General features: G+C 37.8%; 4 protein-coding genes across 10 annotated transcripts in view; 3 read left to right on the forward strand and 1 right to left on the reverse strand.

The window, feature by feature from the left end:
• The first annotated feature begins 42,577 nt into the window (after positions 1-42,577).
• On the forward strand, positions 42,578-61,626 carry sptlc3 (serine palmitoyltransferase, long chain base subunit 3). Its single transcript, XM_042010693.1, has 12 exons — positions 42,578-42,810; positions 44,799-44,990; positions 46,147-46,301; positions 47,608-47,756; positions 50,582-50,706; positions 51,955-52,048; positions 54,059-54,164; positions 55,355-55,574; positions 58,153-58,279; positions 60,050-60,185; positions 61,076-61,205; positions 61,325-61,626. Exons 1-12 carry the CDS (start codon positions 42,712-42,714, stop codon positions 61,436-61,438), a joined length of 1,647 nt encoding a protein of 548 aa, XP_041866627.1. The 5' UTR covers positions 42,578-42,711; the 3' UTR covers positions 61,439-61,626.
• A 3,194-nt stretch (positions 61,627-64,820) lies between these two features.
• ism1 (isthmin 1) lies at positions 64,821-76,052 on the forward strand. Of its 2 annotated transcripts, none has more exons than XM_042010947.1 (6): positions 64,821-65,723; positions 71,224-71,442; positions 72,266-72,518; positions 73,994-74,137; positions 74,279-74,368; positions 74,669-76,052. In XM_042010947.1, exons 1-6 carry the CDS (start codon positions 65,586-65,588, stop codon positions 75,184-75,186), a joined length of 1,362 nt encoding a protein of 453 aa, XP_041866881.1. In that variant the 5' UTR covers positions 64,821-65,585; the 3' UTR covers positions 75,187-76,052. The 2 variants fall into 2 exon arrangements, with proteins under 2 accessions (XP_041866881.1, XP_041866882.1); XM_042010948.1 differs by having other exon boundaries at positions 71,227-71,442.
• A 4,132-nt stretch (positions 76,053-80,184) lies between these two features.
• Positions 80,185-106,931, reverse strand: tasp1 (taspase, threonine aspartase, 1). Of its 4 annotated transcripts, none has more exons than XM_042010668.1 (14): positions 106,855-106,931; positions 106,007-106,210; positions 104,335-104,402; positions 102,857-102,925; positions 101,863-101,983; positions 101,326-101,410; positions 101,166-101,245; positions 100,910-101,016; positions 98,721-98,840; positions 96,145-96,223; positions 91,300-91,410; positions 89,760-89,867; positions 88,877-88,950; positions 80,185-81,542 (listed from the first exon to the last, which is right to left on the reverse strand). In XM_042010668.1, the coding sequence occupies exons 2-14, from the start codon at positions 106,137-106,139 to the stop codon at positions 81,456-81,458; spliced, it is 1,242 nt and encodes a 413-aa protein (XP_041866602.1). In that variant the 5' UTR covers positions 106,140-106,210; positions 106,855-106,931; the 3' UTR covers positions 80,185-81,455. The 4 variants fall into 4 exon arrangements, with proteins under 4 accessions (XP_041866602.1, XP_041866599.1, XP_041866601.1 ...); XM_042010665.1 differs by having other exon boundaries at positions 106,007-106,172; positions 106,758-106,925; XM_042010667.1 differs by having other exon boundaries at positions 106,758-106,925.
• A 7,912-nt stretch (positions 106,932-114,843) lies between these two features.
• macrod2 (mono-ADP ribosylhydrolase 2) overlaps positions 114,844-144,179 on the forward strand; it is a 408,860-nt gene continuing 379,524 nt past the window's right edge. For all 3 annotated transcript variants that reach the window (XM_042010046.1, XM_042010048.1, XM_042010047.1), the window contains exons 1-3: positions 114,844-115,055; positions 117,967-118,068; positions 123,914-124,027. In XM_042010046.1, the coding sequence (XP_041865980.1) occupies positions 115,019-115,055; positions 117,967-118,068; positions 123,914-124,027 (253 nt within the window). In that variant the 5' untranslated portion in view covers positions 114,844-115,018. The remainder of the gene's footprint in view (positions 115,056-117,966; positions 118,069-123,913; positions 124,028-144,179) is intronic.

Below are 144,179 nucleotides of genomic sequence, written 5' to 3' on the forward strand. Positions count from 1 at the left end.
CCTGGCTTGGAATAAAGGCAATGGTCAAGACAAACAACCAGATAGTAAAGAAACAACACAACTGCCTCACAGGGCATAATCCAATAAAAAAGGATGAATTGAGGACCAAGTCAAGGCAATAAATATATTTTATGACGAGACTCTTAAAATGAGCTCAAACGGTTTTAGAAACAAATTTCTAACAACTTACATTTTCTAGACAAAAATAAATACAAAGACAGTGGGACACCTTAAAGGTAAATGTCACTAAAGAATAATGTCTAACTGTTGTGGATAAGAACATAAACTGAACTTATGGCCAGTCTCTTTACACAAGATCATAATGACTTGACTGCACAAAGTATAAGTTTCCAGAAACAGCTCAGCAAGTGCAAGCTGGTAAGTGAGCACAAACAAGAACCACAAGTAATCAATGCAACAAGCAACACACAGTGTGTCTACATTCACAGTTAAGCTGAGCAGCAGTTGTAGCAGCATTTAGACTTTTATGTCTAAGTACAGAAGCGCAGGAGGGAAATAGTTTCACTGGTGTTTTGTGACTCTGCTGTAATTGGTGATGATATGCCCCCTTTCAGCTTGTTACTATTGGGTAGCTGTTTTTGCTTTTTAGCCCAGTACATTTTATACCTGACTTTATGCATGTTTTTAGTTGTTGTTGTTTTTTTATTTTTAATATAGCTATCCCTTATAGTTATTTTGCTCTTGTTCCTTTTTTATTTTACTTTTTAAAAAGAAAAGGTTAAAAATTCTCTCTTGTTTCAAACTTCTGTCACTTCCAGGTCAAATCTTGGGATGGGATCTGTTGAGCAAGTGCATAGCAGTTTAGAGCTGCTTTCATGGAATCATGTACAATGACAGTTATCTTGCTGGACTAGAAAGCTAGGTAATCAGAGGATAGTCCTGACTGGATCCCAGTACTGAGGTACTAATACCTCAGTATTGGTAGAGGTAGACCAGACTGACTCACACTAGCACCAGTCATGGGCGGGTACAGGCAAATACTACTTTGCATATCAAATAATCACATCACTCAATCATTTCCAACCAGTCAATAACCCTTATCAATATGAAAAACCTATAAATCAAATGTATTTTAAATCAGTTTAGAATTATTGGATATGTACAATTTTGGGGCTTAAGTGCAAATAACAAGTGTATAATAAAACAATACATCCCAAGACTTAAGAAGATAATAGATAAACTGGGCTTCAATAAATTGGTATAAGCTGATTTCTGAGACAAATGTTTCATTCTTATGCAAATATGCCAGTTTAACTTATCAGTTGGAAGTTTGTGGTCACTAATCACCCTGTTTTTACCTTTAGTTGAGCTGAATTTAAAATAATTAATTAGAAAATTAGTTAACAACATTATTTAAAATAAGTATACTATTCAAAAACATTTTTTTCACCAAATTAATGCCAATCTGCATGTTAAATTTCCCGTGACAGTTACATGTGTATCACATCAACATGATGAAGTTCACCTTTGGTTATTTGAAAAGCACCAACATTATGTTATTATAACCCAGATGTACATTTAAATGTAATGAATCATAAAGTCCCACTTCAATGCTTATTTGGAACTATTTAAAATGTTCTTAAAATTTTGATTATGACGTTTTTGGCAAAAATCACAAAACCTGTGCCCTTTTCCAGGACTCCTGGAAAATGTAAAGCCTATTTGAAGTGCAAAAAAATTGCAGTTCACCCCTCCTCCGCTAGGGGCTGGCTCCATCCCCATAGACTCCCATGTTAAAAAGACCGACTTCACAGCAGAAATAAACGTGTTTAAAGTCTGGTACAAAAATCCCTTTTAGGATTAATAGGTCAAGTTTACCTTCATGGCAAGTGTGAGGGGGGAGAACTTTTTTCTAACTCATCTGTTTGGATGTTATTTACTCTTAAAATTCGGCATACTTAGGGGTGTGTCTTTTGATTGACAGGTATCCAAAATCCGCGGAAAGAAGGGAGAGTGCAGCACAAATGTGGTTTTTAGCCGGCTAACAGTGTGCCTTAACTTTAGCTCTGCCTACCTTCATTAGCCGGTTAGCTCATGTTAGAGCCAAGTTGGCTCGGTTAGCTCTTAGCTACAGGCAGCTCGGAGTTTGATTGGTGTCAATCATCCACCCCCACCTTCACAGCCTCCCTCTCAGCTCCACGTCTTTGCCCATTTTGGATTTTCCAGGAATGACGACACGTGTGAGGCTGCCAAAATGGCAACGGTGGGAACTGCCCAATGAACTTCCATTCAGCTCTTCAGACACCTACAGGTGACATCACAGAGGCTAAATCCATCTTTAATATACAGTCTATGGTCACAATTCACAAGTCGTCAGCTTATAAGAGTCAGGATAATCGGGCGTTTGTCGTCTTTGGTCGGGAAGAGGCAAAATCGGGACAAAAACAGCCCGATAAACTTTTTGTGTGTACCAGGCTTGACATAGAAGCAGTGCAGACCCATGTTTTACTTGAAGTGTTGACTGCAAACCAGCGTGTGGTTATATTGTGATGACTGAGAAACCTAATGCATTGCTCTCTTGCAGCAAAGTTTTTTGGTAAATACAGAAAGCTAACGTGATCAGCAACCCGCTACTGCACGCATGTGTCGATCCACCAGCTCTACATCCTCAGAGTCAGAACAGGCGGAGAGGGCAGGGCAGGAGCCTGTGGCCTTGCCCTGTGGGTTTATGATGTGTAAATGCGGGTCTGTCTGAGCTCGCCTTTTTCTGCCCGCCACTGTTTCACAATGATTTAAATGCAGAAATACTCAGAAAAGCCATTTGATCAGATTTTTCATAAAATATGTCCTCCAGCATCAGAGAAGTGCAACATGGACATGTGAACAACATAAAAAACATGATTTTCACTGAAGTGGGTCTTTTAAATGAACATTCATGAAAATTCAGACTCATTGATGGCAAATAAAACTGTCATTCAGTGTCACATTGCTGCAGCACGGACATGCCTCCAGTTTTCCCTGGCTTTTCTTTTTCTTTTTTTTTTTTCTTGTCAGGTTTAATGAGATAAAGTGACGAATGGTAAGAGATGGTTGTCAGGAGCTGACAGAGTCTTTCTTTTGGGTGTCTTTTAGGGGCTATCACAAGTTCTGATCTGGCTGAAAGCAGGCCTGTCACACAGAGGGTCAATAGCCTTCACACTGCTACAAAACCTGTTTTTGTTCTCTGACTGACACAGACTTAAAATACACATAGTGGCTGTCAAGTGTATAAATATCTTAATGGAAAAAAGGATTCATGAAAAAAAAAAGCTATGGATAGATAAGGAAAGTGGGTGAAAGCTATCAATGTGACAATCATTGAATGAGTGTCATAAAAGACAGAAACCAAATCAGATGATACTAGAAATGTTACAGTTATCTGGTAACACACATGTACCTGCTATTGATGGAATTTGTAGATTTATGCAATTATAAAACAAATCCTTGGTTGCACCACTACCTCACAGCAAGAAGGTCGCTGGTTCAAGCCTCGGCTGGGTGGAGGTTTGAACCCGGCCTTTCTGTGTGGAGTTTGCATGTTGTCCCTGTGTATGTGTGGGTTCTCTCCAGGTTCTCCAGTTTCCTCCCACCAACTAAAGACATGCATGATAGGTTAATTGGTCACTCTAAATTCTCTCTAGGAGTGAGTGTAAGCGTGAATGGTTGTCTGTCTCTCTATGTTGGCCCTGCGATGGACTGGTGACCTGTCCAGGGTGTACCTTGCCTCTCATCTGTTTAATGCTGGGATAGGCTCCAGCTTACCCGCAACCCGGAATGGACAAGCGGTAGATAATGAATGAATAAAAAATCCTAAAAAAGCATAACATGCCATCTGTGATTGTTACCTAGCTTGTGGGTCATACACATAAACTGAAGGCTGCAGTTGTTTAAATAAGGGCTAATTTTTATTTAAGCAAAAAAAAAAAAAAAAAAAAGAAAGCAAAATGAACATGGCACACTAGTAAGCCTTGCTAAGCAATCCATATACCTGGTGAAACAGAAAAAAAAACACTTTGCAAATAGGTAGGAGTACCCAATTGGATAATTACTGCTGGAAAAAACTGGAAGGATAGAGGGGAATTATCGTCTTCGAGGAAAAATTATGACAGGGAAAAGATCCTGATTGGTGATCACTTCAACATTTGGTGAAATCAGATTAAAAAATATAAAATAATAAAAACAGTAGAACTCAGGGCTATGTTTAGTAGTGAACGTAAAAACATTTTCACAAGAACAATACGAAAGAATTTTAAGGAATTGGGACTAAAAAGCTGTGTAGCCATAAGACAACCACTAATAAAAGGCTTCAATTTGCTAGGGAGCATAAAGATTAGATTCTGGGGTAATGGAGGAAGGTCATGTGGTTTGATGAGTTCCAGAGTGATGGGAGCATCAGGGTAAGAAGAGAGGCAGATGAAGTGATGCAGCCATCATGCTTAGTGCTTACTGTACAAGCATGTGGCAGTCTATGATCTGGGGTTGCTGCAGAGGAGGAGAATGACCAGGTTATTCCATCAATGGATTTGTTTTCGTCCCTTGTGGCACTAGTATATTCCAAGATGACAATGCCATGATTCATCAGGCTCAAACTGTGAAAGAGTGGTTTAGGAAGCATGAAACATCATTTTCACACATGGATTCGTCACCATGAACTCCAGACCTGAACCCCATTGAGAATCTTTGGGATGTACTGGAGGTTTTTGTACCTGTTTGGACGCTCCCATCATCAATACAAGATCTTGGTGAAAAATTTATAACACTGGATGGAAATATATCTTGTGAAAAACCAGAAGTTTATCAAAACAAAGCCACAGTGAATGCTGCTGTAGTCAAATTTCCAACTAATTTTAAGTGTCATCCTTTTTTTCTTTCTTTTTCTTTTCTTTTGATGGCAATGTTTTTTGGGCCAATCAGTGTATTTGTATGCAATGTATACAATGGTAAAACTGTGCTGTCAAAGTTTGAAATACTCATATCGCACATATCCGGCATTCTATGCAAAAAGATTGTTTGGGTATATTGTACTTTAGCAGTGGTGCCAGGGTCTTTGTTATCTTATGTGGAAGCATATGTGCTTGCTGTAAAAACAGAGAATAGACTAAGTTATGCTGAATTAGGTTAGGTTAGGTTAGAATTAGGTTAAGATTACAGATGGGGTTTCATGTAATTTAACGTAAGTGCTTAAATAGCATTTGCATTTTATACAATGCCTAGAAAAATTATGTAATATCAAAAGCACTTCATACCTTGCCTAAATACATCATGCATTGCATATATTGCCTATATAAAAATAAAAAATATAAAAACTCTCGCCCATCTCTCCTGGTCCTGCTCTGATGACCACTGGTAATACTGCTGCCTCCAACTTCCTTCCTACCAAGGACTTCCTTAAGTCCTTGGTATTTCTCCAGTTTCTCATGTTCCTTTTGCCTGCTATTTCCATCCATCTATCCATCTATCCATCTATCTATCTATCTATCTATCTATCTATCTATCTATCTATCTATCTATCTATCTATCTATCTATCTATCTATCTATCTATCTATCTACCTGTATATATATGTATACATATGTCTCCTTTATGACACATGAAAAGCTGTTATCTCTTTCTCTTCTGAGTTTTCAGCTGTTGGATGTCTATCTAAATAAGCTCTTGGTCTGATCCATGGGATAACAGAATGTCTTTGATATTCTTGGTACGTTCTATTTCAACTTAATACTGAAGTGTTTCTCTGTACACTGTAGCTTATATTTATTTTGATTTTCATCCTTCTGTTTTTCTTTTCTTATCTGCCTCATTTCTTTCATGTGCAAGAAAAAGACATGTTGTACTTTGTCACCGGGTGAGCTTCTGCTTCAAAACACACAATCCTGTTAAGAGTTGGCACGGCGACGTCCATTTGGTGCCAGTCAAAAAACTGTCTTACAGTCGTTTCTGCAAAATAATGAGCAATGGGCACAATGTGGTACATAATGAGACTTCTTTTTATATGTACATGATGCAGTCAATCACGTAGCAGCAGCATCAACATGTACCTTGTTGTACAGTTTTGATCGTGTGTGCTTGAACCTCATGGTGCTATTGTGACAAAGTGATAGGCTTTACTAATATGAGCCAACTGTCTCATCAGGATTCAGCAGGTGTTCTGTGTAGAAAAGCCTGACTTTTCTTGGGACCATCGATCAGAACTAAATGGCAGATGGTCCTCTCCACGGCCAGGCAGGAAGCACACTAACACAATTGCTGAAAAAACACAGGGAGCACTCTACCTGCTGATAATCCACTTACACACAGACAAATCTGCTTTAATCTGCAGGCTTCTTCCCCACACACCCTCCTCGCCACACGACAAGGCCAGCCAGACTCCATGCTGGAGAATCAGCGCTCATCCACTGCACGTATGTACACAGGCTGAGCTCCAACAGGTCAGGTTATAATGAATCCCTAATCACTTTCACGTGCGACAGGAGGATCGTGGACAAGGATCACAGAAATAATTACCTAATTGCAAAATCTAGTTTATTTAATTGATAATTCTGTGCATGAATCTGTGATGGAAATACTGTTGACCGCTTATATGTTTCTAATACATACTGTGTAAACACAAAATGAACAGTCCTGATGTAGAAAAGCATTATTTCTAATTATGACAAAGTGCACAAGAGTCAAAAATCTCTTAAACATTGTTTGAACCCTTTTGGCACCAGCAAATATTTTACTCCACTAATGTAAAAATAACTAGGGTCTGTTCAAATAATCTTCATTTATTATAGCAACGCACAAAACTTTGTGTCATGTAATATTATTTTACTGGAGGTTAACTGGAAGTCAGCGACTCCGACACAGCGGGTCATTTATTAACACTTTATTCCATCCTCTAGACTCGCTGTTCATCCCATTGATCCCATCACTGCATGTGTTACAACCTTCCATTATGCATAGTTCATCTCATTCTTTTTCTCATGTTCTTGCTCATCTCTTAAACTCAAGGGAGCTCTTTACAACCTGAAATACTGCTTGCTGGGTCTGGTTTACCTACCCTCCTGCAGAGCGCTCTGTTAGGATCTGCTCTGCACTGTCACACCACTCATGGAGTCTGTGTGATTACCTTCTGAATATATAATCATATCATCTCATATTCATGTGAAGTTTCTTCAATGAGGGGAATGAGGTCCCATTCTTTTTTTGTCTTTTGCAGAAAGATATTAAGATGGTTCACATGGTTACGATAAAGATGGTGGCCATTCACGGGTATTAAAATATTTATGTGGCTCTGGAGTTTTTCACCACACAAGTCACCATTTTGAAATTATTAAGATTAGAAGAATAGTAACAACAACTAGTACTGTCTTATGAATTTCATAACAGAAACGTATTCAATTTAGTTTTGATAAAATACAGAACTTAACTTAAATCACCATGAAATTGAGGCTGAAACCAAATTAATTTGTTGGAGCAATTGTGAAAGCTTCAGTGGGCATGTGTGTGTGTATGTGTGTTTTGTTTTGTTTGTCTAAACTTGTGCAATTTCATGCATACCTGTGCAGATTGTTAATTAACATTTAGTTCAGGCGCCTATTAGAAAAGCTGGACTCAAAGGGGCATCAGTCCAGAACTTGGAAGTCCCACAGGGAGTCATTAAATATAAAGATGAAGTTTGATTGAGATCTTTTGCCAGGTTGTTACGGTTGATTGGGCTTCATTAAGAGAAGGCTGAGAAGGAAGAGGATGTTATGTTACTAATTCTGGTTTTAAAAAGGTCTGTTGTGCTGAAAATCTGCCCCGATCAAAGCACATTCATAGCATATTTCATTTTTTGTAACCCGGGGTGCTGAGCTGTTCTTCCTTGTGAACTCATCCATTTAACAGTTTGAATAACGAGTTGTCCTCTTTTCTCAGAGCACGATCACTGGAGCTCTACAGGGAGGAGGTGTCAGAGTGGAATAAGAGCAGGAGAGAATGAACAATTAGTGCAGAGTGGTGGAACAGCTCCATGACAAGGCAGAGGCGAAGGGGGGAGGGAGCCATGAAAGAGGCCAGGTGCAATATCGCATCCTTCCTGTCAGAAAACTTAAAAGGAGAGCAGAGGAAGAGTGTTTAGCTCCAAGGGACGCATGTGGAATGCTGACCACAGGTTGGAAGAATCGACTATTCAGAATATGTCTCATCTCTGTGCCCTACTGGGGGGGTGGGAGTATCTACGAAGTGAAAACTGTTGCCAGCATTTTCTGAGGTGCTCGGAATACCGACAAGGAAAATCAGGTCTGGAGGATGAGAGCTGACCTTGATCACAGCAGCTGTGTTGGCTGTGAGACTATGTGCTAGTCAAGAGCGACACACTGTGAATTTGCCACATTTTTTACACTGTATATACAGTATATATATATATATGTATATATATATATATATATATATATATATATATATTGCAGCCATTTTGTCTCAGTGGATGTTTGTTTTTATGATGCTGAGATGATTCAGAAACTCGGTTTTACAGTATGATATCAATGTATATATCCTTGTTTGAACTGCATTATTCATTTGTATCTCTGTAAAAACTTATTTAATTTCATAGACTGTCATACATGTAATTAAATAGTCAAGCAAGAACATCTTTAGATAGATAGATAGATAGATAGATAGATAGATAGATAGATAGATAGATAGATAGATAGATAGATAGATAGATAGATAGATAGATAGATAGATAGATAGATAGATGTTTTTTTCACAGGACTTGTTATATCCATTTCACTGTTGTGCTGATGACACTAAGCTCTATTTATCAATACAGCCTGACGAAGTGAATTGAATTACAGGCTTCTCTTGGAAACATAAAAACCAGGATGAGCAGTGATTTTATACTTCTAAATTCAACACAATATGAGAAAACTGTCATTGGTCCAAAAAATTTCAGAGACCCACTAGCTATATAGCTTCATTAGAAGGCATCACATTGCCTTCCAGTTCTACTATTAGGAGCCTTCAAGTAGTTTTTTTTTTTTTTTTTTTTTTTTTTTTTTACCAGTACTTGTCTTTTCATTTGTATTAAACAAGACTCTTGGAAAAATCTGTATAACACATCAAAGGACTTTATTGCCTTCTGTGGTCAGTCAATGTGAACCCCGCTCCAGGGGTCCGGCACCAAAGAAAGACAACTGTTTCCCAGGGGGGTGATGGGAGTATATAAAGAAGCGTCCTGGACTGGAAGCCAGTTTTAACATTGTTGGCTGGCCTGTGTTTAAGCCGTTAAGGCCCGACCCATGAAAAAATGCTAAGAAAAGTCCAATTTTTTAAATATGAGCTCATTATTTGGCCCTGTAACAAAATGTAACAAAAAGATTAATATTTTTGGGGAGGGATATCTACCATTTATTACCATGAGATATATTAAAAAGATTATAATATGGTTTTCTGCTTCTGGGTATCTAGTAGGGGACAGAAGACAAGTATAAGATTGTGTTCAATAGGATTTTGAGCAAAGTTTATACCATAAATTGAAGCAAAATGTCTCAAAAACTATGTGACAAATATGTCACGTCGGGCTCTTATGGGCTAATTTGTCCTCTGGCTCTGTTTTAACTCTTGCAAGAAAAATCCAGCTGTGCCTCTCATCAATCTGAATGTCCATCATTCATTGAGAATTTTTCTAACAGCATAATAAGGTTCAGAATATTCTGTCCCAAAGTGACTTTGAAAAACCGGTCCATGCATTTATTATATTGTACCTTATATTGATTAGAATATACTGTCATGCAACCAGAGTACTGACTGGTACAACTAAGAGTGATCATATTCCTCCTGGTTTTATTTTGTTACACGGGTTCCCTGTAAAAATTTAGAATAGAATATAGAATAACCTGTACTAGACTGGTGACCTTTTCAGGGTGTAAATTTATATAAATGTTTGTAATCACTCAGTAATGAGTCTGGCCGTGGTCTGGTACTTATTTGTCTCTTTGATTGCCATGAGTGCAACCCAGTTCCTATTCAGTGGTAATTATTATAAGAAATTAAGTACCAGACTGATTTTCATAGTAGGCTTTTTCTTAAACAGGCTTCCTACTTCCTTAAAAAAAAGGAAGTGTAATGTTGAAGAGCCTCTTAATACAAGAAAGACCATGCCAAATTACACTCATTAAAACAATTCAAACATAGAGGCGCTTACATAATTATGACCAATTTAAACATTCAAACTGATTTCATATTGGCTTAAAAAGACTACTTGTAAAAGAGTAATTTTGCCCTTAAATCACCAATGTATGCTTAAAATGTTGGATTTATTTTCTGTTTCTGTTACAAGAGACAGCATGTGTCATCATGAGGTTATTTTTTGTAAAGCAGTCTACTCTCAGCTGTGAATTTTTGGTGTTTGTCTGTTAAGAGCATGCCATAACATTTTGATTTACTGGTGAGATAAGTGCTATGTTCAATACCCACCCTCTGCTTTCAAAGCCAGCCTATTCCTCGTCACAAGCAAAGCCTTGTCTCTCAGTTTTTATTGACATTTTAGTTTCAGAGTCAATATCAGGCACTTATTCACCCAGTCACAAACACAGCACATTTCTGTTGGTTAAAAAATAATGCAAGAGAAGATGTGTTTTAAAAGTTTTGCCTGTCAGTGACACGTCTTGCTTTTTTCTCCTTTAAAAGGACCTAAGGTGAAGATAGATATCAGTACATTCTACAAGAAATTTGTCTGACAAAATAATAGAGTGAGGAGCTCAGCCAGGCTCTTGATATCTGTTGATCAGTTTGGGGGACGCCATTTAAATAATGAAAAGGGACACACAGGAGAGAAGATGTCTTTTAGCAGAAAACTCTTTTAGCAGTAGTGACTTTTATATGCAACCTTAGTGCTTTTCATTTTTCGACTACTGTGGACAACAGATTTACTGTTTGTGGTGCGTGTTTGCACTCAACGTTTTAGTTAGGGAAGGTGGCCTAATACACAGCCGCCTTTAAAGACAAGCCATACCACTGCTGTGAGGTCTGACTAAATCAAACAGGCTTTTTTGTCTACAGTTGCTTCATGGTCTGGAGAAAAACCCCATAAATCTAAACCTTTAAGAACACTTTCATTTGAGATAGGACATATTTCAGAGATAGCAGGCAAAACAGGAGATTGTAAGCCATAATATAAGCCATTTGTCAAATAAAATGGCTTGATGCAGCCAAACTGCATCAACCCCACTGGGGAAGCAGACACAGGACATTTCTTGTTGTGTTATGGTGTTTGGCAGTAGGTCAGTTGCAGGGTGCATGTCTTAATGTATCGATCTACAGTAGTTGTAGGACATCCATGGATGCTGTATCAGGAAGGGATCTTGAGTATTTAGATACTGTTTTAAGGTCTTGTTCATTGTCATGCCCCTTAAATAATTTTTTAAAAGTTCTTGCAGCTTGGTAGGTCACATTGTCCCTCTGGGAGAGAACAAGGTTTCCCAGCAGAACATTGCACTGTAACAAGATAATCAATGTTATTCACCTTTCAGTGGTTTAAGGCTGTGAGAGGCCCAATTATCCACTCGGGGTGACTAAGCAGAAAGTATTTCATATCTTCAGCAAGTGGAGCAGCCACCTTTTGGGACAAGTGTAATAAGTGTTCAGCTAGATAAAGAAACAGAAACAAAAAACAGTGACCCTGTGGTCAAGCCGTAAAAGGAAATTCAAAGTACACATTAGTTCCACTGTGAATGGCATAAATGTGACTATATACAACTCAAATACAGTTTGTCCTCAATTTAATGAGACTATTTTCTTTCTTTTTCAGCAGCAATTGACATGTCCATGGATGTTCTTTGGGTCTGTCTAATGAATGAATGGCCATGTGAATGCAGCCTGACTTAACAACACAGTGCTACCCAGCCTGTGTGTTAAAATCCAAAGTGAGATTAATCATTGCTGCCCTGGCCGATGATAATCTTTGTTTCTGTTCATTTATAGTCTCTTTATAGCTGAGACCCTGACCCAACATGATGCCTCTTGCACACTGTACACACACTTTAAGTACTTATTGCTTTTTATGAGCAGGCTCCAGAGTCACCTCTTTAGTAAATGTTCACAACAACAGTCTGACAAATAGAAGATAAAGAAGGTTTGTGAGCTGCTGCACTGTTGTATTCATGGTTGCAAAGGTTCAAGAAGCTGTTGTTTTTCCTTCATTACCATTCAGCGTGCCTCTCCAATGCTCTCATTTGGGATTTATTTTACGCAGAAGCAAGTCAGTGTTAAACTTAGATGATGTCAGTGTAGTATGACAGAAAGGCAGAATGTATAAGGAAATAGCTCGCTATGGGCAAAAACAGTTCTTTGTCAGGAGGCCCAGCAGAGGATCAAAGTGAGCAGCAGCTTCTCTTAGCCAGGTCTGATGTGGGAACAGGATAGTCGAGCACAGTTCCCTGCAGTCTGAACATGTCTCTTGGTGTAGTGAATATTTTATGGCAGGCATCACAGAGCTGATAGCAGTGTTAGCCACAGGGCAGCTCGGATAGACATTAGAAAGTATGCCTATAACAGGGTGTTGGTGGGGCGGGGGGCATTTATATTCACAGTGGTAAGTATGACCATATATAGACATGCATGGGCAAACCATTTCAAATGTAATAGGCATGTCCAACATGCCATAATGTGATTTTTTTGTGTGTCTGTGTGTGTGTGTAGTTAAGTAGTAGAGTACAGTTGTAGATAGTTGAGTTTTTAAGCAATAACTTACCTATATGCAAGCAAAGACCTTGTAACAAGAGCATTTTTCTTCAGTGATAAGCGTGCTGTTTAAACTTTATGTTACATCAAGTAAGGCATATTTATCTGTTTAATAATTTGGCTGGTTATGTACCACTTCTTTGTCACCCACACATGATCAGTTCCTTACATAATTGTGGCATAAAGCCAAGCCATTAAATGCATTGTTGATTTTCCAATAGTTTTAGGGGGCAATATTCTGCTTCAACAGTGCTGTGATGGGCTCTCTGGAGAGGCCAAATCATGCAGTCTTATTATAGAGGAGACAAATCAAGTGTACCAAAACCCTCCCTTTCAGTCCTACTTTTTCAAGGTTATTTTCAAAGATAGCTCAAGTCTTGGTATAGTACAGCATGTGGGTTGGGCTTTAAGTAAGCCCTGCCACTAGAGACATGGTGTAACCCTATGCAGTAGAAATGAAGGGTCTTCAAAGGCCACAGAGAGACATGGGTGTGGCTAATTTAAACCCCTGGGAAGCTTTGATGGGTGCTGGCTTTTCGCCTAGCAGGATAAAGTCAGGCCACTTTGCTTCTGTCCTCAATGGGCTTCACACACAGCAAAAGCACTGCCGACTTGTGTGTCAGCATTATAGCACTTAAAGGTAATGAGATTTAAGCTTTCTGCTTCATAAAGTATGACCGCCTTGAGAAACCCTTGAGACAATGGTGCTCGTGTTCTGCCTAGGAGCACAAAATAGACTTACATCATATCAGAATTGCCACATTCCACAGTGAAAAATGATTATGGACTCCAGGGAGGCATGTTCCTTCTGTCAGTGATATTGTAGCCATCACATAGTATATCTCTCGAAAGCATGCTCATGAGCTCCACTTCGGTTTGCAAGAAGGAATACCAACTTTACAGCCTGCTAAATTCAAAATGATAAATCTCTGAAACACCCTGCTCACTATCATGAGAAGGTTAATTTTTGCTGTATTCAGGTTTCATTTATGAGCAATTTTACTTAATAAAAACAGTAATGCTCTTTTTTATAAATGCCCTGCACTGCAAACATGAAAAGCCAACAGAGTGTTGGCATTCAACTATTATTATCTAAGCATCACTGAAATATATCTATTTTATTTAATACTGCTGTGTAATGAGGCATCTTCAGTTATGAGCTGTCCCCATGAATTACTGTCTGACCACAGCAAAAAAAGTGATGCTGATCTTCATTTACTTCCACATTTAACACAGCTAAATAATTTGATACAGACCGGTGGGGAAATACTGTAGGAACTCCATGCAGACAGCTTGCATTCTATAACCTTTGCTGCTTCAACACATGCGATCAAATCCAGCGTTTATTCAGTTCTATTTAGTTTTTACATGCAAGTGTCTCGCCAGTCTGAAAGGAAAGATATCAAGATAAAAACCTGAGGGGAAGATGTTAATAGTTGATCTGTTTTTAATATCATAAGCAACATTATATAACAACTTTAGCTCCAGGACTGATCTCGGTTCAGTCCTATTGGAACATCTACTGCTGAACATATTCAATTGCCCTGCAGCAGCATCAAAATGTCATGACTTGGATTTCTGCTCATCCAAGTTATCATTTAGATGCATCACTCCCAACCTTTTTCAATATACTGTGAGCAACAGAGCATGTCCCCCAAAGAACATCCACGGACATGTCAGAGATTCATTGTGCAAATGAATTGAATTGAATTGAATTGAATTGATAAAAGTGTTAAATAGAAGGTGTATAAATTAGCATGTCAGCAAAGCATGTGATGCCAACTTGCTACTTGGTATACAAGAGCTATGTTTTACGTGTAGATTTAAGATAAGAGAGCTTTCTTAAAAGCTGTTAATACATAAGAAGAGATGGCTCCAAAAGTAAGAACCATGAGTGCACCTCCTCTATGACAGTTACATAAAGAAACCATGAAGCATATAAATAACAGACTTTCACATTCTTCAACCTCGCCTGAGGCTAAAACAATGAAACATCCAGGTCCTCCTTTCTTTTCTCTCTCTACTTGGCTCTGTTTGATTCTAAACTTTTGGAAAAAGGTAATATAAGAGTGTATCACTGGCACACAGCATGCCTAATGGTAGATCTGTGTGTGTAGCCCACATCAAGGAACATGCATTGGCCTATTTATGTATATGCGTTTAGTAGGACTCATCATGCAGGCAGGTAATTGGCTGCTGTTTACATTGCCTTTGGAGCACTCCTCCCCTCCTGCTCAGCACATCTGTGGTGTTCATTAGAGCAGAGGAGCTCTGTGCTGTGCTGTGTTAACAAATCTGGCCTCTCAGGCTGTTCATGTAGCAATGAGAGTTGACAATGTTCAGATCAATGTTCAGTGTTCAGATTCACGTTGGCAAAGTTTCACATAAATAACCATTTGGAGTAGTTATAGGATAGTAAATGTAGTGTCAATGAATTAAAATCTTGTTTAACGTTTCTTAAACATACAGAGAAATAGGTACCCATGTTCCTTGGAGATCTCCTGTGTGTTAAATATGTGTGCATGCACATGCATGTGTGGTAGACGTCGGAGCATTGGGGAGCATAAGTATGTGGAGGCTTAACCCAGGTACTCAAACAGCAGATGGAAAAACAGCTGAATCAAGTCCAGGGAAATAGACTCATCATCAGCTCCAGTCACAGACTCTTCATTAAAACCCATGCAAAAATTAAACTGACAATGTGAGCATGAGGGGAAGACGAAACTCTAACAACAGCTTGTGAAAGAACACATTAAAATTCAAAGTGGTTTCACGGCAGAGTGATTTAACTCAGAAAAGCAGTTCTTAATAGATTAAATCACCAAACTATGCATGCCAATATCAGAACATATTAGTGATGCTGTTATAGTCTATGCATACTCAGTACCTTGAAGAGAAAGATTAGTGCTCTTTATCATTTAAGTAAGAACATTATTTAGTAAATTAATCCTTTAATGAATAATAGTATGTATAATATAAATTAAGGTACATTTTTAATAAAACCTCCCTTTTGTTTAATGCATACAACTATCAGAAATTTGGTTGCGAAAAGATTAAAAGAGGTCTGTTTTGATCATGTTGTAATAGTCCAAAGTGTATGAGTCTAAGTCATCATAATAAAGGTAGTCGGTTCATTTTTTTTTATTACATGTGGTTTCTATCCATCAATCCTACCATTGGCTATACTCACTTATTCCAATGGGGTCACAAGGGGCCTGTCCCAGCAGCTTCCAGGCGAGAGGCAGAATACACTTGGGACAGGTCACAAGTCCATCACAGAGCCAACAGAGGGAGAAAACAACCAGTCAGTCAGACTGGGAGGAAGCTAACTGGGAAGAAGATGCAAACTCCACACAGAAAGGCCTGCCTGAGGTTTGAACTAGGAACCTTACAGATAATTTTTAGGGACAAAAAATGCACTTCAAGGAAATATTTTCACATTCATATGAATTACAGCCTCATAATAATTTTAATATTTCATGAAATAGTTTTTAAGGGCTTTAGTTACAATGTACAATATGTCAGGACCAAGTTAAATATGCCCCACAGATCTCACTACTTCTCTGCAATTTATTAAGTTAGGTTTGTCAAAGGAAAAAAAAATCATTACAACCCAAACATATTGATAATACATCACAATAAAAAGCCACAACTATAATAACAAAAAGTCTGGTTGCAGAGGTAGAAGAAAGGAAAGACTATCTCTCCATCTCTATGCAGCTCCTTCACTAAAACATGAGCGTATTAATTCGTAACTAACTTGAAAACTAAAGCAAAGGAAGGAACCTGTAACAAACATGGCTCATGGACACGGACATGGGTCACTGAGAAAAACCCCAAAAGGTCCAACAGCCCACCCAGTACCCCCTATAATTTAAACCTTCTGGATCACCAAATCCAGAATATCAACATTGTTTTTTTGTTGTTGTTGTTTTGTTTGTTTGTTTTGTGTTTTTTTTTTTTGTTTGTTTGTTTGTTTGTTTGTTTTGTTTTTTGCAGGTGATTCTGGGAATTATCTGATCAGCTAAAACCTGTAATGGTAAAATTATCCCTATTTCCCAATAGTAAAGAATCGTTTAAAAAATTCCTGTGACCAGACGGTGGTCCCCAAAATCTCATCTCATCATCTTCATTCCTGAAAGTTTGATCAAAATCCATCAATAACTTTTTGAGTTATGTTGCCAACAGACAGACAGACACACAGACATACGCCTCCGAAAACAAAACATAACAAACTGCTCAGACATTTAGTCTTTTTTACTTAATCAAAAAGCACTCTTAAGATAATTTTCTGAGCTGTTTATGGAATGCCATTTTTATGTTGTGTTTTATTCTTTATTTTTTGCATATGGCCAGCAAAACTAGTTTTGATTGCTTCTTTAAGGATTTGTTTGCAATTAGCAGCAACTACAAACACTTCAGTTTTTTGAAGCCTTGAATATACAAGCCTATGCTGCCAGTGCGTGACATGATGCAGCCTAGTCTAGTTGCTCCAGAGGAGTTAAACTCATGTGTTTTTATTTTCTTTTTGCGACATCTCATTAGTTTTCCTCAAAATTATTTAACAAATATAGCCTACATAAACACTTTTTGTTGCAGCTGACAGTAGAGCAACGGGCCTAAGAAAACAATGCTACTTTAAAAATGTATCATTATGTAGTAAACAATGGTTATTTGGCCCCAAGCACTTCCCCATATCTTTCCTGTCTCTTTGTGCCACACTCTGAATTTATGTAAAATTATATGCAAGCCAACTGGGAAATGATTTCACTTGTAGTTGTGTCAACATAACATTGGACTATAATAACTCATGACCTGCAAGGTGTGAGGTGGCAGCACAAATCTTTTTCCAAGATGGCCAGCCATGAGCAAATCATCAAATCAGCATATGTGTGTGTGGGGGAAAGCAGTGGGGGGCAGAGATGTGGAGGGGAAGGGAGGCAGAAGGAACAAATACAAATTACAACAATAAAAAAACACAAGACAAATGCATCTTGAAAGGATTACACTTTACACATTTTATCCTGACTTAGTTTTCATTCAAACAATATGAGTAAATTGCTGTCCATTATAATGCTTTAACAAAGTTTGAATTGTTGGTATGAAACAGTTATAAGCAGGTGAGATGGGGTCACAGACTGCTGCATACTTCTATGCAAGACAATCATTTTCTGACACTAATCTCTCCCAATGCTACTGTCAAATGAGGTTAATTACAGTCCACATTAGCTGGGCTTTGATATACACAAACGCAAGGTTACCGGTTAGCAACATGATGCCTAAATAAATGTATACAAAACAACCAGCAAAAGAAAACAAATTTTACCACTTCTAAACTTAGCACAAAAAGTAAGGAAATGTATGTTTGGTTTATTATGTCTCACCTTTAATAATACCAGTTGGTGTGATATTATACATCATTGGGAAGCCTGATTAGTGACTTTTTGGAGGGAATAACTGGACAAAATGAGCACATAACCAAAGTGTGGGTACTGCCTCCAGAAAAGTGCCAAAACCCCCTGCAATATTCCCCTGTTAGTATTCACTCTTGTTTTGATCAAGTGCTGCCAGATGTGCCAGACAGACATATCAGAATGTGACTCTGGAGCCAGTGGCGATTCAATATCTCCAGAATCTGGGACCTAACTCCATCTTCTTGGATGATAACACTCTTCCCCCACACAGCCAAAATCCTCATAGAGGCCCCCCAGAATTTGAGAGAATTTGGGAGAGATGGAATGACTTGCTATGAGTTCAGACCTCAACCCAACTGAACACCTGTGCAATCGGTTTTGTTTGTGTTGCATCTGCTACAGTGACAAACACAACCGTACTGAATGACCTTCAACAACTCCCAGTTGAGGAAGGGTACAACATCCCACAGCAAAACATGACCAGGCTGGTGACCAGCATGAGGAGGACGTGCCATGCTGTGGTGGTTGTGTATGGCGATTCCACACTACAGAGGTCCCTGACCGTTTAAAATGTATGAAGTGTAAAAAAGGCCGATATGTGTTTTTCATAGAAGCATGATCCTTACATGTTTGTGAAGGTAACTAATCAGGCTTTCTAACAGTGTATAATGCAAACACCAATTAGTATTATTAAAAAGAAAAAAAAATAATCAACCATACACAAATTTCCTTCATTTTGTGCCAAGTTTATTTTCTACTATGGTTTAGACATGAGGACAAATGTATCTATTACACTTTTTTTTTTTGTGAGACCAGGCTGTTAATGCATAAATCATAAATAAGAAGCCATATTTAGTGCTAACACAGTTGGAGTGGAGGGATTAAATACTGTACCTGAATGTCCATCCCAGTCTGGCTCCATCAGTTCTGCTGTATGTTGGAGCTTAGACAGCCTCAGGCAGAGACTTCTCTCTCTTTTTATTGCTTTTCTGATTGCCATGACAGAACGTCTGACCTCCAGACCACAGAGGAGCTAGTATTACTCACCTTTACAATGCCCTCCCTGCTCTGCAGGTTTCCAATCAGAACTGGCGCCCAGCTCTCACTGCCCAGCAACCACACCTGGGGGTTGTGGCTTTTTGAAAGATCTACTTGTTACAAATAGCTGGTGCAAACTTGGTCCAAAAGACATGGGATAATGGGGTCTGCAAAAAGGAGAAAAGATGTGAACAGGACAGTCCACAGTGTGGACAAAGGCCAGGCAGGAATATTACTCTTCAAGTAGTCCATGTGCAGAGTGAGAAAACACACAGTCATAACTGTAAAATAACCCACTGAGTAGTGCCTGAAGGTAAAAATTAAAGAAAAAATGCTGATAAAGTCATACTTTTTATGAGTTAATAAAAAGCTTAGTTGTTAATTTTAGTTTTGAGGATCCAGGCAATGAAAATGTTCATTTTAAGCAAACAGGCCTATAATTTTAATGACATCAACAAGCGTTCCAGTCTTCTGAATCTCATTGATTATGCATGAAGTGCATTTTTCCTCTTGCAAATTTCTAGTGTATTCCTTTTTGTCTACCATTTTAGCATATGTCTTACCTTAGGTTCACCTCAAAACTTTCAGGAAATACACTTAGTAAAGGGAGCAGAGAAAAAGGTACAGGTGGAGAGAGAGATAGTGAGTCAAAAGATGTTTTAAACATGAGGAGATTTTGTTACCCTGTTTTATATTCTCAGCTATAATTAAATTCTTAATTAGCAAGTCCTGTGGAAGAAATACATCAAGACAAAATTCAATTTAGAGCCCTAACTCATTTGGCCAACAGTAAAAAAGATGGAAGGAGAGTGGGAAATAGATGGTGTAAAGGTAAGGAGGCAAACCCAGTGGCACTAAATGAGTATATTGTTTAAATTTTAACTCTATTTCGATGGTGTTTAATCTCCACATGCACATAAAGACATAGCCAACCTTTGTCGGCTACACATATATAGTGATCTTAAATGAGATGGAAGGGATGTTATTATTAATTCTTTCCACCTTTTGTCTTTGTTTTTTTTAATGTAAAAGATGGGTGTGTTATATTTTATGGCTGTACTGGATGCAAGCATTTACCAGCCTGGTCAGTTGTATTTGGATACAAACTTCAGATAGTAGACAGAGGGTTCAATTTATTTAGTCCTAAAGAGGAGAAAATATACTGCTCTTCAAAGAAATGCTCGTGTGGACACCTTATGGTCCAGATCATCTTTCTCCTTAACCTAAAAAGTTAACCATCTCACATTGGACTAGGAAACCTCTTTCCATGGGTTGGCCTGATACCTTTAACTCATCAAAGTGGGGAAAAAAAATTTATTTCTTAACATGTCTGCTAAGGTCTTTAGTCATGCCTGGCCTTTCCCTTTGCCTGTCTGGCTGACTGCAGAACAGCAGTGACATAGCTGTGAGGTCCTAAGGAGGTAGTGTAGATGTGCAGAAGCCCTTTGATGTGTCAGCAGTGCGTTGGCGGCACACCTCTGTGAAACACTGAAATGTGATGCAATGATGATATGTGAGGGTGAAGAACTGCCGAGGGCTAAATGAATCTGCTCTTCCTCTGCACAGTATTCTATAGCTCTAGGTCCTCAATATTCCCCTTGAAATTGGTAGATGTGTTGTGTGTTTGTACCTGTGGGGTTTAGTGTAGGTGTCAGTGTGTGTGTGTCTTTTTTTAAGGACATGTGTCATGAAGCTTAAGTGCAGAGAACAACAAAATAACTCCTCGTCTTCCTCTAAAAATAGAGTGATACATAAAAATAGACTGTGTCCATGAACTGATGGTTAGCTATGGTTTCAGCTCCCAAGTGATCCAGCATACACAGAAGCAAGCTGACAATTTTACTCTTGGTCCGACCTTGGCGGGCACGGCAGAGTCTGGCTGATCTGGAAGTAAGCAGCCAGCATCCTGGGAGAAACAGGGCCTCATGGCCTTTAGTGAAGCTCAAAGTGGAGGATGATTGTGCAGTCAGATCAGCACTGCGGAGGCGAGGTTTTAGAGGCTTTAACATGTACGCGGTGCATGTAATACCCAAGCCCCAGGGTATGACTGTGTGCCAGTAAGACTCTTAACAGCACTATTCTGACAAAGACTGAGAAACTATATTCATCCATGACTACACTCAAATAGTCAAGCAAATAATTAGCAATTCATTATATTTCCAAACTGCAGAAGTTTTATTCTTAGTCTCCACAAAGTCCAGCAGAGTCTTTGATGTTTATGTATATCCTACAATAGCCCTGAAGGCAAAGTTTGTCTGCCTGCATCTCAACCTGGAACTAAGTTGGCTCTCATTCATCAAACAAAATCATCAGCTTTAATGAGTGTGAGAGGAGAATCTGCTATAACCTTAGTGCAGCTCTGCATGATAAGCCCAACATCTAATCAACTTATAAGATATATGTGTATCAGGGGTATTGGATTACCTTTACCTCATTTCCTCTACAAGAACAAGAGGATGTGAGGATTGCACTTATTGAAGTTCACTGCATTGTTCTCTGCCTCCTCTTGTGCTTTTCTCTACCCTTCCCCTTCCCTGGTTCACACCTCCCTAAGGGAGGGTGAGGAAACAACACATCAGCAATCCTGCATTGCGCTCTAAAGAAGCAGAAATGCTGTTGCAGAAGGAATAGATGTTGGTCTTAATTTTTAAAAAATATCTGTGGCACAAATGGCATTCTACTTTATGTTTTTTTAAGCTGGAGTCAAGAAATATCAGTGCGAACAGAACATGTAAAGACTGTGCTTCACTAAGATAAGCATGCAAGTTACTTTTGACTGGCCCATGGATGTCAGCCCATTTTGTGTAAAGAAAATGTGAGTTGTGACCATTTTTGTTGCTCTTCCTGCTGTATCCTTGTTGAAAGAAATATAGTATTTTTCCCTGGTGTTTACCTTGTGCAATGTTTTAAACAGATTCATATTATTGAAATACAATATATAAGAAGGCCTGATTTTTTACTTAGTAGTATTCATAAAATTGAACAAAATGACCCTCCCATGCTTTGCTTCATTTTAACCTTGTGTAAAAACTAACTGTGATTTTAAGCTACTTAACTGCAGCTGAGAATGCTGCCTAGGATCCAAAGAATTTAAGCTTTGTAAATTTGATAAATCACCATGACCTACTGATGATATTCTTCTAAATGATGCAGTACTTTCCTTAAAGTTTTCCCCTTTTAATACTAAGCAGTCTATATTGTGAGCGTTAGTTACTTGAACTGGTTATTATGCAATCAGATACAGGCATGAACCCCCAAGAGTACACTGATCTTCTTGGAGGTTTTTCAGATGAAAATAATCCCATGAGAAAACACTAAAAATTATCTGATCGGACACAAAGTGGTTGAAGTTCGTTTATTACAACTAACTACATCATCCATAACTCAGCCTGCAATTTCAAAGAAAATGGCTTTACATTATGTATTACCATATTTGTATGCACGATAACATGAAATCAAATAATTGGATTAAACAGACGGACCTTGCGAGATGTTGAAGATTCTTATAAGTGTTGTAAGATGTGTGTACTCATTCATCTCAAAGGAGAAGATGAGAGTTGTTTAGCAAAGGAAAATTACATCTTTGAAAGTTTTACAAGAGGTTGTCTGAACAAGTTAAATTTCTTGTCCTCTCAAGCATGTCATGCTACTTTGGATGCAAAAAATATGGTCATGGATTTTTCTTGCTTGCTTTCTTTCTTTAATTTATGTTTTTAAATAAAGAAAAACTCCCCATCTCTAGACCTCATGTTTGAGGTTAAATATCTGTCAGCCAGGAAATTGCCCTGAGACAAGTTTACTCATTATTGCCTTTTATTTGCCACATGTTGCAAAGAATCTAAGTTTTCCTTCTTTTAAGAACCTATCGTTTACCTATCTTTTGCATTGAGGATTGATGGATGCTGTGTGCCTTTAAATACTCATCTTATTTCAGCAAGTTGATTATAACTAGGTCACTGTCTAAGGATCTAAGGATGACTAAAATACAGACACAAGTAATATATATATATATATATATATATATATATAAGCTGCATAGGAAAACACAAAAACCAGAAATAATTTTTAATGTATGTTTATCTATGAATACAAAAGCATTGCACGTCTGTGCCCATGCACACAGACACAACACACACTGCATGGTGAATATACAACACTACATTTAGAAGGCTCTGGAGCATCTAAGCTGCTGGATGCATGCCTAGAAACTGGGTCATGTAAAGACTTAAATGCAGTCTTTTTTTAAATTCCAAGTAATTCTTTTAATCTTCAACATCTTGTATGTGCATTACAGCATAGATGCTGAAGAACATGTTGAGCAGTGCAACAAGCAAACACAGACCCAGATTACAGACTGAGCAGAAATGGTAGTTGTGCCTAAAACGCGTTGTAACGTTTAGCACACCATCATGCTGGAAGCTAAAAGATCAAACAACAGAGGGAGCAAAATTCAAACATGTATATCATTCTGCAAAGCAATCCAAAACTAGTAAAGGGCAGTGGTTCTCAATCTTTTTTAGCCATGACCCCCAAGTTAGTGTTCGCGATCCCATGGACCAATCAAAGGGGCCTACCCAACCTGGTGTTGATGACAGCTGCTTGACATTTTGGTCTTAGAAGTCATCATAGAAGGGGAAGGTTTTATTTGTGATTTGTGATGCAACGACTTAGTGATCAATTGTGTGTTGTATCAGGTGGGTCATTTTGCAGCATCCTCTAAATGTAAGGCTGGTTTTTCTGTTCATTGCTGCGACAAGGTACCTACATGCCCAAAATCAGCACCTCTCATGGTGATCATTTCCAATTCTGATTTTCAATATGGCATGTGTACTAACTTTTTTGCTTATGTGTTAATGTTCCAAAATTAAGGTGCTAATTTCAAAGATTTATCACTTCATCAATGGTTTAATTTTGACAGCCCTGGTAAAAATCACAAATTTATTTGATAAATGTAGGCTATATATATTTTTTACAACTATCTGGCGACCCACTGAAATGATCTTGCGACCCCCATGGGGGTCCCAAACTCCGGTTCGAGAACCACTGATAGGGGAACAAGGAAAAGGTAAATGTCCAATTTCTTTTAGGGTTTTGTGTGTGTGTGTGTGTGTGTGTGTGTTAATGACAGCCCTGACTGCCTCAAACACCACATGAATACAGTCTTAGTAAAAAAAGGCAAACTTGAGGTGACATCAGTGGTATAACCTCTCATGCTGTGGTGCAGACTCCTAACATTTCACCCCCTCCTCGGTCTGCTAATTAGGTCATTCTCAGCGGGGATTGTTAATGTAACCCCTGGAACTCTCATACACTGTTAATTTAAGGTTTACTAGACTGTATTTGCTCTAAAGCTAAAGCTGAAAATATGAGCAAATGCATCTTTTCTACACATACATAATGGTCTGTCCTTTGTTTAATGACTGTGAACAAGCTGGATAGATGCCACATTGTCCTTTTGAGATAAAAGAGTAAGATAAAAGAGTGAACCCATTTTAGTAACATAAAAAAAAATGTAATTACACTACTGTCTTTAAGATAATTCCAAGTGAAGTTCTCATATTGGGCAACTACATTTAGATTTTAATTAATAAACCTCCATGCCTTTATGATGACTTTAGACATGAGACTAATGACTTCAGAGTTTTGCCCTCAAGGAGAAACAGGGCACAACATTCTCAACTGTGCTTGATCCAAATAGCAGTCATCTAAAAAATAGTACAGATGCAATAGAAAGAACATAAATAAGAAAAAGCTTTTTCTATTTAATCATCTGAGAGGACCACGCTAAAAATATTAAAACTGGTGTTCATCCAAAGGCACTTGATATAATCAAATCAGAAACATTGAGGCTAAAATAAAAAAAGATTTTAGGGATTTTAAGACACAAGGCACTGCTATGATATGAATGAGGCAGGAAGGAGACATTAAACTATTGCCAAGGTTAGTAAAATGTATGGCACTCTAAGGTTATCTGTTGTTTTGAAATATTCCTCTATTCCCTAATATTTTAATGACAATAATGTAGTAAAACATACATTTTACACCCGTTCTGTTTATCTTTTTTGGGTAGGTATGGAGTATTAGTTATAAGAGATAGATTTCTGAATGATTTGTGCTTGCAAACACTTTCAGTACTCACTCGTATACTTCCTTTACCACGCTTTGACTCAATCCTGTCTCACACAGACAATTTTCTAAACTCCATGGCTTTGCTTTCATTTTGACATACATTATCAGATGTGGCATCTTATACAGAAAAGAGTTTGCATACAACTATATCCAACAAGTTCAAGTTGTAGAAGCTCTTTACTAGAACATTAATAAAAGTAGGATGCACTGAAGCTTGGACTTATTTTCTCTACTTACTTCCTGCTGCAGGGTGGAAAAAATTTGCTGAAAGTCCTAACACAGTCAGAGCCATTAAGAAATGGATATCCTTAAAGCTCCTAATATTTGGATAACAGAACATAAGAAAAAGCTAGGAGCCAACTTCTTAATAAAAAGACAGACTATGCCAAAGAGTGCATTAAAAACAAAAATGCTTAACTGGCACAGAGACTGGAGAACGTTCCTTTAATGTGCAGACTAATTATTTTATTGCATTCAACAACAGTTTGGTCTGAAAAACAAAACATATATATGCAATTCAAACATTAAAGAGATCAAAGCTATACAGTCATTTGTTTTTCATACGGATATTTCAGTTTTCATCATCTCCTTACTGTCAGTGGCCATTTTCCAAATGCTGATCCCTGACTTCAGCTGCTGGAATGTCATTATGCAGACACTGAATCTGTAGGGAATAATTCACAGTATTCATATTATATATAAATACTAACAGAAATGTCCTTAGTATTTTCTCTTTTTGTTTTCTCTTTGTATTTTTTTTATTCTTTTCTCTATTTGCTTGCATGCCAGCTGTCAATCATCTGCTATGGGCGGGGTTTCTTGTCTAATCTGAGAATTCGATCGCTACACACAGTTGTACGCTGAGCAATGGAATCTCAGCATGTGTAGACTGCGTTTTAAGCATTGCTTACATGTCATTCACGTTAGACATGACGGCACTTTTTAAGCTACAACCCCTGAGATAACATATGTTAGTGTTTAAGTTAGTAAGTTTTTTATCCACCAAAAACCACTTTATCCTCCTTATTTATGAAGTTTTTGATATTTTTAAGCCTTGCATTTAGTGTTTTTATCATCAGGTGTTTAGAAACAAAGTTATTACGGGTGATATTTTTAACAACCATAATTGGCCGTGCCTCTCGAGTTGCAAACACCATCATATGTTATCTCAGAGGTTGTAGCTTAAAAAGTTTGAGAACCGCTGCTCCAAAGGATCTGAAACCTATAAGAGCATGACAATGCTCTTATCTTGTCAATATATTTCCTCATTTATTTCTTTATTCTTTTCCAGATTTAGTCTTTTTTGTGGAAGATCTATCATTTCATAGATCAATCTAAATGATGCCTTTCATCCCTTGGGCTGTTTGGAATGATAGCACTCTTTAATTGAGGTGTCCAGCCATTCTCTAGAGTCCATTCCTGACATTTTAACAGTAGTGCCAATGAAAGAAAATTTGCATTTCAAACACTGGTTAAACTATTCTCCAGGGTAAAGACTTTGCTTCATACTGTATGGTTGGTTTTTCTCTGTGATTTATTTCTTGGATCGTAATCATTTGATTAAATTACAGTGAATGTGTCAGGAACGTTTACTTTAGCAAGGTAAGTAAAGTGACTAACTGCAAATAATGTAAAGGTTGTTGTTTTGGTACTAAACAGTGTTGATTATAAGTCTCTGCTTGATTCCAGTGTTACAGACACAGTTTATCTTTCTCTCATAGTAAGAATGTCCCATCACATGTGGCAACATCCCCTCCCTTCTCTCATCACTGCTACTAGCTTTCATAAATAATTAAAGATTTAATCTGTGATATTTTCAAAGGTCAGATGCACAACAAAGAGAGAGAAATGCCAGTCCTTCCTCTGCAGGGGCACAATAGGTAATATCTCCACATTTCTTGGCTTTCTGTTTTCACCTGAATCAAGTGGGCCAGCTGATAGTAGCATGAGTAAAATAGACATAGCTGAATTGTTGTTTGTTAATAATAAAAAAACAAACAAACAAAAAAAAAAAAACAAGACATCTCATAAATGCTTCATCCCTTTCTCCAACAACTCAGCAGAGCAAATGTCAAGAGGAACCGTTGTATCCATTACACCTGAGCTACTATACTTGGTGACAATGGGGTAAATAGTAAAGTGACAATTTTCTAGTCATGTACTTTTGTTTTTAGCCTTTGCACAAACCAGTGAAAGTATGACAACTGGTTCAGTGTCTTGCCCAAGGACTCTTCATCATGTGAACTGGGGAAGCTGGCGATCAAACCAGCAACGTTTCGATTGGTAGACAACTGCTCGACCTCCTAAGGCACAGTTACCCCAACCTGAGGAGGAGAGCCCCCACTTAACCTGGCCATAGGTTCGTGGTGAATGAGGCAGTGAACACTTTCATGCATAAATATCTTCTTCATGCATTAAATGGATGTGGTCCTGATGGATTTCTTCTCCTGATGCATTATCAATGAGGCCCCGCTCTCTGCATCACAACCACAGCCCAGACAGTAAGGGCTCTATCATCTATTTCCCTCCTCAGTGCTTCTATCACTGCAGAACTGATGGAAATTTTAAAAAAAGATTCAGGTGTCACCTCAGGGTAAAATGGTCTTTAAAAAGAAAGGTGTAGTGAGGATAATTTAGTCTTATAATATGCGTGTATATATATGTATGTATATATATATATATATATATATCTATCTATCTATCTATCAGATAGATAGATAGATAGATAGATAGATAGATAGATAGATAGATAGATAGATAGATAGATGTGTGTGTGTGTGTGTGTGTGTGTGTGTGTGTGTGTGTGTGTGTGTGTGTGTGTGTGTGTGTGTGTGTGTGTGTGTGTGTGTGTGATGTCACTACCAAGTTTGCCTCAGTGAAAAACAGGAAAGGAAAATTACATTTTATAATATTTTATTATTCATGTCTAATGTCAACTGAAGTGGCTAATTTGCAAATATACCAAATTATACCATAAACATCCATAAATACACTAGAGACAAGCCTTTAAATAGGTGTCTATGCATCAAGGGATTAAAATGAAACAATAAAAAACTGAAAAGTGGTGTATGAATATGTTTTTTAATTCCTTTTGCTGGTGCTGATTCAATTAAGATCAGTTACATTCAGAAGTCACTCAATTTGTTCAGTTAGGGTCACCTGAGTCCAATCAGAAAAGTCAAGACATGTTTTATACATCTGCTATGAAAATCAATATTAATTTGCACCACCACTAAGCACGGACACTACCAAGTGGTCAAGCGTACCAAGTACAGATTTTAATTGAGTTCTTAGAAATATCAAAAACTCCAAGTACTAGGAGCATCATGACATCGAAAATTGAAAAAAAAAAAAAAAAAAAAAAAAAATGCCACAAAGCTGCAGAGAAATAACACGCCACAAAAACTCACAGCCCAGGCAAGAAGGGCATTAATCAGAGCTGCAGTAACAAAGAGGCCAAATGTAACCCTCCCTGGAGGAGCTTCAAACTCCCACAGCAGGGCCTGGAAAATTGGTTGAAACTAAGGGAATTATGTTAAATTCATGCAAATTCAGGTGAAAAACTTGTTTTAGCTTTAAATAGACTCACTAATATCAATTAAGACTGGGATTGATGTTCACTTTTAACATGATAATGACCTGATACTGTTGAAGAAACACTTTACTCAAAGCAATGTCTCTCCAGAAGCCTAATGGTACACACTTAAATGGAACATTTTAACTTTATATAGATTTTACAAAGTACTTGCCCAATGTGTTCCACCAAATCCGGGTTGTCCAAATCCAGTCCTCGAGGGACATTATCCGACAGGTTTTTGATTTTTCTCTACTCTTACATTGATACTCCAAATCAATGTTGGTCTTTAAAATGTGTGACTTGCATATCCCTTACAGAAAAACCATGTGACCACACATTTCACACGTGAACCATATGTGAGAAACAAACTAACTCCATGTGAAACACATGAGTCACAGGTAAAGCACATTTATAAAATGTGGGATTCACATGTGATTTACATGTGAACCACATGTAAACCACATCAGTCAACCATGTGTGATTCAAATATTAAACACTTCTTAAACATGTTGCCAAAATGTGCTTCACATGTTCTTCACATGTAGATGTTCCAAAATCATATGTTAGCATGTGTGCTTCACATGTGCATTAACATGTCATCCATGTGTGCTTCACATTATTCACATGTGAATCACATGAAAATGTTCCAAAACCACATGTTTGCACATCTGATTCACATGTGTATGTGGTTTTTCTGTAAGGGAGTTCTTTGCATTGCATAAAATGGTAAAAAATATTTATGCATGCCACTTTTAATAGACACACACACACACACACACACACACACACACACACACACACACACACACACACAGACACACACACACACATATATATATATATATATATATATAGCTAAACAAAGGCAAGTATGAGAATGAAAAGAGGTTATCAATGGCATCAATCTACAGACTGTCAGGTAGCAGCTCTGAATTCAAGTCAGCATTTTGTAAAGTACTTTTTTACAAAATTTATTAAGCTTATTTTAATTATAAGCTTATTTATTAAGCTTAGTTTTGTTTTTAACTAACACACCTGCCATAACGTATCAACGATGGCTTAAATTCATAATAAACATAAAATGTTGCAGTGAATCCTGAATTTTTGGGCCTTTTATTACAACATTTTTACTCCAAAACATCTAAATTTCTCACGTTCTATAGTGAGATTTCCAGTAAATAACTTGGAGTAGCCAAGTCAAAGTCCAGATCAGTCCGACTGATGTTCAGTGGTTCGACTTGAAGATGGCTGTGCAACAGTTGTCTTGTGGCATGAGGAGTGACCATAAACTTCAATGTGTATGTGCCAACATTATAAAGGTCTACAGTAACACATATGAGAAGGAAATATATAATGTTGCCTACCATCTTTAAAGTGGTACACACAGAAAAAAAGCTATTTTAACTTTACAATGCAAGATGAGAATCACTAAAGGTGCCAAATGTGTTTGCAAGGCACAGTAGGTAGGAGTGCTACATTACATAGTTTTTGTGAAAGTACATTCATATGCCAACAGTGCAGTTTGCAGATCTATTCCTGCTCTCAGCTCAGGGCTGAATTTTTATCTCTTCATGCCACCCTTGCAGGAAAAAGTAAAACTTCACCGAAGTAAAAAGTTTTCCTACGATTGGAAGTCAAAGGTAGCTTTATTTAGCCTCTTTTTCTTTAACGCAAAAACTCACTCAAACCTTTTGAGTCTCCTCCATGAAGCTTGAAAAAGGGTTCTGTCAGACAGAAAAGACAAGCTGATTGTTTTAATTTTGCAAACAAGGTGCAAGGCTGTCATTTTATGAGGTTTGTTCCTTTATAGCCAAACATGAATTAAAAAAAATGGATGTTTTGACCTTTTTTTTTAGCTGTTTTGCTGCAAACAAGTGGAACAAACTGCCAGTGGAGATTAAACTTTCACCAAATGTAGACATTTTTAAATCCAGGTTAAAAACATTTCTTTTCTCATGCACCTATGCATTAAATCTGCATGTTAACTTTTTTTAACTTATCTTGCTTTTAATCATTTTAATGTAATTTATTATTTTTACTTTTACTTTTACTATTTCTAAATATCTGCAATGCCTTTGTTTTATGTAAAACACTTTGAATTGTCCTGTACATAAAATGTGCTATACAAATAAACTGCCTTGCCTTTTTTATTTAATCATACAATTCACTGTCTGTAATTACTCATTGCCTTTCTTTCTGTATCTCTCATTTCTCTGTTTTGTCCCTGCTCTTCTGTTAGAAGGGAGTTTTAGTGATTAATGTGTGTGTTATAACTAAGAAACACACAGAGACAAAAACATGGATATAATGTATGTTAGACTACAAAGAAGACAATTTTTGTGAGAACTCCTTACCACTTTCTGTTGTATTGTTTTTGACTGCTAAATGATGACATAAATGTAATATAGGATTGTACACCCTGTAAAAAATATAAAAGGGCCTGTGATCAATTGTGAGAGTGCAAGATTGGTAAAAATAGACCAAGGGTTTGTGTGTCTGTGTGCATAATGCATGTCTTTCTCACCCAATACTATTTGATTTCTTTGGGTCTAAAGGGTGTTTACTTGTCAGAGGTTGTGTCTGGCTTCCTGTGTTAGTAGCGCCCACTGTTTTTAACCTCCACTCTGCCTTTGAGTTAGCATGTTTCTGTCAAGCTGCAAAATCAGTTTGGCAGGCCCAAAACAGACAGTTTTTCCATTAAACATTCATGAACTGCAGTGCAGTGGCACCAATGCAGAAGGTCACCTAGGAGTGGTTTAGCTGGCTCCAGAACTGTGCATCAACATGCCTATACAGTATATATATATATAAAAGAAAAACAATTCCCCACACACCTGCCCCTGGCAGCCTATTTGTTATCATAATGGAAAAACAAGCAAAACACCTGCATCTTTGAATAGGATCATTGATTGTACTATTAAAGGAACAGTTCCTCCAAAATAGCCTTCTTTTTTTCCCACTAGTACAATTAATAAAGATAGTTTTGAAAGGATGTGTTGAAACTTAGAGAAATTGAGGGGTATTAATAGTTTTAAGTGATTGTTGAATGACAATCATAATTTTTCTTATGTACTCTAACATGTTTTTCAAAATGAAAATAGTATGATACACATAAACATAGCAGAAAAGGAAAAAGGTTTTGGTTGACTATGTCTCTTCTCAAGTAATACCAGACGGGGTTGTTTTACACATTATTTGAAAGCCTGATTCACTTTAAAATAAGGTTTAACTTGTAAGGATTTTCCATCTATAAAACAATCTACACAGCTAAATATGTGAGTTTTGCCCCCCAAAATATGTGCCAACTCCTGTTGGTATTCACTCTTGTTTTGTGTGTTTTGGTGGATTGGCTGATTACATTCTACCTCAGTAAAAAGGGGAAAAGACATACAGTATTAGCCTTTTAACACTTTATTCATTGTACACTTTCAGTGATCTCAGAAGTATCCATATGTAACCACAACAGCGTGGCACCGCCTCATCATGCTGGTCACCACTTTGGTTGCATTTTGTTGTGGGATGGTATCCCAGTCCTCAAACAGGAGTTGTTGAAGATAGCTGTGTTGGTCACTCTAACACAAACAGCACACCCACGCTGATCCCACAATTGAGTTGATGTCTGGTCTTACATCATGTCATTCCATCCTTTCCACTCCCAAATTCTGGAGGTCCTCTGTGATGATCCTGGCTCTGTGGGGGAAAGCGCTGTCTTCCAGGAGGAAGGACTTAGGTCCTAGATGCAGAAGATATGGGACTGCCACTAGCTCTAGAACCTCATTTCAATTTATTTATCAGTTATCTATGTTAGAATGTTGTAGATGTTTGAATATTTTAGAGGGCATTACCCACACATTTAGTTGAGCTGCTCATTCCACAAAAAACTGATTGCTACGAGTTATACCTTGTTGAAAAGGTGACTAATCAGGCTTTCCAATTATGTTTACTACTACCTCTAATTGGTATTATCAAAGCTGAGAAATGGTTGACCAAACACAAATTTCCTTCCTTTTCCTTTAGTGGCAAGTTTATAATATTTATGTTGCATAATTAACAGGGGAAAAAATCATACTTATTTAAATTATGACAGTGAGAGTTGGTTCCTTTCTATTAAATAGGTCAAATAATTACAATGGAGCTGTGTGGATTTCTACAAGCCAGTGTTACAACTTAGAAAGGACATATGCATGACTTTTTATGTAGTTTCTTCATGTGGTGCTTTGAGCTCCATCAGCACATTCGGGATGAATAACTTCTGATATTAACAGCCTCTTTCAAACCACATAGCAGGAACGCGTGATCGTGTTCAGCCGATAAAAGTGAACAATGGCTTTAGAAATTTAATGTACTGAAATAGAAGAGTTTAATAGAGTGTGTTCCTTTGCGTTTGTACTTTTTGTATTTTAACTCCATTATTGCTCCTTTGCTCACACCACTGTAAAGCACATGGACATGACTGAGGTCATTATAGGGTAATCACAGGGAATCTGATTTAGTGGACTGGGGAAGGGCTGCATGAGGCACCAGCAAAACAAACTAAATTACACCTTAATTAACACCAAGGAGGCCTCCGAGGTCCACTTTCATTTTCAGCAATAAAGAATCTGTCTCTCACCGACACTTTCTACGTGTTAGTAATCTCCCTACTTTACCGCTATCAAAATGAGAGCAAAAGCAAACACGCTAAATAGAGGAGACACACTTGCTCTGTATGTCTAATTGCAGCTACAGCAGAGCTAGTTCAAGATAGAACTGCAACAGTTCTCTGACCCTGCTGGTCTCACTTGGTTAATTATAAAATGGTGCATCTGTCTCAGAGGGCGATGAGCTGATAAGGCTGCCCTGTGGAGCGGACGTTGCCCCCATCAAGAGACAAGGACAGTCCCACAGAGTGCCCACTGTACAGCTCAGGGCCAATTACCCACCTGCTGCATGACTGCAGTTCAGAGATGTCATTTCATGCTAATACCACCACTATAATTGTCATTGTGTTCCCAGTTAGAGGGTTATGGAAATGAGATCTTAAAAATCACTCAATTTAAACCATATAACTATTCAGCTGTGTTTGGAATATTACATCCACAAACCATTGAATTCAATTCAGAAAATGCTCACAAGAGACACTGTGCGAAATATTTATGAAAAAAAAAACCTGGAACATTTAGAATAATTTTAGTATAATCATGTGGTACATTTAGCACAATTAAACAATTAACTTTCACATTTATTTAAAAATAGTATGCACATAATCTGTTGTGAGGAATTAAATCATCTTGTCATCATATTGTCTTTTTTTTGTTACAACTGCTGAAACAGTGCTTTTCCATTGTATTGGTCAGAAAAGATAAAAGAGAAAAGAAAAGGAAAATACAAAATGTGGTAAACACAGCAGTATCAAGAGGACTTATTGTGCCATCACCAGCTTTGTTATCACTGTCACTATCTTTTTTTCACACTGGTTAAGCAGCATGCTGCAATAACATGTCCCCTGTTAATTTTACAGTCAATTCCAGAGGCTGCACTCCACTCGCCTTCCCTGCGCTGTTATTTCCCCCAGGACACCAACATGAGGGGCTTTGAAAGATGGAAACAAATGAAGGTCAGAAAATAAAATCATAGATGCTGGAAGGCCAAGACCTCTACTTTATTATAACAATGTCCTGCATTGCTAATATAAAAAAAGGGATTCACTGTTGGATGGGTTGTGAAGAGTCTTTCTTTTTTTTCTTTCTTTCTTTTTTTTTTTAATATGTGTAAGGCTTGTTTTCACAGGGCTGCCCTCTGAAACTGTCTTGCAATTATACAAGATGTTCCAAAAATCATAGTGGACATATTTCAGTTCAGCTACACAGTGGGGTGCCAATCCTAGAAAAGATGTTTTAAGTGGAAATGCATCCTTCACTCAGCTTCCCCCTAACTAATGTGACTAATCACTCAGTTCTATGCTTCAGCTGCTTTTTGCCTCCAAACATATTAGTGAAGATGATGATGAGTGACGGGAACTTTTACATCCCATCCCATTTAACGAGTCAACCTTGTCCCCCTTCAGCATTTAGTATTGAAGCAGAGTTGACATGTGCCCGTCAGTCACTCACCTCTAGTTCCCGCCGTCTTCATCCTGCACGTGGCCCTCCTGCCTTTGCCTTCAAGCTCACAGGTCTGTTGCCACCAGTGTCACAGCCAGCCGAAATCACTCTCCTTTTCCTTTTTTTCCTTTTTTTTAGTTGCATACTGAGAGATGCTAAATAAGGAGCATGAAAGACCATCAGATGCTAATCCAATTACCCCTTTGATTTTTTTTCAGACACTTAGTTTGTTGGAAGCATCTTTTGCCAGACTGAATATGCTGTATAAAATTTCATTATTTTAGCTTTTGTTGCATTATCAAAAATACAATTTGGGACAGACTGGATATTTTAATGTCTCTTCAATAAGCACAAGTATGAGCAGTATTTAATGCTTCAACTTTAACCACTAAATAGTTTTTGTTTTGTTTTGCTTTCACATATCCACTAAATTTGTAAAATTTATCCAAAGTGACCCCTAATCTGCCTTTTTCACAGTGTAGTTAAAAATCAAACTTGTTTAACTGGTAGACGGCCAGCTACAAGTGAGTTTATTTAAGTACATGCCAGAAACTTGAAAAAATGCTCTGTTAAATGCACCCATTTGTTTTATTGATCTCTTTTTCATGGGTTAGGAGTGAACCATTAACTTTGATCAGGCAATTTCCTCTTCAGGACCATGGACTTTATAAAGTCCACAAAAAGCATCAAATTACATAAATATCGCTGCTGAATTTAATGTGTGTTGAAAACCATAAGAAACAGCTGATGTAATAATCTATTGCCAAATCCTCACAGAACTCCACCTGCTGATACGGTCTTCCTTCTAATTATATAATCATCCCTCTCCAGCCTGCCCTATACAATTTGAAAATTGCCATAATTTCTTGGTTTGCTAGCCTGTGTGTTCAGATCACATTAGTCATTGCATTAACATGGAACTTAAGGAAAACAAAACGCACCAGTGTCAAGCTCTCACCATGGGTTGCCTCACAGGAACAAATATAAACCCTGCAATGTATTGACAAGGAGTCAAAGCTTTGCACAGTTTACCATTCATCTCCAGCTCAAGCTGGAAGTGTTACAAATACCAAATGTGACTCTAAAAAACAGAGGCTGTAATATTCCCAATGAGAAAAGTGTTGTTAATGAGTGGAACAGCAGTGTGTTGTAATGTAGATTGATACCCTCATAATAATTGTGCTCTACTAAGCAGGCTTTAAAAACATTTCAGCTATCTGTCCCTTGTGCTCAGTTTATTTCTCTCTCACTTTGATTGCATGGTAGACCAGCTCCAAGCACAACTGGTCCCACTTATCATGTAGACTGACGCAGTGATACGCACAGCTGTGTATGACTCTACATAATGAATCTTACAGTTTGTGCTTTATCATTGTTCTATGCAGCATTTTTGCACATTTTTTTCCTGTTTTCTTAGTGTCTGGTGCATATTGCAAAATGCACAGCTGTCTTTTAATTTGTTCCCCACAAAAAGTGTGTATATTTTATTTTTGTTTCAAAAGTTGTGCCCTGATTTGAAAATTGTTCATTCTGGAGAAAGAACTAAGTCATCTAACTTTAATTAAATGGTAAGATTTAATTATAACTGAAATTACCTTTCATTACAAGTGCTTTATTTATTCCCTTTTTCAAAGACTATTAACAGTTTTTTCTTGAAAATGAATACTTGTCAAGCTACCTGCATACTATATATGCATATCATCTGCCCACAAATGACAATTTCACCATCACTGATATCTGAACTGGAAGCAACACCTCACCTCCTACAACCGCTGTCCTTTTGCAGCATGATAATGGCTATCTGCTCTGCACCACTGTGTCTCATCAGAGAAGACAACATTTTTTCCACACTATCCTGAGCACAGCAAACTCCCATCTATCCTGCTGGACACATTTGCCCAGTGTGACAATGATTTCACAAATGCCCAGTGTGGGAGGAGAAACCATCCGTTAAAACCAACCCACTGTGGACTATACATCAATTACCCTGAAGCAACACTCTGGTATCTTTTTTCCCCCCTGCCTGTCCAGCTACCTGGCTAACTGACAACATCAAGGAGATTTAGTGCAGAGCCTCAGTGGACCTGGTTGGGACGTTCTCAGTAGATGGGAAACAATAATTACAGCTGAGGGGCAAGGCTTGCTGGGAGTCTGGAGCCTTGCAGAGATTCAGTGTCATAAGGCCAATGGATTCCTGGGTGCCTGTTAGAAATGGTTGCTTCACTTGTCAAAGCAAGTAATAAGCTACAGATTTTGGCTAATTTAATTCTGGGAAGGTAATTTAATAGTTTGGCTGTCTGCTTAGTGACATACATTTTAAAATGGCCATTTTCAGACTTTAAATTCACAATCAGACTTGCATGCAGGTTAAACATTAAAACTAATTTAACTATTATTAACTATGCAAAGAAAGTCAGCTATAGTATCACTGCAGCAAATAAGTATTTAAAATTCCCTCGTTGTTATAATAATTTACCTTTATAATCATCACAATGTTTATGGGCTACAGAGTGCATGAGACAGCCTAAGAGGGTGCCTCCTATAGCCCTTCAGTGAATTACTCACTGTATCTGCAGGACTTAATTGGGGTCAACACGGACAATAAAAAGCTAACCCAGCACAGTCCACACAGCCCCTAGTCATGTCTTCATCACCATTCACTTCTAAATCCTTATTCACCATCATATCCCTGTTTCATTCACTGTCATCTCCTTTGTCATTCTGCTGCTCCCTTTTACTTTCATGTTCTAAGCTACACTGTATTTTTTCCACTCTCCCGATAAATATCTGTCTCCTTTCTTCTGCTTGTTTCGAAATAGAAACAGGGGAATCTTCCACCCCCTGTGGCTCTGAACACCCACTCAAGGTTAGGAGTGCTGCAGCTGCAAGAGTGAACAGATCAAGATTTTAACTGTCACGCGGCATAAACTGAGAACATCTATACAGCCCAAAGTATTTATAGTTCACTCTGTCACATAAATAAAAAAGATTTCGTAAGATTCTGATAAAAAGTGACTTTTCAATCTGAAAAGGCTATGTTTTCTATTACATTTTGCTGAGTGAAAAGCAAAAAAAAAAAAAGCAATAAAGTAATTTTTCCCATGAAACTTTTGGAATTGTTATTGTCTGTATAATTTTGTGCTCAGGCACAAAGTAACATTAAGACGTCACCTTTCCTGGTCAAAAGATAGATAAGTGTTTAATTTAAAAAAATCAATTTAAAAAAACAGCTATGCAAATGTACTAAGGTTGGGATAATGTGTTAAATGTAAAAGAATAACACCACAGAGTGTATAATATTATCAAAAGTTTAAGAGAATTGGGAGGAGTCTCTTTGTGCACAGAGCAAAGCCGAAGGTCAATACTGAATGGTCGTGATCTTTGGGTCTTCAGGTGGCACTGCAATAAGAATAGGCATGACACTCTACTGGAAGCCACTTCCAGAAATGACTGTCTGTGAACAGAGTTCTCCATGCAATTCACAAATGCAGGTTAAAGCTCTATCATGCAAAGAAGAAGCCAGATCCAAAAGAAATGCAGTCTTCTCTGGACCAAGGCTCATTAAGCAATGCAGAAAAGTGTTCTGGGATCAGATTAATCAAATTTAGATTTTTTATTTATTTATTTTTTTTTTGAAAGCCATGGATGCTGTGTCCTGCAGACTAAAGAGGAAAGAGTACAGTGTAGCCCTGTTTCCACCAATGGGTCATGGTCAGTATAGGACAGGTGAGTACGCATTTCTTTTGCATTTCCACAGGCAAAAACTGGGAAGGGTGCCATAATATCTATTCTAACCCATCCTACTTTTTTGGGACTTTTCCAATGGGGTCCCATTCTTACCGCTTAGATATACCATGGATTTTTTGTTGTTTAGAACCAACTGCCAAGAAGAAAACTCAAACTGCTGACTACAACAAACTGCTGGATGCCCGCCATTTTCATCCTTTGTTTCTGCATCACATTCTTCTTAGTTGTAAATCAAAGAAGGTGTTGCGGCGCTATAATATCAAGTAGAAGAGTCTGGGTACCAAACGGACTAGCCTGCAGTTCAGACGTTTTACCAACAGAAAACATTTGGCATATTATGAAATGAAAAATCTGGCAATGAGGGCCCAGGACTGCTGAGTATCTAGAATCTTGCAACAAACAAGAACTGGACATCATTCCTTTCCTAAGGGGCATTCACACCAGGATAGGCCAGAGGACTCGGTTTGATTGGGTGGAAATTTCAGAAAAAAAAAAACCCTCCTTTGGTTTGATTTGTGCTCAAACTGCACTTAACTCAAGCGGATATGTGGGTTGGTTAAATTGGACCTGTACAGGACTCTGGTCTTGGGGTTCCTCATTTTACTGTGGTGTGCAGAACACATGCTATTGGCTTTGTTTTTCCTCCTACTCAAATAATACTCACTTCTTTCTTTTTCTTCTTCTTCTTCTTCTTGATGCTTTATTGTGGTTGGCATATGTCACTTTCTTTGTGGTCCACTGGATAGTCCGTTTGCAGATGAACCAAGACCCCCGGCTTTCAAGCAGACCTCAGTCTGCTTCTTTGGTCCACATCGGAGTGCGGTTGGTGCGGCATACAAAATACAATGTGTGACAAAATATAGTACCTGGTTATATTTAACACAACAATCTGATATTTATTTTTTTTACTTGAATCCATATTTATTTATAATTTGATTAGATTATAAATTCCGTATTTGGTTGTTTCACTTTTGGCTGAAAACACACAAAAAGGAAGATATTTTTTGTTCGGACCTATATATGTACGAGAGGTCCGCCGCACACCCAAATTTAAGGAATTTGATTTTATTCTTAATGCAAGTCTCAAATGATAATAATGTCTGCAGGAGGTGTTTGAATTTAAAATGTAAATGTAAGATTACACAGTCGATACAAATTCAGTATTCAACTTTGTATGTTTTTCCCCCTTTACTGCTGTCTATGTGGATATTAAAATGAGGTCAACCAGTCCTGACGAAGAAATTACATGATTTAATGGCACCCCAGGGGAAGTTTAAATATAGCTCTGTTTTACAACTGGCTTCCATGGCATGACAGAAGTTCATCCATAAACAACTGCTCAAATCCTGAATGTGCCCTGCTTTAAGTATCCCCACAATTAAATACTAATATGTTAATGAAGATCTGTCCATCTCTTGATGCAAAATCTTGTATTTGCTTGCTTGTCATTGTAGGGAAAACAATGTGGTGTGTGAGGGAGGAGAATGCTGTCCCTTGCACTTCCACAAGATGGCAGGGCAACCCACTATCTATTGTTGGCCTCATAATAAATCTTTATTGGTGTGAGCATCCTGGACTCTACAAAGCATTTAATGAACAAACATAATGTTCTTCTTCCTTTATCAACATCCTAAGAGAGATAAATCCATGAGGCATATAAATAATTAGCAACATTATGAATGTAAATCTAATAAAAACATGCAAGAAGATCAAATATGAATTAGCATTCATTATGTATTTTAGGAAAACCCATTTAACATGACATCCACATGAAAGCAATGTAGATGGAAATGTCCCACTGGGTACTGTGGGGAGCTTATTCCCCATATGGGTTGCTTCACCATTTATCTGTATTCATGAAAATCTCTTTAATTGAGGTTTTAAAATTATTTATCACATCTTCAACAGTGTATAACAACCTTAAATACAGAGAAGAGAAGTCAAAGTGAGGAAATACAAGGATCCTTTCAGGAAATTATGACATCAATCAATATTAAACAGGATATATTTCAAGCAGAGCAATGAAGCCCGATCTTCAAACTGTAAGACATGAAAGATGAGTACTGTGGTGTAAAATGGAGAATATCCATGTGGAAATTAATTATATATATATTTTTTCTTTGATCCACCATAAAGACTGATCAACATTTACACAGAATGACAGCATGCCCGACTCCCTGATTACATCCAAGCAAAAGCGAAACAGTGGAATATTTAAATTGTGAATCATTAAAAGAATTGGAGAAAAACATCTGTGAAACCAAAATGAACAGTGCTGTCCAGATTGATGTAGCCTATCAAGCCTGACAGATGTAGGTTACATCTGCTCCCATTGGCAGGAGTAGGAAGCAAACGCGTGGCGAAGGGAAGGAGGAACCAGCTGCTGTTAAGGACTTATGCAAGACTCCAAGTTAAACTAAGAAATGTGAACACCTGTAAATCACTAAGACTGCTGCATGCTGTCCTGGATGGAGGCCAGCTTTTCCACATTGATCATGTACATTTATTCTATGCTTCCCACAGACACTCCGCAGTCAGCTTTCCTAGATTTGCCATATGCAAGTGTCAGCCTTCACACCCCCTCTCCTTACCTGCCACCAGTTTTGAGTTATATGAAAACTCAAACCCTGATAAGTTAGTCTAGTAAAAGCAGCTCTGAAATTATGGCAACTGACATGTCATGCCTAAGGGTCTTACTATTTTCAACAATAGCATCACACAGTGCATTCTTTGAATGTGTACCAGCCGTGTGCTTTAAATGAAGCATTCTTGACACATGAAAAGACAACACAATTTCCAACAGCAGTAGAATGAGAAAAGAGGAAATGAAAATAAAGTTGTAAGGGATCAAGTCATTTGTGTTGAAATTACATGGAAATGGAAGATATCAGACAAAGACACCAGCAATGAGGCTAAAAAGAAACTAATCAGTGTGTAGTAGATATCTCCCAAAAAATTCCTACCCGCATTGTATAATGTTCAGACATGTGCTTGCATTCCAAACTTCCCAAACTTCCGTTCCCTAAACACTATCTTTTTGTCTGTCTGCTTCTCATTATCGGCTCACAAATGCTTACCAAAAGAAACAGGTCATGTTCAGTGGAACCATAAAAACCCTCATTACACTTCTCATCACACTGGACACTCCAGCGCTATGCATATTTCAGTTTACTGTGTACCCACAAACTAAGTGCACCACGAGACCACAGAGTGGGTGTTGACCTTTCACAAAACAAACAGTCTCTTTGTGTTTACTAAAAAAAATGAAAATCTCAAAAATGTCAGTTGACACCAACCTGTCAACAGTCCACATACATGAGTGTCTTTACCAGCCTATTTTGAGTTACATTATGCCAACAGCAGCATGTCTGATTTATGGCACTTGAGTAAATCATCCACTAAAATGGTTAACTGCAATGACTGCAGATTTGAACACAATGTCATGCTGCAAAGCTGGAAAATCAAACAAAACCACTAGTGTTAGGGTTATAAAACAGAACTGTTAGGATGAGCTGGACTTTAACACACATTAACACCTACTGTAAGACAGCAGTCAAGCATAGTGATCATGAGTTTAAGTGTGTAAGTAAGCATCTGATGTATGCTTTAGAAGTAACTGTGAATGTATCATGATGAATTTAACATTATTGTTCTATATTTTTATATAAATGTTAAAAAAGTAATATCTCCCCACTGTTTTACCTTAACATAACTAATTCAAAATGAAAATAATTAATCAAGCTTAATCTATGAGGCAGTGCCATGTGGGTTTACAGTATTCACTTCTCACAAGGAAGATCTGTCACATTTACACGGAACAGAAAATGAAAACAGTCAGTTAAATGAATCGTGGTTGTTCTGAAGAAGCCTCCACTGCAGCTCGCACAGCATTTCAAAAGAGGCTGAACCCAAACAACAGGAGGAGGAAGTCACCTTTAGAAGTTCAGTAAAGCACGCCGGCTTCGTAGCCGACAGTTGTAGAGGAGACCGTCGCTCCTGTGTGCTTTTAGTTAAGAATGGCAAGAACGGCAGACGGAAACTTAAGACCTCAAATGAACCAGAATGGAGTGAAATGTGACGATCACGGGAAAAATGGCTATCACAACAAGAAAGAGGTATGTCTGTCAGGAGCTGGTAGGTGAAAATTAAGTTAAGGAAATTATATGTAATGTAATTCACGGCATAAATAGGTGCGCCTGCCCTTAGGTGCGGCCAAGGTTTGCCGCTCGACGTGTTTTCTTTGGCTTCTTACCTGAGATGACGTTGGTGACGTATGCAAGCTTTGTAAAATTCAGTTTCCACGGACTGCATCTTCACAAATTCCTTCTAAATGGAGACAGATAAATAAATAAAATAAACAAATTAACAAACACCAGCCCACCTTTAATATGTTAATGCAAATAGTAATTAGTGCTTAACAGCTGTTGTACCGCTTCATCTATTTTGTAGATACCCTAATACAGTCCAAGGAGTTTCTAGTTCCTGTAATGATCTGGAATAATTAAGGATCCCACCCTGAAACTCTTCCTCTTTCGCAGAACCGGATGCCTTGAGCCAAAGTGTTAGGAGGGCACAGTTTAGTTCCCTTTAGTTTACAACGTGAACTGCTTTTGATAGGTGACCTGTCCTGAGACTGCCAAAACCATCATTTCTAATCCATACAATGCTCATTTTTAGTTAACTGTAAACAAATAATTTTATTTTTAAGTTGGCTGTCACAATTAGCATAAAATTATTTTGTGTTAAAGCTAGCTACAGCTAGCTTAAAATGTGTATTTTTATTTAAGCTAGCTCCAGCTACCTATATGTTAGTTTGATGCTAGCAGTAGTTAGCTTAAAATTTTATGTGATCAACTTTAAAAAGTTCAGCTGGATATTAAGTTAAATGCCATAAGCATTTAGAGAATTTTAAAAGCATTAAAAAGAGGAAGAGACTGGAATGGACGTTATATTTATCCTGATGCCCAATATCTCTTCCTGAAAAGAATAATAGCTATCTGTTGACAGTTTTTATTTGAAGTTTTACCAGTTAGGTCAGCCATGGCTCTGAATGTAGCACTGATTGGTCAGATTATTCACCTGCAGCAGCACACACCCAACCCAAACTCAATTTACTTTACCACCAAGCTAAAATCTGGCTCACACTATGCAGCATACGTTATTTCTAACATTGTGTGCATGAGTAATGAATCCAGTAGTATGTTTATTAACACAATAAACACACTTATTAACAAGTATGGATTCATAGATCAATATTTCCAGCTGGCCAGAGTTGCACTTTGTAACACTCAGTTGTTGCCATCGCTCCTAAAGATAATAAAATCCTTCTGTACTAAAAGCCCATTGCAAACTGATTCAATTGAATTACCACGTTTTACTCCTTTCCAGACCCATTTTGCATCTTCTATATTAATATAAAGCAATCACATATAGAGGGCTGTTGTGTGTTCTAAACAGTTGTACTCGCCTCATGTTAAAGCAGGAAATAACCACTCAAGCTGAACTGTACTTGACTATAATGTGTGGAAAAATGCTTACTTTTACCACTGTTAATATTCAGTCTCTATTTTCAATTCTTCTTTAAAAAAGTAGAAAATCACAGATAAAGCCAAGTGTGATAAAATTACCAGCACTGAACAGCATAGTAATTTCTTGGAAAAGTCTGGCATTTTTCGCAGTTGCCTTAAGTTAGAGGAAGCAAACAAAGTGAGCCTTTTTTCTGTCGCAATAAAAAAGTATTTTTCATTCCTTATCTTTCTATCGCATCATTGTTAGCCGCAGACAAGGGAACCAACAACCCAGACTGGGATTTTATTGGGTCTAAAGATGTCACGCTATTTTATACTAAATTAAGCTGTTCAATAAATGACTCTTTAAATGGTATTATATGTAACAATACTGTGACTTGCTTTGAGTTATGATAATATTAGTTAGTGACTTACAGGCCACTGTCTGTCTTCCTTTTGCATCCAGGTTAATTGTAATGTTAGCCATTAGTGATATTATTCATTAGAATAAAAACAATTTTGTTAAAAAATTATTATGTCAAGTTGTGTACTCATCTGCAATATAAGACATCTTATTTGGGCCTGTTATTGAACAGAAAACTGGCCCTCGGACTGGCGTCGCCTCCAGACAGCCCAATCAAGAGTCTTTTGAGCAGGCACCCATGTATGTGGCAGTCATGACATACCTTGGGTTTGGCATCGTCACTCTGTTTGGTTACTTCAGAGATTTCCTCAGAGCCGTGGGCTTAGAAAAGTGCAACCTCGCACAGGAAAGAGAGGAACAGAAGGTAGGATAAACATGCTGTCAGATCACACAAAGGGATTTTGGGAACTTACACACATACTTTGGGCACGCACATACACCCAAATAATCCCTAAGCATCAATCCATTTTGTTTTCTTCCAATTATTTCAATTTTTCCTTAAGCTGTCCCTCATCTTTCGTGTTTTTGTCTGCACTATAATGTTGCCACGGGTGAAAGAGGACACCAAAGAGAATATGCGTTGAAGATCTAATTAAATCTCAACGGATTCAAGCTCTTTCTTTGTTACCGTGTTTCAGATTTTACATAAAGTCTTAACACTGCCATATAAGAACCTTTGTGTTACCATGGATTTGATTTCTTGAATCCAAAACTGCCATTAAATATGTTGGTAGCTTTTAAATTAGTTCTTGTGAAGGTCAAATGTATTCCCTTGAAAAAGCCTTTTAACATTTTTTGTGAAGTCTCTGTAGACAAATACAATAATAGATCTCAACAAGGGACTCTGCTCCCTGTGTGACAACAGTCACTGACAACATGAAGTCAAGGGAAAAGTAGCTTTACTATATCATCTCTTTGTTGTGGGGATAAATATATGAAGAGGTTAATGATATAAAGTTCTTAAATAACCTTAGTGACAATGTCATGGAAAATAAAATACCCTCTTCAGAGGAGATGAACAAAATGAGAGTGGAAAACCAACGTGGTTTTTGGAGGTTTTTTTTTTTTCATGCATATTCAGGTCAGATCTTGTAGGGGAGTATCTCTAACCTCAGTAAGGCTTAACAAGAAGGAGAGGCTAGAGGAATAATACGGCTGAAGTTTTATGCTACTGAAACGTAGCCTTGGTCACCATGGTTTCAGACAGTATGAAAGGAAGATAATCAGCTGGAGCTGTAGCACCTGATATGGTTACTATCAGATAACTGAGGGTGATCTCAGTCAAAGCAGACAGTCACCTTGAACTAACAAACATGACCACACATAAATGCTTATTTTACTCTACAGTTATCGGTGGAATAATGAGAGGACACAAGTATGGAAACATAAAGAGAGGCCAGACTCACTTCTTGTTATATTACAATTGTTGTTTCAATTCTTTTTTATGCCACTCCTTAAAATATAAAATGTATCTTGGTTCTGAGTTGTTGTCATTACAATATATTTCTCTTTGTTTTAAGGATTTTGTTCCACTTTACCAAGATTTTGAAAACTTTTACACAAGAAACCTGTACATGAGAGTACGAGACAACTGGAACCGTCCAATATGCAGTCTGCCAGGACCCGTCTTTGACCTGATGGAGAGGGTGTCTGATGACTATAACTGGACTTTCAGGTACTGTAACCCAGACATAAAATAGCTGGAATATATTTTAGGCTTATGATCATTTGCACTTGTGAGCCATTTATTGATTAGATGAAAAACAGTGACTACCTTAGCACAGCGGCACTTGGAAAACTATTTGAATTTGATAGTGAATATTGACTTGTTGTCATTTTTTTGTGATGTGGGAGAAACTGACTGATCTGATCAGATCCAAGGCCAGATGACTCCATAACAAGGCTTGTGGAGTATTTTCCGTTGGGTGTTGGGCATTTCCTAGAACAATTCAGAGCTGTGATGACCACTGCATCCTGGCACCAGATACCATAAGGAACCTCTAAAGGACCTGTGTCATACATGGTTTGTTGGCTTGCGAGCATGCAATGGACGTAATGTCTTGGCTTGTCAGGGTATACGTATACACTTTAATAAGTACAAATGCATCTCCAGCTCTAAACAGACAAGCATTTTTGAACTGCCATCTCTACTCAGGAAAAGTTCATGTGTGTGTACACACACACACACACATATATATATATATATATATATATATGCAAATATAATGGTATTTCCCTGCACCACAATTGATATTCTTCTGCTGCACACCAGGGTTATATTATAAAAAAATAAAGAGCATGAGCAGAGCCATGGTGTACAGCGATGACTTTATTATTCGGTAAAGAGGTAAGTGTAGATTACATGTTTCAAGAGGTTTAATGTGACTGGAAAAAGCAGATATGGGGCAGCCTGCTTGACTTTTTGTGGTGAAGTGTGGTGAATTTGTAAAGTAGTGTGCAGGTTCACATGAAATGTGTGAAAAAAAAGTGGGTCAGTAATGAAATGGAGAAGCTCACTTTAAATACTTCAAAATTCACTGAAAGTACATGCATTTTTGACTACCCTTGTGAATTTGGGTGATATTTACTTTAACTTAACTTTTCCAAGAAATGATTACACTTTTTTGAGGCCATTTATTTTTTTTCTTTGTTTTTTCCTTCTCTACTTTAACATTACATGTAAGTATACATACATTTTCATTTCATAATACAATATATTGCAACCTAATGTCTCAATTCAGGCTTGGAACGTCTTGGAAAAAGTGTGAAAGAAATGCATGACATGGATATTTCTTCTGCATGTATTCACTTGCATTCACTGTCACTCCCCTTACATAAACATTGTTTTGATTGCACTGCATATTTCTGATTAGCATTTACCATATTTAAGGCACTCTTAGTGTCTGAGTGTGATTGTGTTTAACAACAACTAAAAAAAGGAAACATAAATGAATATATTTTTAATGGGCATGTGCTTGCAGGTTTACTGGGAGGACAATACATAATGTCATCAACATGGGCTCCTACAACTACCTTGGTTTTGCTGAAAACAACGCAGATTTTCTGAAAACTGTGGCACATAGATTGCAGCAGTATGGCGCTGGGGTTTGCAGCACAAGACAGGAAATTGGTGAGTTTGTGGTCAGTGTGTAGTTTTGCACATAAATGAGGTTGTGTGTGTGCCATTTTCATCTTGAGAAAGCTCCAGTATGGATGTTAATTTAGGTTATAAGAGCTTTAAGGTTGTATATAGTGCTTAAAGGTCTTATTTGTACATGTTAAATGTGTTCTTGTCAGACCCCATTGCCACTGAGTGGGTTTAAAAACAAACTGATAACAAAACACCATTTCCTTTATCACATCCTATATACAATCATATAATATATTTCTTGCTAATTATTCTGTTCAAATGTTTAATTATGTGTCAGTGACACCAATGGTACATAAATTATTCAGCTTTTCTTTAATAATGTACTATAAGCACGAGTTGAGATACATATCAGTCCACACAGATGAAGCCATGTTATAGTGGAACATGTGACATCATTAAACAACCCTCTGAACATTAAGAAGGATGCAAACAAAATATATATGGATGTGTTGTAACAGTAAGGATCAGAAACTGGGATCTGATGAATTTTGAATGACGTTTTATCCTTTGAACTGTAGTGCAGCTTCAGATGGTGATTAAGCAACTGTGTGTGAATCCTATGTTCTGGCAGAGCAATGCTGCAGCGGAATCTAATAATTGGCAATCAGCTGTGTGTAATTCTTCAGAAGTTTTTGATGGGTAAACATCAAGGAGCAGGCCACACTTGGTGAAGTTTTCTTGAGAAAAAGTATTTTTCGCTCTGAGTAGGTGATGTGTATAGGATATGACACTTCTGCTGCCAGTTGCTTGTATATCTACTGAGAGCAGGCTAGCAGAAGGTGAGCTGGAATATAAACTGAGAGTAAGATAAGTTTCTTTCTAGCTTTGCATAATATCAGCAGTTTGACAGAGAAAAACCAGACGAATTAAAAAGTGTGCAATTGCTTCTCAGACACATGTTTGTCAGAGTACCACTCCTTCACCCTGCCCCACCCACAACCGAACTCCCAAACTATCCATTATTCATTTATGTGATTAATTTATGTGTTTATCTCTCTTTCAAAATTGGGCTGTTTTTGTCTGGGTTTCTAATGTGCATTTCAGATGACTCACCATGAGGGTTAAGGAAACCCAAACAATTTTCTCATGAGACCATAGCAGGAATAAATAATTGAAGATCCCAGCGTGTCTGTAGTAGCAGTGATGCTGCCATCACCACAACAATTTGTACTGGTGATGCAAAGATAATCCTTAAAATCTAATTTCCTTTAATGTGATTTCAATTTATTTATACTTTTTTAATCACAGAATAGATTTTGAAAAGCACATATGCCTCAGTCTCATTCTGTATTATGTAATATTTAGTTCTGGTTAGTTGGATTCTGGTTCTGCTCCTGTTAAAGAAGTTATTCTTGGTGCATAGCAGGGTGTTTTTACTTGTGACACAGCCAGGTAAAAGTAGGCACAAAGTGCACTGAAAGCACACCCAGTTAATAAACACGCATTCCAAACATGAATGGATCGATTTTTCAGATGGATATCTCATTGTGTCTACTTGTTCTCCAATCATTAACACACTACCAGTGAGATAATCTTATAAATCACATATTACCAATTCAGTGTGGATACCAAACACATAGCTGTAAAAATACCACAATAGAGCTGCTTTGCATGTGCACATGTAAGACTAAACCTGTGTTGGGTAACTCAAGTTGAGGTTAGTGATAGAAATGATTAACCCTTTTAATGCTGTGTTTTTCTTCCGGTCACACGTATACAATATAACAAACAGAAATAATTGTGTTTTTTCATCTTTGGCACCAGCTATTTAATCTTTCCACTCACTGGCTTTGGTGACGGGAATTGAAGTGATCAAGCTTAATAAGGCGTAGGTGTTATTATTGTATTTCAGCTTACTCAGCTAAGCAGTGTGAGCTTAATCTAATATAACTTCTCTTACCTGAAGAGTGTATAGACTAGTGGAGTAGGCTTCTGATGATTAATATATTAATAAGAAGGCAGAGCGTGCATATGAAGCCACAGTTAAAGGAAATTTTCTTTAAAGAGAGCAAATTCCAGTGCAGTCTGATTAAAATATAAAAAGCTACACATGCCAGTAGGGGCTGTAATCCTGAGTAGTCAAGGAAATGTTTAAATTGATCTAACTTGGCGCAAGGCCTTGATGGAAGGCACCAAATGGGAATCACCATATAGACAGAGCTGCTACACTTCATTAGTTTTGTACCCATCACTCAGTTTGTATTTTATTGTGCTGTCAGAAACATCTATCTTCTTTTTAATTAAATACCAACTATTTTTTCTCATGTTTATTTTGTTTAATTGTGAAACACTTTGTGATTTTTTTATCTTGAAAGGTGTTATATAATAAAGGTTTACATTACTTGTATAGTTACTGATTTAACTGTGCAATGAATGCACCATGAATATCATATTACCTGTAATGAGATTGTGTATTACTAAATTAATCATTAAAATCAGACTGATACCTGAGTAACTTAGTTGTATAATTGCTAGTTACTATTATTCCAATGTCACAGTAAAGATGAGTGTATTAAATTTTGGTTTATACTTTGTAGTATGCTAGTACATAGTGCCAGAAGCCAGCAAAAATATTAGAAGAAAGAGACTAGATGAGCCAAATTACAAATCCCACGAGAGCAAGTGGTGCTAGTGCTAAAGCGGGATGTTTGTGTTTGGGTCTTTGGGTTTTTATCAGCACCCAGTTATGCCTGTCATAGCTTGTGATTGGATTAGAAAGACCAGCAAGACCTCTGAAACTAAAGCATTCCCCTCTATGTGAACAGGTACAGTGATCATATAATTTTGTGATTTACACCTTGTAGGTAACCTGAGCATACACAAGGAGTTGGAAGAGCTTGTGGCCGATTTCCTCGGGGTAGAGTCCTCCATGACCTTTGGGATGGGCTTTGCCACCAACTCTATGAACATTCCAGCACTTGTTGGCAAGGTATGTAGTTTTGCACACTGAAAGTCACACACTGGATAAAAGTAATCCTACTGCATATGAGCACAACAGATTTGAATCTAATTAGCTCAGCTTTTGTTCCTTTCTTGCATATGGCCTAAATTAATATTAGCCAACCAAACTCTGCTGTGAACAACTCCCGACCACCCCCAGTTAATTAAAATGATAATTAAACATTACAGTGGCCAGAAGGAGAAGGCTGTGGGCTTACAAGGCTGCTTTCAGATGCCCAGATAAAGACAGGCAGGTTTTGTATTAGCAATACTTAAGGGTGTGACTACCCATCCTCTGGCCTCTGGGCACACCAGCCCGGCTCATGCGAAGGGCCAAAGTAACTAGAGGCAACACAAAGCATGAATATCTGTGATTGGTCTGGACAGGAGGAAAAGGAGGTTGACAGTTTAAGTGATGAGGGCGAGGTCATTTATGCAACTCAAGAGGTGCAGCAGTCCCTCAGGCTGTGGCCTTCATGCTAACCATGGGGGGAGGGGGGGCTCAACCCTCACTGCCAGCTCTGTCCATCAGGGACAGGGTGTGTCGGCACAGGCCTCGCTGTGCAGGCAGAGAAACATTAGAGTGACAGCTGTTGGTAGACTGGCTACTAGGCCAGCTGGACCCCAGGCCAAACCGAGCATATCTGTCACTGAGATGGTGTCTACACAACGTCTACAAGTCTTCATTCAGATTAATTCAGTCAAATGCTTAGAGCTTTAGTGTTATATATGCTAATGCTCTGTGCAAAATTTTATGAAACAACTGAATTAATTTGCATGCTGATTTTTATGGAATATGAAGCACTGTACGTAAAAACTGTAGTGTCTGTGGATCCGAATTTCATTAGACATCAAAGGAAAGGAAAAAAAAGCCTGTACAGCATATACAATTTTCTATCCATGGAAGACCTAGACACTGGCGATTTTGATTAATTCATGCATGGGGGCAGAGCAAGAAAAACAACTAAGTGGGTATATGAATTCATTTATGCTACAGTATATACTACAAGGACACATTGCATAACAGGATTTTCTTGTTTGTTGAAACGTGAAAGAAAGCAAGTAATCCTTCAGTGTGCCATGTGTCAATGTGAATTTCCTCAGCTTGTCAATAATCACAGATTACAATCAAACTAACTGAGATTTGTAGGAAAATTAATGTCAAGCTTCAGGAGAATGGTATTCTGCTATTGTTACTGGGACTGAAAGCCTTATGTTTGAAATTAATGATTTCCAGGGTTGTTTAATACTAAGCGATGAGCTCAATCACACATCTCTCATCTTGGGGGCCCGGCTGTCAGGAGCACATATCCGAGTGTTCAAACACAATAGTAAGTCCTATACCTTTCTCATTTGATCATGACTCACATTGCTTTGCTTTAAATTAGAGGTTTTTTATCATTCAAACTAGTTTTGCAGCATTATTGCTGTTTTAAGATTCACTGAAACGTAACACAACTTTTGTCATGTGAATGTCTGTTGAAGTTTCAGTGTGTTTGTGGCTGGTAAATGTGGTTTCTCTTCATTCCAAACGGTTGCTATTGTGAGAAGCACTTTACTTTTAGGATAGTGCAGGATTTGCTTGAGGGAAAAACCTTCTTAGCATTCCTCATTTAGAGCAGGAAATGTAAAAGCTTTGATGAAACAAGCTCTGTTTTTGGTCACAATTGTGTCGTATGCATAAGCAGCAGAAAAACAAACAGGTGCTTATTATCATAAAATTTGCTTTTACTCAAATTCTTTCTTTTCTCTTAGATCATCAGCTGCTAAGTATGAAAGACAAAACATCCATTTCACATGTAATTGAGGCATCCCTTTTTTTCTTTCAGCAGCAACACAAACAAGCCAGTCCTCTGCTAACAAATGTGTCCTGACAGGTACAAGCTCAGTCAGTTATGGGTCTTCCAACCAGACCCCAGAGGCCTGTCTAAAGGCAAAAAAACCCTCAGGCTCCTGAGCAGCTGACCGCTCCTTGCCCTAAAACGGCTTCACCAGACACTCATGTGCTGTGTTATTAGCGGGGTATTTGCTAAGAGGGTTATGAGATTAAAAGATTAAAATAAGAGTGATCTTTTTGTAATGTTGTTTATTGGTACAAATGCTCTCTTAGTGAGATCACGTGTTCACAGAATATTCAATGTTTAAGAGGTGTGTCTTGAAGAGAGATTTATCTTTTTTTTACTAGAAGGGAAACTGGTTTGTGCAGTCCAGCATCATCACATCTAAATGTCAGGCCTCTCAGTATATATAATACAAAGAAATTATCTTCTTTCTAGGTATCTCTTGGTTTTATTTATACATTTCATTTTTACTGAACCCATAGTTTTTATGCACCTTGAGGGCACAGAAAAGATGAGATAATATGCTCTCATTTTATGGATATTCATAACAGTGTGCACATCTTACATGGAGGCAAAGAAAACCATACGGACAACAATACCTTAAATCAGGCCACGACTTATCTTAAACAGCAGCTCAACTGTGAAATAAATGTTTTTCTTCATACTTGTTTGCTGTCCTCCACCCAAATATTGGTTAATAATTAATAAAAAACTTAAACATTTGGCCTGTTCTCTGAAGCTCCAAGAAGGGATATTACCAGCAGGGCCTCTGTTGCCTCTTAAGAAAACCTGCCTTTGTGGTGAGGTGGTGTTATTAATCATCTACACAGATTATTAGATATGACAGGTTTCTTTCCTGCTTGACAGAAAATGGTTGGATGGTAGTCATACTTTTAATGTTATTAAATAATTACTAAAGCTAGTCAACACTGCCATCTGCTGGTGTGCAGCGGAAGCTCATGAATGCTGCTCGAATCGTAACTCTTAAAAGCTTACTGGGAAATTATCATGGAAATTTTTTAACTATGCTGAATACACTGCATACATGTTTGGAAAAGCATTTATTTAGTTAGCTTGGTTTGTACTTTTATCTGATAAGGACATTGCAGTTGCCAGAGAGCAGCTGTTTTTACTCATCAGTTTGTAGAGAGTGTTTCTGCCAAATCAAGTATAGTCTTGTTTTGTTTTGTAAACTGCTTTGTTCTGTGGAAATTACAGCTGAATATTCTGCTGTTTGTGTTTGGTGTTCCCTGTGAGGTACAATCCTCTTATTGCTTCAGTCTACTGAATGGCATTTTGTTCACACAGTGGTGTTTACATTCCGGTATACCTGTATAGTCTATAGTATGGCAGACATACCATAGTAGTTTGAGATGTATTTACACGATAAGCTATTGACTGCTTTTTCATTGTTATTCCCTCATATTGTTCTGTGCTATTTGTTTGTTTGCGTGTGTGTGTTTGTGTGTGTGTGCACATGTGTGTGTGTATCTGCGTCAGACATGCACAGTCTGGAGAAGATGCTTAAAGAGGCAGTTTGCTCAGGGCAGCCTCGGACTCACAGGCCATGGAGGAAGATCCTGATCATGGTGGAAGGCATCTACAGGTCAGGCATAAGGCATGCGTCGTTATTCTGTTACACATATTTTGAATCAGTTTTATCAATTTTTGTAGGTATAAGTTTTTTAGATGGTCTTTAGCGGAGTTTTGCACTGCCAGACTCTCATAGAAATCTTTACACATAAGCTGAGGTGAGTTTGTGCTTAGAAGCACTGTAATGGTCTCCCTTTCAATTGCTTTACCTTCCTACCCACTGAATAGCAGATTGCATGTGTGTGCTTGCAGGTGGGTGCATGCATGTATGGGTGGGTAGCATTTGATTACTAGGGAAAGGAGAAACGTATTGTGTGGCTCTCCTGGAAGTGAGTTATCCCAGGTCTTAGTGACCCTGTCCATCTGCTCATTAGCTCCAAATCAGGGCCAAATGGAGCCACTGAGATTGACTTGGCTACACCCCCAAATCCAACTGTTTACTACAGCCATTTCTCTTCCTTCTCTCTTCCCTCTTTTTGCCCTCAGTTGAATGCACACTATATTTCAGTTAATCTGGTCTAATATATGACACTGTCAGGTTAACTATATTGTTTTATTGCACACACATACAATCTGTACACATACATTTCTATCTAATAAGAGGAAAGCCTGCAGCATCAGCACCATTTTTAGTAAAATTATTAGTTCCACAGCACACAGCAAAATTAATTTCACCTTATCAGGCTGCCTTTATCAAGCAATAATGTATTATGTCAACCTCAGACATCAGAGCAAAATGACGCCTTTCAGGAGATCTCTGGAAGAATAAATGCTCCATCTATCACATTCCTGCAACTTCAAAAGGCCCGGATAAGCATACTTTAGCTGTATGCCGGCCTTGCCTTTGATGTCCACAACGGTTCTGGTTCAACTCTGTCTTCTGTCATTTGGGTTGCAGACGTTTTCAGCCATAGAAAGCATAGCAGGTCAATGACTGCTCCATTCGCCAGCCATATAATCACTCATTCTGTCTGTTTGTAGCCTTAGAAGGTTTGCATCAGAGAGAATGAAATGAGAGGAAGGTGGGACTAAAGTAAAAGAGGCCAACCGAAAGATTCTCGGAAAACTAAAGCTGTGAAATGATGTAATATGCATTTAGAAAATGTGCAGATGCTCTTCACAGGACAGTTTGTTCATGTGGTTTATTACAGTGAAATATGTTAACTTGTTAATCCACTGCCAACTATGATTCTCTGTCTCTAGTATGGAGGGCTCAGTGGTTCGACTACCTGAAATCATTGCTCTGAAGAAGAAGTATAAAGCGTATCTGTACCTGGATGAAGCCCACAGTATCGGCGCAGTGGGGCCATCCGGGAGGGGTGTGACGGAGCTGTTTAATGTGAACCCAGCTGATGTGGACGTGATGATGGGGACTTTCACAAAGAGCTTTGGGGCTGCTGGAGGCTATATCGCAGGAAAGAAGGTTGCAATTGATCTTTACATTTTGTGTTTTAGCTACTTGCTTTCACATTATCATTGCTAGTCAACATTGAAGTATTTATTATACTGTTTTGTATAAATTTATCAAATATTTATAACTCTATATTTCATTCTCAAAAAGGAAAAAGCATTTTCACTTTCCTGTATTGTTAAATAGTTGACAGTATAGAACAGAGAAGACTGGTCTGGTTATTTGTATAGCATCATTTAAAGTGTTGTACATAAACCAATATACTCAAAAAACATAACACAGTTTAATAAAAAAAAAAGATGGGTTTTTCTGAGTCTGTTCCAGAGAGGGAGCTGACAGCAATAAAGGTCCTCAGCACTGCTTCACAGCACCAACAGGGCACCTCAGACTTTGCAGTGCTCTTGCAATATATCACTGTAACACCCTGGATACACAGCCTGTCATGTGTTGTGTTGCAGCAAAAAGAGAAAAGAGACTAATACAAAAGAGACTGATCTTTTTTCACTTCAAAAAAAAAAAAAAAAAACATGACAGAAGTTTGTTTGCCTCCACTAAAAAGTAACATCGTCCATCATCACTGTTCAATGCACCAGTTAGCACACCTATGAAAGTGTGACCTTGGAAACACAACAGAAAGCTTGTTAATTCTCCAGTTAAGCAGACACTAGTCACGATTACATGCAAAAATGATCGTCCTGGACCCAAATAGGGTCAACATTGGATCTGCAGATAAATAAGTGGTTTTCATCACATTGAAATATTTCCAGTTGCCATCAGTGACCATAGTGGTCACTGAGTCTTTTTATACTTTCTTTACATTGCTTAAATTACTTGGCAAGTAATGTCTGTGAAACAGGATTAAAGCAAGATTAAATGCATCATGCAACATGATTAAATTTAGTATTGGATATTTGAAATTATTGGGAATGTTTTTTGGGGCAGGTCTGTTTTTAAATATGAATGGAGCAACTCATGTGTCCAGCAAATGTTCACCAAGCTGTAACTCTGGGCCTTTTTAGATTCCTTTTTACTTCATTAAAAAGTACATTTTAGTACATAACCGCACTGGTTTTGTGGTAGTTGATTAAAAAGCAACAGAGGAAACTGCCTTGTTGTTTGAATTAGGTAGTGAGAGAGGGACCCTTACTTCCTTCCTTTGCCGTATGTTAGCTCCATCCTGCTCTGCCATAATAAGAAGGTAAAGCTGGCAGAGGGCCAGCCCCTTCTTGTGGCAGGCATCGGAACTGCGCTCTAAATTTAACAGGATGACTTTTAACAAGCATGATAATGTTTGAAGTATGAACACGCTGCCTGGTTTGACAGCTGGTTGTAGTAAAACTTGTGAAAGAAAAAGGCAGGAAAAGAAAGAGAAACCCTTTAGATTTGACGTATTTGTTGTTGTGGTAAAGTCACTCAAATCCTACATTAAGTGATTTCGGGTTTACCAACAAAAGACTCTGCAGATGTGTTCTGGAAAACATTGATGTTAAGGCTGTTTTATAAGAGCACCAGAAATAAATAAGCCAATAAATGCTCCCCCCCAACTCCTTCTAATTCACTTCAACCTTGCATATGAAGGCTTTAATAATTAAATTAACCCTATTCTCAGGAACTGAGTGGAAATTATACAGACTATGCAATGTATCTGTAAAGAGCCAAGTATGTACAAGTGTGCACTCCGTTTTGAAACCACTACTATTCTGTGGCTTTTTGAACTTGTAGTCCACTGCAGCGCCGTGACCACTGTGTGGCTTTGGAAACACTCTGAGATGTCACTCCATGCCCCAGGCATGAGATGGATTTTGGACATGTTCTCTTAACTAGCTTATCTCGGTTGCACTGAAATCCTGCAGAACCACAAAGCTGTGAAAATCTCCTGCCTTAAATGAAAACAGATGGCAGGTTGTTCCAGGGTTCTTATACTACGTTTTGAGCATTTCCACAAAAAAAAAAAATCCCTTCTCCTTATGTGTTTGAGGGAGTAGCAACCCCCGCCCAGTGGGGACAGATGGTGGTGAGTGGAAATGGTGGCCAGGCATCATCTCCGGCTACGTGTCATCACCTTGCACACGCTCGCCACCACTGAGCAGCAGCCCATCACCGCTCTAGTCCTGCTCCAAACCTCAGACCACTTACACACACGTGCTTTAGGACCCATGACCAAAAACACTTCCCTGAAATGCTGCTTCTCTCATGTCAACCACTGGCTAAATTAATCTCCTGCTGACATTTGGGTAATAATGAGCATGACAATCCTCATTCTGGCTCATTTTGTCATTGGTTCCTGCTCAAATTAGAGAGCCAGCTCCCTCCGAGTGGAGAATGGGAAGGATTCCAGAGATATTTTTACAGTCGATGCCAAGATAGTCATAGTAACAGAGAAATGACCCGAGGTATTTTAATTACTGCTCAGGTGTTGGGCATACATGAGCGCCCTCTAGTGGTGAAAAAAAACAACTGCAGGCTGTGCTACATGTGAGATGTGAAATGAAATGTTTTTCTCTGAATGCAGAAAGTTTCCTTACTGTTTTAAAATAACTGTAGAAACAATGTTTTGATATTTGTGCTGACACTTTGTCTAACATTACAGGAGCTGGTAGACTACTTGCGTTGTCATTCTCACAGTGCAGTATACGCCTCAGCCATGTCTCCTGCAGTTACAGAGCAGATCATACGTGCTATAAAATGCATCATGGGAAAAGACTGGAGCACAGAAGGTAAGAATCTGTGCTCACCAGAGCTCTCTGCAGTAAATGACAGCCAATGTTTGCTGATGTGTATACCTGTTTGTGTGTCCATCCATCAGCAGAATTGCTCAAAAACTTCTAGGAAGGTCTGGTTTAGACATTTTTTTTTTTTAACTTCTTCTCTATAATTTTTTAAGGAAACAACAGCAAATCAAATTCATAGAACAATGCCATTGTTAACATTAGGAGCAAGACCTGCAGGAAAATACAAACAGCTGCTTGGTCAGAAAATGTGGAAACAATTACAGAGGTCTGCAGTGGTAAGGAAAGGGGAGTCATGCAGACCCAGAGCATTTTCATGTGTGTGCTGTGAGGAATGCTGTTCCGCTGAAAAGTTACTGCTTTAATGGCATCAGACACAAGGGCAGGGAAGCAGTCATTACTAGACCAGTCAAGGTCCAACCAGACCATTTCCTCTTGTGCAGTAGTTGTATGTCTTTAGCTGGATGAGGATGAGTATGTCTAGTGATAATGATAATGAGTAACTGACAGATATTTCTAGAACCTAAGGCATACATTATAAGGGAAAAATAGGCAGCTATGTAAGCTGTGTGGCTAATGAAAATAAACACGTCTGGGGCAGTGTGCTCTTACGGGTTAATCAGTATAAGGACTAAAGCTGAGTGTGTTATGGTTGAGGTATATTGAGGGTTCATGCAGAGATGAATAACTTTCATCTGGCTCTGAACCAGACATGCTTTGCATCTGACGTAGCTTAAAGCAATAGCTGTTGTGGAAAAATCAGTTTTGACCTGTCTTATAGGGAGGCGGCAACACAGCAAACAGAGCAGGCTGTCAAAACATCAGCTCCATTGTCCATCAAAACACTAAAAAAATCTCACCGTGACAAGAAACTCTTTGAATATCTGCCTGATAAGACTCTTATCTTTTTCTCTTAGTCTGCCTCCATCTTCATCTATCTCTTTGATGTTAAATTTTGCGTCACTCTGACGAGCAGCAACATCCACACATTCTCGCCTACTCATATGATTTGTGTGTCTGGCAGCGGGTTTTTGACCTCCATGGCCTCTATCTAAGCGGAGAAGAACAATTTACAAAATGGGGCCTGTGCTTTTTGGCAGATGTCCGAATGTTGTGTGTTTTTTCCTTACTCCCTCCTTCACTCTCTTTTTTGCTTTGCTGAGATAAGGGGATTTAAAGTGTTCTCTTACATCTCTTTGAAAGAACTGCCAATCTGTTCCCAGGTAGAAACAGAGCTGTTGTTCCAAGGCCGGGCCATGCCAAACAAAGCAAGCAGGCTCCCCAGAGAGTCACATTGTTGGGAATCACAGGGGGTCGGCAGATCACGCTGCCTCTGCTGCCTTTGATGTGTTTTCCTGTGTGTTCATCTAAAACACTGTACATTTGGCATTATTTATATTCTGTTTCAGTCATGGCTAAGCTTCAGCGGCAGTGTGCAAAAACCATCATAGCTAATTTGTCAGCCCCCCGATTTTGGCAACAAATAAGTGTGTATACTGTGCTGTCAGGCTGACTAAATGAACCATCTGCTGCTGCAGCCGAGTTGTAATCATGAGCAACTTCACAGAGGAGGTTAGCATGGCCCAGATGGAGGTGCAGGCCTCAAAATGAGATGCCACTGCAAAGAACTCACACTACATAAGCTAATGCTGACATGTAATGCTGCTCCCTGAGGGGGACAGTGGAAATATGGAGGAAAAAGCAGCGAGTTGATGCTTTACTCATGTACATCTGGTGCTGTCCTTGTTTTAATTGGAGGCATTAGACGGATCCGCCAACTGGCAGAGAACACCAGGTACTTCAGGGCCAAGCTGAAGGAGATGGGCTTCATCATCTACGGCAATGATGCCTCACCTGTAGTGCCGATTCTGCTCTACATGCCGGGCAAAGTGGTGTAAGTGCACTTCAACTCTCACCTACAGTAGTACAGAAAAACAATCTGGATTTTTATTGTGCTCCAGCTTGTTCTGAAATGGTAAATGTTAACCTCGGGATCTTTTATTGTCACAAGCAATTTTAGGTCAGCTCACTGTTTATTATCTCTAATGGATCTGGATGGCAGCCATTTTACTTTTTCTTTAAAGTTTTTCAAGAATCAGCAGAGTAGAGCAATGTAGTCTGTAACCACTTATGAGGCAACGTCGGGTATTGATTAGACATGACTGTGGATTGTTTAAGCCACTCAGGAATATAATCAATTAGGTATTAAGTGTCTTTCAGAGCTAGTCAGAACTGATATCCATGAAAAGTTGATCAGTAATTTGCCATAACCTCAGATTTTACATTGGTCTGTTATAAGGAGCATCAAGTTTTACCAACAGCAAATATTATCTGTAAAAAAAACAAGTGTATTAATTGTATTTATTTAAACCACTGTCAGAATATGTTTAAAGGTTAAATGACTCTAAACCACTCTAATCACACATCTCAGCTGAATGATTAAGGATTTGGAGTTAATGAACGAAGCATCATTATCTGATGTGTAATTTAGAGAGACAAAGCAGAACGCTACTTCTTGCTATTGTGAAGACTTCACACTTGAGAAAATGGTAATCAAATGTTGCTCTGTGGTTTTATTGAACTCTGAAGTAAGCATCAAAAGCAGTTCTCTACTTGGTTAAGGCTTGTATCAATCCAGAAGCACACCCACCGTGTTGCAGTGAAAGTTCATACAACATTGCATCATGGCTGCCTTTTTATGAGTGTTACACAGAAACAATTTAAGGGAGAACTTAAGGTGTTTTGTAATTAAACTAATGGTTGTATTTTATGGTTTCTGACCAGGGCTTTCGCTCGAGAAATGCTGGAGAGGAAAATAGGTGTGGTTGTAGTTGGCTTTCCAGCCACGCCGATTACAGAGGCCCGGGCTCGCTTTTGTGTGTCTGCAGCTCACACTAGAGACATGCTGAACCAGGTGAGCACAGAGACAATTTACCAAAATCATATTTATTCCCAAGATTTTGGAAAGTACTTTTGTTTTTTTCTCCTTGTTGAAAATCACCGTCATGCTCTGAGCTTTTCTGTTTCTTTCAGGTCCTGCATCATCTGAATGAGGTGGGGGATCTTCTCTGTCTGAAGTTCTCACGGCTGAAGCATTCGTCCCTGCCTGACCTCTGTGACGAGACAGACTTTGAGCTGGACACTTGATTTGACCCACGACACCTGAACTTCACAGTGTCAAAACTAAACATCCTGTCAACCCATAAACACATGTTGTAAGGTAGCAACTATACCTTACAACAGAGGTGGGACCAAATGTTTGGCAGCTGCTTTTCATGTGTTTGTAACACAGTTTGATTCAGCAGAATAACTTTCTTTTTTTTTTTTTTTTTTTTGCTGCCTTTCTTGAAAATGACTCCTTTGTATTTTTATTTATGAATGCTTATGGGAAATTATTTGCACGTGCATTGCTGCACAGATTCAACCTCAGGTAATTTGTAAAGTATTGTGTTTTATTCCACTTTTGAGATAAATCCCACATTGTTAGCTCAGCTGCAGTAACATTTGAAGACAGTTTTGTCCATTTTAGCTCAGAGGAGGGCTTGCATTTTTACACCGTTATATCATTGTCTATATTTAGACGTTGGAGACTTTTTATGGAAGCATTTTTTGCTTCTCATAAATTAATAACTAATAAATGAATGGTAATAATTAGATACTTGTATACTGTAGCTGAGAATGTGATGTAAGTGTTCCCCTTTGCTTTCTTATGTGAAGAAAAAGCAGTTGTTACTTTATCCTGCTGTTAGACTGCTGAATAATTGAGCCTGTTGATTTTTTTCTGTTTTTTTTACTAGAAAAAATGTACATGAATACTTCCTGAATCTGTTTTGGAACAGAAAGTTTGATAAATTGTCTTACTGACGTATTTCCCTGAGCTGTTCTTTAATAACTGTTCTAATTTCCTGATCCACGATTATTTGCTTTACTTACAGCTGAACACATCTAGCAAAAGATGACAGCGTCTGTGTTCCACAGTGAACTGTTGTTATAGAAAAATTTGCTCTCTGTAACACCACTTTCATCTCCAGAGTAAATGACAGCCTTCCTGTAAATAATAGATCTTGCAGCAATTACTTCTTTGACATGTAGTTAAATCCAGACAAATAAAAAAGGTGTCGCAGCTTGTTTTGTGGCAAGACTGCTCATACTTACCGAGTCTAAACAGCTTAATTGTTGATGTTTTAAAGGCCTGCTGTTCTCTTTCACACACAGTGTAGCAGTTGTGAAGGTAAGCATGCAGAGTATTCAGCACCTGAGCCAACAGAAACCTAACCTAGCAATTAGCGCTGAACCCAAATTCTCGTGGTATAGGGTAATCATTTGATTAACGCAGGAAGGATTATGGATGGATGATATATGTGTTTTCGCAATGTGTGAGATTGGTTCTAGTTGACACTTGTTTTACCTGAGGATGTAACTATGTTTTGTTTTCTTCTCCATAAGCAACGTAGTGATGGCATTTTACAAGATAAAGAATCAAATATGCAGCTATTGGAAAAGCATGTTAGATAAACTACTGACTTAGATGTAGCAAAAAAAGAAAATAAGATTAAAAAAAAAAAACGCTATACTGAATTGCTTTGTTCTGTAAGTGAATACTTCACATCTGGCTCCTATAGGCAGAAACAATAAGAAACAGCTTCTTTAATCATTAAATCTGTGACATCATACTAATGCTGTACTCCATAAAGATCTGGAGGAGGGGCTGAAAGGTGGCCTCATGTGTTGCATCAGGGTGCACTAATGTTTTCCGGATGTCCGCTATTAATTTTTGTTTACTTTCACCTTTAGTCCAAATGTGAGCATTGTTAAACTCGTTTACAGCAGAAAGCATATGTGCATAGAAAGAATCTGAAAAAGTTTAATTATTCTCAAACATGAGGGCAGTATGTCACAGGTGTAGAGTTCATATACTAAGCTCCCATGTGATTATTGAGAAAGGCAAACTTGAACTCGTTAAGACTTACTATTGGCATTTTTGCACAGATGCACAGCAAATAATATCATTTTCTGTTTTTTTTATATTAATTGTGAGAAAGAAATTAAGTATTAGATAAATATTATATTGGTTGCTTTTTGTTTCAAGTTAAATATTTGTTTTCTCTTTATTTATTGCTGTTGATGTATTATTAAAGCTAATGATCCATTATAAACATTTCCACTTAGGGTAAATTACAGCCTACCTCAGGGGTGTCAGTTTCAAAACAGACCACTGAGGCAAAGTGACAGATAACACGGATGACAATCAGGCAAGGTGGGAAGCAACTTCCTCTCAGTCACTGGTAACTGCCTTCAGCTGCAGCCAAAGCGGCAAATGGTCCACGCTGGCATTCAAAACATCTGCGCAGCCAGACCACTAGTGGTAGGGCCCCCAGAGACCTGCCTTGCCTGCACCAGCCTCTTTTGAACTGCAGATCCAAATACACTGCACTTATTGGAATGGCATGTAGCTGCTATTCTGAAGGGGGATCCTCTGCTACGCCTTTGATGTCCACCAGTGTGTCCAAAGCAGGCAAGCCATCCTCGCTGCTCTCTGTTTTCTATTTGGACAGAGATTTTTTTTTTCTATTCTAAAGAGGGAGTTTTGAAGTGAAGCAGACAAAGCACAGATTTACATGGTTTGGACAGCTGTGCTCTGCTTGGAGTAAGACTGAAGATATCAGTAAAGCTGTGTAGTGGGGAGCGTGTTCTTGTCAGAGCATAAAGAAGTAGGACAAGGTGGCCGGGTGTTTCATAAATACAGAATTAAAGGTTTTTTTTTGTTTGCTTGTTTTTTTTTTTGTTTTTTTTGTTTTTTTGCCTAATTGAGAAGAAAAATAGACCACATCTTATATACATCTAACTCGAGTCTTTACACTATTGGCCCCTGGCTTTCCTCATAATGAAGGAGCCATAACTTCTGTCTTAAATGAGTGTATAGGGCTTCATCAGAAGCGACTGACTGCCAGGATCAGTGAACTGTCACCCAGCTGAGGCAGCAGCATCCCTGCTTGGTGCATAATTTGACACAGCAGCCTGTCCTTTGAAGAGGACAATAAAATGTCTCACATTGACTAATCACATTAGACCGTTTGTCTTGATTAAGGGAAGTGTAACGGCAGCATCCGTTTTACACGCAGATTGATTGGGCTGCTGCTGTACACACCTCAACAGGAGACGCAGACCTCCTAGAAGAGTGTTTTCCTCTGCAACGCACCCAGTGTGCCTTCCAGGGACCGCCAGCTGATCCGGAGGTCCTCATACTGCGCACACATCTCTTCATGTTGAATTGTATTGTACAACTGATTCTAAATCAGAGTTTTTATTAAATCGTACGTATATTTTTAGTATTCTTTTGATCTGATCATGAAACACCCATCTACAGCGGGAAGTGCAGAATAATTTTGGTGTACTCCTCCTTACATCTGAACGCGCTTCATGTTGGTGAGGACTGGCTCAAAGGGACGAAAGAGTTAATCAGGGGGAGGGCGCCTGCACGGGGGCGTTTAGTATAAAACCTCTTCAAGAGCACACTACAAGGCCAGCGTGTGTCTGAGAGCCGTAGTTTGATATGGTTTGACTTGTTGCCTCCAGCAGGACTCGTTGAAGGCGCACGCCAGCCAGCGTTTTCATTTCTGTGGGCCCACAATCCACAGCAATGGATGAATACTGAACCAGAGTGTGAAGTATCACCACGGACGGTTAAGTTAGTTTGCTTGTTTTTGTTTTGTTTAGGTTATTACCTGTAGGTCAGTTTTACCTCAAAAGTTGTGTAGCTGGATAATGCAGCAGATTAAGTTAGGCAGAATGCGGGCGAAACAAGAAATGCGTAAAAGCGGATGAAGTGGAAATGAGGAAACCTGTGGCATGAGGCTGAGAATGTGGCGGGGACACCACGGAGCAACGCAGTTGCAACTTTCCTGAGTGTGGAAGTTTGAAGAGGACGCAACAAGAGCTGAAAGTGTGAATGTTGCACGCTGGGTCGGTCCTGCTATATGAAACAGTTCAGTCATTTGGCTTAAATCAAACTATATTAATATACATTAAATGCTCGTTCATCTTAAGACAATTCCAACGTTTACAAAGCAAAAAAACATTGGACAACTTACACCTTTTTTAATTATCTGACAGCCACCTCCCGTTAGTTCCGTTTTCCTTCATTTTTGCAATTGTGATTCCCGAAGTGGCTCCAAAGTGGTGTTGCGGCTCCTCGTCCCCGGCGGATCCGGAGATTGGAGTCTCTGCACCGGGAGGAGGCGGAGTCGCAGCTCCGGCCACACCGTTAGCTCCAAAGAGCGGTCGCGTCAAGAGGATGGTGCGGCTGGCGGCGGAACTTCTGCTGCTCCTGGGACTTCTGCTGCTTACTTTGCACATCACAGTGCTGCGGAGCAATCCGCTGCCTCAAGGAAATGTAACTGTGAGCCTGGATCAGGACACAACACGTTCAGAGGTGAGTTTGGAGATCAGTTTGTAGTGAGGTGCTGACTTTCAGGGGGAGATTTCTTGGAGATTGAGGTCTCATCTAGTCACAGATAACATGCTCTTATGAGCCACTAGCTCAGGTATATTAAATCCTACATATCCCCCCGGGAGGCTTTGGTAAGTGTTTACGATTTGCCATGCGCATGGATGTAGTCTCTCAAAGGTGAGCCAGCAAAAGATGATCCAGAGTCAGAAATCAGCCCCTTCACAGCAGACACACCTCCCTATTGTAAGGGGTTAAATCTTAGCCGCAGGCGCTTCTCTGTCATCATGGACTAATCTTTGTCATCCAAGTGCTTACTTGATAAATTTGGGGGAGCATGATCAGCCCTTAAAGGTGCCCCTTTCCTGCCAAGATTCCCTGGGGTGTGTTTGGAGACTAATCTGGCATCAACACGACATCCACCCTGTGCCAGATCCATCTTTAACATGTTTTAACTTGTGCTGTGACACAAACGGATCAGATTATTTCATTTATTCCGTGTGATAACACTTCAGCAATGTGTTCAAACCACAGCTTTTAATGAGACCTCTCAGAGCTGTGATCTAAGTTAAAGCATGCAGCTTCACATGGGAGACTTTTGTCAACATGACACCTCTTTAGATGAGTATAATGGTTTAACTGACCATTTCAATATCCACATCAACTACAGAGATGTCTGCAGAGCCTGAAATCATGACCAAAGGGTTACGACGGGTCTGGGATCAACAGGCTTTTTTAGAGAGTGTTAAGCATCCTTCAGCTGCTTTTTGATGTATATTTAGCATACTACTGAAACTCTCTTCCACTTCCAGTGATAAATGGGCATGTATGCTTACTGGAATGGTGTCCCATCATAAATGCCTTATTAGGGCTCAGGGGAAATGCATGGAAAGAATTTTTACTTCAAAAAGTCTGGTTAGGGTCATTTTTCTTATCTCAAATATTGCTGCCATGACTGTAGTCTGACTTGCATATATGCAAGCCTGTGTTTTCTTGGATACTTGGCCATGCAAAGCTAAGGAAATATTTCAGGAATTCATTGAATTTTTGTCACCCAGCCAAATGTTAATTTGGATGAGCAGGATGAGGAGCAGCAGGGAATTTCTCCTGACAATTCAAAGTAGAAAACACACCTCCCACCCCAACTTCAACATCCCCTTTGTCATTTAACTAAATTTACATAAAGTTTCTTTCCAGCAAAGAAGCCACAAACAAGCCTTGAATTTTTTTTTTTTTTTTCATGAATGCTCTATGTTCAGATATGCTTCACTAACTCTCTGTTAAGACGGTGATGTCATCTTTCTGCCATGCTTGTCACATCCCAGGGAGTGCATTGTCGTCCCAAGGTGTCATGTTTGAAATGGCATTCACAGAAACGCAAATGGCAGGATTCAGCTCTGTGCACCTGATGTGAATAAAGAAAGCTCTTTTGTTCAGGAAGGCAGATTCAGACACTGTGGCAATTCAAATTTAGTGCCAAACTGTACAACATTACTGAATAATTTCTACCCTAAGGCTTATGTATGTCCTTACATTTCAATAGCACCTTAATATAACTTTTTTTTCTCAGTTTAATTGGGCATATAAACATTTGTACAAACCTAATATGAGGGATGTGACAGAAAAAAGGATGCTTTTATCATTCACCTATGTAAGCGTTGTGCTGAAAAGCATCTGTCACAATGTGGTCTGCCTTCATTTCCTGTCAACCTCCCTGTGTGTGTATGTGTGTGTATGTGTGTGTGTGTGTGTGGGGGGGGGGGGGTCAAAACCCCTGAGTTGCTCCCAATTGAAAATAGAGTCATACCCCTTTAAGGAGCTTCTCACAAAGTAAAAAAAAAAAGGGGGAAGCGGGAAAAGAAGAGCAGATACTGTGAGGAGAGAGGGGGGGTGGCTTGTGTGTGCAAGTGCTCATTCATGGCTTTTGGAAGTTTGGGTTGGGGGGTGTGGGTGACATCCTGGGAGGCCCCAGATGAATTGTGGACTGGTGTGTCACTTTTGATCTCCAAATTAAAGCATGTTCCTCTTAGATGAGTGATGGGGACTGTAAAGCAGCCTGCCATCAAAGCACAACACTGCTGATTATTTAACATTTAAATGAGTTTCTCTTGTGCACTTTTAATGTATGGGTTGTGTGTTAGAGACGGAGGAAATTTAAAACGAGGTATTTTTCTCATCAGCTTGTGTCTAAAACGGCAGTGAGAGTCTTGTGGAAAAATGAGGTGCTGAAATGAAAAACTGACAGGCCAACGCATAATAACTGCATTTTGTTCTGTGATTTTCTTTCTCGCTGATTAAAGTAAAAAATAAAAAATAAAATAAAAATTGAATTTCTAGACTGGCAATAAACAACAAGAATATGTCAATATTTTCCACATTTTTTAAACAATTATTATGCTTCCTTTTTGGGTAATTGGTTATTTTTTCAAAAGCAAAAACGTAGTTTTATAGGTAAAAAGTCATTCTTAACTTATCAGTTTAGACTGCTTTGTTGTATAATGTCTGTATGAGTGCAGGAACAACAGAAATAATAGCTATATTTGTTTCAATAAAAAATAAAAAAGACATTTCACTATTTTAAACAGTTGTAGTAATTAACCCTTTGAACCCTGTCTGTATTTCAGGCATCTGCTTAAATATTGCATCCCCACACAGAAATGAGTATATCTACAACCACTAGGCCTATTTAAATATGTTTGGAGTCATAATAAAGGGAACAGGTGTTAGATTTTTTTAGAATGGATAAATATCAGTATATGTGTGACTGGTGAAGAATAAATGAACATGTCACAAAGCACAAATAAAAAAGCATTTAAGGCTCATGTAAAAGAAGAAAAGAGAATATCTCTTTGGAATGATGCAGCTGTAATTCTAACTTAAATCCAATCACAATACAACATATTAACATTTATCTCTGCCAAGGCTAACCCTGATAAAATAAAGAACTTTAAAATGATCATTTTGACACAGTTTGGCACCATCTGTTCAAAACATTTCCCAGTTGGGAGACCTCTGCTTTTAAAAGGTTAAACTGTAAATGGAAGTTTGTGAGATGTACTTGAACGCACCATGAAGTCTGTGCAGTCTTTGATGTACAAAATGGAGAAACGTTTTGAATTTACAAGGTGCACCATGAAGACATTTTTAATTTGTGCTTCCCAAAGCAACACAGATTCACTCTGTTTTTACATGTAAAATTATTATAGATGGAGCCACTCTTTGTAGTGCTTATGTTTTTTGGGTGATGCAGTTATAACAAGATGGAATAAATCAATACTGGAGTTAATATGAATGTCACATTGTCACAGCAACTGTAATCATTCAGTCTTCCTAGTAGGAAGGTACTTCTCTAATATTATCTGTAATATTATGCAACAATGTATGACTAAAACATGCATCAAACCGCATTAGTGCTGCTAAGCTAACAATATTTGCCTTTAAACTGACAGACTGTGTTTACTAACAGACTTTAGCTCCGTTACCTCCCATATAGAGTGAGAGTTGCATTGGGATTAATGAGAATAATTCAAATGAACTCAATCACTGTCAGGGTTAAATAATCTGTCATATGTAATACTGCAAAATATGTCACCCAAGAAGATTAAGATGAGATTAGTATGTGAGGATATTAAAGGATAATCTGCCTGCTGTGAGTGAGTATCATTCCCTATAAATTTGTTTCTTCTGAAAAATCACAGAATAACTGGAGTCAGTAGTAAAAAAAAAAACAGATGAAGACAGAAAATGTTTTTTTTTATCATTAAAAAATCTGTCAAACTTGTGTATATTCTGCAGTCAAGAACTACCATAATCCATAAGAGCATATTAGACACCTGTTGTGTGTTTGCATTTACATTATGGTTGAACCTGTGAGTGCTCTGATGGGGCTGCTCCCTCAGCGGAGCTCAGTTACAAACACTGAGTGAAACCTGAAGACTGGGAACTTGAAAGGCAGTGTTATCACATGGGCATCTCAAAGTCCAAGTACTTGTGACAGAAGCAAAGCGAGCCTTGTGATGTTCACATAAAGAGTAGATAGCTGCAGAATAAAGTGTGCTCCTGAAATGTTTCTCTGGACTGAGCTCTTAGTTTTAAGTGGTTACAGAAGCAAGGCATTTGTGGCTTCAGCTAGAATCTGTTTCTTTTCCCTAAATCTTTTTCTCCCAAATATTATGATCCCGAACATAAATTCTCATAGTCTGGCCCTCTTATCGACATTAAAAGCTCTTCCTTTTTGTTTTTTTGTTGTTTTTTTTGGTGGCTACAAAACCATCTATACTTCTTTCCCAAAATGATAGCTGGTTGTATAATTATTTTAATTACAGCATAAGCTTGCATTAGAAAATGTGTTGTGAAGGTTTTTACATTCTTTTAAATTCTCATATTATCATATTAAGTCCATCTGGTTTCTGGTTGTGAATGAAGAATGGAGTAAAGCAGCTGTACAGCTGCTGCCCCCTTCCCCAGCCGCTGAATACAAGTTACATGTACATTTATAATCCCTCTTCCCCTTGCTGTGCAGCTCCATTTACAGCGCCTATTGCCCCAGAGTGCACCTTGGCTGAACACAAACAGCTCTACTGGGGGCTTTTGTACCCACCACAATGTGGCTGAGCTGACACTTTGTCTGTGACTGGCCGCTGCAGCTATACAGAAGGCTTCCATATTCTCAGGCCTCAGTCCGGCCACAAAAACACAGGGGAGGAAGAAATGGGACATGAAAAAAGAAAACAAGGAACATGATTGATGCCTTTGTTTGATCTTATTTTCTGCCACCCCAGAATGGATGATTGCTGATTACTTATGGCTGTCTGTCCAATTTAGGGATAATTGTTCCTTCTGTGCATACCTGATAGAGGACATATGCCTCAACTGTCGTTTTGGGATGGATTTACAACACCCTGTCAGAAGGCCAAATGTTTTTCTGTCCTCAAGAAGGCAGATGTAATTATTTTGCAATGTTTGCTTAGGTTTCTCTGCATAGCTCAGTGCAGGGAAACCATCAGTCTTACATTAGCGCTCTTCTAGCAGCCAGCACCAGAACATGCTATATATGTCCACAACATATTACTATGGTAAAGCAACAGTATATTTTCTCAGTTAGAGAGAAAAATGAATAGTATGGCTATGGCATGGGATCTGAATACAGGCTGTAGGAAGCTTATATTTTAATAAAAGCAGGCAGACATAAAGAATACAGCTTGATAATTGTTTCACTGCTTTGGTGGCTCCTTTCTGGGCCCTCAGTCAAGAGTCCACTGTCCAAAGGATTTACGACAGAGGTCATGGCCACATGAACCTCTGTCAACACATGAGATCAATCTAGTGCTGCTGAGTGTGCAGACTCATTCAATGTCAAGCAACAAATATGAGTCTTTTTTTTATTCACACAGAAGGGAATTAAATATATTATAAAGTCATTCAGACATCATCAACACACAAACAGATAACAATGAATTAACATTATGTTCTTTTCTCTCCTCAGCAGAAAAACATAAATGCCAGAAGTAGCTCTTCTGTCCAGCTTGCTTATGAAGACCGGAGGTCTGGTCCAGAGCACCGGTTGGCCTCTCAGCCTGCTACCCTCCCCTGGGCACAAGGCAGCAGTGTACACAAGGATGGCCCTGGAGCTTTCCTCCTAGATCTGCACAATTTCCCAGACCTCTCTAAAGCTGATATCAATGGACAGAATCCCAACATACAGGTGACCATGTGTGTCCGTGCACCTGCCAGTGCACTTTGATGCTTTTGCTCACTTAAGACATGGCTACTCAAGCGTGTATGACAGGAAGAGCACACAGGAAGATGGAGAATAGATTAGTGCACATCAGTACACCCTTTTTATTCCCTCTTCCCCCCTTGTATGTTTTCACACTTCCTGGTTCTTATTAAAGCCTAAGATAGAAGGATACACACCATGCTAATCATAATAACCACTGATAGGCAGAGACTAACCACTAACGCCTTGATACTAACCCATGTGCAGGAACATGGATAGCAGCTTATTTAAATGTGTGGCAAGTCCTTGCCTATAAGGTCCTCAGTGATGCAGATGGCTGAGTAACCGCTACCATGTTTAAATCATTCTCCTGTCTAATCCAGCAAGGGGGTCTTTCCATTTCTGAGGGCATCACTGCTAAATATGAGCATGAACAAAGTGTATTAACATCTCAAGATGTGGGAAGAGAGCAAAGCAACCAATTGAGCAAGGGCGTGAGGCTGTGGGAGCAGGAGAGGAGAAGGAGGGGGTGTCTTTGATCCTGGGATTCATCTGGCTTTCATGGTCTGGAGGAGGCTGAGTAGCCCTTTGAACTTTGTGTTTAGGTGGAGAGAGCCCGAGAGTTGGGAGGGTGACTGCGGGGCAGGGGTGGTGTCCCCCCCCCTCATCTGGGAGGCACATGTGTTAGGACAGAAGGGGGAGGGGGTGATATGTGTAGGGGCAACACAAAGTGCATCCTTACAGCATCCAATTTTCTGTTTTTGTTAAAAGCTGTGTTCAGACTTTAACCCGACCTCTCTTAATACAGGTAACCATTGAAGTGGTGGATGGACTGGAGGTTCATGAACCAGAGAAAGGGCTCCGAAAGGAGAGAAAACCCAACTGGGCCTCTCCAAACTGGAGAAACTGGTGGCCTCACACTTCTTCATCCTCCTCTTCTTCATCCACTCTTCAAACAGATGAGAACGATCGCTCCTACGGGAGCAAAACTGAAGACAGCAACTTCCTCAGGCCACCGGTAGACTGGGACAGGAAGGGAAGCAAAGCTCAAACTGAATATGGTAAGAGTGACAAGCCAGAGTTAAAGGCACAATATAGAATATTTTGCTGGCTCCATGGGCTCATTTTTGATCCCCAGATGGCCACAGTTTCATGTGGAATCTGTAATTTGCAGATTTGCTGATTTAAGCTGTCACCATATTAAGTGCAGTCATACCATGCAAGGCTTTTGGCAGCCCCTGGTTGAAACCCTTAACACTCTTTTATGAGATAAATTCCTCTGTGTTGTGGAGCAGGCTACGTCGGACAGTTTAGATGCCTGACAACATCAAAGTTAAATCACAGTTAATGGAGCCGGAAGGACTGTTAGGCTTCTTCACACAATTCGCACAGCACCCTCCAAAAGTAACCTCACAGATAAATCTGCCGTGAAAGAATTTACGCTCACTGTCATACAGTGTGACCCATGTTGAAGCATGCCCAAACCAACATGGCTGAACAGGCATGCATGCACTGTGGAAAATGTCACTTTATTCACTTGCACTACAGCATTTAGGAGTAAGATTTGATGTGTTTTGTAAAACCATAACCCGTGTTGAATGTTTCTGGCTTATCACTGTGGTCAGATTCTAAGTATTCCTTCATTTCATACCACAGTAATGGACAAGGATATATTTTATGAAATTACTGCCACAGTTTAAAACTTAATAATCATATTTGTGGAGACAAGCAAAGATCATCCATCACAGAACACTGATGGAACATCACTGATGGTGGTCTGTGCACAAGTTTTTATAAATTTTCATCTGAGCTCTATGATGTGCCATAGAAGCAGAGGGAAGGATGCTATGTGACTTGTGTTAATGCAAAAAGCTCATAATGAGGGGCAGATGGCAACAGGGGGGGTGTATTGGGCGGTTTGGACCCTCGCCAGAAATACTTCCATCCCAAAATGCCCACATTAATTTTTCTCATTGATGGACTGCTGCTTTCAAGATGTGTGTGCATGTGTGTGGTAAAGTGATGGTAAAGCGAGGTGAGCCCTCTGTAACCACTGCAGTGTATACAAATTACAGCGACGTGTTCAATGATAATTGGAGCTGAGAGAATTTCTTTCCATTTCACATTGCTTTTTCAAACTGCTGAATCCCAGATAGAGCAGCTGAGCGACTTCCTGTACCACACTGTCAGGGGTGTGCTGAAGATTTCTATTTGTAAAACAAGACTCCATGTGGCTTCATTGAAATAATGTCAAATGTTTTCCAGTCACTTCACTAACTGAACACATACTGATTTGATTTGGCCTTGTTGGTTCCAAAATGTTGTGTTAAGCATGTGCAACATATTGTGTGTCTCTGTAGAATCTGCTGTGGTATCTACTTTAAGGAGAAAAGTCAAAGTGAGCTGCACCACCTCCCTTTTCGTGTCCTCACCTTGCTCATTATTAGTGAGAAATGCCAACCAGCCTGAGTAAGTTCAGCATGTGGTCCGCATCAGATCTGAGGATCTTTCTCTCTCTCTTGCTCTCTAATCCAAGACTACATGGATGGAGAAGGGGACTGGAGTAACTGGTCAGCATGCAGTGTCACCTGTGGAAATGGCAACCAGAAGAGAACCAGGTCTTGCGGTTATGCCTGCACAGCCACGGAGTCCAGAACTTGCGATATGCCCAACTGCCCAGGTAATATCTTGTTTTTCTCTGCACAATGCAGGCATTATTAATGCCTGTAAAAATGCCTGTAAAAGACTCAAAGTCCATGTTTTGAATATGTGTTCTTTCATCATTTGTTCCTCCTTTCGCTGTGCATTAATTTCCTTAAAGGTATTGAAGATGCCTTCAAGACAGCAGCTACTGAAGTGAGCCTGTTGGCTGGAACAAACGAGTTTAATGCAACTGAGTTGTTTGGTGTTGGTAAGATTTTCTCTGCTCTTGTTGTACTTCATGGTATCCTTCATTCAGACTTTGCACTATCAGAGGCAGTTCATCCACATGGTAGTGCTCCTGCACACACTTCCTTATCCTTGCTTTGTGCAGCAATGGCAATGTGCAGCAGGGCAGGAAGAGTGGAGAATGTGGCTAGCCAGTAATAACCATTGTGAAAACACACCTTCTTGTTAAATATTACTCTTTGTCACACTGCTGGTTTCAACCACTAATTTTGGGGAGTGCTTAAAAGGAAATGTAGCATCTGATAGTAATCATTTCTTCCAGACACAGACAGCTGTGAGCGATGGATGAACTGCAAGAGTGATTTCTTGAAGAAGTATATGACCAAAGTGGCCAATGATCTTCCCAGCTGCCCTTGCTCCTACCCAACTGAGGTGGCTTACAGCACAGCAGATGTACACGATGCTCCCACACGCAGAGATTTCCGCTGGAAAGATGCCAGTGGGCCGAAAGAGAAGTTGGAGATCTACAAGCCCACAGCCCGTTATTGCATCCGCTCCATGCTGACCCTTGAGTCCACCACGCTGGCCGCGCAGCACTGCTGCTACGATGACAACATGAAGCTCATCACTCGCGGCAAAGGTGCCGGCACACCCAACCTCATCAGCACAGAGTTCTCGGCTGACCTGCACTATAAGGTGGACATCCTGCCCTGGATCATCTGCAAAGGCGACTGGAGCCGCTACAACCAGGCCAGGCCACCAAATAATGGGCAGAAGTGTCCAGACAATCCTCAGGATGAGGACTACTACAAACAGTTTGAAGAAGCCAGGGAATTCTAGCCCAATGTGAAAGAAAGGATTAAAACTGCTTAAATGTTCAGCTAAACCTCAAAAATATTATCTTAGGTCACATAAGACATGAACTTTTAGGCTCTGAGAAAAAACTTATTTGAACAAAACAATAACAATCCAACGCAGTCAGAACCCTTGCATGCTTAAATGCAACTTTTTTTCTGACTTCATGTAAAGCAGGCACAAAACATTGATTTCTTTTTTAAAGGTTTTTAAAATGTAATATGCCTCTACTAATTTTACTGCACGCCTTAACTCAGATTTAGTCACTAAAAGGGAGAAATGACTCATATTCTTAAAAGGGAAATTCATTTTTGTCAAGATGTCCATTTAGATTGTCTCTCTTTAGATTCTTTATGTTTGGTGAACCTGTGGGGCTTGTGGTAATAGAATAATGAGATCCCTCTGGAATGTGCTGGAGGAAAGAGGGACAGAGAATAGGGTTGCCCGGCTTTCCTCGTTTTGTCAAACACAATGTCCAGGTTTTCATGTAAGCTTGTGAATATGTTTATTTAGCATGCACATCATTTTTTTATTTTTTTTTATTCATTTACCCCTGTAATTTAACTTTGCCACTTGTGTGTCTGAGGCAGTTCTTCATTGTAAAAAGCCTGCATTATTTTTTGTAAAGTATTTATTAAGTTGTAGTTGTGTCCAGGTCGGGTGTCTGTGACTGTGGCTGTCATTTTGAATGCTAACTTGAGATTCCTCTCTTGTTCATGAGTAGCCATCATTGTACGTATCTATGTCTGAAGATAGGAATAAGCCTGCATAGAGCATAACGAATGTGTGAATTCAAATGTAAGGAAAGATTTTTGAGATATAATTCTATAAATAAAATTTTAAAACGTTAATGAATGTGTCAGATGATTAAAAAAAAATCTCTTTGCATGGTCTTCATAGGAAATCTCTTAAAGGTGTAAATGAAGAATGCTCTTTCTTCCCTGCTGTTAGAGGAAAACTGATTTCCAGGAAAATAAAATGTATTTCGTCTCATCGGTTACAGTCCTCTGACAGACTTAAGCCAGTGCACAAGACTTCCATTAGTTCCATGCAGGTTGGCTGTCAGGCCAGGCCTTTTGATGGGGTTGTGATATTTCTTCAGAGGGTGAGGAGAATAAGGTTCCCTTGAAATCAACTCAAATTCTTTGTCTTTGGCATGTGTCCTCACATTCCTGAGTAATTTCTCAGTGTACACATGCACTCGCACACACTCATTGCTGCCTGTCCGGAGCAGGGACCTCTGACCATTCCCTCTGCGCTGAGGGCTGCCGTTATTGTCACACAGAGAAAGCCATTCATGGTGCCCTCATTCCTGCAGTCTTGTGTGCTGCACAGCTGGTCGGGTGCAGGGCTCGTCTTTATATTGCAGCAGGTCCCAGCATGTTTTAGAGCCCCTGAGGTGCTACTTGCAACCACCTATTTGTCTCACTATTCATACAAAATTCCTCTCCTGGCATCTTTCAACCCATTTATCCCAAACACAGCCTTTTGTCAACAACATACTTCCACTGCTCACTGTAACTCACACATATACTTTGTTTGTTCTCTTTTATCAGCCCCCTTTTCTCCCCCATCTTCTGTCCCATCCATGAGTTAGAACATGGTTTAATGCAGAGATTAAAGTTACCGGCTTAGATCGTTATCTTAGCCGAGCGTCTGCCGAACAGGCTGTGGAGATCAAAGTGAGGTGTTCATCTTTATTTTGTAACATTAGTGCCAAGCTCAAATTGATGACATACTTCCATTCCCCTACACCCCACCCCCATTCAGTATCTTTTCTTCCAGACAGGCTCCACGTGTCTCTAGAGCAGGCAATTATTCGTGGGCCCTCCTCACTTTGCCTCCCCTCCCTTACCAGCACCAGCACAACTCGCACTGTAATTCCTTTGCTAAGACTTAACATTGGAGTCAAACCTTAGACCAGATAGTCCAGACTAAACTTGCTCTGTTGACTTCAAGGCGTCCGTGAGGCCTTACATTTGTGTTACTATTTCCATTCTGGTGTGCTTCAAAGGCTGCAAAGCACCATATTAGTGGTATATTGTCAAGGATCTGAAAGGGCTCATTAAGCATCACTAAGATATGATTTTTGGTGTTTTGCCTCTATTTTAGTTTTGAGAAGGAAATCGTGCTCAATGTACTCACACAGTTGAGGACCTGAGGTTGACAGAGCTGGCTCTGGGAATTCTCAGATATCCACACAAGAATTAACTATGGGATAAAGAAAACAAAGAAGAAAGAATCAGTTGATTTTTTTTAATGTATAAACACCAAATACTAAAAGTCTCAAGATTCTGCTGCTAATGTGCAAAAATAGCACACAATAAAGCAAGTGCAGGTGTTTTTTTTTTTTTTTTTCTGGAGTTCACCATGAATGCTCCAATAGGTAAATAAGCAGGCTGCATAGTGGCAATCTCTGTGTTTTGTGGTGTGGCGCAGATGTGGCAGAGCCATTTTTAGCCTCCTTCCCTCACTTTCTTTACTCCCTCCCCCGTGTTGGTACTTTATGGGTGGTGTAGCACAATGCAGGAAGTGTCTGGGCCACAATACCTCAAGGCCATAACAGCATGGCAAACCTAATTAAAAGGTTTATATTTTGGCTTCTAATCAGAAAGAGTTGACCTGAACCAGGAGTTTGCTTATCAAGCATCCACCCACCCCCTTGCACTTTACTGACAAAACAAGGGGACGGGCCACTGGCGCTCTGCCTGCCATAGGCTCGCATCTTTGGCACAGCAAACCAGAGGAGGAGTAGATTGTGGGGGTGGGGGGCCAAGTATGCCTGCGTGTACAGCTGAACAAACAGCCCAAGTACATGTGGAACATCTGACAGGGCACGGTGCCTTACTTACCCTCTGCTGCCAGGACATTGCTGAGATGCAGTGACCTGCAGCTACACCATCTACGGCAGAACAATGAATGCCCTGCTTCACTTAGACATATAATATCACTGTGCAGTGAACGTTACCTCGTTAGATGTGTCTGTTGGATTGAGCGGCACCTGCCGCTGGTTCATGTCCTCTAAAGTTCAAAGTTAAGCAAAAATAACATGCACCTGTTTTAATTCACACACAATGTTGTAGAGCAAATCGTAGCCCCTTGTCCATATTAAAGATATTTAATCTTTAAACCTAGTGTTATTGGGATATGCTCTCCTAGCAGCTCAGAGTGTAAATCAGTGTGACAACACTAAAATTCTCGACTGGACTGGCAAAAGCAGCTTGAAGCTCTGTTTTTCAACCTCATATGTGTGAGTGCTGATGGTAGACACTGCTACAGAGTGTGTTGGTGTGACCGAAGGGGCTGGTGGCCCTGAGGTGGTGAGAGGAAGAGAAGTCCATATGAGTATGGAAGCTGCATGGCCGTGACTCACGGTGACAGCACCGCTTGGCATGTGAGGACAGCAGGGCAAAAAGGCAAGGCTATTGCCTTTGATCTTAATTTGCTCCACCGTCTGTTTTGCATTTAAGAGCTTTGCTGAGCGAAAGGCAATGGATACACCTTGAATGGCTCAGAACCCAGTCCACTTTTTAAATACCCAGGATCTTTTTTCAAAGCTAAGGGGATCCAGAACAGTGAGGGATGATGTTTGAAGCAGGTTCTATGCTGAATAGGGAACAGGGTCTCCTGGCAGCACAGATTAGCTCTGATGAAAAGAGGGTGCTCTATAATAACACATAATCACGCCAATGGAGAATAGTGACTGTGTACGCAGTTAGAAACAGGGTCACATTCATTTCCCTTTGGATGGACTCTCAAGATCAAACCAGGGTGAGGTGTCTGTGAAATAATAATAATAAAAAAAACATACATAGCATCCCAACTTAATAACATTCCTGTTACACGGAAACAAATTGGCTGGATATCATCAATATGTGGTTTGATCTCACAATCAGGCATAACGCACTGACAGGGAGGCATTTCTCCCTTCAAACGGTGAACTTTATCTTTTCACAGCTCTATTGCACATTCCTCTCAGACATCACGGTGGCCACAGTCCAGAGCCAGCAGCTGGACAAAGTCCTGCCCAAAATACTGAAACAGTTTATGTATCAACCCAAATCAACAAGGATTTGGGGATTTTTGTTTTTCATTGCTAAACAATGAGACTTTGCTATTTCCACTCTTGTGTTTTTTGAGAAGGCTTGCAAGTCAGTCTGCAGAATTCTTTCAGTTCCAGTTATTAGCAGACGTGTCATTTCTCTCCTATTTTTAGCAGTCCATAGTTCAGATCAAATTTATGCTCTGTTAGGTTTCACAACCACTACTGTTTGAACAGAAAGTAATTCTGGAAAAGGTTCAGTGAGGCTTAACAATGTCTGAACCTTTTGGAAATTTCTGTATTTCTATATAACTATGACCTAACATAACATCATCAGATTTCCACACAGCAATTAGGGGTAGATAAGAAACACAAGTTAAAAAAAAATATTGTAATAGATCATATCTTTTAAAGGAAAGCAATCAAATATGACAAATTCGTGAGTGGCCAAAGTACGTGACCCTCTGGAAGCAGTTACTTTGAAGGTGGAATTAAAATCAGATGTTTTCAATCAACAGGATTAGTCAGGTGTGAGCGGGCGTCTTGTTTTCGTTGAAGGACAGGCATCTATCAAAGTCTGCAGTCAAAGTTCCCGATGATAAAATGGGATGTTTTGGAAAAAATGTTTCAGTAAAAGAACATCATCACATTTTTTAAACACGGTAGTGGTTGTATCATGGTTTGAGCCTGTTTTACTACATCTTGGTCAGGACAGCTTGTCATCAATGAATTCTAAATTAAAACAGTGAATACACCAGTTTCTTTTATATAACTAATTTTCTTAACAGGTGTCATTTTCTTACTTTTCTGAAACTATGATAAGAATAGAGAAATTTACAAATACAAAAAAAAACAAAGGTTCACAAACTTTCAGGCCCAGCTGTATAGTAAGACAAATATGTGCCAAAACAGAGATAAATGATCAAAAAATGACACAAAAATGTAGCAACATAGGTTTTATTTAGTTTCTTAGCACTGCAGAGAGTGGTGCACATATGATTTCCATAGCTTATACAATTTTATATTCATTGCATTTTCATGTAAACAATAAAGAAGCTCAACTGTGGTTAATAAGCCTGGAATTCTTATTAACTGAGTGAAAAGCTAAATCAGTACAACCCATTATCCCAACAGAAATCTAGTCCGTTACTTGTTTTTTCCTAGTAAAATTCAAAAGCACCATCTCATGGGCTTGATGCATTCTATAGTTTTTAGATGTATTTATTTATTTTTTTTTATTTTAATCAAGAAAATACATCTCTCTGTCAACGGGACTGTACAAATATAAACGGAGACTTTTACATGATGACTAACAGTCATGTTTGGCGGTAAATTTCAATGCTGCTACCTGAGCATTTTATATCTGGAAGTGCATAGCTTCCCCCTTCTTGATCACCTCTCCAAATGTCAGGAAAATAAAAGCAGCTTACTGTAGTTTTATACATGCACTAGATATGTATTCACATTTTAAAACAAGAAGCAAAGCATTCTGTGGCTGAAATAACAGAAATTTATCATGATCTAGGACGCATATTATGCTACATTGTACAGTATGCTGGAGGACTAATTTGAATGTATAAATACGTGGAAGTTGATCTAGTTGTGATGACACAACATTAGTTTAAGCCCCACTGTTCACTTATCACAGCAAGAAATTCTTCATAATAATCTTGAGACGCAGGCATTCCACAAGGTACAATCTGACATATTTTTAATATTAAGAAATATTTTAGGAAGAAATTAATGTCTTGTTTTTGAAATTCTTAAAAACCTAGAAATAGTCACATCTGTTCAGTAACAGAAAATAACAAACATCCACCCTGTTTCTCTAAATTATAGCTTATGTACAAAAGGAAGGATGCCACTTTGAGCTGGAAAAAAGTATCAAAGGAAAATGGTGCATCAAGTTTAATCCAGGTCACACTGACAGCTTGGTGGGAATAAGCTGGCATAGTGTACATGCTGGAGGCAGAAAGTGGCAAAAGGAAGTCTTATAAGTGCACTAAGCAGAAGCTAACGCTCCTTCCTCCTTCCTGAACACCTGTTAAAACAATGAAAGCTTATTACCTCTGGCATCACAAAGGCCATGTGGAGGTGAAGGTGGTGTAGAGGTGCACTTGTGAGTGAATGTGTGTGCATGTGTTGAGTTTGTAGAGTATTGCTAACGAAGCAGAGAAGAGAGGAGACGGCGAAGAGAACGGTGTTAACTCCACTATGCCGACATCAGCCGACACACACCTCCTTCGATGGCCAAAGACTGTCCAGGAACAGTCCCAGGTGGCAATCTGGATATGTGTGTCTGCAGGCAACAAAAAGAAACACACACACACACAAACAAAATGAGAAAACATCCAAGCTAAAGGCACATTGTGTTGATTCAAGCCATTTTACACAGTGCTTCTTAACTTTGGTTTCACTGTAGTATGTACAGGCTCTTAAGGTGACAGCACGTTTTTAGTTTTCTTTCTAAAGTTTTCATCTCTTAATCTGAGAAAAGGAAATTATTAGCAACCTAGTTAATATCAAAATTAATATGAATTATGGAAACACTGTGCAGTTAACATCAGAAGTTAACGTTCCTCCCTCTCATGTAAGTTATCTAATATGAAACACCAAGACGGTCGAATCCCAAACACATATCTATAAAGTGGAAGCCCCCAAACCAATAAGTAATGTTGCAATGACTATAAAAAGGTAAAGCTGAGAAATAAAAACTATTTAAACTAATGACTATTGTACACAGACAAGCTATCCAGTCTTAATGGTGAGAAATAGACAAAACAATGTTAAAGACAGAGTGGAATTTCTCTAAACTAAAAAAGTGCTGATATATTTAATTAACTACTGTACATATTATCATTAAAATTTTCAGATAACAAAGAACACAAGAAAAAACAAGAAACAAAGCTGAACTAAAAATAAAAATGTATGGTCCCGATATGCAGGTCCTGAGGCAGCACCGCTGTAAACTGGAAATCATTTTGTTGGCTCAGGATCATTTCTGAACAGCACTGTCAGTGAACACTGTCAGCATCCACAAGTCTAAGTTAAAATTCTACAATATACCTAAAAAAAAAAAAGACTGCTGGCTTCACAGGGTCGGTCCATTTCTGATAGGACAAAGTGAAAAACTTGTGGTCTGATGAATCAATTTTTAAAATTTCTCCAGCAATAATGGACACTGCATCCTTTAAACTAAAGAGCTGATCATCGTGATCATCATGTCAAGCACACATCTAAAAAGTAAGGATCAGAGATAGTAGCACTAATGGCAGAGGCTGGTAGGTAATTTGCACATTTGCACAAACTATATATATAAAAAAAAAATAAAGGACTATATTTTTATAACACATTACAAAAATGTGCCACATTATTAATAAAAATAGTTTAAAAGAAACATCAACTGTACAGAATGACAAATATTTCATTTTAAAAACCTTTTAAAAACAGAAAATGGTCTTCCAAGTGGTTGTTCAAAGAAATGATTATGTAGAGACACTGCGGTAAACATGCACAGTATTTTAAAAAGAAATGATGAAATACATATGTTTCAACAATTTATTGTTGTCTTTGTGTATATTTACATGGTAATAAATATAAGCATTAGTTAACTTGCAAAGCACCACATTCTGTAATTAAACATTACATGTTAAACAGCATGGGGTGTTTTCGAAAGCAGGCTGCTTCATGCATCTTAGAATATACATATAATACAAATAAACATAACAGCACTGATTGGGAGATAGTATCATGACCCATTGCCTCAGACACTCAATAACTCCAAGGGAGACCAGGTCACCTGATCCCACATTAACATCTAGAAATATGGTTTTAGCTGCTTGGTTTGTACACAGATAGGTTGCTGATGACTAAGTGTAAGCAGAAGGCAGTCACAGCAACCTGAGAGAGCAGGAATATGCACTTCTTATATTGAACCATGAGATTTTACCCCAAACATCCAATGATGTCAGTATTTGCAGAGAAAGAGCAAATGGAGAGAAGGAACAGACAGTTAGTGTTTTCTGTTTGAGAAGAGATGGAAAAGAGTAAGAGGAGGGGGGAAGGGACAAACACAGCTGTGAAGATGGGGTGTGATACTTCCACTGGGGGATCAAAGGTGACAGACTCACCCTGTGCTATTAATGGCTGTCATACTCCTTCCCATGTCTCTCCCCCACAGAGGAAAACACAGACTCCATCATGGGGGAAAGCCTATATCCACTTATCAACCCAGCCACTGAATTGGCCTGACATTACTCCTCCAGATGCAGGACTCGACTGGTCCTTCTTTGTGTCGGCTCAGACTATGGCCCTGAGCACCTAGAGGGCAGCTGTCACTACAATGGGACAAGAGCCAGATAAGACCAAGCACACATGGCAATGCTCTCAGGGGCCATTATGCCTCCAGTACACGTCTCTAGGTTCATCTTCCTCCCTTCATCTCCTGAGAATGAGGTTAAGGAAAAGCCTTGTTTAAACTGTTTGAGAGGAGGCTCATAGTGGAGTCATAATCAACTTCTGGTGACATGCTAAATGTTTTCCTTTTGATGTTTGTGTGCCAGATGGAAAGGGCTTTGCAATGTTCTTTAACGTCCCCGCCACACTGAATATACAGCTGAAAATCACTACTAGGCACAGTTAACTACTGGCAGCTTGATTTCAGGTCTGCCTGACAAAGACTTTTCAGACATGCAATGATAATGGACTCAGCAATGTTAAAGCAATGACATTAAGTTATTCAGACATTAGTTACTATTGTGTTTATTTTTCTCTTAAGGCCTTTTCAAAATTTATCTATGGAAAAGTAGCAATGGACTTCCTCAACAGTTGCTTATTACACATGCACTTCACATAAGGAGATTTTCCACTGGAGATGGATTACAAAATATGGAAACAGGGAGTGGTGTCTATATAGAAGGGATGCAAGACAGAACAACAAAAGCACTCTGTGGAAACTGTTGTTTTTGATTTGCAAACACAAAAATAAAGACAGATGACCTCCAGTTAATGACAGGTTTGATTTCTAGACCAATACAGCACGTCTTCTGATATAGTGACGATATTAATGTGAGTGGTATAGTAGCATACTATGGTCAGCACACATGAAACATGCATCAGTATGAGCAGCTGCTTGCTATAAACTCTCTGGCGGGTTTGCTACTATATTTTCCGAACTTCTTACCATGTCTGGCAAAATCTCTACATGCAAATCAGCATGAATGCAACCCCACTGGAAAATGTCTTCAAAATTTCCTGAATGTGCAAGAAATGTCCAAGCCCAAGTTACTAAATCACATTAATGCATTTTTAGTTAAAAAAAAATATAATAAAATATATAATATTTCAAATATAAATAAACTCTGACAATCGCTTTGAGTTTATGCTTTAAATATTAGTAAGCAATGTTGTTTTATTCAGAGGAAGACAAGTTTTAAAGTGTGGGAATCAGCAATATATTACAAATGAGCACTGAGCCAATTCCTTTGTTGGTGTTTTAGTAGCAAAAGAAATTATTTAATTTGATTTAATGATAGCTTTGTTCCTACTTTAGTTAGTCTCAGTAACTAAGCACTTACTTTTACCCATATATGATGTCCTATTCAGTGGCATGCTGTACATATCAACATCTCCTTTATAAGCATCATAAACTACTCAAATAGTCAACAGAGTTGAAAGAAGAGCAAAATTATTTAACAGAAAAACACAAGGACATGCAAACCTGCACTGTGCCTGTTGACAACTTGTTACACAGCGACCGAAGAAACCACATGACAGGACTGTGACTGAGTCCAAATATAACATGAATAAACACAGTACCATTGTATCTGTGGAAGAAAAACAACATTCTTTGGTGATATGAATGTGTTTAGGAGCTGGAGAAGCCACACATTAACACCACAGTGTAGACCGAAGCATAAATGTAGCTCTGTGACTGTGCAGTTGTTTTTTGTTGTGGTTTTCACATTCTTCTCTTTTAGAATAATAAAAGAGACAATCATATGCTATTTATTCTCCTTGTAAGATGAATAATAAAAACAAGATCTACCATAATAGAGGACAATTTTTGTTTCATATGCAAAAGAGACAATAACCAGGGAGCCTGAATTGCATGCCATTTGATTTTCTCTGGCTTTATAAAATTTGAGCAGAAAATCTTTATAGTTGTAATGATGTCCAGGAGGAGGAAACTGAGCCATGGTGGGGGTAATGGGAATCCTACAATTGCTTTTCTTCTGTCTAATCATGACAATCACCAAACAATAGTCTGTCTCAGATGTTCCACCACTGGCTTGTCCATGTATGTAGTTCTGGAAAACATAGTGTGACGTTCTGATGCTGATCCACTGCAAACACAGGTGAATGCTAAAGTAACACCACATGCAATACCTCAACAATATTGTTTCTGCTTTTCAGTGAAATGTCAAAATGATTGGAATAAATATTTAATTTTCCACTGATCAACTTGTGATTGTTAAACAAGGGGGAAAAATGACTGTCAGCAGCATCTGACTATCCATTTTGAATCCCCATCTTTAACTCAGCTACAGCTCACTGTTTGTCAAGTTTCTCTGAAAATATAAACATAAAATCCAGAAAATTAAACCACTTTTAAAGTGAAGATGAGATGATACAAATCCTGTGTGACCTCTGTCCTAAATACTCTTGCTACTGTGCATCAGCCCTTTCATGTTCTTATCACAAAAAAGCAGTGGAAGATGAACCCCGGCTGCGTGGAAACAGCCAGCTAACAAGAATGGGAGGAATGTTTGAGGAATAGCAGCTGAGGCTGTGGAATTACTTTGGCTCTATATGCTTCGTTAAAAAAATGCATGTGCTTTAATATGGGAGAAATTATTTAAAGAACTAATAAGTAGAAATGAAATAGATGCTTTATGTTTTTTATATGTGACTAAACTAAAAGATTTAGTTTAGTACTACTTGTTCTACTCCAAGTGTCACTGAAGAAGATGACAAGAAAATAAAGCTTCAGGAGCACTTAAGTACCTTAAAAACTTTCTTCCATTTTTTTCCATCTTTGAGGCAGAATTTCCCCACAAGTTTACTATACAGGCAATGAGCATGCAGGTTGCACTTCATGGGCCTCCATAGCACACAGACCACACTGCTAATGACCGAATAAACTTCTTATCTTTGGCTTTTTGAACTTCAACCAACTGGAGAAAAAACAGATGCTTTGCACTAGGGCATCCTCTTAATTGACGTATGTGGGCAGTGAGCGGTGAGTGGAGACCAGCTATGGCCCCAGCTGCAGATCAACGAGTGAAGCCTTGCTTTGCACCCAGTCTGGAGGCTTGAAGGAAAGAACAGCCAGCTGCTCTGGTGTGCACATGGCAAAGCACAGAGGCACATTAGAACTTCACAGGAACTAGCTGCTCTCCAACAGAGCAGTGTGAGCTTTGGTGGAGCAGCTGTGATTCTGGCTGCACACTTCAATATCACTATTACCAACGGCCCCTCAAGAGGAAGTGGATACCCTCCCCCAAGAGACATGGAGATCACTGCTGGTAGATGATATTGCTGGCGCTGCATCCACTGAGAACATTTGTTTAGCAGTAAAGAAATCTCAATATAGTGATGGTCGGAGACTAGTTTAGTGCCTATTTAATCTACAAATCTGATACTGAAATCCCCATTGGTGCATATGTTTTTTAGTAAACTTTAGCATTATCGGACCAGGTAGTGGCCAGGGAAGGGCTGATGAGCGAGTCAAACAATGAATGAAAAGGAAGGGTGAGGGAGCTGGGGGGGGGCAAAGGACAGGGGATGGAGGGCAAACACTTTGAAATCTGAACTGGACTTGAACAACAGTGCCTTCTCTTCATACAACGTGACAAAGATACATTAGCCAAATAATTGAGAGCTGAGACTTCCCTTAGAACTGAGATCACATTATTAAGATCATTTGCTTAAAGAGGTTAAAGTCACAAGATGGTTGCAGAAAAAAAAGAAAATTTTAGCTAATGTAATCATTTCCTAGTAGCAGTGGTTTGGCTCCAGTTTACATCCAATCAATTTAGCAGATTATTGATAATTATTTGTCATATGAGCCATTTGTGGACAGATTGTGAAGCCTTATAAAAATGTTTGTGATGCTTTCTACGTTCTCCTTTATATCTTATAGATTTTCTTAGCATGTAAAAGATTGGCAAAGTTTAAACAAAAAAAGTCCTGACCAATGGTAATTATTCAGTTTTACAGGGGACACTGCTCCTGAACTGGCTGAAACACTTGACGACATCACCATAAAACACTTTTTCATGAAAAATTCCCTAGTGGCTTGTTTGGTACGCCCATAAACACAGGACCAGTAGTAGCTTAACGCCACACCATGTTTAAGATCAAACTGACCTATCAGACCACACCAGGTTTTCAATGGAGACATGTCTTAAAGACTCGGAAACTAAACTTGAGCATTTCATACAGAAGGTGATAAAAGGCAACAATGAACAGCATGAGAAAAATCATGTTGCTTGTAAATAATGACACATAAAACCTACTCTTGTGGCACATTTGTTCACATTTAGGCTATGTAACTTCTGATATAGGAATATTTAATCCATGTAGATTAGGTTCATAAGACTTGATTTTGTAAGTTTTGTTGTTTTTGTTCTGTGTATACCTACTGTAACAGTGTATAATTTAACAAATCAGTAAAGCTGCTTTCTTTGGATGTTTTCACATGCTTTTTAAGATGAGTCAAATCTAATAGAACAAAAGTTGGAATCTGACAGAATGCAGGGCTTCAGATTTGGGTGTTACTACAAAGATGCAACACACCCAAGAATGTGTTTGCTTTACACATACCGTCAAACTGTCAAGGTGGAAGCCCAACATTAATGTTGTAAACATGCTCCAATATGATCACAACTCCCCCTTCTGTTCTTAAATTACAGCAAAAGATGTCACAATGACTTTATAGATATTTATGGCCTTTCTTATTTAATCCCACTGATACATGAGTTATTAAGTTATGGTTAAATACATGTTTTGTAAGGTCACCGTGAACCTAATCTCTGACAATCAAACTGTAATCAGCTCATTTTTAAGTGGAAAATTGTGCCAGATTTGCAGAAATTCTCTCAGGTTACTCATGCGATATCTTTTTTTCATGATAGTGGGATGTATGGAAGTCTGGACAATGACAAGCCAAGACTGTTGCAGATATAGAGGCATAAAAAGATTGATGGTCAGATAAAAATGTTACTCCAAATCACTCGAAGCAGCCATCACGTAGCATAAAACGACTAATAATTTTACATATACTTTCCTCAGAGGAAACTCTAAGACACAAATATGGATTTCAGCTATTTAGCACAGTTTACAAACAGACTGTATTTAACATTTTTTATTTTTCTTTAAGTAATGTTATTAATGTGAAACAAAATACACAGAAATCCCTTTAACGTCAACCTGTTTTTGTAATTTTCAAGTAAAATAAGAGAGACAAACCTGTGCCCATATATGATGGAAAAGAATTTTAGTGCTCATATTATCATTATTATCGTTTTTATTGTTATTGCACATTTAAATAGGAAGAAAGGGGAAAAAGAAGATGCACATTTGAAAGTCACAGGAACAAATTTTAACTTTCTGGCCAATTGGGAATCTTACCTTTGCTTTGCTATCTTGTGCAGACATATAGCCAACACACATGCTCTCTGTGGTGTGACTCCACAGGAACTCCACTGTGAATAAACACATATGAAAGGATTAAAGACAGAGTTAAGTGCCTGCTGATTTAATAATATAAAGCCTGCAGAGGAAATGTTCAGGGACTAAACAAGCAATATCACTGACTGAAAGTTCAGTTTCACTAAGAGAAATTAGAGGCTTGTGATGGGCTAAACAAGAATTTGTGGCTGTGCAGTAAACTGTGAGCATGCCCATTGGCATAAAGATATATGACTGGACATTGTAAAAGGGAAAAAGGATGGTCGAAATTAAGAGAAGTTTGGACAACCTTTTCCAGCACGAGAAGGATGTGGTAGACCTACTGCATAATCTTTTAATCTTAGTCCAGCAGGACAAAGTGTCTGTGTAAGGAGTACACACAAAGAGCTTCACCAACTTTCAATGGGTAAATTTTACATGATAAAATGAATGTAAAAAGCAAACAGTGGTCCAAAGTTTGGACAGAACTCAGACTAATCATAACTCCATCCCGGCAGCTCTGTTCAGCTTCAGGTAAAGAAACCAGATCCATAAATACAATCAGTCAAACTGGGCAGTTTTCAGAAGGAGCCACTTGTCTGAAGATTAGCTGGTGATTCCATAGTGGGAGGCCTCCGTTTGAATCTGAGATGAAGGGTGTGAAACCAGAGCCTGATTGCAAATCTTAGAACACAGACCACCTGCCAAGAAGACACACTGCCTCTTTCCCTCTACCCATTTATCTAATGAAAGATTTTTTGTATACACAGCCAAATCTTTGCCAACAACCATCAGTGACATGGATGATAGAGTGAGACTTGACCTGAAATTATTCATGCCTTACCCAATATACCCTGAATATTTTGAGATGACTGAGCCTCCACACATCTACAGCACCTTAGGATGATTACTCCACCCAGGACACGATCTTCGCTGGCCAGAAAGGGTGAGCCTGGACACACAAAGCAACTGCACTGACTTAAGATTGAATAAACATTGTTTAAATCTCCTAAATCAATTTATAATCACACACAAAAAAACATCCATTCAACTTGTTGTCTTAAATCTACTTTGATAACCGAAAGCAATTATTCTGACTGATGTAGTTATCTTTTTGGTAGACTGTAAAAATACAAATATTTCACTAAATCTATGTGAGCAACATAATAGATTATTGACAGGTTAAACACTTCTGTATCACAATATTTTCTCCTTTTACACACACAAAAAAAAATTTCAAACTTGAATGAGGTGTTGCATTTGCAAAAACAGTATGAGTGATTAGTGTGGTGCAATAAAATAAAAAAGGCTTGGTTTGGAACAAAAAGGGAAGAAAAAAAAGGGGAAAAAAAAACACAAAAACAAACTACAAACAGCTGTAGCGTGTCTTGCAATGCCCCGACACGGCAACAAGTAAAGAGAAAACAGGACTTGATAAAAATATTGTGTCTGCATTCCACTTTTTTTTTTTTGCTTCCACATTATAATGTTTCGTTCACTCTATAAAAGATTTTTGCTCTTGTAAGTTGGAAAACATTTAAACTAAAACCGGTTACTTGTTTCTATTGCTAAACAGTCCACCGTGACTTTCATAAGTTCATTCTGTAAACAGGAGAATGGTTACATTTTTTACAACACACTATTTAGCCTGACGCAGTGAGTGAAATTCATTATACTACTGGTCTTTAAAAGAAATACATAAAAATCTAATTTTATTTATGTAAGAGAAACAGACAAATCCTGGAAGTGCTGTAGCAGTGTGGGCCTCTTACTGAACTTCCACAGACACTGTCATCATTGGTTCTGCTAAAACAGGAATTATGGAGCTTTGTTCAACTAGATGTGCATCTTGAAAGGAAACAACAGAAGAAATAACTTCTAAATGACTTCATTCAGCCCGTCCTTGGTGCTACAGATATCCATTACAAAGCCAAACTGGGATGGACTTCTAGGGGCCAGATCAAGGCAGAAACCACCATGTTTCCATTTATTCTTTCTTCCTCTCCTCTGAGCTATCCCACAGGTCATTCCCAGGCACAGCAAACACACTTAACAAGGCTTTCGAAAAGTGACCACTTCTAAGAATACAGCAAAATTACATTTTCAAATAAACATTCAGAAAAACAATTATGTTTTCCAAAATTATCTGTGGCTGTCAGCTATGATGTGTGGAACACATGAAAGTCCTGTTTACACACTGAAAAGGAGACATAAATCAAAAGCTGTCTATTCTGATTCAATTATTTCCAATGTTCCGAGTTGTTTGCTCATTCCTCATGTTAAGTAACATCTGCTCATTTAATTCTCTCTATGTGTTTGTGTTCTTGGCTTGTAAAAATGTGTATGCAAAGCAGAGGTGATCCAGCTACATGTGGATGACTCACTGATGAACTTGTTTTGCATAGCCTCCAGCAGTGCTTGGTGGGCATCTTCAGACTGCATAGCAGAGGAGCATTCCCGAGCCAGCATGGTGCGAATCAGATGCTCTCCACATCCTGTCAAAGACACACAAACATACAATAATCATATGACAATACACTTAGAAGTGTAGGGCATGCAGTTAAAATTGCCTTCACCCAAGAGTCTGAGGAGCATCAAAGATCTCTAAAGTCTAAGAATTGCTACTCTGGTCATTTTTGGTGTAGCCTGGCTTGTTAAAGTTTGCTAAATTTAACTGATCCCCTCAAAACTTGCTGAAGAAACATTTATATTGTTTCTTTGTCCTGATCCCAGGTGCGCAGATAATTAATCCCATTTCTGTAAATTCAGTGAGTCCCTTTCACACTTGCACAGGAGTAGTCAAATATTCTAAAGATGCTCCGGAGACGAGAATACAACAACAACTCTGGATTTTCTATGAATGTTTTAACTACAAACAAAAGAAAAAAAAAAAAAAAAACAGCTCATGGTTGTGTGTGGATGCATGCTATATTGTGCAGTTATGAATTTTAAGCAAAGACTACCACTGTAGGTATTATCAGTCACGTTTTCCTAGTTGGGCTCTGATGGCAAAACAAAAGGTTTCATTTACTTATATATAGAGAATATTTTATCATGAATTTATTGCTGACCAAACCATAACCAAACCAACTAAGTCAATACAAACAAAATCAGAAAACTTCCAGCAGTGTTTGTTTCAGGTGACTCCAATTAACATCTCAATCTGTCTGGTACTCTTCATTTAAGCTAAACATAAATAATCCAAACAGAGCAACAAAGTTTAAAAAAAAAAAAAAAACACTGTGGAAAACCAGGAATCATATCAAAGCATGTGGCAGCTGACATAATAATGCACAGCAACAGGTGTGCTTAACTTTTAAATTGCTGCTTATAGTGCTATAAATAAAATCAATATCACCGATTTTTAAGACAAAACCCCAAACGACATGGATGCTATCGAAATTACCTTTTTTGTGCAAACAAAATTTGACTGGCAAAGCTCTGGTGTATAGCCAAAAAGACAGGGGAATACAGCCTCATTGTTTCTGTGAACACAATGAAGGCCCCCATAAAACATCAGGTAACTACAACAGAACCAAATGCAGGTCAGTAACTGTGGAAATCAAATGCTTGGAGCAATTTCAAGTTCTTTTTAAAGCAAAGCAGAGAGTTGGACTGGCTATGCACAGCAGCGTTTGCCCTGTTTACCATAAACCCCTCTGTCAGAAATGAACTGGGTATTAATGCAGCTGACCTGGAACAAAGTCAGAAACTCAACAGGACAGAATGTAGAAGAGGCCAACAAAAGCAGACACAGTCTGATACACTCAAGCTGTAAGAGTAAACAGTGATGTTTGTGAGTTGCTCTCTCGCTGACCACAGTAAAGTAAAGGCCAGATGAAGCAGTTAAAGTAAGACCAACATGAGCCACATACTACACAAGTGACTGAAATGGAAAGGGTGTGAGGAAAGTCTAGTGTGCACGTGGCTGCTTGAGAGGTGAAAGAAAGGGTGACATAAAGGGCGAGGGATCATACTGTTTGTGACAGTGAAAATGATTGTTTTTTCTTATTTTTTTGTATCCTTTTTTATGTTTCTTTTGATGGAAATGCCTTTCATGTCCGGAAACTGAAAACAGGTGTTGTGCTGGAACACACATTATGCGTTCCAAAACCATAAGGCTGGCTTTTTGTTGGTAACATCAAAGCATCAAACCACAATATAGGAAGACAGGGTGAGGTGACAATACATACTGATCAAACATCTACATTTGATCCACTGAGGTAACAGATGAACAGCAGACAGTTATTAACACAGTGGTGTTATGCTGCATGATTAATGCAACACATACAGGACAGAGTAACTAAACTGGGTCACCTTAAAGCCCTGTAGTTGCATTCAAGAAGCTTTACTTCTTTAAAAAAAAAGCAACTTGCAGTTATAGATACAAACAGAATTTTTTTTTATTGTTGTTGAAAATCAATAAATACTTGTGACATATAAAAGTGATTTTTATTGTAACAGATCTTCCAGACAGAAGCATACACTGTCTTGCAAATACAGACCATATCGTGTCTACAGAACCACAGTAATGATATCTTCATAAATCCACACCATGAATCATAAATGTTGTATTAGCTTTGGTTTGCTTGTGTTGTTGCACTACCTCTGAATGTCTCAGTGAATGCTGTGGATCATACATTCAAGTATGCTGAGCAAAATGCAGGCTATATCAGAGGTCCAAGTACATATAACTCAAGCTTCAGCCTGTCTGATCAAATCAGCTCATCTGCACTGAGATGCATTAGGCTACAGATCCACATCAAAAGGTTTTGAATGTTCCCCAGAAGCTATGTCGCAGACGTCTACACATTTTAAAGAAGAGGGCCTCTCTACCTCACATTTAAAATGAAGCAATGTTGCTTTCAGCTAAAGAGGAATGCATTTTCATTTCTGGAAACACTGAGGGATAGTTGTATATATTGTATAAATCTCCTGAAGAAGAATGCAATGTGATTTCATAATGGCAGATTGGTTCTGAAAGGGAAGGATGTTTTTTTTTTGTCCAAATGCCTGAATTAATTTAAACCCTAAAAAGCCAGGGGTTAGTCGTAGGGAGTTAGGGTAATGCTGAAAACGTAAAACTGTGTCATTAAAAATACTATTTAAACCATAAAAAATAATTATCTTCTACTAATAAGATTGTTTACTCTTCAAATTATTCTTGTTATATAAAATAGCTTAAAACGATGTGTTGTAGTCAGTACATTTACAGATTTAGAACCCTAACTTTACAAACACAGTCTTGTAATCTTTCTACAGGGCATTTAACCCTTTAATGCAGTATGTATTATATTTGATACATACAGTTTCTGAGACCTGTTGCATCACTTTATGGTAAAAACTTTGCTCAAAACCCTATTGACACAATCTGATACTTGTTTTCTATCCCCTGCTTGATACATTTTGCACTATAATAATTTTGACATATCACAATAAATATACAAAAAATTTTTTTTTAATTGTGTTTTTTTTACATTTTGCTAAAAGATCAAAGGATCAATATCAATCAGAGGAATTATTAACAGAGGCAAATCAATTGCAGTGTAAGGAAGAACCAGCACAGTGGAACACGTCACAAAAAATGCACGTGTCTAAGTACACAAATTAGCCTGGAATGAAATAAGAGTGCTTGCAGAGCTTAACACACTGTTGTACCTGACTAACTGATTGGAAATCTCAACAAGAGAGCTGAAACAATGGAAGAGCTTATAAAAGTTCCTCCAGAAAGTTATTCAAAATATGTCAAACGCATAAAAGGAAGTATTATTGAACTGTAGGAAACCAGCTACAGAAAATGGGATTTACAGAAAGAAAAGCCAAATACAAACCATCATTTAATCTAAACAGAAGAAAACAAGGTTACAGCAGGTTAAAGAAAAGCTGTAATGGACTGTATGAAACTGGATAAATCACAAATCTATATTAGGCAAGGAGATTGTGCAAGGATTTTTTTTTTGGTGCAAGTCCAACTGAGCAGAGAAATATTACAAATTTCTATAATTACTGATGGTGAAATACCAGGAGAGATTACAGCTACAATAAATGCAAAAAGCATCTAAGAGAGATGGTGCATCAGTTATTGTCTTGGGGGTTTAAGGTTTCTATAAGCCCCTTATTATTTTCTTTTATTTATTTGATCTATGAAACAAGCTGGAAGCATTTTACTTTGAAACTTTGGACCTTCGATTTTACACCAGGTAAAATTCATTATTGATGATGATGAACATATTTTTGCCGACTGAAATTCTGAGTATCAAATTACTCTTCATGAAACACATCAACCAGTAAATAAAGACACATTTGAATCAGAGTTCAGATCTATGGAAATGTTGGAAAAAAAGGCTTCCATGTCTATGTCAAGGCTTCATTCTGTAAAGCTGATCTATGTGCTACACAAGAAAGTTGGAACCTGATTGATAAATTAATCAGAGGATTAAAAAAAAAATTCAAGCTGTCATAAGACAAATACTTTTTTTCTTACTATTAGTTTCTTTTTTCATCTACTTGAGATGGAAAAAATAAATATAGAAATGAAGAAAGAAATGACAGAAAATAATTACAGGAAGTTAATTATGTTTTAGAAAGCCATAGTGCTCAGCTCCACAATTATTGACGGGGGTTGTATAGGTTGATTTTGTATGAATTAAATATTTAACCAGCAGCATTTTTAATATGTGATAAATATTGTATGATCAAAAGTCTAATGCCTGTATAGTCCTGATCTGCTGCTATTTATTAATATACAGTTCAATAATCTGAATTAATGCCATTTCTAAAAAGATAAACTGAACTGAAGGTTACCAGTCATTTATACCAACAATCAGAATCTAAGCAACTGTATTTAGCTAAATTGCCATTGCTGCATTGCACTCACACTGGCTCTCCCTCTTTTATAACTACAACAGGTGTCCCATGTCAAACGTCACAGCAAATCCAAATAGCTTTGCAATGCACCTGGCATGCAGATGGCTAACAAAGAGTAGAGTATGATGACTCAATCAGCTGAGGAAGTGACCGATGAGAATCACTCAGCAGGAACAGCCGGAGGTCATTGGAAAGTATTATCAGGCTTTTTTAAGCTTGACTCACTGGGGCTGATTCATGTGATCTCCAAAACAAAAGGCAGACTTATGGTAAACTGCAACGGGGAGGGGGATCCTGCACAGACATACACTGAAACAACAAATGCATGCACTAAGTGGGCTTTAGAGAATATGCTGTTATACCTGAGGTACTCACTGCTGTAGAGTAGGGATTCATATTATAGGCATTTTCAGCCCAGCAGCCACATCCATAATGAGCAGCCTAAACAACACACAAGGAGAAAGAATACATTTAAGATAAAAAGAGTTTTGTTTTTATAGAAGCGAAAGTATCAGAAACATTAAAGTATCAGGAGCTTGTAGCAGCATGCTAGACTCACAGTGTATTGCTCTGTGCAGAAAGTTTTCCTAACCTCAAAGTATGATTTTTCTATCTAGACAACAGTATTTTACTTAACTATTGGGGCCCAGAATTTCTCTGTTGTAGGATGCATCATTAATTAAGATTATCTGTTTAAAGAACTTTGAGGTTAGCTGCATTGATTACACCAAGCAGAGGCATTAGCAGACTAGCACAGAAAAGGAAGAAACAACAAAGGAAGCAGATCAGAAATCTGTAGGGCAGATCTGGTAACAGTTGTTTGCTCAGTAGCTAATGCATTGGCCATATACACAATTTATACATGCAGCAGACACATTCTCCCCTCATGTATTGTGTTTCAGGCAGAAACTGTGTAAAACTCTGACGTTACGACTGAGTCTGACTTACTATGTTCAGGTGCCAAAAAATTACAACACTCCTAAGAATCCCCAAGAGATGGCTCCAAAAACATAAAAAGCTAAAAAAAAAAATTTCTCTCATTTGATGCTGAGTCAATCTTTTTATTCCCTGAGGTTTCATGAAGTTATGTTCTTCTACCTCTGTGTGTTGGTGCTATATTAATTTCTTGTTTTATTTTTTATAATTAAGCAGCTATTAGGCCCCAAGTTATTGCAGTTTGGGGATTTTGCTGGTTTAAATATGTGTAGCCTGCATAAACCAAAGGAAGGTACTAATAAAATTTAAAGAACTGCAGGCATGGGAAATATAGGGATTGAAAGGTGGAACTTGTTTTATCTAAACCTTTGGGTCTGGTGTACCCTTTATTGTATTTGGTGGCATTAAGCCAAGTCCTAAAGAGCTATTAGGCAAGAAAAAAAAGTGAATTCCTTTAAGACTGGCAAGGGATTTAACAAAACATCTCAATGTCTTTTCAGATAAACAAATCCACTTCAAACTGACTTAATGTAGCTAATTGTGATAATAGTCTCTGCATCTGTCAGTGTCAAAAGTAAAGATTCTGGATTAGAGAGATCGGACCTGCAATGGAGGTGTACCAGAGAAGAAGAAAAAAACCAAATTTGCTGTCCAAAAAGAACATCAGAGGAAAAAAACAGTTTGCCAGTAAAATTATATGCAAAGACTGGGTCTTTGGAAATAATGTGCTCTGGACAGGTGGATCAAAGATAGTTGTCTGGCCATATGTCTGGAGCAGACCAAAAGCAGCTGCTTTGGAGAAGAATCTAAAGTGTGAACGATGGTAACAGTGGAAATGTTAGGCTAGGCTGCCACCGGTTCAAGGCAGCTTGCAGTGGTTCATTTAACTACAAATTATACTGCCTGCTGCAGTGGTGCTGATCACACTGTAACTTTCTTTGCAAGTTGAGATTTTCTACTCAGCTTTATTTCTGTCAAAACACCAATTTCTGAATCCTTTTTGAGCCATTTTGGATGCAGCACTATTTTAAAATACCTTTGCTGGTAATTCTAGCAGTTTTTACCATCTGTTATTATGAGCAACTATGCCACATGGTTACATGGGAGTAACAGAGTTTCTCAAAGTCCAAGCAATGCCCAAAAGAAGAACCCAAATCCAGACATTTTGAAGCAAAGACGTCAAGGATGAAGGGCAGGAGTAAAACAGAGAGTGAGGGTAAAATTTAAAGCACATCTTCAAATGAAATGAACAAGCATGGAGAGCTGATGAGGAAAAAGAAATGGAAGGAAACTGGTATGATGTGTAGGAAAACTTCTTTAACACCTTGAAACTGAAGGACAATTGCACACAAAACTGGTTTAAAAGAATGTAGCATGTTTATGTCAGAGACTGACAGACTGAAATTTCTAACTGTACTTGAACCTTGCATATGCTATACTAGTAGTACATCCAGATTTTGCTAAACTGTAGCATGCAATATGTAAACTTTTGCAAAATCTGCAAACGTAAAAAGTACACAAAAGGTGTGTCGATATAGAAAAATTCTCCATTATGCATCTAGTCTATCCAAGGCACTAACTGTATCCCATAATGCAATGGTAGCCTTAACACTGACAATATTTATTTACTTATTCATTTACTACGGAAAACATACCTGACAACTTATTTCTCTTGTCTAAATACTTATATACATATATATATACACACAAATATATATATATGAGAAAAAGTTAAATTCATGCAGTATATCATTTGAATTCTGCACAAGTTGCATGTAGGTGTAACCTAATTAAGTTTAAGTCAGGTTTAAGTACAGGTTTAAGTGCAAACAAATTATTGTTTACTAAGGAGATTCGTAAAGAAATGAGATTGCATAGCACTGAAATATGTCTTTATAAAAAGGACACACTTTCAGAAACAAGAAACAATATCATTTTTAAAAAGTTTTATATTTTTAAAAGTAAAAAAAAAAAAATCAATCATAGAGGAGGGCTTCACTACCTGGCCGACCCTGCCAGGATGTTTCATCGCTAGGCCTCCACTGGACACCGCTGCAGCTACATTTCCTTCCAAGTCGACCACAACAGCTCCGACAGTATCGAGGCACCCTGAGCCATTTTCCTGGATCACAGTGAAACAGAGTAAATAAATAAAGAAAAAGTCACATGAGCTGAAAAATATATACAAATGGAAAAGAAAATCAAGTAAGAATTTGGCAACACAGATGAACAATCTGAATAATCACATTCTGAACCAAAGATGTCATCTTTGACTAAGATTATTTATACAATTTAACAAGTACTGCATGGAATTATGAATCACTCTTCCATGCCCTTCATTTTTCATAAATTTAAAAGAAATGCACTGTTGTCATTTTAATCAGCTGTTTCTTTTTCTGATTGCAGCTTGTGTTGGAAGTGATTTGTTTATGAACCATCGTGAGTCAGACTGCATGATGAATAGAAATCTGGATGGTAAATGTGCAAATTGGCATTATGATGCATGATCAGAATCCCACTTCTAGCAGAAACTAAGGACCTTGATTAAACTTTGGACTTAAAAGGCAAAGTGAAAAAAAAAAAAAATGCAAGAGTGTTTCTCATCCATCTTCTGCTCCCCCAAATCAGCCCTGTCTCCAGGGTTCTGAGGCCAAAGAGAACCACAGCCAGCTATTTTTAAATGAAAAATCATGATGCCTTACATTATCATAGCCTTTCAATGAAAAATTCACAGGAAGTAGTGCCTGTAAAACATGGGGTGTCTTTGGAGTTATGCTAATTAGGGTACAGGTGTCTACACCACATCATAAGAGAAAGTGAAATGTTTTATTACTTAGCAAAATGACAAAGACAAAAAAATTAACATTGAGTATGAAAATTAGAACCATTCTGCAATCATGGGTTTTATTTCTTTCTATTTTAAACTAAACCCAGTTTATAATAGCTTGATACAACATGGGGACATTTCCTTTTAAATGACCTAATATCTCAAATGCAAAGATAAAATTATGAACAACAACAAATATATTGTAAAATTTGTAACAAACATTTTCCTAAGCTGTTACTCACAGTCCGTGTTAACGTCACGGGACCAACTGGTCCCAATATTTAGCTTAACCCAGGCCAAGCCCCTTTAAGAATATAATATTTTCTCTTTCATTAAGAGAAACTGCCATCTGACAGAAAGCTCAATCACTGACTCATGGGTCATTTGAAAAAACAAGCAGTCCAGTGCAGTTTGCTTTCTTTTTTATGTATATATCATTAATTCTGTGCATTTATGTAGCTGAACTAATCAAAACAAAATACTACTCAAAAAGCAGTCAAATGAAGTATGGCTGGTTACATGTTTAATTCCATTGAACTAAATTCCTATTTGAACCAAGATAAACTTTCCCACCCTCTTTTTGTGCGAACTTCACTGCCAGCGAGTTTATAGCAGAGTGACTGGGTTCTTGAATGCTTTCAGCTGAACTCATCATGAGGCCGCTCTGCATTTGTGCTGCTATGAGCACTGAAACTGGAATTCTCTGTAACCATTTGATAACTCAGAGAGCATGTGAAGGTACACCTAAATGGATATAAACTTGTCTTGGATTTGGGATCTTACACTTATTTATTTGTATTAAACACAAAATTCCACCTTATGTTGTCTGCCTTAATTCCAACTGATGCCATGTGGTAAAACACTATGCACAACAGCTGGTCTATATTATGTAGTGAGCATTTCATCATTAATGATGGGGTTGAAAGACCATATTTTATCTCATTCATGTTGAATTCTTAGTAAACACATAAGACTCAGCAGGGGAAACAACATCATATTGTCTCTTTACGTTCATCTTTCTAGTTGCTCTATTTCTTTCTACAATCAAATGTGTTGAATGGACCTTGGCTATAGAAGTGGATTTGATAGCATCTGTTTCTGTTACAACACACTTTGCTTGCAACATGGGTGTATATCCTGGTAATTCCATTGTTATTTAAATGGTTTAACTTAGTCAACAGATGATTTATAAAACATTTTTTTCTAATATCTTATTATTGCCCAAGAAGATAAAATAAGATTCTGTGTTGATATAGGAAATACCTCAAAATAAGCAAGATGTCCATTGATGTGACCCAGGTGAGGAAGAGTCAATCATTGCCATTTAAATAGTCATTCATTTTGTAATTGAACATGGAACTCACATTTTCACTTGATTGTCGTCTTTTCTTTGTCTGATTATGCCCTGTGTCCATTCTCTCTGCCAGCTCCATCTTTCGCTTGTTCCTCTTGTATGCAGATAAACTGAACTCTGGGTGTGACAAAATAATCTTGTCCTACTGCATCCACATAAAGTAAAGCATGTCTAACAAATATTTGTTTATATTTCTATTAAAGCATTTTGTGTCTGTTTCACTACTTAGATATTGAATGTTTGTAAGTTAGTGCAACAATACTCACTTGTGGTCATTTTCTCTGACGGGCATGGGGGTATTCCATGACTGACTGCCCAATCATGTGCACCTCGCCCCACTAAAAAGCTAAAAAGCAAAGAGGGAAACACATTAACTAAAGGGATTTAACTATATTAACACCAGGGATTATGAACCATGATAATCACCATGGTGGTATTCTGCCTGCTGATAGCTTCCCTTTCTGTGCTTCACTCAGCAGACGGTTTGCGACTAAGACTGGGTTCTTAATACCTGAGGGAAGAGCCAGAGTTATCACAGAGCCAGAGCCATTCCAAGATATGGTGTAACAACATGAGCAAATCAAGACTAAATTATGTTGTAACATACTAAATTCTGAGATTTTGTTTGGCAAGAACACATTTTATATCTAAGCAAATCAAATCATGAACAAATTATATGGTTGACATCATACAGAAACATGAAGGAAAACATTTTTTTCTGTTTTGGTATAAATCTACCTCACAACCATGTTAAAAAAAGAGTTCTGGCAAGAAAAATACTTTAGTTAAATGCTCTCAAGGAAATCAAACTATTGATCCATACGTATAAACTGCATTTCTTGGTCATCTTTCAGGTAAAAGAAAACGGATAATACCCGCCATTAAGATTTATGATGCCAGCTGCTCTGAGACCGTAGAAATTAACATTATTCCAGAATTACCAGCTTATGTGTAGTAACCCACCACTTATTGCTCCCACTGCACCAAAATGAAGAGACTTCCCATCCATGATACTCGCATCACATTCAATTTCCCCAGACAAATTCAGATTGGAGCCCATGCCAGCATTTGTAAAAGGAGAGTCCTGAGAACATTTAAAACATGTGAAGTCTAGTATTAAACAATATTTCTGATGAATCATACTAACAGTATTAATAAAGTAAAGACAATAAACTTATTAGTAAAATCATGTAAAAAAGAGTGATTTTTTCTTGTAGTCTGAAGTCCTGATACAATGTAACTTCATCATAAAGCAAGTCAATATAAACTTTTAATCTCTAAGTACCTTAGAGATGAAAACCTCTTCTACCTCTTTCTAATAGGCTTTTGTTTACTATAATCCCCATGTCCTGCATTTTGGTCCTGCTGCTGCAATTTTTACACTACTGTACCACAAGAGTCACATCCAGCATAAAAACAATAATAAAGTTCTTACTACATAATGAGACCAAAGTCTCTCATAATCATTTCTATTCTCTAAAGGTTGTTTTGGTTCATCTCACACATTTATTGCACTATGCCTTATGCTTGGGTTTTCATCTCTTTTTTTCTCCAGTGGGCTAAAAACTATTTAAAACATGGGTCATTCGACAAACTCGACTTTGAAAGCAATAACAGTGACAATTCTTTTTCTGTGACATATATCTATATGGTAGAACAATTACTAGAGATGATGGCTTGTTGAATTTTCTCTGTATATTTTGGAAAAGCATACAGTTGCCCTGCAGAAGATAACTTCTTACCATGAGGATGTGTGCACATGCATGAGAAGCTGGAGCAGAATGAAGCTCTCTTGGATAGACATGTACACATTCTGAACAGATATTCATATCAAAACGAAAATAAGTATGGTTGTTTTAAAAAGCTGTAAATGACGTGTTACCAAATAGCCTACTATGCTAACTACTGTGTTAAAATCCTAAATGAAATAACTGGCCCTGATTTAGGATCAACCAACCTCTAGTTCAACCAACGCTGCAGTAACTGCTTCCACTGCAAGTGCCCCAGCTTTGAGTTGGTCCACAGCCTGCAGAATACAAACACACAGTTAAAAGTGTAACAGCTTCTCAACAATGTCATTACTGTTCTTCACCCAAATGGGTCAAGTGATAGAAGATATGCACATAAGTATATAAATAATAACCATTGTTGTGGTTTTTTTTTCTTGTCTTTTGGTAAAGTCTGTTAACTTAACCAAAAACTAAATACACCCCCTGCCAAATGACAAACCTCTACAATACAATGGAAGAGCAGAGTAATGCAAATACTATTATTTCTAGACAGATTTACTTTTATTTTAGTGTTAAAACTGGTTCTTAGTTGATTCAGAATGAAACACTTAGAAGCTTATATTACCTTAAAAATGTACCGTAAAATAAGTTATGTTGAAAAATTATAGGTTAGTCAACCACTATCACAAAATATCTAAATTGCAAAGGTGAAAAAAAATTTATTTTTCTGTCTTTCATATTCAGTCTTAAAAAAAATTTATTAATTTGATAATTTAAGCAACAGCTCTGCGTGTCTTCCATTGTATCTGCTATAGAAGAGAAAACACTATGACCAGATTACAATCAGGGACTTCACGCATGGTATAGGCTGTTTTTCTTTGTCGTACATTACATCTTCTTTATTATTTGATCAAATAAATCCTGATTTCGTCCACATACCCCATAATACATTCAAGAAATGAAGACTTGGGGTTGGTTTTCAGTTGAAGGAATGAATGAATAATACATAACAGTCATTTAGCAGATGATTTTTAAGACATTAAACTAAATATGATTGAATTCTTCAAAACACTCTACTATTAAATGCCAGAGAATGAATTTAATAGAGCCAAACTGAAAAATTAAATGACTTAAAAATAAAATATAAAAAAGTGACTGAGTCATGCAGCCAAAACAGAAATTTTAATCTCAAAGAAAATATATGAAATGACATCTGTCCACAGATGCTCCCCATCTAACATGAGTTAACTTTAGAAAAACATCAAGAAAATCTGTTTCTTGATTTTTCAAGCTAAAGATGAAGCCAAAAAACCGATACAGGTTTTAAAATATTCTGTGCACCATGTACACAAATGTACTTCCAGAAAACATTCATAGAACAAAAGAACACCCTATCGTGCATACATTTAATGATGAGAAGTATATATTTATACCAGCATTTAGCCGTCCAAGATATTGTAAACAACATCATATTTTGTCTAGTTATCAACTAAATCACATTCAACTAACAATAATGCAGAATTAGTTGATTGTACAATGCATGCATTTTTTTAAATAATTTAGATTCAGTTTGATCTCTCACAGTAATTATTGTCAGGAAGCAAATTACTTAGCTTGAAGAAATACATCTACAGACTTTATTATTATGTAAATTGTAAAGACATATGTAATGTTGGCCTCTATAACATTTATTAAAATAACTTACTCGCTGACAGGCTCTTTTGCACACATGCTTGTACTCCTTTGCCTTAGATTCAGAGTGGTATCCTGCTCCTAAAAGAAGGCAACAGAAAAATATTTTTAACATTAACATTAACATTCTCTACTCTTGGAAAAACTAAGACTAGTAGGCAAATAGCTCAACTATTTAAGAATAACTTTTGTCAACATGTTTACAAAGGGCAGAGGGATTTTGTCATCAACAGTGCAAACTATAATTTAAAAAAAACAGAGGCTGACACCACAGTTACCTACTCATCCTCAGGCAAAGTTACATTAAAAGACACAATTGTGTTGTGCAAATCACTGCAAGGGCTCAGGAGCGCCATCTTCAGTGAATACTGTTCATTAATTCATACAAAAAAGCAAGTTAAACCTCATATAATATGAGCAGAGCCAAAGTGTAAAAACTGCCGTGAGGATTGATAAATCAAAACAGAAATCTTTGCTGGTATGACTTTATACACACAACATGCCATGGTTACTTGTACACCTGCTTAGGCATCAGCAACGCCTGATGCATGTACGGGTTTTGGAGCAACATATGCTACCATCACAGATAATGCCTTTTTCTGGGGAAGTCTTGTTTATTTCCTTACAACAATACCAAAACACATTCTGTATGTATTACAAGAGCATGCCTCTGGAGAAAGACTCCCAGTGTTAAAGTAAACTGGTCACTTACAGTAATACAAATGTCTGGTGCATTATGAAAAAAATAAACACACAGATAAAAATACAACAAAGGAGGGCCTGAACTGTAAGCAGCTGAAATATTTTATCAAGCCAGAATAGTAGAATAACTTTCCGTACTACATCAAGTTGCCAAACATAGTATAGCTAAAAGAAGCACTGATGAAACACAGTGCTGGCATGTCAATGGGTCCATTCCTTTACCCTCATCCAAGTGATGACCTGGGGAGAAGTGATGACGAGCGGCAGAGGAGGAGTATGTCATTTAAGTGGAGAGGAAAGTATTTGCCGGTGGCAAAAGGCTTTACCAAAACAAAAGAAGCATGGATCTCTCAGGGCAAACATTGATCATAGAAATAACAAAAAGTAAATAATAAAGCCATAATTTTGTACACATTTCTTTCAGGTTGTAGTTTGCAAAGTGCAACAGTGTCTATTGGATGTCTCGTAACATAAAAGGATAATTAGTTGGATTGCAGCTGAAAAGAATCATAATATCAGCAGAAGTTGTTTGAGGAATCATATTAATGCAAAGTTATCTACTGAACAAATAAGGTCCACACATCAACATTATTTATCAAGTTAAGACATTTTCTAAGTTTATCTGTTGTTGGAAAATGCTGCCGGGTCACCTGGGTGGTAAATGGTGCAGACCCAGTGTCTATTTTTTCAAGTGTTTTGCAAAGTAATATAATAACAAATAGCATCAAATTAATATTGTTTATAATCTTTGTAACATGCTGAATTGCATATACAGTTTCAAGTATTTGAAAAGGGTACATTTTGTTTTTCGTTTATTATTATTTTAAACAGTGCCCCTACTCATTCTAAATTGGGTTGTAGCATTGTGTCTGGAATGTTTGTGTCTATATTGACTGCACTAGTAAGACTTAATGGTTCTGTAAATGCAGCACAACACTAAACTACCCATATTTACCTCTACTTTTTAATAATGGTGAACTTACCTGCATGCACTAAAACAAATCCGCCAACACATTTTGGCTTTTGACTTTTGCTTGAATCTTGTTTTTTGGGCCAAGAGTTGGTCAGGGCAGAAGAGGGTTGCTGCTCTTCAGCAGAATTCATTAGACTTTCCATAACCCCTGCATCACTTAACAAGCTTATCACTGCCTACAGACAGAAGTAAGAAAATCATCTTCCTGGCATACCTATGTCAGAAACAAAAATAGAGTCATTAACAATTAGACATTTCTATCTTCTCTGTTTATTATAGAGGCTGCTAACGACACTACTAGTAAATAAACCACACAACATATATTAATGTCTATTATCTGTGACTACTCTCTGGAGTCAAGAAGTGGAGCACTACCAACGGTACGTTTACTTAATTACAGGCACATACTGTGTAGTTCACGTTATACACAACTTGTAGGCTACTAAATATCTTCGAATCTCAAATATCTAAGATAAACATAAATAACTGCATACATTATAGTTTCAATTAAAAGTGATTTTGCTTCAAGTAACTTTACAAACACTCTTGTTAATTTTATTTTCCGTAAGTCTATTTAGCTTGCCACACTGAAACGGCGTTTGTTACTTTCTGTTACATGTCCGTTTTATTAGTAGAAAATAAATAAATAAACAATAACGAACAAATAAGTTATTTAAAGTTTAGCTAGTTGTGTTTTCGTTAGCTTGCTAGCTAAAAACTGGCTAACACAAGGAAATCATCCCAACTCACAGTTCTCCCACCTTGCCTAACAGCAACATGACTGCCTGCCAACCATCACGCTCCCTGACATGTGTCAAATAAACCTAAACTTTAGCTGCACTTATACTTTTAACTCACACAAACTTAAATGTCGTACACTTTCACTCCTCTAGGCTATCCACGGCTAGTTAGCCAAAGCATTCACAAGCACTTCCTGGTTCAGATACACGTTGCTAAGGAAGTGCGTTCCATGCCAACACAAGTACATGTGAATTTATAATATATAGAGGAAAAAAACAAAACAATAAAAAGAAAAAACAACATATATATATATATATATATATATATATATATATATATATATATATATATATATATATATATATATATATAGTTTTTTTGTTTGGTTGTTTTTTTTGTTTTTTTTTTGTTTTTTTCTTTTCTTTTTATATATCTATATCTATATCTATATATATATATATATATATATATATATGTGTGTGTGTGTGTGTGTGTGTGTGTGTGTGTGTGTGTGTGTGTGTGTGTGTGTGTGTTCTAATACTTTTTACTTTTGAATCGAAAAATTAGTATTCAGTAAACACATTTATTCATAAAATATTTTATTAAAAGAATTGAAATTAAAATGGAATAGAGGGAATGTAAATTTGTGCACAAAAATACCAGAAATATTTCATAATTATTTCCAAGCTATGTTTATTATTGTAATTATTAACAAGAACAGCCATAATCATCAAAATAGAGATTAAGTTGGGGGAGATTAAGACACATTGTGATTAGCTGAGGTTTTACTGCTCTACTGACAAACACCCTTTCAACTTCTTTTTCTTGCAGATTCTCTTCTCACTTACTTTACATGACAAAGATGAGGAACAGATCATTTGTATTTCTAGCACTGTTTCATTGCTTTTGCCTATCATCTTATTTATTTATTTATTTATTTATTTATTTATTTATGCAGCCTGAGGTGTTGACACAGGTGTTACAGGTCTGTAACATCATTTTCACCCTTCTGGGTTTATGGTGGAAATTGCCCTAAAGGTATTGGCTCTACAAATGCATGTGCTTAGTGGATTAAGAAAACATCTGTACAGTCTTGTGTAAAATCTAAGAGCTGAAATAAAGTGCTGAACACACTTTTGGCCTTCTGATTTGGGCCATTATCATTTTGTTCCATAATTTCAAACATTTGTATACAGTGATAATTTTAGCCATCTATTGATCCAGAGTCTGACTTAAGAAAGCCTGAATCTGATGTTACACAATGCCATAGCTTCCTCCTTCCCATGAGTTACTTTCTACTTTGTCCTCTACTTTTACGTTTTCAGTATATGCAAATGCCAATGTAGATACAGATTGGAGAATCAAGGTGTTTCCAGCGAAGGAACCAAGCAGTGGCCCAGTTTGACCATAGTCAAAACCTACTTATAGCCACCACACAATCATAGAAGCTGCATGTAAAGCAGTTCTTTTCATACAAAAAGATACAGCATAAATTGTTTTACAGTCTATTATTGTGTTTTAGTCTGTTGATTTATGGTTTCATAAAATTTTTTCATTGTTTAAGTATATACATATGCACCTGGATAAAAACACTGATTTAACAAACCTTACATAATCCCCATTACTGAATGTCTAAATGGCTTTACTAGTACACTGGGGTACAGCTAGGGAATGTTACAGCTTTACAACTTCTCATATGCTTTATAAAGACTGATAAGTTTTGGACATCTTCTTTTTCTTTAGGTACAGAATTCCACAGCTTTTAGATCGGGCAGATCATTTAATATGTCCCTGGAGGTCCACACATGTAGGAGTGGATTCATTTTTGTTGATGTCTCCTTTTCTCTTTAGCAGAACATTTCCAGCTTCTGAAGAGAGGCATGCCAAATGAAGTTGAGAACCAGTGCTTCACTCATAATGTGCAGTGTTTGCTTTGGATCAAGTCAGGAGAGATGAAAGAGTGCTGTTGACCAATTAATGTAAAGAAGGGCTGGGGCCAGGGTGCATAGTGCTGAGGAGGGGGGCAGCCAGCCTTCAGGGGGTGGCTTTAGTATTGCATGCCATCAAATCTCTGTGGAAACTTCTTCATGCTGTTGTTAATGGTGTGTGGAGGGAAACAGCTAGTCTGCCCAATTTTAAAAGATGATCTCTCTGTCATGACCACACAGACTGCAAAAACACAATTCATCCAACACCTTCTCTGCTTTTTCCTAAAGACATTAAACATGAGTGAACAGATTGTAATGTATAACCTTATTCTGCATCATCATAGGTCTAAAACAGGGAAACATAGGTCAGTGATGTAAGTGTGGCAGGGTGAACGTAATGAATGACTTTGATGATGGCATTTTTCTTTTGAATTTGTCTTAAAATGTTCTATTCAGACCTTTAACAGGGAAGGTACAAGAGCATGGAAAGCATTTGTATAGTTAAAGGGAACTGCTTAATTTTTTTTTAAACTTATTATAGAACAAAGTAAAAGTTTGAAGAAATTCTCAACTTAAACTTGTGTTCCAGAGGCAGACATGATCAAAGTTTACAACACAATGGGGTTTTTGTTCTTTTGTCTTGGAAGAAAGGAAATGCATAGTAACATCGACATTGTATGAACATAAAACCTTTAACAATCTGGAGCAGTTTTACTGCATGTCTGCTTTGTGACAACTGAACATCAATCCACTCCAAATCCATTCAACTTGAGTTCAACCAGCGATCAAGAAGGAATTCCTGCTGCTTTGAGCAGGCAGGGAGGAGGCACGCTCTGCTGTGAGGAGACATGCTGGATGGGGGTTTATTAAATGAAGTAAAATAAACAGAGGGAGCAGTTGCTTCATATTTTGCCAAAGCTGGAACCCACAAGAATTCTGCAGGAAAAGAATCCTCACAGTGTGGTGCTTTTTTAATTCAACCTCAAACTTGTTCTGAGGATGTAGACTAAACAGAGTACAACTCAGTAAACCACCATGTTCTTATGAGTAGATGACAGCTAGTCCCATGACAAATTGTACTTAACAGCTGAATAACCTGTCATGATTAAGTCAGGTACCAAATACATATAAGACATTTATGAGTAGGGAATTTATGGGTGAAACATTTGTTAAAACAGTTGGAAATATTGTGGGAAATTAGACAATTAGAGGCAGTAAAACTGTAATGCTGCACGCATTTTATAAATAGTAGTTCATAAGTGGCCTGAGTGTTCTTCATTAAGGAGCGGCATGAGTAACAGTAAAAACGTTGTCCCTATTTCTACAGTTTACATGCCTATTATAAGACTTTTGGGGAAGGACAATGAATAAAAAAATAAATAAAAAAGAAAAGCACATTGCAACATGGTGCAAAACCTAACAATAAATGTTTTAACATCCTTTTATGCACATATTTTCAGATGCTGAGCACCAGCTGGTCAATTTTACAAAAAAACAATTACAAAAAAAGCTGGAACACTGTGTAAAATGAATAAACAGAATGCAATGTTTTGCAAATCTCAGCACGTTTTATTTTCAGCAGAGCACAAAAACGTAGATGTTGAAACTGAGATATTTTACTATTTAATGGAAAATGTAAGCTCATTTTGAACTTGGTGCAACGTTTTTCAAAAAGTTGGAACAAGTGAACAAAAGGTTGGAAAAATAATCGGCACAAATAACAATCAACTGGAGGACCATCTGATGACTAATTAGGTTACCTTGCAACAGGTTAGTTACAGAATGGAAAACCATTTTATGGTCAGGTGAATAATAAATTGAAAAATTATTGGATGATATGTCCATGTCCTGGAGAGGAACCATCCAGCTTGATATCAGCAGACAGTTCAAAAGCCTAAAGCTCTGATAGTGTAGGGATTCATTGGTGCCTATGGCACAGGCAGCTTACACATCTGTGAAGGCTACATCAATGCTGAAAAGCACAGAAAGGTTTTAGAGCAACATCTGCTCCCATCCAAACAACATCTCTTTAAGGGAAGGCCTTGCATATTTCAGCAAGACAATGCTAAATGCCTTACTGCATCTGTCACAATAGCATGGCTTCCAACAGAAAAGAGTCTGCGTGTTGAACTGACTTACCTGCAGTGCAGAGCTTTCATCAATAGAAAACTTTTGGCACATCATGAAACAAATGCAGCAACGAAGGCCAAGGACTGTTAAGCGTCTAATTCTGCATCAGACAAGAATAGGACATCATTTGTCTCCCTAAACTCCAATACCTGGTCTCCTCATTTCCCAGAATTTTACAGACAGTTGTTTAAAGAAAAAGGATTATAAACCATGCTAAACTTAATCCTGTTCCAACTGTTTTGAAATACGTTGCTGCCATTAAATTCAAAATAAGCTAATGTTTTCCACGAAATACTAAAGATTTCCAGTTTAACATTAAAAATGAAACATGCTTATGATATTTGCAAATCATTGCATTTTGTTTAAATTATAATTTTATGGAGTTGTACTTTACTGCAAGATCTTGTGAGTGTATTCGTTTTAAGACTTAAAACTTATCTCCCCTAAAACATGTTTTGTGTTTTTCACGAAGTATGCTTAATTAGTTATTAATTTCCAAATGTAACACTGCTTACTTATACTTATGAGCAAGTCTCTAGATTTGATTGTGTGAGTGTTGCAAAGTACAAAGTGAACATTTTAACAAGCATGAGTGCAGATGTGTGTAACAGTATATCTGTGTACAAAAGAAACGAAGTTCTTTGTAGCTCATGAACATTTCGGAGTCTTTTTAACTGAGTTGAGCTGCTCTTCACATCTGTGAAACAGATGAGCATAATATATGACAGGACACTCTGGATTGTATGGCCAGTCAAATGTTTAATTGAGAGGGTTGGAAAAACCACCACACTACGATTTTTTTTTTTTTTTTTTTTTTGGTCAGTGTAGCCCAAAACAGCATGCAGGGATCACAAAACCATTCCACCTCTAATGAACTACTTTAAAAAGTACATTCACACTTCTATATGGAAGGAAAATTGTACTTCGGTTTCATTTCTTTATATTAATTCTAAAGAGACATTTTCAACTTTATCTGGAGGTACTTTTTGTTCTTAACTTGATATGAAAAATTAGGTAAATATTAAATAAAATAAGGCCTCAGCAAGGAGGCATCAAGGGTCAGGGGCAGTTATTATAGATGTTTTAAGAAAGATGTTTTCTTTTGACTGACTATCTCACAGAAGTAGACATATTTGGTTTACAATAGTAGACAGCTATGTCTGTGAAAATTCCCACTTTTAGCAGACATGATTGTGTAATGTCTTTAAAGAAAAGAGACCAAACAGTCTAAAACATGATAAATGGGCGTATGATATTGACATAAGGACACATATAATTGCTTCATTTCATACCTGTTATTCCAAGAGATTTGGGGCTCATTTTAAGTCTGGGATAATTTTATGCATTTCTCTGCAGATAATTGCATTATGTTCCTATTACCATAAGTGGAAAATGAAAGACATATCAAGCCAGCAACAGCTTAGATGAGGCAATGTTCTTGCCACTTGTAGATACAACTACCAGCTTAATCTTCTTGTAACCATGACAGTAACAACAGCCTACGCAAACTTACACAAATAGATCCTCCTCTGTTTGGAGTATACAGATTGCCCTGCAGAATCAAGCTCACTGAAGCCAACCAGCCAAGTTTTTGTTTTTTCTTTTGTTGCTCTCATGAAGACTTCATGTTGTCTGCATTATCCCTGTTTGAACAATGACTGAGAAACAGTAAACAAACAATTATAAGTGATATCTAAAGACAAAAGAAAACTGTATGTAATAATATTAGGGATGGGGATACCAACATTTTCCCATTAATATGATACCATTAGTTGCTTTTTAACATGACCGATACTGATACTTCTGGCCCTTAAAGGAAAATCATGATTGTACAGTGTGGATTAATATCTTTAATTCAAGCATAAAATGGAATATAAATAAACTCAAGAAAATCAGTACAAAACAATAATAAAATAAACTGATGAGTAAATTAAAAAAAGGATCAAATCTTTTTCAATATATAATATAAAATAAACTACAGATTAATACAAGATTATTCAACTTTAATAAGTGGAAAATAAAAAATATATGTAAATATATTATATATGTAAATATATTATATATATATATATATATATATATATATATATATATATATATATATATATATAAAACAAAACATAATGTGCAGTAACCTGCATTAAACCAGGAAAATATCAAAACAAAACCTCCTCATCACCACAAGCATCATTAAGACATCAGACAGGGTGCCATAATCCCACAGAAGGAATACACTGTGGCTGCACATGCACTGTTATTGCCTAAAACTCCCAGTAATGAAAACAAACGTCATGTTTTGTATCAGCAGAGTGGTATCTCGATACTCAAAGAACGTATCGAATCCGATATTTTGACTGGCTGATTTTGAAGTCTCGATTCCAAAGTATCGATCCACCCATCCCTAAATGATATCAAATTATGTTGTAGTTAGCTGTTTTGTAACAATGGTCATATCCCATAAAAACAAAAAGGCCTATGACAACACAGAAACCCCCAAAACATCTTCTGATAGCATGTTCAAAGCTGTTTTACCTATGTGAAATGACAGAAAAAATAACTGAGGATGGGTTGCGGGGGCAACTGCTTAAGCATGGAAGACCAGATTTCCCTTTCCATGAACTCTTCTTCCAGCTCACCCAGGGGAATCCCACGTGTTTCCTAGGACAGCGGAGAGACACAGTCCCTCCAACTTGTTCTAGACTTTTGTTAAAGGATTTGAAATATAACCTTCAAGCTGAAACCCAGAATTACCCTTGAAGTAAACCAGCGCTGAAAATGCTACAAGACTGACATCTAGTGGTATGATGGGACCAGTACAGGAGAAAAACTGCAAAGACCTTTGTATTCAAATCATATTTTTGTTTTAAAAGGGAGAAAAGAATGAAATATCTTAGTTTATCATTCCTACCTTGTTTTATGATAATTGTTGTAGATGTCGCATATATATTATATATATATATATATATATATATATAATATATTTGCTGTTTTTAAATGCATAATAGGCAGCTGTAGTGGAAACTAATTAATTTCATATGGACAAATAATTAATTTCTGTGCCAGATGTGAGACGTGGTTACTTTGTGTTAACATGTTAAAAAAAAATCAGTTTGATAACAATCTTTATTTTGCCTGTATGAGGAACAGTTTGCAATGTTACTTTTAGATCCAAAGTGAACAGCAGTGTGTTAGTTTGATGTTAATGTATTTACCTTCAGATACTGGCTATATTTCAGTAAGAGAAATTGGATGGGGTTCATAGTAGCTACAGCTTGGATAAAAGCAAATTTTCACTCTCAGATAATGTCAGCAGTTTCAGGAGCAGATGGGTCCTGACCAGAGCAGTGGTAACATAACAGATGACAGACGGTGGTCTCTGGAACCAGCCTCTCACATGACAGCCTGACTTAGTGGTTTGATCTGGTCTGTCCTGTGAGACACTCTCTTTTGCCATTTAGGAGGGCATGATATGAAGCGTCTATAGCCATTAAGTATAATGAATTAAACATTATTAATAAAATAATTGCTCTGAGGTAAAAACCAGACCTTTAAATATCTTTAATTTGTTGAAAACCACATCACATATTAACTTGTATGGTCATATACCTACTAATAATTAATCACTTAAGGACATTTTAGTTCAGATTAATGGCGATAGTATTTCATAAGTTAAGGTAAAATACATAGACTTATTAAGTAACACTGCAAATAAAGCGTATTATTGCATGCACTGACTTACCAAATATAACAAAAGTATTTTACTTAAATGTTGACTTATTATCTTTAAAGGGCTGGTTACACATAGTGACTTAAATCATCTTGTACTAAGTCACTCTTACATCCGAGTTGTCCGTTGTTAACACGCCTACCGCCTCACACGCCAGGAGGATGATCATGAACTGCCGGAAACAACCTACCCTCATTCCGCTCTGCATGACCCTTTTGTTATTGACATAGGAACCTGGCCAATCACACACGCACTTCCTTGTTTCGTAGAGCCAATGATCTAGCTAGGATTCGTACACATAATTTACGGCGCAATCACGGTAGGTTGAGCCGACTGAGTTCCATAGAAATTTTGACAGCTTCACAGGTGAGACAACCGTCCAGAGGCTGTTTCACTTTACGTTTCTGTTTCTTTTTCCCCCGAACCCCCATTCACTGTGAGCCTGGGGTTGCCACAGTCAAAAAACAACCATTCGAAGTCTAATCACTCCGGCAGCATGAGCAAAAAGAAAAAGGACTGGAAGACTGAAAAAGGTACGGGTTGTTTTGGGGTGGAATGAAGCTATCATCATATCAGTGGCAGACAGCATTAATTCTGCCCATGCCAAAAGATTGACAAACACTTGGACTGTTTTCTGCGTATATCTCTGATGCTACTTATTTTTGTAGACTGTTTGGTAATCCTATGCGGCGGCAATACAGATGTTATATGTCGCGCCTCTGTTGGAATGCCGTAACGTACGTTTGACATTCGCATCTCTGTCCATTCAGAGCGTCTTCCCTATTTGTTAGCTCGCATTTGGCGTGCTCACAGGTGCTCACAGAATCTTGACGTACCTGTCTGAGCACTGCTGATAAACGTTTCTTGTCTTCCACCTGTATGATGCACCAACAGTTGATGTGCGAGTTGGAAACACCTTTCTGTAACTCAACTACAGCTTGTTGTCACACATCAGCTGTACAAAGAAAAGTCGTATCTGATTTAAAACGTGAATACTTGTCATTAACAATTCTTTAACATAAAATAGCTATCCCCCCATTTTTTTTTTTGTAAATATGCATTATTATTAGAATTTATGCATATATGTTTTTGGTCTAAGAAACACTGTAGAGAGACCTGTTGACTATCAAAGCTGTAGACCTCCCTTTTTTCTTTAGTCACAAGAGGTACAGCACAGGTGTAATTAATCAAATTGATTAGTGATGGTTGTATTTCTTTATGTCCCAGAGTGAGCATGTTTGAAACTAGAAAGAACTCTAAATTGAATGCAGCCATAATTGGAAATCGTGTTTACACCAGTGTTTTGCAGCTCTAAGATGTTATATCTGTTTTCTTCAACAGTAAATGTGCATGTATGTAAACTGTTCTCATCAGTATATCACATTTCTGTCATCTCACTTACCATCTCTGACTTTCATTTAAATGACTCCATGAAAGAAACATGGCTTCTTACTGATTGTTGTTGGAATATTTGGTGAGCTATTTAGATTTTCTCATCATGAAGCGCTTATGAAAGTTTTTTTAAAATTTTTATTGGGGTTATTGTGTGGTAATATTTCAGTGGTTATTAAAGGTAACTTAGCAAAGATTATTATCAGTTTAAGTCAGACACTTTTGAGTGTGTGCAGGTAGCAGCACAGAGCGAACATCAAAGTAAATCGGATTTCATATTCTGAACAGGCAGTTTATCCCTCCAGGTGCAATTGCTTTAAGAGAAGATCAAGGTAAATCAAAATGTGAAAGAAATTCTTAAACTTGAAAAATTTAAATAGTTATTTTTTACTTGTGGGTTCAGCCTTAAGCTGGTGTGTAGACTGGGTAAAACTGGAAACACTAACGTTAGTGTTATATGGGATATAGATATTTTTATTAGTTTTAAAATAGTTTTTATTTATTTATTCTTTTTAAAAAGTTAATGTGAATACAGATTATTCTGAAACCAAAAAACCTAAATGAAACTCAGACAACACAAAACCTCATGTTATGTGACAGTAAGGACCTTTTTTTCTTTTATCTTTCTTTTTACTATTATTTTAAAAGCATCTATAATGGTTTAGAGGTGTCTGCAGCATTACTGACTGGCCCTCCCGTTCAAGACTCTTCAAGTAATTTAAACGGGTCCTTTGAACATAAATTAGATTTCGAACCAAGACCCTTGTCATGGCGGCTAAGCTAAGCTTTGAAAATTTTTACTGACTAATAGTTCAACATAGTGATGAAAATCTTTTAGTCCAGAGAGCTTTGCTGTGTGGAACTACCTTTTTTTATTCACCAATGCAGAATAAAAGCAGCTTTGGGAATAACAGAAGGGGACAAGTGGGAGAGAAAATACATCAGGGATACAATGGATATCCAACATTGCAGTAATCCCTATAATTCAAGCCTGACTTACTGTTAGATGTTGCCACAGGATGACCTGAGGAATCTTGCATTTCCTACTAAAATGGGGCAAGGCCTTACTTGTATAAGAGGAAAGTGTCATAACTCCTTTTTAAGAAATATGTCAGTTACTGTGTTATGTATTATGGGAAAAATCCATTTAATTTAAACTCTTTTACAAAGAGGATATTTCTGAAGTTCTGTGTGCACAAGGCATTTATCTGAAAGTGAATTCACAGTGACGTGCGTGATTAAGAACAAGCCCGCTGCTGTCTGATGAAACATTAGCACACGATAGCCATGAATACCAGGACACAAAATTGTGAGGAGATGGTAATTAGTGGCTGTGTGATGTAAGAGTATTATAATGGAGTTGGCACTAAAACCTAAGAAACTCATAATAAAACCCCTGAAGTTCTTGAACACAGATCAGAAGGAGGTTAGATGTAGGTAGCAGTAACAAAGTGAGCTTTTCATGCAGAGCAAATGGACCACAAAATGCAGCAAAACCATCACCCATCCATCAACCATTTATACTGACTTTTTACTGTTCAGCACTCGAGCCTATCTCAGCTCCAACTCCCTGCAAGAGAAGCACCCTGGACATGATGCTGCTTTATGTTAGACACATGCAGGTACAGACTTACAGTCTGGATAACTAATAAATCTAATGTGTCCTTTGGACTGTCATTAGAGAAAGGTCCTCAGGTAAATTTAAACATACACCTCCTTGGAAATTGTGTTAAACACCAACCGTTTATGCTCTTTATCAAGCTAAAAATCACATATTATTGAGCAGAGTAGTGCAGAATTGTGAAAGAGAACTGAAAAAATTCAGGCCATTAAAAGTAAAGAAAGGGCAAAGGGCGACAGCTTTGGTTGGACATGAAGAGAAGGAAAGATTTTCTGTTAAAACAGCTGTGATTAAAACATTTTTAGCTTTAAGTGGAATGAATGTTACACTTGTAATTATCTGTTTGTTGCATTTGTTTCTGTATTACAGCTGCAGTTTTCATTAGAACAAGCAGGTTTTTCTCAGTAGTTTGTGGTTGCTTTCTTCCGCAGAGAGACTGCTCCGTCTGGACCGGGAGGAGAGGCGCAAAGATTATCGTCGTCAAGATTTTATACCTCTGGACAAGATTTCAACCTGGAGAGAGGAAAATATTTGTAAGAGAGACTACTTATTGTTTGAGATGTTGAATATCTTTCACAGTAGTCACAGTAACAATGACTAAATCACATACACATAATTGTAGCTTTGACACACACCAGGTATGAAGAAGAAATTCTTTATCTTACCAAACTGAATCAGCTGAAAGCAAAAAAAAGTTGAGTCTAAGAAGTACATTATAAGATTTTATTCTTACAGCAATTTATTTGACTTAACTAAATATGAAAGTTAATAGTTTAAAGTTTGTATAACTTTTGACCAAAACATTGTTTACCATGAGAAAAGCTGATATTGAAATAAGTCCTTATATATTTACCCAGTAAGTTGCTGGGAAAATGCTGTTGTTGTATTTGTGTATCTTGTACAAAGTTTCTGGAAACAGAAACTTCATCTGCAAGTTTTACGTCTTATTGAATGAAATCCGATCAGGCATAGTAAACATTACAAACAGGAAAGTTAATTGTTCTTTTTTAAATGGACGTTTAAACTACCAAAGGACTTCAACTTCAGTGTATAGGTTAGCATAAATCAGCTAAAACAAGATGAAGCTCAACACAGCAGACCATTTTCATTCAACTGGAATGGATTTGAAAGTTGAATTAATAACCTTAGCAGCTTCTTTTATTGGCAAATCCATATCACCCAAACAGGACAAATTTTCATATTACATGCAGTATTTATAAAGATAACACTGGGTATTAGTTTGGCCAATTATATTTTTAATTTCTAATTCATCAAAAATGTAATCCTTCATGTAAAGTTGGTGAAAAGTCAGATCATACAGTCATACAGTGCTGTGAAACTTAGCATATCTATCTATCTATCTGTCTGTCTCTCTCTCTATATATATATATATACACAGGTTGTGCAGAATTATTAGGCGAGTTGTATTTTTGAGGATTAAATTTATTATAGAACAACAACTATGTTCGCAATGAACACAAAAGACTCATAAATATCAAAGCTGAATATTTTTGGAAGTTGGAGTGGGGCTTTTTTAGTTTTAGTATCTTAGGAGGATATTTCTGTGTGTACAGGTGACTATTACTGTGCATAATTATTAGGCAACTTAAGAAAAACCAAATATATACCCATTTCACTTATTTATTTTCACCAGGGAAACCAATATAACAACTCAAAATTTACAAATATACATTTCTGGCATTCAAAAACAAAACAAAAACAAAACAGTGACCAATATAACCACCTTTCTTTGCGAGGACACTCAAAAGCCTGCCATCCATAGATTCTGTCAGTGTCTTGATCTGTTCACGACCAACATTGCGTGCAGCAGCAACCACAGCCTCCCAGACACTGTTCAGAGAGGTGTACTGTTTTCCCTCCCTGTAGATCTCACATTTGATGAGGGACCACAGGTTCTCTATGGGGTTAAGATCAGGTGAACAAGGAGGCCATGTCATTATTTTTTCTTCTTTTAGACCTTTTCTGGCCAGCCACGCAGTGGAGTACTTGGATGCGTGTGATGGAGCATTGTCCTGCATGAAAATCATGTTTTTCTTGAACGATGCTGACTTCTTCCTGTACCACTGCTTGAAGAGGTCTCTTCCGGAAACTGGCAGTAGGACTGGAAGTTGAGCTTGACTCCATCCTCAACCCGAAAAGGTCTCACAAGCTCACCTTTGATGATACCAGCCCATACCAGTATCCCACCTCCACCTTGCTGGGGTCTGAGTCGGAGTGGAGCTCTCTGCCCTGTACTGATCCAGCCATGGGCCCATCCATCTGGCCCATCAAGACTCACTCTCATTTCATCAGTCCATAAAACCTTAGAAAAATCAGTCTTATGATATTTCTTGGCCCAGTCTTGACGTTTTATCTTGTGTGTCTTGTTCAGTGGTGGTCGTTTTTCAGCCTTCCTTACCTTGGCCATGTCCCTGAGTATTGCACACCTTGTGCTTCTTGGCACTCCAGTGATGTTGCAGCTCTGAAATATGGCAAAACTGGTGGCCAATGGCATCTTGGCAGCTTCACGCTTGATTTTCCTCAGTTCATGGGCAGTTATTTTGCGCCTTGTTTTTTCAACACGCTTCTTGCGACCCTGTTGACTATTTTGAATGAAACGCTTGATTGTTCGATGGTCACGCCTCAAAAGCTTGGCAATTTTAAGAGTGCTGCATCCCTCTGCAAGACATCTCACTATTTTTGACTTTTCAGAGTCCGTCAAATCTCTCTTCTGACCCATTTTGCCAAAGGAATGGAAGTTGCCTAATAATTGATATAGGGTGTTGATGTCATTATACCACACCCCTTCTCATTACAGAGATGCACATCACCTGATATGCTTAATTGGTAGTAGGCTTTCAAGCCTGTACCGGTTGGAGTAGAACAACATGCATAAAGAGGATGATGTGGTCAAAATATTCATTTGCCTAATAATTCTGCACACACTGTATATATATATATATATATATATATATATATATATATATATATACACTCACATGGCAAAAATTGCTAAAGAAAAATGTTTTTAAATATAACTGCAGGTTTTTTCTTTTTTTTCATGGAATAATTGCATTGACTTTTGACAATATAATGACACCAAAAGTACCAGTAATATTTTATTTTATTTTTTATCATTATGGAAACTATTGGCTTTTTTTTTTTTTTTTTTTTTTTGCTTTTTTTTTTTATAAACATAATTTTCCACGAATCCTCACATGGAAGAAAGTCTACCTTCTTTTTTCAAAAGTTTTGTTTTTTCTTTATTTTAAAACCTAAAAATAAAAATGTGGTTCTTCAAAAATCAGAACAAATTTCCTGTAGTAGATATTTGTCAAAAATTAAAAGTTGTCTTTTTTCAAAAGGTCTCGTAACATTTGCGTCTCTAAACGAGTTTTATGTAGCTGGCTGAGGCAAGAATGGCTCTTTGGTCTGGATCTTTCTAAACACAGACGGAACAATATGTGAGGAATATTAGCATCAGGTGAACAGACAGAAAGCTGGATTAGAATCTCATAGCTTATAGATTGTGAGAAGAGATAAATATTCACAATATGCACAATAACTTCCGTCCATGCACCTTTAGTGCTTCATTATCCGGATTTCTGGCCTATAAATTCTCTAACTTTGCATTCTTAGCTTGACTGTTTAGCTTAACCTCTTGCGCCTCCACCCTCCGATAACCGGAGTTAAGGGGGAAACATCCAGTTTTATGGGTATAGCGTCAGGTCTTTAAATGTAACTATAAACGTGTGTGGTATCCACAGAAGGTCCAGAATCTCAGCTAACAGCTCGTTAAAATTATTTCTATGATCATCAAACACAGTTAAGACAAACAATTAAAAGACCAAGTACACAAATTCAGGGAAAATATGTAAACACAATTTATGTCTCTCCGTGTCCACCCGATGTCATGAACACAAACGACTCCTCTCCTGACAGCACACATCTCACAGATTCCAAATTAAAATGAAATTAAGACGTTTTAATTAGCAGAACAAGTCCAGTCCAGCCACAAAATTATGTAATTAATCTAATCTTACTTACCAACCACTGAATATATGATGATAATAAAAACCCTGGATTAAATTGCCCTATTAAAACTAAAACCAATAACTATATACCCAAAACCATCCTGGAGAAACCATAAACCTAAGAGAAACTTTTGAGAAGTATACAGTTAAAGAAAAATAAACAGTTGATCACCAGATTTGCCGCTACCAGTTGATGATTTATAGTAAAGCAACAACCCAGAAGCTCAAAGTAATCCCAGAATCCTGTTTGTAGTGAAACTGTTTGATGAAACTAGCACCATGCCCTCCTGTTTTAAAGGTGCAGTGTGTAACTAAATCAAAGTTCAATGACAGAAAGATTCTATAGATCATTAAAAATGGTTTCTGTTGATATCTACATTACTAAAATAACTTTTATATTTACTTAGGAGCCTTTTATATCTACTTCCCACGAGCCCACATAAATGGCCGCTGCCTTATTTGTACCACCATTTTTACTACAGTGTCTCTGAATGGACAAACAGCTGTTTGTAAAGTGGGAACTCTTTGCTTTAAAACTACAGTACCAGCTTTGTTTGACAGGTGCTAGAACACTTTGTGGGATAAGTAATAGTTTAAAAGGCACACAGAAGAAGACAGTACATATTTACAACATTTTGAAGTAGTTTATTGTAGTGTAGTCATTGCTCCACTTAAGGCCACTGAATCGATTTGTGAATGAAAGGAAAACGTGTGTGTGTGCGTGTGTGCGTGTGTCTGTCTGTCTGTCTATAAGAATTTTGGCCACTGACAGCCACCATCCATTCACAGCTGTGCTTGACTTCTGCAGTAATTGCCCATTTTTACCACTAGGTGTCAGTAATTCTTGCACACTGTACCTTTTTAAATGGGAAAAATCTCAAGTCTACTTCAGATGTAGAATCCAGACTATTAGATCAAATTTAGATTATAATTAACATGGGAATTCTATTACCCCAGAATCTTAGTAGGAATGTCCTAAAAGATGCTTGGCAGTCATTTATCAATTTTAAAACAACTGTCATTCTACTTCTTGGTCCCACTTTCCCACATCATTTTAAAAGCATATAACATCATATTTATTGTAATTATGAAAATTTGCTTAACCTGTGAGTTACTTTAGATGTGTGGCATTCCTATTGCTATTTAGATTGCCATGGTTGAAGAGAATGCTTTAGAGATGTCTGTTTTTTTATCTGTGGATTTTTTTTTTTTTTTTTATGTCCAGGGACAACTTTGAATAATAATGATATGACTTCAGGGTCTGTTTTGCTTTGGAAACAGCACTAGGGAACAAACATACCGAAATGAATATGAAATAAACCTTCATTCCCGGTCTTTAGTGTAGCCCTTATTACAATCAAAAGATCCTATACATTGATTTGGCATCTTTGATATTTTTTGTAATTGGTTAAAATAGGTCACATACTTCCATTTGTAAGCACTATAAAAAGGAATTATGGAGTTTCAAAAGGTACTTTTGACTTCCTGTTCTTTTTAAACCTTTTTGCCCAATAGTTGGCAGTGTCATCAGAAGATGCATCATCAATTTCTCCACCTATGCTGAAAACACACAGCTTTACCAGGGCTGATTACTGTTCTTTAACTGTATTTTATGAATGGCAGAAAGTGAATCCCTATAAAAATTGGAAGACCTGTTATCCCTCTAGCAATACAGAGACTCAACACGGGTGGCTGTGGTTTTCCTTTAACTACACAATAGTTCAGTCTCCAGTCCTTCCATATGTCAAAGTGTCTTTGGGCAAGATATTCAAAGCATAATCTGTAAATGTTTACAAAAACCAGGAAGATACCTCATATTACATAAACTTTGAAGTACCACTACAGCAGTAACTAATCATTGTAGAAATCCTCGGTTTATATGTTGATGCAACATGGCTCCCTGCTCAGCCATGTTTTTACAGTCTTTTGTAACTAACTTTAATGTAACTTCACCAGCTTGCACTAGCTCACCTGTCTATTTCGCCTTTCTGAGACAGTATGCGGTGCTCTGAAGATTTAAAGCAAATCAGTCTGCAGCACTGAAGGCTGATTTTACTTGGATAGAGATACTTTACATTCAGTTAAAGTGTTTAAGTTTTTAAATGTCTGTTTTACTTAGTATAAGTATAATATTAAGTACAGAGGCAGTCTTTTAAGTATTTTTGGGCACATTTATGAGAATTCTGTTCCTTGTAAATATTTACAGAAAATGTTGAAATGTTTTGAGTTTAGAAATTTTCATTATTCTATGTCTGTTATACAAAGAGGTTCATGTTTATTTAGTAAAAGAGTTTCATATTTATATTTTTTAAGTAAAATAAATGGTTTTCATGTGTTATTTTAGCCAATGACAGGGGAGAGGAGGAGGAGCTGACAGGTGGAGGATGGCTGAGTGACAAAGTATCTCTCTACAAAGGGGACATTACTGTCTTGGAAGTGGACGCCATAGTAAATGCTGGTAAGAACTCTGCTCTTTAAACTTGTGAAAACTGGTGATGTGCACATAGAAACTTCCCCTCTATTTAAAGACAGTTGAGCCATTATATTACCCTTGGCTGCCCTCTACTGTTGAGATTCAGGAAAGGACTGTTCTTGAGGCGAATGCCTAATATGACTGTGATATATGTGAAACTGGACATTTCTCATTAGTCTGACTTTCAGATCAATGAGAAATGTCTTCTTTCACTTACTTTGCACAACTGAATCACAAGATTTGTCACCACATTCTCTTTAATGTGATGCATCTCTCTATTATTACTGTGGCATATGTTCTTTAGTAATTATTCATCACTGCTGCTTGGGAAAAAAAGATTAAGATTTCACACGGTGAATGAAAGAGGAATTAACAGCAGGGAGGGTTTGCAGAGGTGTTTCTTTTTGTATGTTGCGCCACTTTCTATGTAATTTTCTGCTGTGTGCTCACAATCTACACATATAGTTATAGGAACTATGAGACTGCTTTACCTGTTGGATCTCCAGATGATCTCGGGGACAGTTGATTAAATGTCAAGATAGCTGTGTAGCTGCAGTGCATTAATGTGTTCTACTCTAGCTTTTTGCATTCGTTACTAAAGTCTTTCTTCTTCATACTCTACATTACTTGCCAAAACATACATAAACACATTATAGTCTAGTTGTGTAGTGCATCTTATGTGAAATTAATGGCCTTTAAATTATGCAAGATTAAAAGATGTCAAAAGCAAACTGTTGAAAAAGACTAACTAATTAAATCTAAAATGTGAATGCAGATTCTGATGAGGGCTGGGTAACATGGCTTTCTGAATCATCAGTGTCATGTAGAATACAAAGATCACAAACATCTGACACCTAAATGTCATGGCAGTTGTCTGTCTTCATTAACATCCTGGCTGTACGAACAATGGACTTGGGAGTTATTATATAGTTCGGGAAGCTGGTTGTTGTTCAAGTATGTAATAACTGCTACAGGGCTTAATTATCTTGTTTGCTATTTAATTATACACTGTAGAAACTTTATACAGGTACAGATTAAATGAAATTAATATTTTATTTTAAGTGAAACCACACACTTGTGTACCACACAGTATATGTTCCTTTTTATCAGAGAAGAAGACAAGAAACTAGGGATGTGAGTCTTACAACAACTTACGGTTCATTAGATTCTGATTCAGACATGAATTGGTTATTTCCGGCACCCGTACAAAAAACATGTCTTTAAATGTGACTTTGGACCTATTTCCAGTCCATTTCCATGTGAGATTGGAAATAGTGTTCAAGACTGAATATTTCATGTTTTAGTTTAACCATTAAAAAGGCGCTGCAGTGGAAGCATGTCGTTTACTTCATCCATTAATGATTCCTAACATTTGGGATGTGACTGCATTATTGTGGCTGCTGTTCTGTTAGGCAGACTGTTGTAGGGGCTGAATTGCTAAAGACTTTTATGATTTCTTTTTTAGTTCTCAGTATTTGGTTGCCTGTTTCTCTATTCAAACTTAGACCAGTTACGTTTTTTCCAGGTGGTAGGAGTGATAAGAAGATATAGTGGTGGACTTTGTTGTCCAGTTTTCTTCTGCTCTTTACAGTGCTATTTTGTAAATGCTCATTTTTATGGGGATGCTGTGTTCCAGGCCATGCTCTTTTTGTCTCTGGCTACAAAAGATTTTAATTTCACCTTATGACATGTTATATAAAGAATGTTAAAAATCAATTTACTTGTTAGGACATGTGCTGGCTTTTGTGGCGCTTGTCCAAATTGTATTGAGTAACACAGCTCTGACCGGACATTGTGGATGTGGAGAAACACACTGATAACATCTTTGGATAGCTTGCTCGACTTCTTGCCTTTCATGTATTCATTGCTTCCAATCTCTTGCCTGCAGTACTTCCATTTTCCCATGCTGTTTTTCGTTTAGGCTTGGCAGCTGTAGAGCACTGGGTATGAATTGTGGGACTTTTTCAGCACTGTGGCAGTATTAGTATAAAGCTTAATAAACTGTCAGTGTGTTTTCTTTTTCCCCTCACATGAAGCAAACATGAATTTCAGGCCTATTGTTTGTGCAAACAGTGGGTGAGTGTGTGCACTGAAAATCGCCTCATCGTCCACTTTTTACAAATTTAAACTGGTTGTTATGCCTTTCTAAATGTTCAGTTTAAATGTGAATGGTATTATAGTGTGCTGGCCTGCCTGCAGGCAGAATGAGGTCAGTTTGGTCCTATGGTTGAACAGTTCAACACACTGACATGATATTGTTACACTGGGCTGCACTGTGATTTCTTTGCTTGCACTTTGACCCAGCTTGATATTTATTAATGCACAGATTAGTTTTATTTACTATTTCTAATACTTTTATTTATTTATTTTTAAATGAGCCTTACACGCCTTGGTTTTCATCAAGTGCATTGAGTGTAACATACAGAAAAAATGGGGATCGAGCTTGGTGTTGCAGTTATGGTTTTAATCTATAGCTTTAAGGGGTTGTCAGGTTGCTTTATGTCCTCCATTAAAATTTAATTATTGGGCTCATTGAGTTTTTAATTCTTCCTTAATTCTGTTTGGCTTGAGGTTGCACAGGAGGTGCTCAAACTGTCACCTAGGTGAGCTTGGAGAGAGCAAGACAGGAGGGGTTGTGGTGACATGCAGTAAACTGTAGGATGGCCGTATCATGATAAGGTAGCTAAAACTGCAGCATCCAGTCCCCTTAGATGGCACAGTTAAGACTACAGTATAGAATGAGCCTGTTCTGGTTTGTAACAACACAGCAAAGAAATGCTGTCAGTCTCAAATTGTCAGCGTTTTGCTACCATCTTCTCACCTATTTAAATGATTAATAGGGACAGTAGGGAAAATTTAGCGGTTATTTTTCCACCTATAAATAAATAAATAAATAACTAAATAAAACTTTAGTTTATTTTTTCTTTTTTAGGAAAACTTTCAGGCCTCACAGTGACAATATTGTATTCATGTATCATTTTAAACAGTTATTGGCTCCACATACCATGACCCATTTTATTTAGCTAGGTCTGTACGCATACAGAGCCTACATACCACTGACTAGCAACAAATAGCAATTTGTAATGTAAAAGTAAAAAGAAAAAAATTCTCTGTTCAAAAATCCTTAAATTACAACAGAAAAACTGTTTTAACAGACTTGGCTTTTTTATCTGTTGAAAAATGAGAGAGAAAAAAAAATTAAATACCTTTTCTTTTGGCATACAGACGTGCCCTGGTCTGAGCAGCACTGGACTGGTGCAGTATTAGAGTGATGGGTTGAATATGAGTTATCATCAGCCATAGAAAATTATAGGAATTTCTACAATTTGAAGGTACATTTTAAAGCAAGCATTAAATTTAGACTCTTTTTAAATATATATATTTTTAATATATTTTGTTTTATTGTTGACTTTACATGACAAAGATAAGATGCCTTTCCTTCTTCCTCCTGTCTTTGTGCATAAAGTTAATTTGAGTGTCACCCCCCTTCTTGGATAAAAATGAGGTTGTGAAGATGTGAACTGAAGAGGATTGCTCTTACCACAATGCATGTGGTAATTATGCACAGCAGTTGACTCCTAATCCATTACCTGCTGTAAACCTTTCCCATCATCTGTATTAGATCACTTTTACAGGAGACAATTTTATTTGCACAGGGAATCTGGTTATGAATGCTATAAAGAACCTGTAGGGGTTGAGATGAGTTCAAGAAATTCAATTGGTATTGAGTCGAATGGAGCCTCTCGTGCTGCAGTCATCGTGTGTTTGATGAGAGCACTGACCCGCAGATGGTAGAATGGCATGATCCAGGAGAGATTGACTTTTATATGTTTTTTGACATGCAGTCAATTCAAACAGTTCTGGCCTGCAGGATCATTTGTCAAAATGCAGCATTGTTTACCTTCATTGTCATTCATGCATAATTGATGGTACAGAGTCCTACATGCCCTGATCTGAACTGAATGCAATGTTATTCTGTGGTCAAAGCAAGGTAAAGAAGTAAACTTCTTTAACTTTTTTTTCTGTCTTTTGATAAAACATGGAATGGTGACCTGTCCAGGGTGTACCCTGCCTCTCACCTAATAAAATGCTGGGCTAGGCTCCAGCTTCCCCAAGACCCTTAATGGAAGAAGTGGTATAATGAATGAATAAAATAAATGTCATGGTCTGCAGGTTTTTTGTTACATAGTTTGTTTTTTTTTGTTTGTCACAGTCCTGTCTGGTTTCCTGTTTTATTTTAGTTTTTGTGTATTCTGTTCTGCTTTTTGTTTCCTGTTCATTAGTACACCTGGTTTGATTTTCTCATTCACTTCACCTGCTCCCTATTAGTTCCTCAGCGTATTTATACCCCTTGGTTTTACTTGTCCTTTCCAGATTACCCATGTTTCCCCATCGTGTTTCGTCCGTGTAAGTGTTTGCTAATTAAAACCTTTATTCTTGCGCCCGTCTGTCTCTCTGTCCTGCATTTGGTTCATCACATCCCACAATCCACATAAAGAGCTCTGACTATATGGAGTGCATATGTAATCAACAGCACTGTTAACCGAATGGGAAAATATCTGTACTTATTTGCATAAATTACTTATATAATCATCATCCATCCATTCATCCTCTATATTGCTGAGTCCATTTCAGGGTCGTGGGGAAGCTGGAGCCTATCCCAACGATTAGCAGGGGAGAAGCAGGGTACACCCTGGACAGGTCGTCAGTCCATCGTAGGGCCAACACAGAGAGACAAACAGCCACTCACACTCACTCCTAGGGAGAATTTAGAATATTTAATCTAACTTGCATGTCGTTGGACAGTGGGAGGAAGCTGGCGTACCCAGAGAGAACCCATGCATACCAGGGGAGAACCTGCAAACTCCACACAGAAAGGCCACTGTTTGAACCTCCCCCCAGCCAAGGCTTGAACGAGTGACCTTCTTGCTTTGAGGCTGCGGTGCTAAGCACCACATTACCAGTCAGCCCGGCATATAAGGTTTATATAATTACATTTAAGCTAATTGTGATCATGGCTGTATAAAAGTCTTAATGAATCTGTAAGAAAGCTGTTGGGTGAATCGAACAGAAATGTCACATTTACACATTGTTTTCCACCATTACAGTTAAGGCTCATCTCATTTGTCTAACTTTTGCCTTTTTATTTCCTCTTTCCATTCTCCTGCATGCGGCTCAGAAGCTGATCTTAGCAAAACCTTTGGTAGGGCATCTGCATTCCTATAGTGTATCTGCAGGAATCATTCACCAGTATAGCTATCTTTTCAGCATCTCCAACATCTGAAAGGGAATGTGACACGTTAATTAAACATTGTCACAAACAACTTTTAATGCCAATCTATCAGAAACCTGCAGTGGGCCTCAATAATGATTAGATGATGTAGCCGTGCCTCACGTCATATTCAGTTGAATGAGTTTAATGGCTCAGAAGCCAGGTGTTCGCTGCACATGGGAGTTGCTATGATGCAAGATAATGAGGTGAGGAATCAAGGATGTGCAAAGTGGCAAATGGGATAAGAGCAAAGTGTGCATTTTGTTTAAAAAGTGTGAAAAGTTGACTTGATCTTGTATTTCTCTGTATTTGTTTAGAATATATTGTTTTTTTTTACAAGGATTAAATTAAATTATCAAATTAGTAATGGGTTTATTCTAAAATATTACTAGGGAGATGGTTAAATAGCCAATCACAAATATTTATATGACCACATAAATGTCATTATCTTGAGATCATTAGCCACCAGAAAGTTTAGGATTTTTTTTATTTATTTTTTCAGTTTTCTTTAAGGTTGAGAAAAGTATGTGGTGGTTCTGGCTCAGACTTCCCAGCTTATTGGAAATTGTCTCTGTAGGAGCACAACAAAAGTGCAAGATAATGGTGTGTAATGTCCAAAGAATATTGTACTTCTCTGAGTCTCAAGCCTTAAAGGAGAGTACTACCTCTTTTATTGCAGAAAGACTGAGTGCCCTGGTAATATTGTAGCTGGCAAACTTTCAAGGCTTTCCAGAATAATAAATATAACTTTAAAAAAAAAGAAAATTATACTTGTAGTATAACCAGGTCTCTCATGGCTTTTCCCAATTTTAAGGTTGCTTTCAATGTTTATTTGCAATATATGTCAGCATTTTCTTATCTTCAGCTTTGTGAAATTGATTTGCTGCCTAGTTTTTTACAATATTGTATGCATCTTAAGTGTTACTGTCAGGTGGACGGGGCTTTTATAGAGTTAAAGATTTTTTTTTCTCCCTGTACCAGAATAGATTGCATTTTATACAGACTTACTTTTGATGCTATCAAAGCTGCAAGCAAATTTGGACTTTTTTATTTCCCATAGTGAGTAAACAAAAAACAAACGATAGCTTCTGGTATAATTTCTTTTTCTTGGAGGATCTTGTCAGTGGAGACACTTCGTTTGATTTTTCTGTCGAGCCATAAATATGTTGCACAATATGTTCATCCCCTGGAGAGTCTGGCTCAATGGGTCCATCTTTCTCTCTGGAGATTCACTCTCTCTGCCGTAACCTCCCTGACTATTGCAGCCATGCTTCCAGCAATATGCAGTTCATACTCTCAGTGTTGTTCTTTCTTTCAGTCTGCTGGCAGTATACTTGGAAGTACACATGCAGACACACAGCTATCTTTCCATCACTTTGGACAACTTTGCATTAACTTGGATTCATTTCCTGAAAAAGTACCCTTTGCCCTAACTATAATCATTACTAATCTTAATATAAACTCTCCCTACTCTGGAAATCCCATCCTCTATTATCTAAGTAAGGTATTTCAGGGCTTCTGATAATATAGCCAGTGGATAATCCAGATAATGGATAAGACTGCATATGCCTGCAGATGAATTTGAGATGGTCAGTGGCCAATGACTTTGACATCTGTGTTTCTCTGCCCTTTTTTGCTCAGATCATACTGACTTTTATATGCATGCAACCAAAACCGGCTTTAATGTTATACTAGTCTACAGACTACAAACATAAACCAGAACCTTCTGTTATCCAAATACTGTCCCATGCATACAGATTCTGCATTATAGTGTACAGATACTCTTTCTTTCTCATTCTGGAGAAGCTTCCTTAGCAAACCAAGCCTTGCTAAACTTGATTCATTTTTGTAATGGGATCAGTTTTTTTCTTTTGTCCCCGAAAAAGAAGCCATCCTCTATGAAGTGATTGTCTTAAGAGGTTTCTGTCCTCACAAGTTGAGTAATATAACACACTATAACACTCAAAGCTTAAATCCAATGCTGAGCCAGAAAGTGATCCACGATTAGATAGTTTTACCCTTGCTTCACTCTCTTTACAAGGTTTCACCACTTTTTTTTCGTAAATATTAATTCTCATGGTCTTTCTTACAGAAAAATGGTATAATTCACACACATCTCTGTCTCAGCAGGCAGACGAACAAGCCCAGGCACAGAGATATGTTAGAAACCATGACAGGCGACTGGTAACTTCTTGAACAAACTTGTGATTGTTGCGGTGCCACACCAAGACTGAAAATCAATGCCCCTGGCTGAGAGAACTTGCTGCTCTGATGAACAGTGAAATGACTCCGGTGAGTGGGCTGCACTGGGTCCTACACTAAAAGGTCCCGTTAATCAGATCACCTTTGAGAGGGGTACAGCAGAAGGACAGGGTTTTCCCTGCCATCCAAACCAGCTGGTGAACATCCTCAAATTTCGATTTCCACTTCTATTTCTTCTTCCTCTTTCTCTCTCTATATATCTATATATATCTATATCTATATATATATATATATATATATCTATATCTATATATATATATAGATATATATATATATAGATAGATTGTTGGCCTGGCACTTAGAACATATCTGCAGTGGTTTGGACTGCTAATGGTCTATGACTGTATTGAGTGTTTGGGAGAATGAGCCTAAACCTTTCTTTCCCAGTCACGCATTCTGCATCATGGTCCACTTCCTTTCCCACTTTACACTAACACACTCACTTGAAAACATAAATACCACGATCACCCATAGAAAGGAAAGTCAGTGAAACTGAATCTGTTTCTTTAGAGACCGTTGCCAGTGCTCATGATGAGACCCATCACTCAGGTCATGCCCTCACTTGTCTCCTCAGCGGACAGAAAACTCGAGTTATTGTTGTCAAGGTCAGAATGTCTGTGTTTGCATCCTTGTTTTTGTTCCCACCTCTTTTCTTTCACCTCTCTTGTGACAGCTACTCCCTCTCCTGAAAACCTAAAAACACCCAACCTTATGATGCACTTACTCCCATCTATCAATCCTGTGAGTAACTAGGTGGGCATTAAAATGAGAATAGGATGGTTTAGTCACTCTCTGTGCCCCAAACAAGTAGAACTTCTCTATTAATATATTTTTATAGAGTTCATTTGAATATTGGCAAGACACATAATGATAATATAATGATGATGATAAAAATGGTTATTATTTTTATACTGAGAAACACGATGAGAGGTTTAAGAGTGATTATTAGGTCATAGTGTAAGGAAAAAAAACAATACTCTGAGTAGGGTTAAGCCTACCCAGCCTTGTCTTATTCATGTAAGAGGGCCTGTCGTTGAGTCTGTGTGTTTTATTTATTTATTTATTTTGTTTGTCAAATGCTCAGTTGTAGTGTGAGTCCCTCCAGTGTAAATCAGGTAAAGCTTCCATTTAAATGGGTATTTTTGCAGGCAGACCTACTCGAAAATGCATTAATGCTCTCAAGACTTATATCCGTTCACCTGTAGGGGGCACTGTGGCTCCACTTAAGGATCACTGACATATGTGCTAAGTTTTAAAGATGGCATAACTGTGCTGGTTCTGCATGTTAGATGTATAAATCCTCCTTTTCTGCTTTCCCTTCACAGATGTTTCTTTAGAAATGTTTGTGGTAACAAGTGGAAATTCCAAGGGATCCTGCACATTTTTAGCATCTGCCTCTGAAACTACTAAATTGTCCAATATTGTGCTGTTTCTAAACTTAAATCTATTTTAAATCTATTTTTAATGGTTTTAATATATATATATATATATATATATATATATATATATATATATATATATATATATATATATTTTTTTTTTTTTTTTTTTAAGGAAGTGAGAGTTGGTATCCAGAAAAGAGGGCGTGACATCTTTTCTTTACAAGACAGTACAGAGATGCCTGATGAGACTCGCTCTTCACTCATAGACTAAAGCAAGGATGAATGGAGACCGTTGTAAAAATCAACCCCAGACTGTTGACGGTTTCCACACCATCCCCAGGCAGTGTGCCTTGTATTGTCGTGAGCTGGTGATTCACTGGTCTTCACAGTACCCCACTTTGCCTTTCAGTTCATTCTCTCTCCTCCTTCTCTTACAGGATTTTCCCCTGTTCCCTCATTTCGCTTTGAGTTAATCTCAGTTAGTCCTGAAAATGCTGTAAACCTTTGCCGACTTAAACAAATGCAACCCATGTACACAGCCAGCCTCTAAAAGTGTGCGCCTTAGCAGAAATACTGATGAGCTGCTTGGTTCCAGGCCTGCATTGGCAAGGTTTTCTGTAATGGCAAGGTAATGGTAATGGTCCAGGTAATGAGCAACATAATGTTACAAGTAAGTAAAGGAATATAAAGCCCACATTTTGGCAAGGGATGCAATTTTGTTACACCAGACACTCCATTTGATAATTTCATGCTTGAGCTTTATAGTCCAAATTTCCTCAGAGGGGATGCAGTCATTCAAATAAATTTATGCTGTTCAGCATACAGTGTGTAGCCATGTTGTAGCACAAATAAAACAACCCAATGCAGCGTTACTGTGACTAAGTCTCTGTCAAAATTCCACAGAGAACATCAGCACTTTATGAAGATATGAAATATCCTCGCCTCCATTTCTCTTTTTGCTTAACAGAAAAAAAATTACTCCATATAAGAGGGACTTTAAGCAGTGGAAATGAAAGACTGTGATGTTTTTGAGTAGCTTTAAATGAGAATACAATTCCTTTAACCCCTGGCAGTTCATTCAATATTTGTAAGCATGCACAAATTTCTCAGAGGAACCAGGGGCCATGTTCATAAAAGGAGCTCTCAGCTGCTGAATTTAATGCATTTTAGAATAACTACTGGGACTAATTCTCAAATGGATATGACTGTTATTTTTTAGGGTCTTATTTGTAAGTTCTGTAAGGCCAAACCAAGCAGCCATGGGCTGTATGGATAAATGACCCTTTAGAGAATTGTCAAAACCATTACATTATATAATCCTTATTAACAGGCTGGAGGAAGATGGATATTTTTCAATTCACCTTATGTCACAGTATAAATAACATCTTTATAAAAATGAGTTGTAAAAATGCTCAACTTCATTTCTACCTAATTAGTTTTAGCAAAAATATAGCACAACGCCAGCGCATCCATACAGTAAGCAGCCACTTCCATAAATGTGTCATGATTGAAAAGCTTCAGTGGAGGTTCAGGCACATCCAGGCTGGAGGTGGTTAACCTGCAAGAATCATTCTGACATTAGTATTAATTCTTATATAAAACAAATGTCTCTTCTTTTTGATAGAAAATTAAGCAATAGTATTTCTTTATTGTTTTTTAAGAATATAATATTTCAGCTCAAACTTCATTTAAGTGTTGTAATTCCTTTCAAGGATTATTTAGTTCTGTTAGCTGAGGTAATGCACTGATGCACTAAACTTCAGCAACTGAACAAACTAAACTGAAAATTACCCAAGGTACCATCCTCTATAGTAAGCCGTTCCTCAACAATGGCAGCCTTTCCTTAATTTAAAAGTGAAGAGAAGAAATCTTTCAAAAGACTGGAAAAGTTCAGTTAGTGTACATTGTCAGAGGGCTGGGAACATAAGTGGATCCTACCTTTAAAGAACATTGCTGAATGTTCAGAAATATAAATGAATCTCATCTAAGGAAAATCTGTGGGCTGTCAGTGCACTTAAACGATTCTTACATGTTTTGAAGCTTTACGTTACTTGCATTACTAGATTAAGGTAAGCTACAGAAGTAGAAACTATCCTGTCATTACATTTGGTAATCTTGACCATAACTCTTACACACCTACTTATGCTATAGTATTAAAAAAACCAAACAAAATAAAACTAATCTATTTTAAAATGCCATTGTGTTTAATTGACCTGTGATGATGTTTTCAATAAATATGCTGTATGGTTTTTCCACTGAACAGTGCAGGAAACGTACTGAAATCCAGCAGTCTGCAACAGCTCTTTAGGGCTGTGTGGCTGCACAGATGTTGCCCCTGTGTATGGTAATGAGGCTGGGACTGGACGTCCTGATGAAATGGATTTCCCTTGTGTTGACACAAGTGATTGTGCGGTTACTGCAGGGCTTAGAGAATGTGGACTCATTATATAGAAAGACCTTTGTTCAGTGGAATGGTAATAGAAACAAGGCTAGGTTCTGTTGACTGTGATAAATGGTGAACTGCAAGTGAAATGTCTGGGAGATATGATTTTATTAGGTATTATTGAGTTATTATTTTGAGAGGCCTTACAGCATACAAGTCAGTGTTTGATGTAACAACTCTGCAAACAACTAGAACTAATGAACTCCATCCATTTTTACAATTTTGACCCAGCGGTGCCAAAATGGTCTCAACGCTAGTTAATGCAGAAAATGCAAGGAGATTGTAATTGTACTTTACAGATTTTTAAATAAACTCACTTGTTTGTTTCTTATGGTTATAAGGCCTTTATCTATTGATGGTTTTCAGTCAGAATCTGGACATATTATACAGTATTACAAACGTAAAATGCTAATAATAATATAAAGAAACTGAGCTTAATTTGATAATTTGGTTGGATTTTACTGTCATACTGCAAGGCAAAGAATCTTTTTTTTTTTTTTTTTGGTGAAAAGAGAGCAAGGGGGGACTTGGAGAATGCTTGTGTCTTATATGTTGGTGAGTGCAGAGGTGGTTAATGCAGCATGGTTCAAAGAGGTTGCATTTATGGAGTAGTTATAGACAAGCTGATGATTTGTTGTGATGTATGGCGGAGAGCAGTGAGACCTACTTGGAGGCAGTGCGACCTCAGACAAACTGCATTTGTTTAACCTCGGTCAGCTGTGGAGCTATAATGGGATGATGGCTTCTGCCATTAGCATGATGAAATGGACAAATAAGTGACTTTAGTGAAACCCACTCAAGTAAGGGCTGCAATTTGGCTGGCCTTTGATGCATCAGTTGGCTATGGAAACAATTTTATCTCTTTAATAGAATCTTAGTCCTCCTTCCACGCACAAACAAAGCAGATTAAGGTTTCCAATAAGGCGAAGGCTATGCTGTGATGCAGCTGAATTCCCACTACTGTGGGTGGCATTGTGGTTTTGTCTGTTGTGGGTAGACACTGGTGAAATTGTCAATGCATAAACACAATGCCAATGCTCCAGTCCTGTTCTGTTGTGCATATCTTACCTTGTAAATTAAACACAAAGCTTTAACTTTGCTTTAATTAAACTGAACAATGACTGTCTGATTAGGTAGATGAATATATACTGTAGGTATACAGTAGAGATAGAAGGTAGGTTAAAAAAAAGTAAGTGGAAACTTAATATAGATTTTTTTCACCATAAACAATTGAGATTTTTTTAAAATGAGATTTCTCTACAGCGTACAACGTAAGATATGTAGGTTACAGTATTATTGTTGTACTGAAGCTTGATATTGGGGCTAATAATAATCTGAGTGGCTGAAACTGAAATGGTTATATTCTTAGTGGCTTCCAGAGTTTTTGATACTTGTTTGAAGAAAATCAAGTATTTTTTCACTTTTTTTTTTTTCATCTCTTTCCATGAAGATGTGTTTATCGGCATGCATGTAATTTTGTTTGGATGAGTGAGGAAGGGGTGAAAAGATGATCTTGTGCTTTTCATTTGCACACGTTTTTCATGGATTTTGCAATGTAGACTTACATGAAGTTAAGCAGATACTGTATAGAAGGAAGTTATACAAGACAGGAGACTCAGATGGGGACATTAGATACTGCTAACAGATTAAAATTTTCCATGATCTCTGGTTAATTGGGCACCACACGTCCATCTTCCAGCCACGAGTCTTGAAGGAGCTAATCTACGTTAATAACATGAATCACATGCCAGCTGATATAAGTACGTTTGTAATGCCAGAGGATGTCCTGATAAGAGATAGGAAAAGTAGATTAAGTTAGTTCAATCGCAATAATCTGTTTGTTCAGAATACACATTAAGTCTTAATGGATGAGCTTTACAGGAGTAGATGTTCACTTACCATAGAGGGACATGCAAATGTTTTCACTTGCAAACTAAAACCTGGCTTTTACAGCCTCATTGTGTAAAATCAGTGCTCATATAATGTATGTAGATATTCAGTATTAAGATGTATAAATACAGGTTGTTGCATCAGCTGCTAACGTTTATGGCTTCACACTTTAGTGTCTATCTAACAAGAAAGAGGGAAAGAAATGTTCAGTTTGTTTTGTAAGGTTTTCTCATCCTTCCTGCTCCTCCGGAGTGATGAGTAATTGATATTAGAAAACTAACTCGATCATGGCTTACAAAGCCTTTTTGTTCAACCTTAAAAACAAAATGAAGAAGCAACACTCAATATTGTTTGAATATTTACCACAGTGATATAGTCTGTTGCCTCCAGCTGAATGAGCTTTGTTTCTCCTCTGCTGTGACATAACTTTAATTTATAGACAAATGTACCTCAAGCAAGTTGCAGTGTTGACAGGGTGAAACAGGGTTTCCTGTTGAATTATTTAAACAAAATTATTGTATGAGGATCAGTTTGTATGTATTCATTCAACAGTTCATGCAACTTTGAATGACAGACATTGCACTAAGAAACACTTAATGATGATCTTCAACTCTTCCTTCCATTTATAGCTTTGGGATTAAGCAAAGATAACCAAGTTAAACCAAGTGTACCAGTTCGCTGCAGTTTTTTCATCTCACTTTTTAGATATTTTGTTTTTTTCTCTTATTCTGACTTTTCGCTTGAACTTTTTCTCTTCAAAAATTTGATGATTTTTAAATTGCGAATTGCAGAATTACAGCTGAATAGACAAACAACATATCTTTATTTGCATTTTGCACATACCAAAATACAGAGCAGGTGAACATATTGATCAGGACTCATTTAACTTGGCTCCACTTTGAGTTAGAATAGGAGGTCTGAAAAATTTCATGTCCATCTTTATCTTTTTTCATGCTCCCTGTGCTGCTGAAATTAACAAAGAGACATATCTGTGCAGGCCAGCAGGAGGTCAGATGGCATTTGCAATAACTTTGATAAGCGTGATGTGGAAAATTCACCGATATTTGCAAGCAGTATGTGTTGGAATGTAATTTGAACTACAGACATTCCTCTAGCAAATAATAAACATGCAATGCATTGTTAACAAGGACAAATAGAGTGGCACAAAATGCAAATGAGGTATAAGAATAAAAAGCAACAAACACCCCTATATCGTTTTACTTTAGCCTGTAATAAACTAATTTAACAGTCAAGTCTGTGCATGTTCATAAGCAGGATTTCCTGGTTTGCCTGAGGCAGCTGATAACATAAGGACAGATTTTCTAACTCTTCTGTGAGATACTGTCGTGGGATTTGACACTATGAAAAACCAGAGATATAGATTTTTTGTCCTGGGATGTAACAACTTATGGCTTTAGCTGATTTCATAGAAGACTTTGTGGAAGAAGCTAGTTTTGACAGATTTGAGAGGTATCCTCCAAATGCGAGGCTTGGCCTTGTGTGCCCTAAACTGATTGGGATGAAGCTGAGCTGAAATGGTCAAAACAATACTGCTGAGACGTGAGCTGAGTCCATCCGCTGCTAGAAGACTGATATGATTCAGGATAATAGATAAAATACACTCTGGTCAATGCAGCCTAAGTTCGAAATGTGAGAGAAATATTATTAGGATATCAGCAGTCAAGGGCAAGTAGGAGCCATTATAATTTTGGAACCAGAATTATTGTACCTCCTGGTAACCACAGTAAAAACTATTTTTTGTTGTTGTTAAATGGTCTTGGAGCAAACTTTCTCTCCTGGCAAAGCAAACTGTAAACAAACAGTGTCCAATTAAAAAAAAAGGGCAAAATTATGTTTACCCATCCTCAGACAAATTGGCAACCTAGACTGAAGATTTATTTATTTTTTTTCCACATTCAGGTTGGCTTCACATTCTCAGTCACTTGTTTTCAGCAGAGTGTTTTCAAGCTGTGCAAATACACCGAGTGCCACTTTGTCGTGACGACTGGGGAGATCTTGTACTTTGTCCCAAAAATTGTTGTATGTTTCAGGTTTGGAATTGTTAAGAATCCAAAAAGCAAAACGTCAGGATGAGTGCATTCCCTCGCAACCCCCCTCCCCCACCCAAGAGCTTCATTAGGGTAAACTCGGTTTAGACTTTCACTCTAAACACCAGCTGGCGTCTCAATCACAACCGTCTGTTGTGGTATGTCAACATATTTAGATGTTAACACTTTCCTTTTTTATTACCGTTCTTCTGTTCTGTTGCCAAAACAGGAAATGCCAGGTGTAGTGTGTTAAATGTTGTCAGCTTTACAAATTTTTTTAAGATGATAGTTGTGTTTCCTCAGTGTTTCCCCTATAAAAATTTTGTAACCATGGTGGTACCAGTGAGGGGGGAAGGAGGGTCACCAACCAATATACCAATAACAAATGCCATTGATGATGTTTTGTTATTAACACAGATAAATCATACCATATACCACATACCAGTTCTGAATATCACTCTTTTTGTAATTGATGCCAATTTATTATTATTATTATTATTATTATTATTAACATAGGCCAAATAAAAAACAGGCACTAAAAACAGCAAATTATGATTCACCAATATGTAAATCTGTTAAGTTAAATGTGTCAGTGACACAATTTGCATTCTGGCTGTTGGTATTTAATTTTTTTTCTTGGACTCCCACCCCACTCGCCTCCTCTGCTCGTCCACTTGACTCTCATGCTTCCTCTACTTAATCAAATAATAATCTATAATCTTAATCTATTACTTAAATAAGTCATGTACAAATTGCATTATTTTCACATCTGTTCAAGGTTGTGAAGATGCTATCAGAATGAAATTATTCGGCATAATTCAGGAATCCTGCGTGAACCTTGTGGCATCGATGCTGTTACCTGACCAGAGCTCTCTTCCTCGGTTGCCTTTTGCTTTTTCGGAAAATATTTTAACAGACTTGTCTGAAATTTCAAACAGTGGCTAATACATCATGGTGCGTAGATGATAGCCTACATTGTTTAAGCTAACCAGTGTCAGCTTCATTAGCCGGACCAGTTACTTAACATAACATAGCATCACACTTGCTGTTCATCATCAGTATCTGTGTTGGAATGTCTGTTCAACTTGTAAAATCTAAACCAGCTTAGCAGCTACCTTTCCTCTCTTTGGACTAATAAGCTTGTCGGTTGCTCTCAAAGTTGCCTTGCCTGTGGGCTTAACTAATGAAGTTTAATTATGCCCCACCGCTCTCCCTGTCGCCGTACTCGTGCAGTGTGTTTATGTCCAGAGCAGATGTCTGACAGTAGAGTTAATTGCAGGTTCACTTAAGAAAGTTTGATGTTGTCAATGTGAAACAGTTTAATTCTCAATTCAGTTCAATTTTGAAGACGTGGTGCTAACAATATAGCCATGCCGAGCCACCATTGCTAAGTCAGTGTAGGAGAAACACTGTTCCTCATGTACTGCAAAATAATTTGGTGCTCCAACAATTATTTCAGAGATGATATGTCAGCATGACTTGGACACTGATGGTAAATTAAATTTCTTTGCAGCTGGAGCTCAGGAGTCAGGAACTGTTAAAATGAGAGCACTGTTGACAAAAATATTATTATTATTATTATTATTATTATTATTATTATTATTATTATTATTATTATTATTATTATTTTTGATAATGTTAATGTTCAAATCTACCCACTTACTTCTGAATTGAATAGGCAGAAGCCACTTGATTTGTAGTACATGAAAAGCAAGCCATACGACAATTAAATTAGTTGAAATCCTTTATTTATGGTTTTCTGTCACCGAGATCTCTGTCTGTGCTGCTTTGACACCATCTTACTTTGCTTTTCATTTAACACAGCCAAGTGAGTGAGATGAGTACTGGTTTAAGAAGTCATCTGATGATGCTGATTATGTCTAGTACAATAATCCTGTTGTTGGATTTAAAAGACCGGCTCTATCATTTCCTGATATTTTTTTTTCTTTAGATGCTCAATGGAAATGTGTCCATGAAGTCCTACAGAATTTATTGCTAACCTTATGATAACCTTTTGATGCATTGTGATTTTCTACAGATAAAGCTTGTGCAACCGCTGCTTGAACAAATCAATGGAATTGTAAGAGTCCCTGCTGGAATAGAAATGTTAAAAAAAAAGCAGTTTTTAAACATGAGCATTTTAGATGTATTGTGTTTTTCTTTTTTTATTTAAAATAAAACAATCTTCTCTTTCTCCTGAACATACATCTAAGAGCCTTGTCCCTTGTGAGGTGTGCTCTTTCATAGTATGATGTTAAAAGTGAGAAGGATACATGCGAACACATTGTTTTTCAGCCTTGTTCTTGTCTTCCTTCACCCTTAGAAATGATAGAGAGGTCTTGAAAATGTGTATGCGTTCAGATTAATCTTCATAAAAGAAATTGGGGCTGTGCCTTATTCTACCAAATGGAGCATGAGAGAATTTCTGTCTGCATTTTCTTCTGACTGCACATTTCATACACTTCTTTTCGTCTTTCTTGGAAAACTATCTGCATCAGTTTTGTCTGCTAAAAATGATGTTTATGATCAATAGAAAGGAATATGCTGGAGTAGGTCATCATCAGTCAGAAAGTCCAACAAGCTCACATTTACACATGCCCCCCCACATGGTGTGTGGTGCATAAGCAAACATTAAGGTCAGCTTTAGCTTCATCAAGGAGATGCACTCAGTTGCAATTGGCAATAAACATGTTCTTCCGTTCACTTACCCTTTAATTGCATTGTTATTGTACAAAGGGAAGATGGATATCTGAATGTTTGACACAGTACTTTTTCAATTAGTGAACTTTTCTGGGTCTGTGGCTATGTGTCCCAAGCGCACATTACTAAAGGCAGGCGAGAAGGCTCTAGTTAGCTTTGAATTCATTAACAGTAAGACTAAATGAGAACATTCAGAATGCTCCAAATGAACATTAGAAGGAGGGGAAAAGTGGAGGTTTTTGTGGTTTTGCAATATTTTAGTACTAAAGTCGCCAATTTCCTTTCTAACCAGCTTTCAGTTCTAAATAATATAACATACAACAGACGTGAAGAGTGAAGTGACAAATCTAACACTTCTTGACAGTTGTGCCATGATTTTTTAATCTTCCAGAGCACGAGACGCAAAAACGAAATTGTTTATACAGTAAAGCATGCAGAGACATGGCAGTACTAAAAACACAATTTGTAGGTGCTGTGTAAAATGTGATTTCCACTCATCTTTTCCAGCATTTATGATTATGAGGTAGCATCCTCCAAGTCAGGGCTGCAGCAAGAGGCCAGGATGTGGGAGACAAATACCTGATAGCTATGCTACCCAGACATTACTAAATGAACAAACTGGCAGTTTACAGCTACCCCTCAGTGTAATCTCCATGTTTTATAGATGAGAGAAATCTCACTAACTCTCAGGGAATGAAAGCACCTCTCAGGATGGAACCATAATGGTCTCTCTGTAAAATGAGACGGTGCATTATGAGTGTTTGTCATTGCACATTTCAGCAACTTTATTTTTACAGGCCAAAGGGAGAATGCCACAACATTTGAGAGGACGTTGAAGCTTTTACTTCATTAGCCATAAGTCAAATTGATCAGAGAACAGAATAAATGTTTCAATGCGTTGATTCACTCAGCAATTAAAGTGAGAGCACTGCTGTAAAAGGGGAAAAAACACAAATGCCTTCAGTCTCTTTAACTATTCTGTTCACTGTAGGACTTGTAATGTTGTGCTTGTTTCATGTGATGTGTACGTGTTATTGATGGGGGAGGATTGGTTCCCATCTGTAACAATTTTCTTTATTGACACTATCACTCCTTACCTGACTTTTCTTTGCTTCTAGCAGTGACAATCAAGAATGATGGTTCGCAAGCAGGTTTGGTTAATAGAGGGAAACGCTACAGCAGGGATCCTCAGGTCCTCAAAGGCCAGTGTACTGCAGGTTTAAGATGTTTCCCTGCTGCAACACACCTGATTCAAACACAGAGTTTTGCAGAGCTTGACTGCGCAATCTGCTAGTTAACCATTAATTTATGTCAGGTCTGTTGCAGCAGCGAAACTCCTAAAACCCACAGAACACCAGCCCTCAAGGACCAGGATGGAGGATCCCTTAATATTGAATTAAGGCCTGGCCAAAGTATTATGCCAGTGATTGAAATCTTTTGTTGTGACTGTTTGCATGTCAAATATTCAGTTTTGTCTCTGAGCTGTTTTCTTTCCAAGATTGAAAAACAAACGCAACATAAAACCTTTCAAGAGCTCCATCAATCAAAAGCAATTAATTTCTTTTTCTGGGGGGCTGCAGCAGGTTTCGGTATAAAAGAAGAAAGTAGTTTTAACAAAACAAAATAATCTCAGCTCAACTATTGAATAAATCTGGAAGAAAAAAGCAAAATACTGTTCCATTCAGCACACTTAATATTACAAGACCAAACTGAGCTATAATTTACCATAACCATATATATCACAAAATCACCCTGTGTAAGAAACTATAAAAATAAATATATAATGTGCCCAAAGGTTATGGCCTACATGGCCACAGGTGTTCAGCTAAATCACAAGGGTTTACTAAATTTTGTCTTTACCACTGGAAGGTCATCAGAAGCTTATATGCCTGAGAACTGCTGAATTAGCTTGAAGTGGACAAAGATGGAGACATGCAAGGAATTTGCTATCAGGTAGCACAAAAGGGCTTACTTGAAAGTTAACAGAGCTCATCAGTTTTCTGAATTATTTAGCTGCAGGGAGATGACAGATGAAACTACTTTTGAAGAGACGTTTTACTGTAACTCGGTGCTATCGGATTTAGGTGCCAGTTTAAAAATACTGCTGCATTTCAGCATATGAAGACCTCTCATGGATACT

Source organism: Melanotaenia boesemani, chromosome 16 (genome assembly GCF_017639745.1).
Source record: "Melanotaenia boesemani isolate fMelBoe1 chromosome 16, fMelBoe1.pri, whole genome shotgun sequence".
In the NCBI taxonomy this organism is placed as follows: domain Eukaryota; kingdom Metazoa; phylum Chordata; class Actinopteri; order Atheriniformes; family Melanotaeniidae; genus Melanotaenia; species Melanotaenia boesemani.

Excerpts from the sequence above, each read along its gene's own strand:
- sptlc3 (XM_042010693.1), top strand. The coding sequence starts at position 42,712 with ATGGCAAGAACGGCAGACGGAAACTTAAGACCTCAAATGAACCAGAAT. Across the intron at positions 42,811-44,798 it reads GCTATCACAACAAGAAAGAG|AAAACTGGCCCTCGGACTGG; the intron begins GTATGTCTGTCA and ends GTTATTGAACAG. Across the intron at positions 47,757-50,581 it reads CAGCACAAGACAGGAAATTG|GTAACCTGAGCATACACAAG; the intron begins GTGAGTTTGTGG and ends TACACCTTGTAG.
- ism1 (XM_042010947.1), top strand. The coding sequence starts at position 65,586 with ATGGTGCGGCTGGCGGCGGAACTTCTGCTGCTCCTGGGACTTCTGCTG. Across the intron at positions 65,724-71,223 it reads AGGACACAACACGTTCAGAG|CAGAAAAACATAAATGCCAG; the intron begins GTGAGTTTGGAG and ends TTCTCTCCTCAG. Across the intron at positions 72,519-73,993 it reads CAAAGCTCAAACTGAATATG|ACTACATGGATGGAGAAGGG; the intron begins GTAAGAGTGACA and ends CTCTAATCCAAG.
- tasp1 (XM_042010665.1), bottom strand. Across the intron at positions 102,926-104,334 it reads GCAAAAGAGCCTGTCAGCGA|GCTGTGGACCAACTCAAAGC; the intron begins GTAAGTTATTTT and ends TGTATTCTGCAG. Across the intron at positions 98,841-100,909 it reads GACGACAATCAAGTGAAAAT|GAAAATGGCTCAGGGTGCCT; the intron begins GTGAGTTCCATG and ends ACTGTGATCCAG.